The sequence below is a fragment of the Haliotis rufescens genome, unplaced genomic scaffold, assembly GCF_023055435.1.
Source record: "Haliotis rufescens isolate VD_foot unplaced genomic scaffold, xgHalRufe1.0.p SCAF_3, whole genome shotgun sequence".
Classification (NCBI taxonomy): Eukaryota; Metazoa; Mollusca; class Gastropoda; order Lepetellida; family Haliotidae; genus Haliotis; species Haliotis rufescens.
In genome coordinates this window covers 5219351-5343358 of record NW_025964001.1, presented here as the reverse complement: position 1 = coordinate 5343358, position 124008 = coordinate 5219351, and the positions used below count along the sequence as shown (strand labels likewise).

The 124008-nt window shown below is 42.5% G+C and overlaps 5 protein-coding genes and 1 long non-coding RNA gene across 41 annotated transcripts in view; 5 read left to right on the top strand and 1 right to left on the bottom strand.

Moving 5' to 3' along the window:
* LOC124131827 (protein-cysteine N-palmitoyltransferase HHAT-like) overlaps positions 1-12903 on the top strand; it is a 14030-nt gene extending 1127 nt beyond the window's left edge. Inside the window, exons 2-11 of the mRNA XM_046495312.2 lie at positions 1-39; positions 1862-1926; positions 2036-2146; positions 2729-2923; positions 3363-3623; positions 5285-5607; positions 6145-6180; positions 6760-6961; positions 8550-8694; positions 12488-12903. The exon at positions 1-39 is cut by the window's left edge and continues 141 nt beyond it. Of these exons, the coding sequence (XP_046351268.2) occupies positions 1-39; positions 1862-1926; positions 2036-2146; positions 2729-2923; positions 3363-3623; positions 5285-5607; positions 6145-6180; positions 6760-6961; positions 8550-8694; positions 12488-12597 (1487 nt within the window). The 3' untranslated portion in view covers positions 12598-12903. The remainder of the gene's footprint in view (positions 40-1861; positions 1927-2035; positions 2147-2728; positions 2924-3362; positions 3624-5284; positions 5608-6144; positions 6181-6759; positions 6962-8549; positions 8695-12487) is intronic.
* Positions 12904-28975: 16072 nt separating this feature from the next.
* Positions 28976-31190, bottom strand: LOC124133747. Its single transcript, XR_006860983.2, has 3 exons — positions 30052-31190; positions 29849-29951; positions 28976-29628 (listed from the first exon to the last, which is right to left on the bottom strand). It is a non-coding gene; the product is annotated as an uncharacterized LOC124133747 (long non-coding RNA).
* Positions 31191-33665: 2475 nt separating this feature from the next.
* On the top strand, positions 33666-72987 carry LOC124131828 (protein-cysteine N-palmitoyltransferase HHAT-like). Its single transcript, XM_046495313.2, has 11 exons — positions 33666-33948; positions 37638-37821; positions 45114-45178; positions 46201-46311; positions 46920-47114; positions 49501-49758; positions 51530-51852; positions 54707-54742; positions 57245-57446; positions 63779-63923; positions 71968-72987. Exons 2-11 carry the CDS (start codon positions 37647-37649, stop codon positions 72069-72071), a joined length of 1614 nt encoding a protein of 537 aa, XP_046351269.2. The 5' UTR covers positions 33666-33948; positions 37638-37646; the 3' UTR covers positions 72072-72987.
* Positions 72988-73389: 402 nt separating this feature from the next.
* On the top strand, positions 73390-81546 carry LOC124131829 (spidroin-1-like). Of its 36 annotated transcripts, none has more exons than XM_048403604.1 (7): positions 75151-75648; positions 76089-76379; positions 76575-76904; positions 77084-77360; positions 77404-77410; positions 77909-78034; positions 78860-81546. In XM_048403604.1, the coding sequence occupies exons 1-7, from the start codon at positions 75153-75155 to the stop codon at positions 79439-79441; spliced, it is 2109 nt and encodes a 702-aa protein (XP_048259561.1). In that variant the 5' UTR covers positions 75151-75152; the 3' UTR covers positions 79442-81546. The 36 variants fall into 36 exon arrangements, with proteins under 36 accessions (XP_048259550.1, XP_048259564.1, XP_048259561.1 ...); XM_048403600.1 differs by having other exon boundaries at positions 77909-78245; positions 78876-81546; XM_048403599.1 differs by having other exon boundaries at positions 77909-78303; positions 78871-81546.
* A 26983-nt stretch (positions 81547-108529) lies between these two features.
* LOC125384319 lies at positions 108530-108964 on the top strand. The gene has a single exon (XM_048403297.1). It carries the CDS (start codon positions 108530-108532, stop codon positions 108962-108964), a length of 435 nt encoding a protein of 144 aa, XP_048259254.1.
* Positions 108965-109128: 164 nt separating this feature from the next.
* Positions 109129-110013, top strand: LOC125384318 (heterogeneous nuclear ribonucleoprotein M-like). Its single transcript, XM_048403296.1, has one exon. The coding sequence runs from the start codon at positions 109129-109131 to the stop codon at positions 110011-110013; it is 885 nt and encodes a 294-aa protein (XP_048259253.1).
* The last annotated feature ends 13995 nt before the right edge of the window (positions 110014-124008 follow it).

Genomic DNA, 124008 nt, shown 5'->3' with positions numbered 1-124008 from the left:
TCATCTACACCTTCTACATCGTGCACCTGGAGTCCCAGAGTGAGTACACACCAATAGTACAGTATCATATTCAAATTTCTTCGTCCAATATTCATTCAATGTGGTTACAGTTGTGATTAAATTTTGTTTTGATTTAACACGGCACTCCGCAAAATTCCAGCTGGGTGACGTCAGTCAATGAAAATAAATAAATGAGTCTAGACGAGACAATCCAGTGATTGATGTCGTGAGTATTGATCTATGCTATTGGGATACGATAACATGTATCAACCAAGTCAGTGAGTCTGACTAACCAATCCTGTTAGTCACCTATTACGACATGCATGTGGGATTAAGTGCACACAATGTATTCAGAGCGGGGATTAAATGCACACAATGTATTCAGAGAGGGGATTAAGTGCACACAGTGTATTCGGAGCGGGGATTAAATGCACACAATGTATTCAGAGAGGGGATTAAGTGCACACAATGTATTTGGAGCAGGGATTAAGTGCATACAATGTATATAGAGCGGGGATTAAATGCACACAATGTATTCAGAGAGGGGAATAAGTGCACACAATGTATTCGGAGCGGGGATTAAATGCACACAATGTATTCAGAGAGGGGATTAAGTGCACACAATGTATTCGGAGCAGGGATTAAGTGCATACAATATATTCGGAGCGGGGATTAAGTGCACACAATGTATTCGGAGCGGGGATTAAATGCACACAATGTATTCAGAGAGAGGATTAAGTGCACACAATGTATTCGGAGCAGGGATTAAGTGCATACAATGTATTCGGAGCGGGGATTAAGTGCACACAATGTTTTCGGGGCAGGGATTAAGTGCACACAATGTATTCGGAGCAGGGATTAAGTGCACACAATGTATTCGGAGCGGGGATGAAGTGCACACAATGTATTCGGAGCGGGGATTAAGTGCACACAATGTATTCCGAGCTGGGATTAAGTGCACACAATGTATTGGGAGCGGGGATTAAGTGCACACAATGTATTCGTAGCGGGGATTAAGTGCACACAATGTATTCGGAGCGGAGATTAAGTGCACACAATGTTTTCGGGGCGGGGATTAAGTGCATACAATGTATTCAGAGTGGGGATTAAATGCACACAATGCATTCGGAACGGTGATGAAGTGCACACAATGTATTCGAAGCGGGGATTAAGTGCACACAATGTATTCGGAGCGGGGATTAAGTGCACACAATGTATTCAGAGCGGGGATTAAGTGCACACAATGTATTCGGAGCAGGGATTAAGTGCACACAATGTATTCAGAGTGGGGATTAAGTGCACACAATGTATTCAGAACGGGGATTAAGTGCACACAATGTATTCAGAGAGGGGATTAAGTGCACACAATGTATTCAGAGCGGGGATTAAGTGCACAGAATGTATTCAGAGTGGGGATTAAATGCACACAATGTATTCAGAATGGGGATTAAGTGCACACAATGTATTCAGAGAGGGGATTAAGTGCACACAATGTATTCAGAGTGGGGATTAAATGCACACAATGTATTCGGAGCGGGGATTAAGTGCACACAATGTATTCAGAGCGGGGATTAAGTGCACACAATGTATTCGCGGCGGGGATTAAGTGCACACAATGTATTCCGAGCTGGGATTAAGTGCACACAATGTATTCGGGGCGGGGATTAAGTGCACACAATGTATTCGGAGCGGGGATTAAGTGCACACAATGTATTCGGAGCGGGGATTAAGTGCACACAATGTATTCGGAGCGGGGATTAAGTGCACGCAATGTGTTTTGACATAAGAGATTTTGCGACAAGAGATTCAATAATGAATCAAAGGGACTCCATCATCTCTACTGTTTGTCTGTATGTTTCAGAATTCTTCATTAATCTCAACAAGGAGGACTTTGTGGAGGGATGGAAGTTTCTCCCTTATAAGAAGGTTAATTTCTTAATCATTATTCGCTGGTATAAATGTAATTCTTTGTTCAAGCAAATTATTTATGAATTCCTGATATTTAACAAATAGTCACCAATATGTTTTGTTACAGGATATTTCAAACTTTGAATGGAATTTTTGGTCAAGCTACTTCTGGGAGATTCTGCCATGGGGAATTGGTCATGTGGTCATAGCTCGAACAGTGGACACCTACTTCTGCAACGTAGGTAACTCATGTAGAATAGTTAGTTAAACTAACTTTTTACATATATTTACTTTTTACCAATATATTACATTCCTGGAATGTGTTCATGAAGAAGATCCCCGGCCGGGATCAAAAGCTGAAACATGATATATATCCTTTTTCATGAATCCGAAATCCAAAGTGAGGCTTTACAAGCTGTCCTGTTTGTTTGTCCTTGTCTGTTATTTGTTTTATTTCCAGCTTCGTAAACCAGTGTTTCTGACATTCTCCCTCGTGAGAGTGTCGTATCTCCTGGTCTACATGACATTGTTACGTTGTTTTTATTTCCAGCTTCGTAAGCCTGTGTTTCTGACATTCTCCCTCGTGAGAGTGTCGTATCTCCTGGTCTACATGACATTGTTACGTTGTTCTTATTTCCAGCTTCGTAAGCCTGTGTTTCTGACATACTCCCTCGTGAACGTGTCATATCTCCGGTCTACATGTCATTGTTACTTTGTTATTATTTCCGGCTTCGTAAGCCAGTGTTTCTGACATTCTCCCTCGTGAGCGTGTCGTATCTCCCGGTCTACATGACATTGTTACTTTGTTGTATATTTCCAGCTTCGTAAACCAGTGTTTCTGACGTACTCCCTCGTGAGCGTGTCGTATCTCCTGGGATACCGGACGGTGCTGTTCTTCATCTCACATGGCTGTATCTGCTACCTGGCCTCCTCCGTCGGCAGCTTCCCCCTGGTGTGGGTCGTCAGTCTCCTGCTGCTGTCCACTCTCAACTACAGCAGCTTCACTCCGTGGATGGTCAGTGTCGTCCCGAGCTGTTTCATTCAACTTGGAATTTGTTAAGCTTTATACTAAATTTTGAACTGATTTTGTACTAGTTGGATTTTTAGTGGCATGATGCCCATACCATCTGTCCATCTGATCTGTCCATCCATCTGTCTGCGCGTCTTGTGAATTTCATTTTCGACATCTATTTTAACAAAGGACCTGTGATGCTTAACATGGCTGTCATGCACAATCCTACATTTAATTACCATTTTGATTTGGCATGGGTGATCCAGTTGTCTAAGGCGCCATAATTCGCTGTGCAGAGTTGCGTCCCTTGGGCATGCCAGCAACTTATGGTCATAGGTACAAATCACCCTAATAAAGTTTTAGGTTTGTCAGCACCATACCCCTACTCGTGGTTGAAACTCACTCTCGCAAAATATGAATTTCCTCTGCTCATACATTTCAGAAAAGTTTATGTGCGATTCCAACGGATCCGACCGACAGTGGGTACTACTTCTTCATCTTTGTTTTGGCCCTCGTCATTCTGCGATACACAAGCTTTTGTCTGGAACGCAGCAAATTCGTGCAAGCAAGGTCAAGTAACTCTCATCGACAGAACCCAAAGGAAGATAGCTGCTTCTCTATTCTTGATCTGCTACTCTACATTTTCTATCTGCCAATCTTCTTCACAGGACCGCTTCTCACATATGACCAATTCAGACTACAGGTAAGAGAAGAGGATTTGGAGTGGGTGAGTTAGTTTGGTTTAACGCCGCTTTTAACAGTATTGCAGTTATATCACGGCATGTCAGCTTAATGTGGGAGGAGTACGGGTATGGTGCTGACAAACCTAGAAACATAATCGGGGTGAACCAGGATTCGAACCCACAATCATAGGTTTCTGGCGTGCCCAAGGAACATAACTCTGCACAGCAACGACTGGGCCACCCGTGCCCCCGGGAGAGAGAGGATTTGGAGGTCAGATAACAAGACAAATTATTAATTAAAGGTGTAAGGTCAGCATGCTATGTCTCATCTTCCCGAGGCAAGAGAGTTAACTGACTTTGAAAGTCCAGTTTCCACCCTTGCCGAACTTGGCTGGAATTCCTGGGCTCGATTGTAGCGCCACCAGTGGCTATTACGGGTTATGTCCTTTCTATGCCTCTCCTATTGACCAATTAGATTCCACCTCTCGTATCATTTGCATTTGCTTCAAACAAAACGGTGGCACCCAGTCAAGACGATCAGATCAATAATCAAGATCTATATTGTGATAAAACAAGTCTTACATCGCGAAGTGCATCAAATCACGTGAGCACCTTGATTAAAAACATGAAAAGATTTAGAAAATATCTGTTGACAACGAGTTAGCAGTGCACATGCTTTGCAAATCCTGCAGTCGACCGAAATCTTCATGACACTTTACGAACCGGATTTTGATTTCGGTGTGCGATTTTGATTGGACTATGCAGAGACTTGTTAGTCCAGCCAAAATGTAACTCCATAATACCAGCCTAGTTTGGCAAAGGTGGAAACTGGACTTTTATAGTCAGTTAACTCACTTGCCTCGGGAAGATGGCTATTTCTAAGATATGTATCTATAAAAGAACCCCAAATATGCCAGTCTTTGCTTCATACAGCACAGGTATCTGCTTAAAATGGATCCATTAATCTAAGATCCTATCTTGGAATGTCTAAAGATGTCTCAGAGCAAGGAGAACCAGCAACCATCCTGTTTTAATATCGTATCATATCCTTCTCAATATGACACCTGTAATGAGCTGTTACATGCTTCGGAAGTTGCTAGTACACATATAAACAATTTCATCGCTCGTTCATGGAAGGATGAAGGTCAATTTAACCTAAGTAAGAGTCATGGCGACAAATTAAAAAACCTTTGTCAAAAACATTTCATGTGTTGATAGAATATACCTGTATGAAAATATGCAAACATTCCTTTGGGCCCTGAACAGTCGGTGCATCTCAAATGTTTTCGCTTTGATTTTGGAGATAAACCTTGCATGTTTTCAGTTTAGAGGTTTCAAAGATTGATTCAATATCTATGAATTTAAATGGAAACCAACCTGATCAATGAATAAATATTTCCTTTCGTGGTAATACGGCCATCAGCAAGAATTACCAGGGAATTATCTAATATGTTTGATACCTGTGGCAGACACATCAAAATGCAGGATTCTAAAATGTTTTGGAAGAGTTCAGGATAAAGACTTCTGATTGTTTGTTCTTGTTTACAAAAGATCTCAAAATAAATGTCAAATGTGATTACTACCATATTTCTTTCAATCTGAACAGTTTTGTTCCTTGTTATTTTATTGAAAATTTAGGGAAGGCTCATATTAAGAATAAATAGTGAAAACTGCCTTTCAGATCTCCTCTCCCACCCCGAGCTGGAACACAGACAGGGTACTCCAGACCTTGGGTAGCTTCCTACGGGTGTTCTTCTGGTCAGCATTCATTGAGCTGTCTCACCACTTCCTGTACCATGATGCCTTGCTGCGGTCGCCGGCGGTGATGGAGCAGGTGTCGTTGTGGTGTCTGCTCGGCGTTGGCTACATTGAAGGGCAGCTGTTCATGGTTAACTACGTCGTCCTGTACGGCCTGCCAGCACAAGTTGCTAAACTTGACGACATCGATGTACCCAAGGAGCCTAAGTGTATATCACACATATACCGCTACTCTGACATGTGGAAGTAAGTATCTCATTCCAAACTCAGAAAACATATGTCCTCATAGATGCTAGATTGGATTTGCATTTATTTTTATAGATATACTACTCAACTTTTGATAGAGATAATCAGATATGTCATTCCATTTAAACATACATGTGACATATTTTGAGGATCTTTTTTGTTTTATGGAAAGATAAAGATATCCCTATCAAAAGTGGAGCTGTATATTATTTTTCTCCTACTGGTGGCCCAGTGATTTAAGGGACTGAAATTCATTATGGAGAGTTACTTACCTTAGGGGTGCCAGGATCTGCTGATCTGTCAGCCTCTGTTCCCGTCTTTGTGGATTTGAAAAGTGGTAGACATCCACAACCTGTGCAAGTTGTGATCTTGTTCCCACATTAAGCTGACATGCCGGGATGTAGCTGAAATAATGTCCGAAGCAGCTATAACCCAATTCACTCAAATTGGAGAAAGGTTTGTGTATCAGTGCTGTTCAGGTTTGTGTCTGACCATCTTATTAGTACATTTTCTTCAGTGAACTATCTTTCATTCCAGGTACTTTGACAGAGGTTTATACACATTCCTAAGAAAGTAAGTATTTTACCATTACACTATAGAAGCTACGAATTATATCATATCTAAAGAATATGTTTTCCTGTCATTTAATTGCATCATGAATATTTTTCAGTCTCATTAGAATGAGATCCTAGTGCTAGCTACCGCTACACAAAGGACAGTTCATTACAGGTCATGTCAGAACAACCTTTCGCGAACTTTGACCGACCAATGAAATGACTAACAAGAAGTTGACATCAGCCAATCAGCAATTTGGATGAAAGGTCGTTCTGATGTGACACATAATGTAATGTCCTTTAATCTTTACTGGTAACTAAGATCTGATTTTAATGAGGTTGTATTTTTTAACTGTTATTGTGGTTTTCCTCCCCAGTGCAAATGTTTGTCATCAGAGTTGCCTAAAATAAGGATTGGATGTTTACAATGTCTGACCTGGTCGACTCAATGTCATCACAACTCACTGCTGTGATGTGATATCATGTTCAGTCAAATTTCCTTCTGCATTTCCTCAAGGCATAATTCTTCCACATACATGTGAATTGAAAGTCCGAGTTTTGAAGTCCTGGAAGTGTAACCTGTAACTGATATCTGCAGCTACATCTACATCCCCCTGGGTGGGTCCCAAGCCGGGATGCTGATGCGGCTGCTGGCGTCCATGATGTGCTTCCTCTACATCTACGTGTGGCACGGCCAGGAGAAGTACCTCCTTCTGTGGACAATGAGCAACTTCTGTGGCTGCTCCCTGGAGCTCATCTGCGGACACATCGAGAAAACCGCCATGTACACCCGCATAAAGGTATCATATCATATCACAACAAGAACTGACTGCAATATTTTTTGTGTTTATGGAAGTATAAATGTAAAAGCCAATGTGCATACTTTATACAAAGTGTGCACACCATTTTTTATGTTTAAAACTTCATAAATTCAAAAGAGTTTTGAAGTCAAATCTTTTGAATGAATGTGACCCATAATAACTTCACAAACTGCTTATGTAATAATTAACAAAAAAAGGTAGACAACAATACAAAATCAGTGACAGCATTATGCAACACAACCCCCGCCCATTCTATAATTAAGAAATCAAGAAACAGTTGTCCCTTAGTGGGAATGGCCTAATGTTTTTTCGGTTTATGGAACCAAGCGAAAAAAATTACTAGATTAGGGACCGATCATTTATTATAGGGGGTAGGGTGTCGGAGGGAATATGGAGGGTCACCAAACAATATGACAATCTCAAGGGCAGGGTCATAACACAAAATTTGGTAGGGTCATGTTAAAATGGACATTTTATAATATGATATATAGTGTTCTTGGGTTTTGTAATTTCAGGGAAGGTCATGAAAAAAATGTGCAAGGATATGGGGAGGGTCATCCAAAAATATGACAAGCATTAGGGGAGGGTCATGATTTAAGTACATAGTTGCATCAGAAACCTCTGCTGTATGTCTTTTGGAAACAGTTCTTCTTGTTTCTTTAAGATGTCTGCTGGTATGTTTTTGTTTTCAGAGCTCTAATGACATAGTAAGACACTGTAAGACCATCTTCCTGAGGCAAGAGAGTTAACTGACTTTGAAAGTCCAGTTTCCACCCTTGCCGAACTAGGCTGGAATTCCTGGGCTCGATCGTAGTGCCACCAATGGCTATTATGAGTTATGTCCCTTCTGAGCCTCTCCTCTGGACCAATCCGATCCATCTTTTGCATTTGTTTCAAACAAAATGGCGGTCCTTCTATGCCTGTCCTATGGCCCAGATTCCACCTCCCGTATTACTTGCATTTGCTTCAAACAAAATGGCGGCACACAGTCAAGACGATCTGATCGATAATCAAGATCAATATTGTGATAAAACGGGCTTACATCGCGAAGTGCATCAAATCACGTGAGCACCTTGATTAAAAACATGAAAAGATTCGGAAAACGAGTTGGCTCAGCACATGCTTTGCAAATCCTGCAATCGACCAAAATCTGCATTACAGTTTCCAAACCGGATTTCGATTTCATTGCACGATGCATAGACTTGTTAGTCCAGACTACTCATTAGTATTATGTAACTCCATTATACCAGCCTAGTTCGGCAAGGGTGGAAACTGGACTTTTACAGTCAGTTGACTCTCTTGCCTCTGGAAGATGCAGTAAGACATAGTGAGATAGTGAGACATAGTGAAAAGCTTCAGATGCTTGTTTCCATCAACGATGGCACCCTCACTTGTGGAAGAGGTAATTTTATGATTCTCATGTCCTGATTTAAAGACAGATCATTGTGTCTTTCAATTTAAAGCTGCCAAATTAATAGAAGTCTATTGAAATACTGAAGGATGTTTGTAGGGAGTAGAACTGTGTACCTTCCCCCTGTGTCATGAAGATGATCCCTCCTACCCCCAGGATGCCTACCTGTCCCCGGCGATGATGAGGAGGATCCACTGCGCCCTCTACACGCCCCTCTTCCTCATGTCGGTGTTTGCCGTCTTTTACTTCTTCAGCGGCCTAGCGGTGGGGGACATCTTTGTCAAGAGACTTGTGACACATGGTGAGTAGATTAAAGCAGGATGTATGTACAATATTACCCTATGGTGAATGGATTAAACCGGGCAATATGTACAATATTACCACATGGTGAGTAGATTAAAGCAGGCAGTATGTACAATATTACCCCATGGTGAGTAGATTAAACCTGGAAATACTTGCAAAATTACCACATGGTGAGTAGATTAAAACAGGATGTATGTACAATATTACCCCATGGTGAGTAGATTAAACCCGGCAATACGTACAATATTACCACATGGTGAGTAGATTAAAGCAGGCAGTATGTACAATATTACCACATGGTGAGTAGATTAAACCTGGAAATACTTGCAAAATTACCACATGGTGAGTAGATTAAAACAGGATGTATGTACAATATTACCCTATGGTAAACGGATTAAACCGGGCAATACGTACAATATTACCACATGGTGAGTAGATTAAAGCAGGCAGTATGTACAATATTACCTCATGGTGAGTAGATTAAACCTGGTAATACTTGCTATATTATCACATGGTGAGTAGATTGAAGCAAGATGTATGTACAATATTACCCCATGGTGAGTAGATTAAACCGGGCAATACGTACAATATTACCACATGGTGAGAAGATTAAAGCAGGCAGTATGTACAATATTACCCCATGGTGAGTAGATTAAACCTGGTAATACTTGCTATATTACCACATGGTGAGTAGATTGAAGCAAGATGTATGTACAATATTACCCAATGGTGAGTAGATTAAACCCGGCAATACGTACAACATTACCACATGGTGAGTAGATTAAAGCAGGCAGTATGTACAATATTACCCAATGGTGAGTAGATTAAACCCGGCAATACGTACAACATTACCACATGGTGAGTAGATTAAAGCAGGCAGTATGTACAATATTACCACATGGTGAGTAGATTAAACCTGGTAATACTTGCTATATTACCACATAGTGTGTAGATTAAAGTAAGATGTATGTACAATATTACCCCATGGTGAGTAGATTAAACCGGGCAATACATACAATATTACCCCGAGGTGAGTAGATTAAACCTGGTAATACTTGCTATATTTCCACATGATGAGTAGATTAAAGCAAGATGTATGTACAATATTACCACATGGTGAGTAGATTAAACCTGGAAATACTTGCAATAGTACCACATGGTGAGTAGATTAAAACAGGATGTATGTACAATATTACCCCATGGTGAGTAGATTAAACCGGGCAATACGTACAATATTACCACATGGTGAGAAGATTAAAGCAGGCAGTATGTACAATATTACCCCATGGTGAGTAGATTAAACCTGGTAATACTTGCTATATTACCACATGGTGAGTAGATTGAAGCAAGATGTATGTACAATATTACCCAATGGTGAGTAGATTAAACCCGGCAATACGTACAACATTACCACATGGTGAGTAGATTAAAGCAGGCAGTATGTACAATATTACCCAATGGTGAGTAGATTAAACCCGGCAATACGTACAACATTACCACATGGTGAGTAGATTAAAGCAGGCAGTATGTACAATATTACCACATGGTGAGTAGATTAAACCTGGTAATACTTGCTATATTACCACATAGTGTGTAGATTAAAGTAAGATGTATGTACAATATTACCCCATGGTGAGTAGATTAAACCGGGCAATACATACAATATTACCCCGAGGTGAGTAGATTAAACCTGGTAATACTTGCTATATTTCCACATGATGAGTAGATTAAAGCAAGATGTATGTACAATATTACCACATGGTGAGTAGATTAAACCTGGAAATACTTGCAAAATTACCACATGGTGAGTAGATTAAAACAGGATGTATGTACAATATTACCCTATGGTAAACGGATTAAACCGGGCAATACGTACAATATTACCACATGGTGAGTAGATTAAAGCAGGCAGTATGTACAATATTACCTCATGGTGAGTAGATTAAACCTGGTAATACTTGCTATATTATCACATGGTGAGTAGATTGAAGCAAGATGTATGTACAATATTACCCCATGGTGAGTAGATTAAACCGGGCAATACGTACAATATTACCACATGGTGAGAAGATTAAAGCAGGCAGTATGTACAATATTACCCCATGGTGAGTAGATTAAACCTGGTAATACTTGCTATATTACCACATGGTGAGTAGATTGAAGCAAGATGTATGTACAATATTACCCAATGGTGAGTAGATTAAACCCGGCAATACGTACAACATTACCACATGGTGAGTAGATTAAAGCAGGCAGTATGTACAATATTACCCCATGGTGAGTAGATTAAACCTGGTAATACTTGCTATATTACCACATGGTGAGTAGATTGAAGCAAGATGTATGTACAATATTACCCAATGGTGAGTAGATTAAACCCGGCAATACGTACAACATTACCACATGGTGAGTAGATTAAAGCAGGCAGTATGTACAATATTACCCAATGGTGAGTAGATTAAACCCGGCAATACGTACAACATTACCACATGGTGAGTAGATTAAAGCAGGCAGTATGTACAATATTACCACATGGTGAGTAGATTAAACCTGGTAATACTTGCTATATTACCACATAGTGTGTAGATTAAAGTAAGATGTATGTACAATATTACCACATGGTGAGTAGATTAAACCGGGCAATACGTGCAATATTACCCGATGGTGAGTAGATTAAAGCAGGCAGTATGTACAATATTACCCCATGGTGAGTAGATTAAACCTGGTAATACTTGCTATATTACCACATGGTGAGTAGATTGAAGCAAGATGTATGTACAATATTACCCAATGGTGAGTAGATTAAACCCGGCAATACGTACAACATTACCACATGGTGAGTAGATTAAAGCAGGCAGTATGTACAATATTACCCAATGGTGAGTAGATTAAACCCGGCAATACGTACAACATTACCACATGGTGAGTAGATTAAAGCAGGCAGTATGTACAATATTACCACATGGTGAGTAGATTAAACCTGGTAATACTTGCTATATTACCACATAGTGTGTAGATTAAAGTAAGATGTATGTACAATATTACCCCATGGTGAGTAGATTAAACCGGGCAATACATACAATATTACCCCGAGGTGAGTAGATTAAACCTGGTAATACTTGCTATATTTCCACATGATGAGTAGATTAAAGCAAGATGTATGTACAATATTACCACATGGTGAGTAGATTAAACCGGGCAATACGTGCAATATTACCCGATGGTGAGTAGATTAAATCGGGCAATACATACATTATTACCACATGGTGAATAGATTAAAGCAGGCAGTATGTACAATATTACCACATGGTGAATAGATTAAAGCAGGCAGTATCTACAATATTACCACATGGTTAGTAGATTAAAGCAGTATGTACAATATTACCCCATGGTGATAGGATTAAAACTGGCAATACGTGCAATATTTCCACATGGTGAGTTGATTAAAGCATGCAATACATACAATATTATTACATGGTGAGAAGATTAAACCGGGCAATATGTACAATATTACGACGTGGTGAGTAGATTATAGCAGGCAATATGTACAGTATTACCACATGGTGAGTAGATTAAAACAGGCAGTATGTATGATATTACCACATGGTGAGTAGATTAAAGCAGGCAGTATGTACAATAGTACCACATGGTGAGCAGATTAAAGCAGGCAATATGTACAATAGTACCACATGGTGAGTAGATTAAAGCAGGCAATACATACAATATTACCTCATGGTAAGACTGTAAAACCTGTCTCACTGTACATATGATACCCGGTTCTCCATCTGCAGCCTCCATGGAGACGCGGCTGATTATGTTCGGGGTGATCTATGTGAACATCCAGAACGCTATGGAGATAGAGAGATGGGCTGCACTCAAGGCCAAGCAGCACACCTCATGAGTCTGCCGGCACCAAAAGCCAGATGCTGACCGCAGACACGCTGGGAGGAGTGAAAAGGACAGGAACATAATGTAGGCTTATGCAGGGAGAAATGGGACTTGGGGAGTGGGGAAGTTGCTTTGATAAAGAAAATGACAGCAACTAATGAATGGAAGAAAAACCCATCTCCAGAATGCTGTTGAAGAGTTGTATTTATTGAGAAGTGCTTCTTAGTGAATAGGTTAATTTTGAGGCCTTACCGAGCTTTATGAGATATGCAACATTAAACCATTTCCTGACCATCCACCGTAGTGGATCCTGGGGGGGGGGGGGGGGGGGGGGGGAGCAGGGTACTTTGTCACTTATGTGCACTCTCCCTGTAACAAGACTCTGGATCCGCCTCCAAAACCACAGATCAGCATCATGGTTCTCGAGTTTCTAGTTGAACCATGACAGCATGATTAGGTGTTTCACGATGTTACAAAAAGTTGAGTCTTTGAAGACAGTTCCTATTGTTGCTACAGAGCTAAAATTACCACCAGTGCAGAATCCTTTGACTAAATAATGTTTTAAAGGGCTAGTGGCTGGATGACTGGACCTATAAGAACACATTCTAGGCTGATATCCTCCACAAACTCAGTAAAGTAATTTGTAATTAACAACACTATGTATGCTGTAAGTCATGACCATCTTGACTGTGTTACCAAATTAATACAAGTGCCAAAACCTTGCCTACAATACATCATGAAATTAATGCAAGGAAACACAGTCTCATTAATTCCTGTGCTTGTGGGTTTCACCAAAGTGGTAAGTATCTGAGACCTGCATCACTTTCCTCTCACAGTAATCAGACAGGCCCTGATATAACTGTAATACTGTCAAAAGCGGCATTAAACCAAACTCACTCTCGCTCCATCACTGGTTTCAACCGGTTCAGTGAAACCTTCCTATATTGTCGTTCTTATACGGCATCCATTGTTGTCATATTTGACATTGTTTCTGCTGCCATTATGAGGACATAGCTGTCTTTGTGTACTGTGTGTCAATTTTTTTGCCAAAACTTTATTTTGAAGGGTATATTATGCAATCAAAATATTTATGCCAACAGCATTATGACCTGATTTCTTGCCAACATTGTTGCTGGTACATGTACTGCTCTCTCATGCCATGATTAAGTATAGTAATAGGAAGGAATCAGGTAGTCCTTAACTTCTTTTGAGTAGTATATATAGTATATATAGTAGTGTATATATATATATATATATATATATATATATATATATATATATATATATACAGGGACGCCATATCAACTTGTATACCAAATTATTTGATTTTTAGAATTATTAGATTAGACGTTAAACAACAAACAAACAAAATATGAGGGGCAGATATACCAGTAATATATTCTCATAGAGTATTCACATAACTTGGACTTAGAAATATGTATATATTGATTGTATTTGTTTGTTGATATACGAGACTTGCCTATCCTGGAACAGCTTTAGTTTCATTGTACAGGATTAAGCTGTGAATAGGGTTATAAAGCTGGAAGCATCCCAGCTGTTACTCATTGTATTTCAATTCTATCATGGGACAAGCATCCTGTGCTTGTTGGACGAGGAGAAGGTCAAACTCGAGGACTTGTCTGATTGCATGTCATTGTATCCTAATTGTGTGGATCGATGCTCATGTCAATCCCTGGATTGTCTGGTCTAGATTTGATTATTTATTTACTTACTCACTCACTCACTCACTCAAATACTCTCTCAAACACTCATTCTAACACTCACTCCCTCATCCAAACACTCATTCTAACACTCACTCCCTCATCCAAACACTTATTCTAACACTCACTCACTCATCCAAATACTCATTCTAACACTCACTCACCAAAACACTGACTCACTGAAACACTCACTCACTCACTCAAACACTCATTCTAACACTCAGTCATTCACTCACCCAAACACTCATTCTAACACTCACTCACTCACTCACCCAAACACTCATTCTAACACTCACTCACTCACTCACCCAAACACTCATTCTAACACTCACTCACTCACTCAAATACTCATTCTAACACTCACTCACCGAAACACTCACTCACTCACTCAGTAAGCTGTATTAAGTGTTCCTCCCTGTGGCGTGTGTGGATGCTCCTCTCTCAGGACATGGAGACAAGTGACATCATGCAATATTCCTGACAACTCCAAATACCATGAGACATTAGTGACACTGCCAGGAGTCATGTCAGCTGAGTTAGTTAAGATTTATTACGTGTAACAAACCAGAGTTACACAATGATATGTGGAATATTTTACCATACGAGCATTTGATATTGACATGTAATATATGTTTTACTCCAAGTTATTTTGCTTCCCAATGGTCTTGCCAAAAGAGATCTACATATATATAAAGTTTTCATTTATTTGCCCTTGCCAAATCATGACAAATATGTATTTCTGCTTTACCCCAAAAGAGTATTCATTTGTTTTGCTTCCGACTTTGGGTCCTGCCAAAAGTGATCTACCGGTACATATGTAGTGTTAATGTTTGTGCCCTATACATATTACAGCTCACATATATATTTACTTTTCCAGGATGGAGTATAAATGATGTATTCCCAGCAACGTATGATTGTTGACATACCATATTCGACATAATAAGCACCCAGGCACTCTCAAAATTAGAAATAGGGGACACTTATTAGAATATTATTTTGGTGAAAAAAAACAGTTGAAAGGTCGTAAATTTCGTGGTTCATGCTGACAGCCTGAAATGTTTATGTTAGACATATATATCTTCAAGATTTTAATTGCCCATAATTAAGGGTGCATATAACACACGAGTGCATATTATACATGAATAAATAAGTCTTGTGTACATTGATCATTCACAAGGGGTTTTAATTTGGATTGTTCATTGTGCCATTATATTAGCAAATATCGCCATGGGCACTTATTAAAGTGAGGCGCTTATTACGTCTAATACGGTACTTGACACTATTGTAATGTCACAGTAATACTCACTTCACAGTCTGTCATTGTTGATGTACATTTGCCAGTGCCAAGTTTCTTACTCAGTTCTCAGAGTACAAGACAAACTTTAGTGTGGATAATAAGGAAAAAACTGTATTTTCTTACTTATTTAAGGAAATGTGTGAAATCAGTATGCCATAAACAAATGATTATTTTATCGTTTTTATGTGTAGAGTAATCTTCCCAGATCTTCAATCATTATCCCAGCAAGTTGGAAGAAAATGAATGAAATAAGTACTCAGTGTATGTAGTTAGTTAGTTGTTGAGCATATAGTATTTGACTTTCTGGTGCGATTATAGAGTCTGTTCACCACATATTATAAAAACTAGATCTCAAGATAGTATAGGAATACATATTTACGATTTCCTCTTTGATCCTTAGAATTTGAATTAGGGAAAGTTACTCTCGCTTTGTCCTTAGCCTCTGGATCCTTGAATGAAATAGGGCTGAATGTATTCTATAGTGGCTCCATGTTTATCACTGCTGTGGTACTTTTATGCCTGTTTTTTTATATATATGTTTTCTTTGTGAGGAAGAAACAGACATGACAACAGATCTGATTTATTATTGTAGCTGACATTATAGTGAGGTTGACTCTGAACTCTTTTCCTTTTGAAACAAACATGAATGTTCTCTGATTGTTATTCTGACAGTGGTACTGAGGCCAAAATTGTACTAGTTGCTTGAAGACAATTGCTGATTTTGAAGATTGAAACATTTGAAATATTCACTGTATTGATGTGAGCTAATGTGATGGTGTGCATCTTGTTCCCCATCCATCCTTGCAGCCTGGTGTCTTCGTCACTTTTCCAACATCTGAAACTATCAGGCCATGGTGTCTTACAGAATTCTGATACAATTTCCAACATGGATTGTCCTCTGCATGTATCACTGCACAATTTGACATGCAATATTTGATGTGCACAATAACATATTAACTTATGTTGTATTGATTATATTCATGTTTATTCCTTTTCTATGAAGCAGTGACTTCTATGGGTTTGTTAATTCCACATTGGACCTATTTTGGTTCCAACACTAGTCTTTAAAATTTGCTCTCATATATCCAAACAACTGTATTTGAGATATACAGTAAATTTGGTTATTTATTGTTATTTATTGGTCTTACTACCTTTCGGCATATAATAGTGTCATTAATAATTACCTGTAACTTTGATATGATTTTAAAAATGTAATTTTGACCAACCAATCACCATTTATTCCTATATCAAACATACCGGTATCTGTTTTTATGACATGTAGGGTTGGAGTGTTTAATAATTTAGAAACAGATCTGTGATGCTACGCAATTTCATTAAAATCATTTTCTTTGAGCTCGCTACCCCTACACAATGACCTGAGAGCATCCCACTATGGGTCGTGTTAGAACGACCTTTCAGTCGACCAATCGGAGCGTCGCTTAAGAGCTCACAATAGTGAAAGTCTAAATCTGCTTTCTGGTCATGCAACCTCCAAAGGTTGACAAGAGGCATTCTGAATGACAGGTACCGGCAAAATCATCATCTATCTCTCGCTTCAGTTGGATAAACATTCAAAATGGAAGACACTTTCCACAGCCTGTAGGAAGTACTGCCATACAATCTCGGCCATCTATTAGACTTTCATAATTTTCTTTTGTACAGTTTTCAAATTTTGAATCAATATTTTTCAAAGTGTAATCACAAATGGAAATCTCCAGTTTGAAACTAGTGTGTAAAGTTAGAGAAAAATGATTTCTGATTGGCTAATGTTGACTTCCTGTTAGTCATTTCATTGGTCAAGTTTGCAAAAGGCTGTTCTGTCGTGACCTGTAATGGGATGTCTTTAGATCTTTGTGTATAGAGATTGTGATGTTCTGGAGCCTCAAATGCCCAGTTTAATTCAATGAATCATTGGATGTTGATAAAACCACAGCTGTATTATGTCAGTGACATCTTCCTGAGGCAAGGGAGTTAACTGGCTATAAAAGTCCAGTTTCCACCCTTGCCGAACTAGGCTGCAATTATGGAGTTACATTTTGGCTGGACGAACGAGTCTATGGATAGTCCAATAAAAATCGCATAACGAACTAGACGTCTGATTCGTAATGAACATGGATTTCAACGTGCAGATTTAGGTCGACTGCAGGATTTGCAAAGCATTAGTACTGCCAACTGGGCGTCAACAAATACTTTCCAAATTCTTTCATTCTTTTAATCAAGGTGCTTATGTGATTTGATGCACTTTGCAGGGTTAGACCCGTTTTATTACAATTTAGGCCTTGATTATGAAACAAATCGTCTTGACTGGGTGCAGCCATTTTTTTTTTAAGCAAATGCAAGCGATATGAGAGATGGAATCTGATTGGTCCGTATGAAGAACATAGAAGGTACATAACTCGTAATAGCCACTGGTGCTACGATCAAGCCCAAAAATACCAGCCTAGTTCAGCAAGGGTGGCAACTGGACTTTTACAGTCAGTTAACACACTTGCCTCGGGAAGATGTGTCAGTGCAGACTTGATTGTTTTATTTGTTGACCGCACTTTTGTGAACTATTTCCTTGTTTTATTGTTGTTTTATGTCTACTTCTTATGCACTATTGCACTATTTTATGACACATATTGGCATTCCAAGGGGAGTTTTCACTGCATGGAAGTACTGTCTCATTCAATATTGTCTTTGTAATATTGTTGTTTTATTACAAAAGTGTTTGGTAATTCACAAATATTGCATTCCTTGATACAAGATGTTTATTCATCAGTCTGATGCAGTATGATAGAGCTTCTGTCAGATTAGTTACAATGCTTAGAATGTCTTTTGTCATTAGCTTATGTTTTATCAGAACTGTAATATGCAAAAACAAGGTCTGTGATTAAATTCAATTTATTATTTATTCCTTTAACATAATGCTTCCATGTTAGCCCAGATGAATTCAGTCTGTGCTACATAACGTCTGAGTCTATAAGCCCCAAATTGTCTTGTGGCATTATTGTCATTATTGTAGTATGTGTAAATCTGATTTCCAATATGGTCGCTCGTCAGCCATTAATGGCCATTACTCAGTCATTTGTGCTCCAAATGTAATGAAATTTGGTATGTAACTAGTCGGTAGGGGGATCAACATACAAACACTGTATTTTTGTGCAACAATTAGATAAGCAAAATTGCATTGCATTAGAAACATTATTCTCCACTGAAGGTAGGTCTCAGAGTTGATATGTTGTGTAAAGTACATTAACTGTTGTGTATTGCAAAAATGTTCATCAATATTTTGTTCATTCTTGCAAATTTAGAAACATTGGCAAAATTTAGTTACTGCTGTTTTATTTGACAATACTCTGGTCCTCAATATTTATGCAGAAAATGTTTGATAAGCAACGCTGACAGCAACCTTTATTATGTGGCTGTTGACTACATATCCAGGTGAGCTACAGTGTCATGACACTCTTGTTTTCTTTCTTCTCTTCCCCCTACTCTTTGGTATTGGCCTCTTCTTGCTCTTGCCCTCACCCTGATTGGGCCTCAATACAAGATGTTTGGAAGGCTTGTCGTGTTTGTGTTGTTTTTGTCATTTCTGATTTGCTTATGAACTCTTAATCCTGACATTATCTCTACATGCGATATATGTTCACTATCCTTATCTGTAGTGTAACATGTGTTATGGTGCTGTTTCTCTCTATTGGGATTGTTTTACTTTAAATCATTTCTCAATCTCATTAAAACCAGACCTTAGTTCTTGTTACCGCTAAACAAAGAACTAAGATCTGATTTTAATGAGATTGATCATTTCTTTGATATTATGCAACTTAAATAATTCATCATTAAGTGAAATGTATGTCATTAAGTCTGTTGTGTTTTGTTGTTTCATTGATGAAACTCAATTGTTTTCAAGTTGAAGATCTGAACATCAGCCTGAAAAACATTAAAGTACTCACGGAAATGGAAAAAAACTGTTTTTCTCAATTTAAAAATCGACACAAAGTGTTACGTAGCTGTAAATACGAAATAACAAAACAACTCGAAAAGTACTAGTTTGGATTTGCTAGTTTGATCTCAGTGAACAATACAAAATGTGCTTTACAGGAGGTAATTTGTCGGCACTTTCAACATTCAAAAATAAAACTAAGTCCAAATTGACATAGCAGAAACAGACTATAGGCATTATGCACCTGTTCCCACCCGTCGTCAAGGTGTCATAGGTCACCTTGATCTACTTACACCTGGTTATGCCCTGTTTCACAATAGTCTGTTTTATTATCCCCCGCCGCGCGAAAGCGCGAAGCGGGGGATATAGTATTCACGACCGTCCGTACGTACGTCCGTACGTCCCACCTGTTTGTTGCCGCGATATCTCAAGAACTAAACACTGGATTGTCTTCATATTTGGAACTATGGTGTATATACAGACTCCGCAGACACCAGTCGGTTTTGGTGACCTTGACCCCATTTTCAAGGTCACAGCAGGCATATCTGCTTTTGGAGTTGGAAAACGGTGTTGCCGCGATATCTCAAGAACTAAACACTGGATTGTCTTCATATTTGGAACTATGGTGTATATACAGACTCCGCAGACACCAGTCGGTTTTGGTGACCTTGATCCCATTTTCAAGGTCACAGCAGACAAATCTGCTTTTAGAGTTGGAAAACGGTGTTGCCGCGATATCTCAAGAACTAAACACTGGATTGTCTTCATATTTGGAACTATGGTGTATATACAGACTACGCAGACACCAGTCGGTTTTGGTGACCTTGATCCCATTTTCAAGGTCACAGCAGACAAATCTGCTTTTAGAGTTGGAAAACGGTGTTGCCGCGATATCTCAAGAACTAAACACTGGATTGTCTTCATATTTGGAACTATGGTGTATATACAGACTCCGCAGACACCAGTCGGTTTTGGTGACCTTGATCCCATTTTCAAGGTCACAGCAGGCAAATCTGCTTTTGGAGTTAGAAAACGGTGTTGCCGCGATATCTCAAGAACTAAACACTGGATTGTCTTCATATTTGGAACTATGGTGTATATACAGACACCGCAGACACCAGTCGGTTTTGGTGACCTTGACCCCATTGTCAAGGTCACAGCAGGCAAATCTGCTTTTGGAGTTAGAAAACGGTGTTGCCGCGATATCTCAAGAACTAAACACTGGATTGTCTTCATATTTGGAACTATGGTGTATATACAGACACCGCAGACACCAGTCGGTTTTGGTGACCTTGACCCCATTGTCAAGGTCACAGCAGGCAAATCTGCTTTTGGAGTTAGAAAACGGTGTTGCCGCGATATCTCAAGAACTAATCGCTGGATTGTCTTCATATTTGGAACTATAGTGTATATACAGACACCGCATACACCTGTCAGATTTGGTGACCTTGACCCCATTTTCAAGGTCACAGCAGGCAAATCTGTTTTTGGAGTTGGAAAACGGTGTTGCCACAATATCTCAAGAACTAATCGCTGGATTGTCTTCATATTTGGTACTATGGTGTACAGGCGGGGGATATTTCGTCACTCTGTGACAAATACTTGTTCACATTTTTACACACTTTTACGTGTAAAAAGGCATTAAATCACTTGATACGCTGTATTTGTGCCACAGCCCAATTAGTACTAATTTAGTTGTTTGAATATTTACATATTTTGTATATTAACTGCATTTATTTAAGATCTGAGGTCGAAAAAACAGGGTTTTTTCATTTCCGTGAGTACTTTAGTATAGAGTTTAGGTAATTATACAATCATGAGATATCATATTGCCATTCCAAATAAACAAATCACTAATTTTGTTGATTTTAGAAAGTAATTTATTAATAAATTATATTTATTATACATTATAATTTGACAATAGGAATACTTGAAATTTGTGTGTATGTGTAACACCTCACAATAATATATTGTGAGATACTAGCATTGGGTACTGATGGCTTACATCATGGGATTTAGGTAGCACCATCTACCTGGGTGTAGAGCTGTATAGTGAAGGATATGTTGTGCTTTATTGACTGTTGAGCCAGACAGTCGTGATGTCTATGCGATTGCTTGTTTAGTTTCTTTCTGAATAAATGAATTTATTCAATCAGATGCTATTTCTTATTTGTGAGTGAATGTTAAAAGCGGCAGTCAGCATTATTCCAGCACTCAGAAATATTCCAGGTCTGAAAATAATCAGTCTGGACAAAGCATACTGGTTCCTGAAAATGTGATGAATGGTAAGATATACATTAGATCCTTTTCTTATGGCCATTGATGTATACCGTATACGACTTAATAAGCGCCCAGAGCGCTCTCAAAATTAGAAAAAGGGGGCTCTTATTAGAATATAATTTTAGTGAGAAAAAAACAGAATTGAAAGATCGTAAATTTCGTGTTTTATGCTGACAGCCCGAAATGATACAAAAGAAATGTATGTGCGTATTATACACGACGGATATATTTTCCAGAATTTAATTGCCCATAATTAAGGGTGCATATATCACACGGGTGCTTATTATACACGAATAAATAAGTCTTGTGTACATTGATCAATCGGAAGGGGTGCTAATTGGGATTGTTCACTAGCCAATATATTAGCAAATATCGCCGTGGGCGCTTATTAGAGCGGGGCGCTTATTACGTCGAATACGGTAATTGTATACCCTAGTGTAAAGGAGTTATCTGTAGTTGTTTTAGTCAATAAGGTACAGTTTCTGCTATTTTGATTTGATGCCAATTTTGCTGGGTTTATTTTGGTGCCGTTTTCTCTCGGTAAATTTGGGTTCAGTTTCTGTGGGTTAATTAGGTGCAAGAGGCATTGAGGATGAATGAAGTAGGAAGCTGCAGTGTTAATATTCGAGATAAACCGATATAAACTGAAAATCGACGTGCCATTGCTTTGAATGTATTTATACACGTTTTTTCAGACACGACAAAAACTTTGTTGGAAGCAGCGAAGCCAAGACTCGCGAATCATTGTGGCCTCCACAGATGACACCGGTTGTTGTAGAGTGAGTGTATGAGTGAGATGGGTATTGAGTGAGAATGGTGTTTGAGTTATGTCATAGCTTGTCAGCTTGAAGTGGGAGGAAAGCACAAGGTGATGCTGGTTAGCACTAAGGTGAAACCCACAAGCTACAGTGGTGTCAAACGTATAAAAACAAGACAAAAAGTGAGCAGGACTCACGAATATACCCCGACTTTAACTCCAACATATTTCTAAATTCAAAACATGAAAAAAGCAATATTTTCTCAGAAGATCCACTTTTATCGAAATCAAAATTTGCAGCGCACCTCTCCAACTGGTATAGGAACTGTACCCCCCAATATGAAAAGAATCCATGAAGTAGTTTTTAAGTTAAATTCTCACAAATGTTTAAGTTAAAAAATATATTCAATGTTCAAACAAGATATTTTTCTTCAGAAAATACACATATCAAATTCACTGCACCTCTTCTATTAGTATGGAAACTGTTCCCTAAATTTGAAAAGAATCCATGAAGTAGTAACGTTTTCTAGTTACAGCTAGGTTGCACAAATGGTTAAGTAAAAAAAATCAAAGTAAAATGAAAAAAAATGCTATATATTTTTAGAAAATCCAAATATTCAAACCAAACTTCACACTGCACCTCTCCTAAAGGTATAAAAAGTGTTCACCGAGTCCGAAAACAATCTATGAAGTTAAGGAAGAGAATATATGGATGTCAACTTCCTTATTATGAGGTACACAACGTTTCGGGGTATATGCTTACTCCTTAGTAAAAGAGTAAGCAAATACTCCGAAACGTTGTGTTCCTCATAATAAAGAAGTTGACATCCATATATTCTCTTTCTTATGTGAATCACTTCTAAATGCCATTCAAAGACCTAATCTATGATGTTGATTTCAAGTTATAGCCCCCCCCCCCCCCCCCCCCCCCACCCCCTTGACGCTAAGTTGCCGGTACACATGTTTTGCAAATCGACCGAAATCTGCACGGCAGTTTACGAACCGGATGTCGATTTCGTTACGCGATTTTGATTGGACTATGCATAGACTCGTTAGTCCAGCCAAAATATAACTCCATCATTCCAGCCTAGTTCGGTAAGGATGGAAACTGGACTTTTATAGTCAGTTAACTCCCTTGCCTCGGGAAGGTGCGCCCTTTCAGGTCGGGGGTATAAGAATCAGTGCGAACCAGGATTCGAACCCAAGATCAAAGCTTTTTGCGTGCCTAAATATGATGCAATGTTCTTTTCATGCACGGTTAATTGCAGCGCCTCGGACGACTCGAACCCGTGTTAAGTAATGGAAACACTGCCATAAAGTGTACCCGTTGATTAACGTATGAAATGTGCGATATGACCTACATGTATTGATTACCTGAAAGGTCACACACTACTTGTGTACAGAGAACAATAGTGACCGTGGGTCGCTCTACAATGTGCCACATATCTTGATAGTTTCCAACATGCGTGAGTCTCACTCTCTGTTATATAAGTGCACACAATGTTAAATAAAAAGGTGTTCTCCCTGATTGGATATGTAATACCACATCCTGAAAGTACGTTTATTCCAACCACAGTTTTTAAACGTAGTACATTTGTTTCTTTTTTATGGTGGCTTAATTGCGCACCATCACCAGCAGCTGAATTGATGGTATAAATCATGCTGGGGAGCCGTGCAGGTAGCAGAGGTATTGTAAGTCCCCACGGTCCCCAGTAAGGTGGCCTAACTTTGGTTGCTGGCGATCTATAGCCCGTTTTTATAATATATTGTTGAATAATAGGTTATTCTTTTAATTGCTCTAAACTTGTTTTACTTATAAACTGTGATATACTAGTTATTATACTGTCCTTCGATGACAGGTATTTTATTCGTCTAAATTTAAGTATTATTAATGTTCTCGTCACGATATGGCTGAAATATTGCCGATGTGACGTTACATTTTAACTCACTCACTGAAAGGTCTTCTGACATGCTAATGGTCACGCAATCACACTAAAATCATACCTGAGTGCTCTGTACCCCTAGGCTACGGCGTTTGAATCATTAAAACTAAATGGCAGATTGCGCTACAAGCAGGAGACCTCGCATTGAAACAAAGAAGAGAGCAGGCAATATTATCGTTCTGGGGACAAACATCAAATCCTTTGGTGAGAAAAATATGGCAAGACATAACACCCGAGATGAAGACCTAGCTCGGGGAAATTCCCCACATAAGCCATCTGGGATATTACTCCGTGAACGCATCCGAAGTCACAATTCTGATGGCATTCAGCCACCAAAATATCACTATACAAAGGGTTACACCCTCCCTGGACTCTAAAAACTCCCAAAGTTGACACTGTTTTAACATCAGAAGTCACTAAACAAGAAAACCCAACCGTACTACGATCAGTAGCTATCACTAACATTCAAACTACCTGGGGCAGCTGGGACCAGTACAGTGGTAAAGAAACCATATAAATAGTAATTTATGATTTAATGTCCATGCAATCGTGCGTGAAAACAATTCAGTGAACAGAACACTGCTGGTTACGGGATCCATATTCATAGCTCGAAAACACAACCACATTCGGTTCGCCTGCCTGATGGTTGGTTTTGGTTGGTTTGTTGTTTTACGCCGCACTCAGCAATATTCCAGCTATATGGCGGCGGTCTGTAAATAATCGAGTCTGGACCAGACAATCCAGTGATTAATTTCATGAGCATTAATCCACGCAATTGGGATCGATGACATGTATCAACCAAGTCAGCGAGCCTGACCACCCGATCCCGTTAGTCGCCTTTTACGACAAGCATAGTCGCCTTATACGGCAAGCAAGGGTTGCTGAAGACTATATTCTACCCCGGATCTTCACGGGTCCCTGCCTGATGGTCACTGGAGGCGATTCATCATGGGATTGCCTAAAGGTCTGTCCGGGCCAAGACGGGCCAAAGTTATATTGGCTCATTACCCCATTATCGACGAGCATACCTACATATTATTGCAACATGCACACATGATGACATTAATGAGCAATCACAAACCACTGTATTATCTCAAGAAAACCTCTGTCACAGGTGTTTTCAACGACTTATCACTGAAAAGGAAAACCCAGCCCTACTACGATCAGTAGCTATCACTAAAATACAAACTACCTGGGACAGTTGGGCCCATATATACACTGATGGATTCAAGAATCCTATCAACAACAGTGCTGGTTACGGGATCCATATCCACAGCCCCAAACACCAAGCCCATTAGGTTCGCCTGTCTGATGGTCAGTCAGTATTCACTGCTGATTTGGAGGCCATTCATCATGCACTCAAACTCATACCGGAACTCCCGGAAGCAAAGGCAGTCATCCTATCAGACTCGCTAAGTGCACCTCAAGCCATCAGCGGCAGGAACACAAACTCCTGGCCTAATGCAGTCAATAATATTCTATGACGAATATACAAAACTATAGGACAGGTTCAGCTGTGTTGGGTTCCCTCTCAAATAAGTATTCATGGAAATGAAAAGGCAGACACACTGGCGAAGCTAGCTCTAGATAAAGCGGAGATAGAGCCTATTCCCTTTAGTAAACTAGTGATAAAATGCAAATTCAAAGCCTCTATAGCCCAAAGATGGCAAAGACAGTTGGACGCAAGTTATAGCGGCAGATGGCTATACAAAATTCAACCCAAGATCCAACAAAAGCCAAACTCATACTCCAATGAAAGGAAAGTTGAACATGCCATCTCACGCCTCAGACTCGATTACATAACGCACTATGAGAAGGTATGCCGATCTTGCAATCAACTTGAATCCATTGCTCACTTGTTACTGGAATGGCAAGACCACGCCCCAGTCCGGGGTCGGTTAAAACAAGAATTGCAGCTAGATCCGCTATCTGTCGTAGATCTTCTAAAGCCTAGAAGGCCAAACTAACTCTATTTCTGAGAGATGGACAGCTTCTCGAACGACATATATAAACAGAGCAGCCAAAGATAAAAATGAAATTATGTCAATATACGAAAATAGAAATCATATCAATACCAAAAAAAACAAATTATGTGAATACCAAACTCACAATAGATATGTGTACCCTACTCACACACAGGAGTCCCAAAGAGGGACAGGTCAGCCGATATTGCTAAGGCAGAAGGCGACCTCTTGAACACTTAATGCAACAACAACAACAACAACAACAACAACAACAACAACAGTCTATGGATGTGAATCCATTTGAAGATATATCTGTTCTTGAGAAAATACAGTAAAAGTGCTTCACTTTAACCGAAAAAGTGCTTCACTTTAAAGGACCAGTTTTCTTTAAATGCGTTGTACTGTGGCATTATAAAGTGGTATATAGGTTGATATAACACTAGTCCATAGGTGTAAGCATATTTGATGATACATCTGTGAGGTTAACGTTGATTTTGACAGCCCGGTAAGCCCGACCCAACACAAACCAAACACTTCTAATACAGGCTACGTTGAGAATGTAGAGGGAAAAGGGCTTCACTTTGAGCACCGTATTTTATTTAAATGCGATGTACTGTGACACTATAAAGTGGTATTTGGGTAGATATAATTCTAGTCTATAGATGGAAACACATTTGAAGATATATCTGTTAGGCTTAAGTTGATTTTGAGAGCCCGGGCCAAGTCGGGGCAAACACATGTGACAGAGATTTCCTTGAGAAAATACAGTAAAAGTGCTTCACTTTAACGGGCCAGTTTTCTTTAATTTCGATATACTGTGACATTATATAAAGTGGTATATAGGTAGATATAATACTAGTCTGTAGATGTAAACACATTTGATGATGCATCTGTGAGTCTAAAGTTGATTTTGACAGCCCGGTCCAAGTCGGACCGAACACAGACCAATCACTTCTGATAAAGAATGTAGCGGGAAAAGGACTTCACTTTGAGCACCGTGTTTTCTTTATCTACCGCAATATGAGACACTAAAGTGGCATGTAGGTAGATATAATACTATTCTTTAGATATAAAGTATGTTTAGTAACTTAAGAAGTGTTTTGACTGTTGTTAACACGTGTCGTGTCAGCCCTTTGACATTCGCGAATGTCCACTTCCAGAAAACATTCTGTGTTGGTTTAACATGAATTAGTAAAGGTTAATTAGGGATGCCCAACACGTTAATTAATGAAAGAATAGTAGTCAAAACACTGTCAATTCCTGCCCAGGACATAAAAACCCTACACGCTAAGGTCGGTGAAGCAACTCTAGAAGCAATACTAAACCCACAAAATAAACTAGAAAACTTCAAGGCCTTATAGGCGTATTCTTAATCAAAACGGAACTAATAAAACGCATCTAAAAACACAATAACTCACCAAATCAAAATCACATAAACAAACAAACATCCACCATACCCAGCTCCCTTAGTTCTCCTCCCCAATCCCATCGGCATCTATTCCAAATCTCAAAATTCCCAAATTCTATATAAGCAACCCCTAAAACCCCCCTCTTGGTTGCACAGACCACCTTCGCCCCTTTCGGAAACACATTAAATGGCCTGGCCGGGCCCGTGTGCGAAATACGCATCAGTCGGAAAGCGCACGTTAAATCTCCAAAGTAAGTAAGTAAGTAAGTAAGGTCGGTGAGAAATCTTCTCAAAGAAAACACAGTCAAGACACTGGCTTTTCTACGAGGACTCTCGGTATGTAGTCAAAATTATCAGTTTATTACATTGTTGACGATGCATTTTGATTTAATGGGGCAAAACTCTACGTTTGTGGACAATTTAAGATCTGCCTAGGTATCCACGTTTCGTTATAATATTCTGCAATCCACTTTTAGTATCCCGCTGGCCCGGCCCGGCCCGACTTTTAGGCAATCCCAGTCAATAATATTCAAGACCGAATATACAAAACTATCGGACCAAGGGCAACAGGTGGAGGTGTGTTGGATCCCCTCTCAAATAGGTATTCATGGAAATGAAAAAGCAGACACTGGCGAAGCTAGCTCCAGACAAAGCGGGGATACAGCATATTCCCATCAGTAAACTAGAGATAAAAATCAAAATCAAAGCCTCCATAGCCCAAAGATGGCAAGCCCATTTGGACGCAAGTAAGATCGGCAGATGGCTATACAAAATTCAACCCAAGATCCAACAAAAGCCAAACTCATACTCCAATGAAAGGAAAGTTGAACTTGCCATCTCACGCCTCAGACTCGATTACATAACGCACTATGAGAAGGTATGCCGATCTTGCAATCAACTTGAACCCATTGCTCACTTGTTACTGGAATGTCAAGACCACGCCCCAGTCCGGGGTCGGTTAAAACAAGAATTGCAGTTAGATCCGCTGTCTGTCGTAGATCCAAGACATGCAATAGCGAAGGCCAAAGTAACTCTATTTCTGAGAGACTGACAGCTACTCAAACGACGTATATAAAAAGCCAAAGATATACACTCTAAACCCAAGTGTTCTACTTCTGAACACTAGACAGAACACATGGATGTAACACTTTTAGAACGCGTCCATGTGTTCTGAAAATATTCTGAACGTTGATGTTCTCGACCTAGAACAGGAGTGTTCTACAAACATATTTAGAACGCTTCAACGTGTTCTGACGATGTAACACTTTTAGAACGCCTGTAAAGTGTTCTGGACCGAGATTCAGAACACTACATGTTCTCGGACACGTACTTCCACAGTACTGAAATGACAACTCATTGTGTGTTGTCGAATACAGTTTACCCGATGTTTTTTCAAGGCGTAAGAATATGAACCATATACCCATACATATTCTCTGGCATAAAATCACACGGACGAAATTCTGAACTGCAACCATGAATTCTTTATTACATTTATTTGTCATGATCATGGATATTCAAGTCACTTAAATATGTGAGTCAGAGTTCTTCATGAAACATTACAAACTGTCATGTAGCAAACTGTAGCATACTTCCATACTTAAGATAACTTAAGTTTCAAGTCTTTCACGAAGCGCAAGTACTTCGCAGATGTTTCTTGTGGGTAAATATCCCCAAGGACGATGTTCGTAACAGCCACATGACCATCGCATGCTTCAGGAAACTTCATGTCAAATACGACTCCGCAACAGCCTACAACACCAAACATTTATTTTGTCATAGTCATATAGTTATCAAACTCGTACATATTACATAAGACATTATTCTAACAAATGTTCGTTAGTAAACGCAAGATTACCATGACATTTGTTTCATTATTTATAGGTTGCAAAATGTTTTGCCCAAAATGTTATTTGACTAACAAAGTTATCACTTACTTGGATAAAGACAAGAGCAAAATATACACAAGTACCTTCTTAATTGTTCTGCGAAACCTTGATTCTTTTCCTCCTTTGCGTAGACATGTGCCGTGTGCAATAATTTCCAAGGATTGTACTGATTATCTGCAATGCACCCTGTAATAGAAACAACAAGACTCTTTTAAAATATTTCACATAAAATAGCCCAAAACATGTCCTGTGAAGGTTTAGTTCTTTTTGTTCATTACATACTTACCCTACTCTCTGCTGATTTCGATGCATTGCCGATGCATGCTGATCATGCCCTCGGATCCCAAATTTAGATGTTCAGAGATTTGTTGCATGTAGCCCGCTTCGCACTTTCAGGCGATTCATATAGAACCTGAAATATATATTCATTTTATTTGAACATCATTCAAATAAACGGAAACTTTCAAAATGTCATCTCACAATTTGCGAATAATGCGTGTGGAACAATGGCAGAAATGACGGTCAAAATGGCGGGGAATATGTCGTCTGCTATGAGTTTCGTAAGGGGCCGGTTTTACTTCGCATGCAATCAGCATATGAATATATCGCCGAAATATTACACAATTTTAGGTAAGGATTAAATATGAAACAAAATTATTCCTAGATTGATACTTACCACAGATACCCCTCAGATGATAGGAAATTGTAGCGCCAAATAAATGCTACGTCACGTCAGTTTCTCACATAACGGCATGGGCAGCTTCGAATGCTAGTTAGAAAAATAGAACCCCTATGTTCTATTAATGGAACACGTGTTCTCGCCTGTAACATTAGTGTGCTGCTTATCACTATAGAACATAGCAGAACACATGCGTTCTAGGAGAGAACGCATGTGTTCAGCAAATAGACCGTATATGTTCCATAGCCCACATAAAATATCCAGGTAAAATTAGCCATCAGAATGCCAGTGTTCTGATACACGTAAATGTCCCATAATGCAAGTAAGTTATTTCCATGTATTAGCAATGAGTTGTATTTCAGTAATGTTTCTTGTTGTATTTAGTCAGGCTACATATGAGTTATTATTAACACAAAATATGCCATGTTTATAAACTATTTATCATTCATCAAACTCAAAATATGACACATTTTCTGTTTGACTTACCAATCTACCAGCCTCTCTTCTTCTCAAAAATAAATATTCCGAAAACACAAATATATGGTCGAATTTAAATTTGTCTAACAATATTCAGCACATAATCTCTGCTAATGTGCATGGACTTCTCCCAGGAGAGAACACACGCGTTCTACATCAGATCACAGGCGTTCAGCAATAGAACACGTGCTCCCCGAATAAGAACATTCGTATTCTGTGGCAGAACGTTTGGACGCGTCCGGAGTTCTATATTAGAACACATAGATTTAGAGTGTAGAAAATATAATCATATCAATATACGAAAATAGAAATCTTATCAATGCAAACAGAAATTTTATGTACCCTACTAGCTCACACACACGAGTCCCAAAGAGGGACAGACAACATTATCAACCGACCCAGTCTGGACCAGGGAGGTGAGGTGAGGTGAAATGGGGTTTAACGTCGCGTCCAAGATTATTGCACTTATATAGCGACGTGCATGTACGTGTGTTTGTGTGGCTGCTTGTACTAGTCCAGACTGATGCCGATTTATAGCGCCGCAGTTTAACATGAATACCCCACTGAGACACAGTATACTGACTCCGAGCCGACCAGTCCTTGTTTTAGCCCCTTAATGCCGAGCGCCAGACAGGGTAACAAGTACTATCTTGTAACGTCTTTTGGTATGACGCGACCGGGGATCAAACCCCGGAACTTCCTCTCTCCGGGCGGACGCTCTACCACTAGACCACGGAGGCGGTCTGGACCAGGAAGGACGAGACACATATTGTCTGGCAGTGTACCGAATGCCGTCGTTACTCGCCGACTGGTGAGAGCATCCGCCTGTCTTGTGACGAAGTGCCCGCCTTGGCCAGAGAGAAAGCTTTCTCCTATGAACCCACGGCAAGCTGTACACATTGAGGATAGTCATCGAGCCACACGAAAAGGATGTCCTGAAATAACACGTGCCCCGGTACGTCACATTGGAAATTTACTTTCTTCACACGTCAGCAGTGCAAACCATTTTATGTAAATATTCCTGAGCTTTCAATAGGAAACCTGAAACCTAAAATGTGTATTTTGTGTATTGTGCGCTATTGTCATGTTGACGAGGCAGCGTCCGGGTAGGCAAAGAAATAAACAGTTCCAGGAATGGCTACAGAGGAGCAGAGACCATATAATAGAGGAGGCATCAGCTTAGTGCTTACTATACCCTTCTCCAAGAATGGAATTGAGAGTATCCCAGTGTCTATGGCTAAAAGGGGGCGGTTGGGTAGCCTAGTGCATGGTTAAAGCTTTCGCTCGTCACGCCGAAGACCCGGGTTCTATTCTCTCCATGGCAACAATGTATGAAGCCCATTGCTGGAATACTGCTAAAGGCTACTCGGTCAACTAAGAATGGGCAGGGAAACGTTCAGGTTTCTTCTTGAAAACATGAGGCCAAACATTCAAAGGCAGAACACAAGACAGGGGGTTTCTTCCATTCTGATGGTCTAAATGACTTCAAAGTCCATCAAAGTGTGATGTGAAATAGGATCTCTTTCTATTCCATCAAAGCCTTTCAAAAACTTTGTCAAAGTTTTAGACAGAATGTTAGTAACATTTGAATACATTTGAAAAACTTTGAATTTTTCCTAGGACTAGCTTTTTAAAAAAACCGCGATTTTCCGCGTTTCCACGGAGATTTCACACTTTCAAAAACTTTGTCCAAGTTTTTTCATCGAGGCTTTGATTGTGTAACGGGTGCTTACTCAAAATGTTCGGCTCACGACTGGACGTTTACATATATTTAGCTCCAAACCCCACCCCACCCCCAAAACACACACCAACACAGCCACCTGCTCCTGTGGGCCCGTCTTAAGCTGTAATCTGAAGATCTGAATCTTATTAAGTTCAGATGTCTTGTGCATTAACTGCAATAATTCATTACACTGGCCACTTCAATATCATTTATATCATTACCTAATTGACATCTACTTAAATGATGGTGTGTCCGGCCTTGTTCTGCTTGTTACAGATTCGGGCGTAACGCTGCCTATGATAACCATAGCAGCTGAACTGATTTACTTAGTCCAGATCGAATTACTTTTGTTGTATACCGTCAGCTACGAGGACAGCAACTTTTAAGTGACTAAACATTATTTAAAGAGATTTTTGGTGTCGCTAGTTGAAAGACAAATATTGAAGAAAATACAAAACTATTATTGAGGGTACCAGCCAACCCCCTTTTAGTACGATGTTGAGCCTGAGGTATTCGGGATGCCGTAGAGCATTTCGCTGGATGCCATGAAAAAACTATATATCTGATACGCTTGGCCAGTATTTCCACGTTGACATATATATTTTTTTATTCAAATTCAAAATCAATAAAATATTTAGCCCTAAACATTAAAAAGGAGTTAATCATAAGTCTAGATTGCCTCAGCCCTGAAATTAAGGATTGCTCTGGCTTCCATTTGCAATTTACTTTTTATTTTGTTGAAATAAAGTTTTAAATGAGATAAAAAAAAACAACAATTCTGTAAGTTTCTGTGTTAGTTTACAGGAAACACAACTTATTCTTTTCTTTTATATCTATTGGGCTATTGTTATATCGTTCTATAGTTGAATCAGAGTGTACGCAGCATTGCATATGAATTACTGAAATACAAATGTATTTGATACCCATTAATTTTTTTTTTATTATATTCGCTGAGAGACAATAAATTGTGGTCAGCATGCGTTTCTGTAATTGAAAGTTATCTCCCCTACTTCCTTGTTTACAATCCCCGCGAAATTTGGCACGTCCCTGCGATCTGGCTGCAATGGCATTGGTCGACGAGCCTACCCCTGGTGCCACGCACACATGTGGTATGTAATCGGATATACATGCGTGGCACAACTACTTACGCTGTCATAAGTGACATACGATATGTTGTTCCGTTTCGGGCAAGAGCTTTGTTGAACGAGTGCAACTAACGTGTGGCCACACACACACTGCCACACCCACCCGTCCCATACTGTCGACCCACGAAGTGCAAGCCCTTGGCTTTTTCAGACGAAAAGGTAAGATGACATACATACGTTCTTCAATAAGTTAATAAGATCGATACAATTTGACATACGCGTTAATTTCGTGAGATTCCAGGTAGGAATACACGTATAATAGGTCCTCAGCAACTTGTGAGAGGCGACTAAAAGGGTCGGGCTCGGTGATTTGGTTGCTTGGATGTCATGTACACATATTGCGTGGATCGATGCTCATGATGTCAATCACTGGATTGTCTGGTCCAGACAGGAATCCCGTGATGGGGTCCAACAGTCAAGACATGACCCTACATTACGTAGGCTAGTCCAGACTTGACTATTTAAATATATTTACAGACAGCCGTCATGTACCTGGAATATTGCTGAGTGCAAGAAGCAAACAAACAAACAAAAAACAATTACACAATTTCAGTGTTTGTTCCACACTGGATAAGTATGTTATTACAGAAGTCATGAACACAAGAAAAGAATGGGTATGTTTTGTCCAATGTCATGGCCAGTATTGACTAGGCAGGGGCACAAACATTAATTAGCAACTTTCTATGTTATTTTGGTGAGATATTATAATTTTGATGATGTTAACTTTGTACCACATATGGTAATAACTGCTTTGACATCTCAATGTAGTCTGGATGTAAAAGGCATCGGGAAATACCAAACAAAGGTTGGGGATATTGTGCTGTTTAAAGCCATTCCCTTTTTTAATTACCATATGGCTTGCATGTACCAACCCCATATAAATTACTGCCATTCAGGTTTATTGATGTAGTGACTGCATTATAAATCAACATTTGTGCAATAGTGTAGGCAGCTGACTTACAACTGTTTTTTGTTTTAAAAAAAATATTTTTTATTCAATTCAGTATATGACATTACAGAGTTATACATGGAGTAGCACGTCTTGTAGCATACTTGTTAGGTACAGGTTACCTATACAGCAGACAGCAGGTCAGCAAGTTTAAGTTTGCTACAGGTGTCCATCAAAGTTTACAAATGGTGAAAACGGGTAAATATTTGCCATATTTATTAACTAAGTGTGAAGCTAAATCCTTACAAATTGGTTGTGTAAAAAAATATTTAAAAAATATAAAATAAAATAAATGAATAAATAAATAAAAAAATAATAATAAAAAAGAAATAAAAAAATAGAGACATATTAACTGGACAGTTCATTTGCCAAATCTTTCCATTTTGTCTTATTGTATTGTTTTTGTGTGCAATTGATTTCTCTATCCGAAATATATCAATTGAAGTCTTCAGAAACGTTTCAAGTGACAATTTTTTTTTTTTAATTCTTGATACATGTATATATTTTTTGCATGCCAGTATAATGTGATTTAACAGAATGTTAGAGTTGTACCCAAGTAAAACAGCATGACTTACAACTATAGACCATATATGTAAAATATTTCATCTATCCTGAGATATGAAGAAGTTATGTCGTTTCATGCTAGTTGACAAACTTTCAGCACATGATATAGATCAGGCTGATTTACTACACTGCAATGACACATACTTTGGAGAATTAATCTAAAGGTTAAGTTTTCATAATCGGTAGTTTAATGTGTTCTGAGGTTAATCAGATACATCCTGATGTAAGTGACAATGATAGTTCCTAGTTCCTGCTTGGTTTAGATGTAATTAGTGCCAGGTGTTAAATAAGACGTTATCTCCATGTAATTGAGATCACCAGTCACGGATATATCAGGACCTGCTCAGAGACTGATAATTGGTCCAAACTACAAACTTCCAAAGGTCCATAACTTGAATATAAATAATGGCTCTTAGTTTGGAATCTAAATAAATTTAGCTATAGTATCTGTCATTGTCAGGGAACATCTGTTTCTGGAGTGAAATTGTTCCTATTCCTATTACAGTTTTTACTTGGAAAACATTTCCATGATACATTTACAATGGCAGTATTAGCTAGATGTACATCATGACATTTGATTTAGCAGACATAAAGTTAGGTGTGAATGACTTTAACCGTGTTAATCAGACTTGCTAGGACTGCCGATTCACCCAGGCCCAACCTCTCATCCTAGTCCTGGGGGGGCACGGGTGGCCCAGTCGTCTAAGGCGCCGCGATTCGCTGTGCAGAGTTGCGTCCCTTGGGCACGCCAGAAACCTATGATTGTGGGTTCGAATCCCGGTTCGCCCCGATTATGTTTCTAGGTTTGTCAGCATCATACCCGTGCTCGTGGGTTTCACCGAAGTGGTAAACATCTTAGACCTGCATCACTTTGGGCTTTCCTCCCACATCAAGCTGACACGCCGCGATATAACTGGAATACTGTTAAAAGCGGCGTTAAACCCAACTCACTCACTCACTCACCCCTAGTCCTGGCATCTAGACTCAGTGCCAAAAGAAAAGCTAACCCAAGAAACATATAGGGAAGCATGTATGTTAAGAAGAGATGGTTTCCAACGTGTACCACTTCATGACAAAATTAACGATCAGTTAAGTGTTACTGCAGAGGATCTTTATATTACGATATGCTGCATGTGATTTCCAAACTTTACACGCTAATCCTGCACAAGAAAAATGGTGTATCTCGAGTCATTGATCTATAATGTCACATGTGATACATTCATGAGCGTCGATTCACACAACATTACAGTATGTTCCTTTGTGCGTCGAACCAATGTAATATATCCCTTGAATATGAGTAATTCTTCATATATTAACCATTGTTAACCGACATGTATGGTACACTTTTATATCCTTTGTAGGGAGAGTAGTTTAAATCGGTCAAACCTGTTCACCGATCCCATTCCTTTTTCTTGGAAATAAATATTGTTTAAATCACATGTATGGTATTTGTGTTTCTTTTGTTGGTGAGTATATATTTAGCATCTATGATTGTAGGAATGTTTTCATTTCACATATTCCATAACTAGATATATTTACACAAACAATATTCATTTCTCATTTCAATTGGCTATTTTGGCAGTGGTACACAAATTACTTTAAATAACATCTCTGCCAATTTAAGCAGTAATTACCAAATACATATTAATTTCTATTTGATAACTCATTTGAGGTAGTTATCATCGATATCAGTGCACTTAACTGTGGTTGCCTTAAAAAACGAGTATTCTTATTCTTTCCTATCTTTTACCCTTTTCATGCCTATAATGATATCAGTCATAATGGTAGACTTGTGGTCAACCTGTGTTTCTGTAATTGAATTATCTCCCCCACTTCTTTGTTTACAATCCCGTGAAATATGGCGCGTTCCTGCGATCTGGCTGCAAAGGCATTGGTCGACAAGCCTTATGTAGGTATCATGTGAGATTATTTGGGGAAAAGAAAAGTGTTTGAAATAACCCTGAAATAAATAAATAAATGCAATAAATAACCCTGAAATCAAAGCCAAGTGGATATTGAACTCCCTTTGAGTACTGGTTACTTTGACAATGACTAGACACGGGCAAATGTCCGGCCTATAAAGTTTGAAACAAGTCCTTCAAACTCTTGTCTGCTATTTATAAATATAAGGTATATACTCAATAAATTGCAAGGAACAATGAAGAACAAAACATGGTTTATAAAACATCCTATCATGACGCTATTTCTGGAGATTCGAACATGCACTCGCAAATTGATGACGTCGTGAAGTGGATGACATTATTTTTTGGGAGGGAAGTGAGTTGTTCCCCATAGATGTTTCATCTAACAGAGACAATGCAATACTTCCCTTCAGATATTCACGATGGTGTTGAAGACTTCCGCGTCAGGCTTCTTCCCTCACACATGTCCAGCCTCCGGCGGCGGTGGCATCCAAAGACTACATGGACGACTTCCTCTACCAGAATCCATCTTCTACTGGATCACAGGAATAGGCAGCATATTGTATGTCACATACAAGTTGTTTGAAGCATCTCAAAGTAAGTAGGTCACATGAAGAGAGGCTATACAGAGATTCTCACTTGCGTGTCTTTTGATATCAAGACGTGTCGATGAAAGTTTATACTTGCCGATATATTTGACATCAAAGGGTAAGATTCTGTTTATCATAATTTTATGTAACTTTAAATTTTCGACTCGTGTTGATATTTTTTATATCAAAGGTTAAGATTCTATTTATCATCCATGTCATGGAATTTTAAACCTTTTTCGACTCATGTTGTGCCTCCCCCATGAAGATCCAGGTCAGTATTGGTCCCCAGTACACCATGCTTGTAGTTAGTGCCTCCCCTGTGAAGATCCAGGTCAGTATTGGTCCCCAGTACACCATGCTTGTAGTTAGTGCCACTCCGTGAAGATCGAGGTCAGTATTGGTCCCCAGTACACCATGCTTGTAGTTTGTGCCACTCCCGTGAAGATCCGTGTCAGTATTGGTCCCCAGTACACCATGCTTGTAGTTAGTGCCTCCCCCATGAAGATCTGGGTCAGTATTGGTCCCCAGTACACCATGCTTGTAGTTAGTGCCTCCCCTGTGAAGATCCAGGTCAGTATTGGTCCCCAGTACACCAGGCTTGTAGTTAGTGCCACCCCCGTGAAGATCCAGGTCAGTATTGGTCCCCAGTACACCAGGCTTGTAGTTAGTGCCACCCCCATGAAGATCTGGGTCAGTATTGGTCCCCAGTACACCATGCATGTAGTTAGTGCCACCCCCGTGAAGATCCAGGTCAGTATTGGTCCCCAGTACACCAGGCTTGTAGTTAGTGCCACCCCCGTGAAGATCTGGGTCAGTATTGGTCCCCAGTGCACCATGCTTGTAGTTAGTGCCTCCCCCGTGAAGATCTGGGTCAGTATTGGTCCCCAGTGCACCATGCTTGTAGTTAGTGCCTCCCCCATGAAGATCTGGGTCACTATTGGTCCCCAGTACACCATGCTTGTAGTTAGTGCCTCCCCCATGAAGATCTGGGTCAGTATTGGTCCCCAGTGCACCATGCTTGTAGTTAGTGCCTCCCCCATGAAGATCTGGGTCAGTATTGGTCCCCAGTGCACCATGCTTGTAGTTAGTGCCTCCCCCGTGAAGATCTGGGTCAGTATTGGTCCCCAGTACACCATGCTTGTAGTTAGTGCCACCCCCGTGAAGATCTGGGTCAGTATTGGTCCCCAGTACACCATGCTGGTAGTTAGTGCCTCCCCCATGAAGATCCAGGTCAGTATTGGTCCCAAGTACACCATGCTTGTAGTTAGTGCCTCCCCTGTGAAGATCCAGGTCAGTATTGGTCCCCAGTACACCATGCTTGTAGTTAGTGTCTCCCCCATGAAGATCTTGGTCAGTATTGGTCCCCAGTACACCATGCTTGTAGTTAGTGCCTCCCCCATGAAGATCCAGGTCAGTATTGGTCCTCAGTACACCATGCTTGTAGTTAGTGCCTCCCCCGTGAAGATCCAGGTCAGTATTGGTCCCCAGTACACCATGCTTGTAGTTAGTGTCTCCCCCATGAAGATCCAGGTCAGTATTGGTCCTCAGTACACCATGCTTGTAGTTAGTGCCTCCCCCGTGAAGATCCAGGTCAGTATTGGTCCCCAGTACACCATGCTTGTAGTTAGTGCCTCCCCCATGAAGATCCAGGTCAGTATCGGTCCTCAGTACACCATGCTTGTAGTGAGTGCCTCCCCCGTGAAGATCCAGGTCAGTATTGGTCTCCAGTACACCATGCTTGTAGTTAGTGCCTCCCCCATGAAGATCCAGGTCAGTATTGGTCCCCAGTACACCATGCTTGTAGTTAGTGCCTCCCCCGTGAAGACCCAAGTCAGTATTGGACCCCAGTACACCATGCTTGTAGTTAGTGCCTCCCCCTTGTTGAGACAGGTCAGTATTGGTCCCCAGTACACCATGCTTGTAGTTAGTGCCTCCCCCGTGAAGATCGAGGTCAGTATTGGTCTCCATTAAACCATGCTTGTAGTTAGTGCCTCCCCCATGAAGATCCAGGTCAGTATTGGTCCCCAGTACACCATGCATGTAGTTAGTGCCTCCCCCGTGAAGACCCAAGTCAGTATTGGACCCCAGTACACCATGCTTGTAGTTAGTGCCACTCCTGTGAAGATCTGGGTCAGTATTGGTCCCCAGTACACCATGCTTGTAGTTGGTGCCTCCCCCATGAAGATCTGGGTCAGTATTGGTCCCCAGTACACCAGGCTTGTAGTTGGTGCCTCCCCCGTGAAGATCGAGGTCAGTATTGGTCTCCAGTAAACCATGCTTGTAGTTAGTGCCTCCCCCATGAAGATCTGGGTCAGTATTGGTCCCCAGTACACCATGCATGTAGTTAGTGCCTCCCCTGTGAAGATCCAGGTCAGTATTGGTCCCCAGTACACCAGGCTTGTAGTTAGTGCCACCCCCGTGAAGATCCGTGTCAGTATTGGTCCCCAGTGCACCATGCTTGTAGTTAGTGCCTCCCCCGTGAAGAGCCAAGTCAGTATTGGTCCCCAGTACACCATGCTTGTAGTAAGTGCCTCCCCCGTGAAGATCCAGGTCAGTATTGGTCCCCAGTCCACCATGCTTGTAGTTAGTGCCTCCCCCGTGAAGATCCAGGTCAGTATTGGTCCCCAGTACACCATGCTTGTAGTAAGTGCCTCCCCCGTGAAGATCCAGGTCAGTATTGGTCCCCAGTACACCATGCTTGTAGTTAGTGCCTCCCCCGTGAAGATCCAGGTCAGTATTGGTCCCCAGTACACCATGCTTGTAGTTAGTGTCTCCCCCATGAAGATCTGGGTCAGTATTGGTGCCCAGTACACCATGCTTGTAGTTAGTGCCTCCCCCATGAAGATCCAGGTCAGTATTGGTCCCCAGTACACCATGCTTGTAGTTAGTGCCTCCCCCATGAAGATCTGGGTCAGTATTGGTCCCCAGTACACCATGCTTGTAGTTAGTGCCTCCCCCGTGAAGATCGAGGTCAGGATTGATCCCGAGTACACCAGGCTTGTAGTTAGTGCCTCCCCCATGAAGATCTGGGTCAGTATTGGTCCCCAGTACACCATGCTTGTAGTTAGTGCCTCCCCCGTGAAGACCCAAGTCAGTATTGGTCCCCAGTACACCATGCTTGTAGTTAGTGCCACTCCGTGAAGATCGAGGTCAGTATTGGTCCCCAGTACACCATGCTTGTAGTTTGTGCCACTCCCGTGAAGATCCGTGTCAGTATTGGTCCTCAGTACACCATGCTTGTAGTTAGTGCCTCCCCCGTGAAGATCCAGGTCAGTATTGGTCCCCAGTACACCATGCTTGTAGTTAGTGCCTCCCCCATGAAGATCCAGGTCAGTATTGGTCCCCAGTACACCATGCTTGTAGTTAGTGCCTCCCCCATGAAGATCCAGGTCAGTATTGGTCCCAAGTACACCATGCTTGTAGTTAGTGCCTCCCCCATGAAGATCCAGGTCAGTATTGGTCCCCAGTACACCATGCTTGTAGTTAGTGCCTCCCCCATGAAGATCCAGGTCAGTATTGGTCCCCAGTACACCATGCTTGTAGTTAGTGCCTCCCCCATGAAGATCCAGGTCAGTATTGGTCCCCAGTACACCATGCTTGTAGTTAGTGCCTCCCCCATGAAGATCCAGGTCAGTATTGGTCCCCAGTACATCATGCTTGTAGTTGGTGCCTCCCCCATGAAGATCTGGGTCAGTATTGGTCCCCAGTACACCATGCTGGTAGTTAGTGCCTCCCCCATGAAGATCCAGGTCAGTATTGGTCCCCAGTGCACCATGCTTGTAGTTAGTGCCTCCCCCATGAAGATCCAGGTCAGTATTGGTCCCCAGTACACCATGCTTGTAGTTAGTGCCTCCCCCATGAAGATCCAGGTCAGTATTGGTCCCCAGTACATCATGCTTGTAGTTGGTGCCTCCCCCATGAAGATCTGGGTCAGTATTGGTCCCCAGTACACCATGCTTGTAGTTGGTGCCTCCCCCATGAAGATCTGGGTCAGTATTGGTCCCCAGTACACCATGCTTGTAGTTAGTGCCTCCCCCATGAAGATCCAGGTCAGTATTGGTCCCCAGTACACCATGCTTGTAGTTAGTGCCTCCCCCGTGAAGACCCAAGTCAGTATTGGACCCCAGTACACCATGCTTGTAGTTAGTGCCTCCCCCTTGTTGAGACAGGTCAGTATTGGTCCCCAGTACACCATGCTTGTAGTTAGTGCCTCCCCCGTGAAGATCCAGGTCAGTATTGGTCTCCAGTAAACCATGCTTGTAGTTAGTGCCTCCCCCATGAAGATCTGGGTCAGTATTGGTCCCCAGTACACCATGCATGTAGTTAGTGCCTCCCCCGTGAAGACCCAAGTCAGTATTGGACCCCAGTACACCATGCTTGTAGTTAGTGCCACTCCTGTGAAGATCTGGGTCAGTATTGGTCCCCAGTACACCATGCTTGTAGTTGGTGCCTCCCCCATGAAGATCTGGGTCAGTATTGGTCCCCAGTACACGAGGCTTGTAGTTGGTGCCTCCCCCGTGAAGATCGAGGTCAGTATTGGTCTCCAGTGCACCATGCTTGTAGTTAGTGCCTCCCCCATGAAGATCTGGGTCAGTATTGGTCCCCAGTACACCATGCATGTAGTTAGTGCCTCCCCTGTGAAGATCCAGGTCAGTATTGGTCCCAAGTACACCAGGCTTGTAGTTAGTGCCACCCCCGTGAAGATCCGTGTCAGTATTGGTCCCCAGTGCACCATGCTTGTAGTTAGTGCCTCCCCCGTGAAGAGCCAAGTCAGTATTGGTCCCCAGTACACCATGCTTATAGTAAGTGCCTCCCCCGTGAAGATCCAGGTCAGTATTGGTCCCCAGTACACCATGCTTGTAGTTAGTGCCTCCCCCGTGAAGATCCAGGTCAGTATTGGTCCCCAGTACACCATGCTTGTAGTTAGTGTCTCCCCCATGAAGATCTGGGTCAGTATTGGTGCCCAGTACACCATGCTTGTAGTTAGTGCCTCCCCCATGAAGATCCAGGTCAGTATTGGTCCCCAGTACACCATGCTTGTAGTTAGTGCCTCCCCCATGAAGATCTGGGTCAGTATTGGTCCCCAGTACACCATGCTTGTAGTTAGTGCCTCCCCCGTGAAGATCGAGGTCAGTATTGATCCCGAGTACACCAGGCTTGTAGTTAGTGCCTCCCCCATGAAGATCTGGGTCAGTATTGGTCCCCAGTACACCATGCTTGTAGTTAGTGCCTCCCCCGTGAAGACCCAAGTCAGTATTGGTCCCCAGTACACCATGCTTGTAGTTAGTGCCACTCCGTGAAGATCGAGGTCAGTATTGGTTCCCAGTACACCATGCTTGTAGTTTGTGCCACTCCCGTGAAGATCCGTGTCAGTATTGGTCCTCAGTACACCATGCTTGTAGTTAGTGCCTCCCCCGTGAAGATCCAGGTCAGTATTGGTCCCCAGTACACCATGCTTGTAGTTAGTGCCTCCCCCTTGTTGAGACAGGTCAGTATTGGTCCCAAGTACACCATGCTTGTAGTTAGTGCCTCCCCCATGAAGATCCAGGTCAGTATTGGTCCCCAGTACACCATGCTTGTAGTTAGTGCCTCCCCCATGAAGATCCAGGTCAGTATTGGTCCCCAGTACACCATGCTTGTAGTTAGTGCCTCCCCCATGAAGATCCAGGTCAGTATTGGTCCCCAGTACACCATGCTTGTAGTTAGTGCCTCCCCCATGAAGATCCAGGTCAGTATTGGTCCCCAGTACATCATGCTTGTAGTTGGTGCCTCCCCCATGAAGATCTGGGTCAGTATTGGTCCCCAGTACACCATGCTTGTAGTTAGTGCCTCCCCCATGAAGATCCAGGTCAGTATTGGTCCCCAGTGCACCATGCTTGTAGTTAGTGCCTCCCCCATGAAGATCCAGGTCAGTATTGGTCCCCAGTACACCATGCTTGTAGTTAGTGCCTCCCCCATGAAGATCCAGGTCAGTATTGGTCCCCAGTACATCATGCTTGTAGTTGGTGCCTCCCCCATGAAGATCTGGGTCAGTATTGGTCCCCAGTACACCATGCTTGTAGTTGGTGCCTCCCCCATGAAGATCTGGGTCAGTATTGGTCCCCAGTACGCCATGCTTGTAGTTAGTGCCTCCCCCATGAAGATCCAGGTCAGTATTGGTCCCCAGTACACCATGCTTGTAGTTAGTGCCTCCCCCATGAAGATCCAGGTCAGTATTGGTCCCCAGTACACCATGCTTGTAGTTAGTGCCTCCCCCATGAAGATCTGGGTCAGTATTGGTCCCCAGTACATCATGCTTGTAGTTGGTGCCTCCCCCATGAAGATCTGGGTCAGTATTGGTCCCCAGAACACCATGCATGTAGTTAGTGCCACCCCCGTGAAGATCCAGGTCAGTATTGGTCCCCAGTACACCAGGCTTGTAGTTAGTGCCACCCCCGTGAAGATCTGGGTCAGTATTGGTCCCCAGTGCACCATGCTTGTAGTTAGAGCCTCCCCCATGAAGACCCAGGTCAGTATTGGTCCCCAGTACATCATGCTTGTAGTTAGTGCCTCCCCCATGAAGATCCAGGTCAGTATTGGTCCCCAGTACATCATGCTTGTAGTTAGTGCCTCCCCCATGAAGATCCAGGTCAGTATTGGTCCCCAGTACACCATGCTTGTAGTTAGTGCCTCCCCCATGAAGATCCAGGTCAGTATTGGTCCCCAGTACACCATGCTTGTAGTTAGTACCTCCCCCGTGAAGATCCAGGTCAGTATTGGTCCCCAGTACACCATGCTTGTAGTTAGTGCCCTGCCATGAAGATCCATGTCAGTATTGGTCCCCAGTACACCATGCTGGTAGTTAGTGCCTCCCCCATGAAGATCCAGGTCAGTATTGGTCCCCAGTACACCATGCTTGTAGTTAGTGCCTCCCCCATGAAGATCCAGGTCAGTATTGGTCCCCAGTACACCATGCTTGTAGTTAGTGTCTCCCCCATGAAGATCCAGGTCAGTATCGGTCCCCAGTACACCATTCTTGTAGTTAGTCCCACATAAATGTGGTCATATAAATTTATCAAAGTCGAAACATGGATGCGTAAACTAGTCTAAATAAATATAATCTCACACTCTGATGACTGTATCACAATTTTACATAAATTAATGATATCTTACTGTAAGACGTAAAAGGAACATGTGCACATTATCTTGAAGTACACACAGATGAAGACAAGCCCAAGAAAGCATGACCAATTACACAAAACACAGGGGTTAGTGGTGAAGTGTGGTACATAAATGTATACTTACCTGTGTCTGTTGCAGGCTATCTGTGGTCATTGACCGAAGATGACTTCATTGATGGCTGGTCATTTCTGGGCCAGAAGAAGGTACCATACCTTGTCATTTCTGTACAGTAATAGACTTAGGTTTAAAACATTGTAACATGTGTTAGGTCATAAAACAAAAGCCTGGTGGATAATTTGGGATAGAATTGGCCCCCAGAAACCGATGCTGGTTGTACCCAATGGGAATTCCAGGCTAGAATTGGTCCATAGCAAGCTGTGCTGGTTGTACCCCATTAGGATTCCTGGTTAGAATTGGTCCCTAGCACGCTGTGCTGGTTGTACCCCATTGGGGATTCCAAGTTAGAATTGGTCCCAGCAACCTATGCTGGATGTACCCCCTGGGGATTCCTGGTTAGAATTGGTCCGTGCAAGCTGTGCTTGTTGTACCCCATTGGGATTCCAGGCTAGAATTGGTCCCTAGCAACCTATGCTGGTTGTACCCCATTGGGATTCCACGTTAGAATTTGTCCCTTGCCTGACCTTTGACCGACCAATGAAATGACTCACAGGTAGTCAACATTAGCTAATCAGAAAGCAGCTCTCTTGAACTGGCGACTTCTATTTCAGACCTCGCTTGAAATATATTTTGACAAAGTTCTCGATTCAAAATTTGAATACTGAACAAAAGAATAGGCTGTGCAACAGTGTGCAATGTCTCATCCATTTTAAATGTTTATCCCACTGAAGCGAGAGAGAGATGATTATTTTGATCAGTCATACAGGATGTAACTGTCGTACAGAATACCTCGTGTTAACCTTAGAGGTTGCATGATTAGAAAACACGTTCCAACTGTCACTTTCCTCATCTACACTCGGTGATGCTCTGATTGGTCAGATGAAAGCTTGTGACATGACCCGTAATGGAATGTCCTCAGATTTTTGTCATTCAGTAGCGAGATCTCAGATCTAAGTTTATTGAGATTTCTGAGTGCATTGTTAAACAACAGTCAAACAAACTTAAAACAAAACTCATTTAATCAAAATTATCCCAAAGAATGTAGCACTAGGTTGTAATGAAACTGACAATGTATTTGGTGTTTTATGATATGTAATATATTTTTCAGGACATTTCAAATTACGAATGGAATTTTTGGTCAGGTTATTTCTGGAACCTCCTACCTTGGGGTGTCGGCCATATCATCATTGCTCGGATTGTAGAGAAACGATTTCTTCATGTAAGTTGGCACTGTCTGATCAGATAACATGCAAAATGGATACATTTTAAGAATGTCACAGTTAAAAAGTATGGATTTACAAGCACCTTCCTGTCTGAATTCTTTCTTTTCTTTGATATACAATATATATTGTGAAACCAGTGTAACACGCTTAGTTTCTTTTGTTATTTCAAACTTTCTGACATTCTCCTCGTGATGGTATCGTATCTCCAGGTCTACATGTCATTGTTACTTTGTTTTTATTTCCAGCTTCGTAAGCCTGTGTTTCTCGCATACTCCCTCGTGAGCGTGTTGTATCTCCTGGTCTATATGACATTATTACTTTGTTTTTATTTCCAGCTTCGTAAGCCAGTGTTTCTGACGTACTCCCTCGTGAGCGTGTTGTATCTCCTGGTCTACATGACATTGTTACTTTGTTCTTATTTCCAGCTTCGTAAGCCAGTGTTTCTGACGTACTCCCTCGTGAGCGTGTTGTATCTCCTGGTCTACATGACATTATTACGTTGTTTTTATTTCCAGCTTCGAAAGCCAGTGTTTCTGAAGTACTCCCCCATGACAGTGTTGTATCTCCCAGTCTATATGACATTGTTACGTTGTTTTATTTCCAGCTTCGAAAGCCAGTGTTTCTGACATACTCCCTCGTGAGCGTGTCGTATCTCCTGGGATACCGGACGGTGCTGTTCTTCATCTCACATGGCTGTATCTGCTACGTGGCCTCCTCGGTCGGCAGCTTCCCCCTGGTGTGGGTCGTCACTATCTTGCTGCTGTCTACTCTCAACTATCAAGCATTTGCACCAATCATGGTAAGAAGGGATAAGAATTTATGGATGAGCAACTTCTTAATTACAATTAAGAGCGACGTTTCGGTGTAGGTTCTAACACCGTTATCATGGAAGTTATCACTTACTTAGTACTCCAACTTCTAAATGCCTATCAAAGAGGTTAATCATGGTATGGTTAACTTAAGTTTTGACGTCAATAATTTTTGTTTTCATGGAGTTTTAAACGTAAAAACTGATGTGTAGTCTGTGTAAATCATAGTCGCAGCGGATTTACGCAAAGTGTGCACACTTGTTTTACTTTTCCTTCATTAACACAAAAATCAAATTGATGTAACTTCTTTAAATTTGATAACAATAATATCCCCAGTTTCGTTAAAATTAGAGCTAAGGTCTCGCTACTGCAAAACAAAGATCTCCGGACATCTTATAAAGGGGTCACATCAGAACAACCTTTCTTCTGACCAATCAGAGCGTCTCTTACCAGATCAAACGACAGAATGTTTTTTTAGATCATATAATCTCAAAAAACGTTAACATTGGGTATTCTGAAAGACTGTTACGGGCTGTATGAATGATTCCATCAAAATCATTGTCTATCTCTCGCTTCAATGGGATGAACATTTGAACAGAAGAGGCTGTGAACAGCCTGTGAGAAATACTGCCATACAATCTAAGCCACCTGTTAGAAAGTCCAGCATGTTCTTTTGTTTAGTTTTCAAATTTTAAATGGAGATCTTTTGTAAGAATATTTTTTTAAGTGTAGTCTGGAAAGGAGTGAGTGATAAGTATTGTTTTACACCACTTTTAGCAAAATTCGAGCAATATCATGGCGGGGGACACCAGAAATGGGCTTCACACATTGTACCCATGTCGGGAATTGAACCAGGGTCTTTGGCGTGACAAGCAAACACTTTAACCACTAGGCTACCTGACCGCCCTCTAGAAAGGAAGTTGCCAGTTTGAATTTGGTGCTGTATAGCCTGAGAAAGCTCTTTTCTGACTGACTTCTTGTTAGTCATTTCAGTGTCCAGTCAAAGTTCGTGAAGGGTTATTCTAATGTGACCTGTAATGGTATGTCCTGAGATCTTTGTATAGCAGTAGCCAGAATTAAAATTGGGAAAGGGCCTCCCTATATAAACAAGCTCCCATTGACGCTATGACCCTAACATGAGATACACAGTTAATCAGTGCGCATGTAAAGGGAAGTAACTGATTGCTATATTGGATCACATTGTTTTTAAGTATTAGGAATTTTTTTTTAAATGGAAATAAAAGCGAAACGAGTGGCAGACTTTATGATGATGTGGGCGGTGCCTGAGAACCAAGACTATTATTTTTTTTAGCCTTATGCACCTAAATTAAGGGTTGTCAGTCAGTCAGTCCGTAGGACAAGGAATAACACCTGTCACCATGATTGCTGGAATATTGACATTTACATTGGTTTGTCGGTCTATGTGTCTCATCTCCACAGCATAAGTAAAAATCGTTTGAAATAATACATACACATATTCCAACAAGGTCTCAGGCCTATTTAGGAGTGAAGCTTGATATTCATACCATGATACAGACTAGGGCTGGGACGAGTCCAAATTTACTACCCGGGTACCCATCCCCCTATTACCCGACCCTACCCGGGTACCCACTGCAGGTCTCAGATGTGGGGCGGTCAGGTAGCCTAGTGCTTAAAGCGTTCGCTCGTCACGCCGAAGACCCGGGTTCGATTCCCGACATGGGTACAATGTGTGAAGCCCATTTCTGGTGTCCCCCGCCGTTATATTGCTGGAATATTGCTAAAAGCTGTGTAAAACCATACTCACTCACTCACTCACTCACTCACTCACTCACCCCGTAGATGTCTCAAAATGTCCGATTGGGAACATTTTTAGCATAGCCCTGGCAAAACGTATTTAGATACATGTATTAAACAATATGGTGATTCATACACTGAAGCTGAATTAAGTTATATCTTTTTCAACCACATGAAAAATCAGAAGGAATGGGTGCGCAGTCAGAAAGAAATGTGAACACTAGTGACTTGTAGTGTAACCATAGAGATCTAGATATTTTTTGTCATTAAACAATATATCATGTGACTAACCACGGGTCCGGGTAGTCCTGTGGGTACCCGGGTCCTACTCAGTACCCAAGCGACCCAGGTACCCGAGTTACCTGTCCCAGCCCTAATACAGACAAAAGGAAAAATTGATGGTGATAGCCAAGACTTGTCATAAAATTGTTCAGATGAGCAAAGGGTGGGAAACTTGCATTAATTTCATGACATATTTGAGGCTAGTGGTTGGTACCCACATTAATTTAGTGATGCATTATTTTATTGTTGACAGTGATTTGACACCAGCTGAATTTGAATGTCCCAGGTGAGTTTTGAGCTGAATTCTTTGCATTCCAGCAACAACTTTGTGGTATCCCGAACACCCCGGAAGGATACTATCTGTTCATATTTGTGTTAGCTCTGGTCATTCTGCGCTATGCAAGCTTCAGTCTGGAGAGAAGCAGGTACATTGCTGCAAAGGGGAATAACTCTACTTCCAAGGAGAAGACAACTGACTGCGGCCATTTCTCCATGTGGGATCTACTGCTGTACATGTTCTATTTCCCACTCTTCTTCACAGGACCACTCATCACTTATGACAAGTTTAAACTGCAGGTGAAGCTTTTGACATTTTTACCATTCATTGTCTTGCACCCAGACAAGGACTGGGACGAGACCACATTTACTACCCGGGTTCCCGATCCCCTATTACCAGACCCTGCCCGGGTACCAGCTGTAGGTCTCAAGAATTGGCTATAATATGTCCAATTGGGAATTGTTTTACAGGAGCTCTGGCAAAAACTACTTAGATACATGCATAAAATGATCAGATCTTTCTTACCCTGAAGTTGACTGAAGCTTTATCTTTACTCAAACATATGTCAGAAGGAATGCATGCATAGTTTGAAATATATGAAAACATTAAGCGACTTGTAGTGTAATCATGGAGTTTGATTATTGTTGTCATTAAACAAACTGTCACATACCACAGGTCCGGGTAGTCCTGTGGGTACCCAGGTCCTTCTCAGGACCCACCTGACCCAATTACCGATTTACTCGTCCCAGACCTAACCCACACCTAACCCAGACCACACTTAACCCAGACCTAACCAAGACCTCACCTTACCCAGACCTCACCTAACCCACACCTAACCCAGACCTCACCTAACCCACACCTAACCCAGACCACACCTAACCCAGACCTAACCCAGACCTCACCTCACCCACACCTAACCCAGACCTCACCTAACCCACACCTAACCCAGACCTCACCTTACCCACACCTAACCCAGACCTCACCTAACCCACACCTAACCCAGACCTCACCTTACCCACACCTAACCCAGACCTCACCTAACCCAGACCTAACCCAGACCTAACCCAGACCTCACCTTACCCACACCTAACCCAGACCTCACCTAACCCACACCTAACCCAGACCTCACCTTACCCACACCTAACCCAGACCTCACCTAACCAACACCTAACCCAGACCTCACCTTACCCACACCTAACCCAGACCTCACCTTACCCACACCTAACCCAGACCTCACCTAACCCACACCTAACCCAGACCTCACCTTACCCACACCAAACCCAGACCTCACGTTACCCACACCTAACCCAGACCTCACCTAACCCACACCTCACCCAGACCTCACCTAACCCAGACCTAACCCAGACCTAACCCAGTGTATGTGTACACCAATTTTGTTCTTGTTCAGCATCACAAGATGTTTTCAACATCAACCTGCTTTACGCTTTTGGGGGAGATAACTCTTTGCACAAGGTCAATTGGCTCGGGAAAACGTTTACTATCTTAATACACAGAAAGTTCTTTGGAATTTCCATGGGGAACAGATGTGTTGTTGAATGCTGTAAACCGATCGAGGATACATTTACAACATACACTTTCGCAAGATTTCCAGCATCGAGGTACAAATAGATATTGTCTGGGTACAGAATAAAAACCGTATTGTACCAGAGTACATTTTGATGGCACCCTATCAGTTATAGTATCATGTGCTTTTTCGTGGTTAACACATGTCTGTATCTTTTGCGGGATAAACAAGAATACTTTTGAGATATATTTTTTCCAGGTCAGAGGACAGGTAGACAACTGTTAAGAACAATTGTTGCCTAAGAATGAAATGTTTCTGAATGAATTAGAGTGAGTGAGTATGGTTTTACGCCGCTTTAAACAATATTCAAGCAATATCACGGCGGGGGACACCAGAAATGGGCTTCACACATTGTACCCATGTAGGATCGACCCCGGGTCTTCGGCATGACGAGCGAACGCTTTAAGCACTAGGCTACCCGACCGCCCCGAATGAATTAGAGAAAGCAGACAAAAAATATTTCAAGTGATGGATGCTTGTTTCAGATCAATTCTCCACCAGCTGTGTGGACAAGAGACCGCGTTACGACTTCCATGAAGGGATTTGTGCGAGTGTTTTTCTGGGCCTTCTATCTGGAGTTAGCCCATCACTATCTCTACTACAACGGCCTGCTGCACAACATCACCGCCGTGAAGGAGATGTCGCTGTGGGCCCTCACCGGCATTGGCTACACAATGGGGCAGTACTTCATGGTGAAATATCTGGTGCTCTATGACCTCCCAGGTCAAGTGGCCAGACTAGACAACCTTGACCCACCACTAGGACCAAAGTGCATCTCGTATATCTACCGATATTCTGATATGTGGAAGTAAGTGACGGTTCTGCTTTATTCATTAGTGATGACTATTTGAAGTCTAAAGGTATATTGAACTATCAAACTATCAAATTATTGCAATTGTTTGCCCTATGATAGTTCTATTTTGATAGAAATTTAAAAATACCAATAGTATCATTAATACTATGCAAAACAATCGATTATTGCAACTACCGTATATCGCTGTGTATAAGGCGAGTTTTTCGTACCTAAAATGAGGAGGCTAAGAAGGGGGGTCGTCTTATACACGGAGTCGAAGATCTCACATTTTTTTCCACTGGCGATGTCAACCGGCGTCCGATAGCCAGCCCAGCATTTGACAATAAAACTTCGCATTTCGTCCTAAATAACTGTTCCAATAACTATTTCCATACATAAACATGATTTGTATCTCTTTTCCTTGAATAAAGTTTAATAATTTCTGCAAATAAAGTTGAAATGACCCTCGCCTCGATGCAGATTGACAAACCACCTGACACGGTAAAACAATCAACATCCGTGAGCAGAGAGCCGGAAGTACCGGTAAGCATTTGCATATTGCACATGTGACCTAACATGTGATAACCGGTGAAGCTGAAATCAATTCCCGCTGTTTTTACAGTTGTATTAACAAGTGTTGGAGACAGTGTGTACCAGGTACTAGTGATTGTGGAATAAACACGCTGAATGTGAAGCAAACATAAGCCTACTTAGTTACAACATAGTTAATTGGCGATTAAATTACTCACCATTGTCTCTTATATGTTATGACTTCATAAATTAATTTTATTTTACGGGCACCAATTTGGTGTCGTACCGTGTAAACACAAAATGGCGACGTGTGCTGGAGTTACACACGCGACCTATCATTGTAGAAAAAAAACAACGCAAGATAAACATATTTTTATTGCATATATCAGGTTTGTGTGCGCACTTGTGATGTGTGCGAAATACGCATCAGTCGGAAAGCGCACATTAAATCTCCAAAGTAACTAACTAACTAACTTGTGATGTCCGTGTGCGAAATAAGCTACAGTCGGAAAGCGCACATTAAATCTTCTATATCAGTCAGACTTGTGATGTGTTTCATTCCTGGTCGCCTTATACACGGAGTATAGGATTTTGGGTTGATTTTTAAGGCGTGTACAGGGGGGTCGTCTTATACGTGGGGTCGCCTTATACACAGCGATATACGGTACATGTATTGATTCTTATGCATACTATCGACAATACTGTTGGCATTTTAGAATTCCTATTGAATTAGAGCTACCGTAGGGCACACAAGTGAAATACATCAATAGTTCAATACTGTTAATTGTGAAATTAATGTGTCTCCAAAAGAATGCGACGACTGGACCCTAGCCAAAAATGAGACTCAATAAGTATGCGACACCCCCTCCTCTCAAGCATCAGTGGGGGCACGGGTGGCCCAGTCGTCTTAGGAGCCGCGATTCGCTGTGCAGAGTTGCGTCCCTTGAGCATGCCAGAAACCTATGATTGTGGGTTCGAATCCCGGTTCGCCCCAATTATGTTTCTAGGTTTGTCAGCACCATACCCGTGCTCGTGGGTTTCACCGAAGTGGTAAACGTCTGAGACTTTCATCACTTTGGGCTTTCCTCCCACATTAAGCTGACACGCTGCGATATAACTGGAATAATGTTAAAAGCGGCGTTAAACTTAACTCACTCACTCACTCAAGCATCAGTAGATTTCTATCTAAAGATGTCCTCAGTCAGATTTAGAATCCTCACCTTAATCCAACCTTACATTAATCCAATCACACACCAAATAGCACTGCTTATTAGCGCTGAGTAAAGTCCTTCCGCAAAAACAATACATGCGCGCTGGCTCGTGTCGGCCTTTGACGCAGTCGCAAAGAACAAAGGGTGACATCTGTCTGGACTTGCAGGTGTGACCACTTGCATTTTTGGCATTTAATTCACGCTCGCATTAATTCATGATTTACAGTATATCAGTACACTCCTACTATTTATCCTATTTGATGAGTGCATGAATAATGCACTGTTGCAGCATCCACATCGTGCAGGACAGTGTTGAACTATGTGTCTGTTTTAGAGTCAAGGCGGGACTGGTTTTGTTCCCACCTGACTACAAGTGATGCTGTCCCTAGTGTCACCCACCATCATGCTGCTGGAGTGTTGGTTAAAGAGGTTGCATACACAAAACAAAAAATTCAAGAAATGGGTATATTTGGTATCATTTTGTAGGAAAATTTGTCCTGAATCAAATTACACAATAAAAAAACCAAGTCACCAGGACATTGTTTAAATAAGTGGCGCTGTCTAGAGGCACCGGATGATAAAATCATTTTGCCAATAAAATGGTCATTTTAAAGTTTGATTATTAAATGAGTGTTTTTAAATAGACATATTACAGTATTGATATGACACAAAACAGAAAAATGAAAATTCAAGTCAAAACCTTTTTTTATTTCACACATCATTTGACTTTAAAAAAAGCACATTTTCCAAATAAATTGATTCATCAGTCAAAAAAGCATTTTACAAAATCAAGATATTTTTCAAACTGGCTTATTTCTAATGTTTATTCATTGTAAAATTGAATTATGAAATAAAAACAACATGTCACCAGAGGATATTCAAATTAGTTTCAATCAACACAGCATACCCCTAAAATAATGAATCAGGGGAGGTAACTCTTGCCCAAATTTACATTTCTATGAGTTCATTTTGGCGGAAGTTCAATTAGCTGCAAGTCAAAGGGACGTAACCGCATTACAAATACTCGCCATTACATGCGCGTCTGGTTTGCGCATGAACAATGGTATCCAACGTCTTTAGATGGGTGAGACCTCTCACTGGTGATAACCCATTTATTTTTGTTTCAGATTTTTTGACAGAGGTCTGTACACATTCCTCAGAAAGTAAGTACACCTCCATGTAACACTGTGTGGAGTGAAGATAACAAAACAATATACTATTGAAACAAGTTCAAACTTTTAATGTATCTAATCAATTACACTATTTTCTATTATTAACAGTTTCTATCCACTAATTGTGGATAAGTTCACTTTTATAAGTGAACTCCTACAAATATGACGATATGACACCTACATTGCAACACTGTCTATGACACCTACATTGTAACACTCTGTCTATGACACCTACATTGTAACACTGTGTCCACGACAACTACATTGTAACACTCTGTCAATGACACCTACATTGTAACAATGTGTATCTATGACCCCTACATTGTAACCCTGTCTATGAAACCTACATTATAACACTGTGTGTCTATGACACTTCATTGTAACACTGTACCTATGACACCTACATAGTAACACTGTGTCTATGACACCTATATTGTAACACTCTGTCTGTGACACTTCATTGTAACACTGTATCTATGACAGCTACATAGTAACACTGTATCTATGACACCTACATTGTAACACTCTGTCTATGACACCTACATTGTTACACTGTCTATGACACCTACATAGTAACACTGTATCTATGACACCTACATTGTAACACTTTGTCTATGACACCTACATTGTAACACTCTGTCTGTGACACTTCATTGTAACACTGTATCTATGACACCTACATAGTAACACTGTATCTATGACACCTACATTGTAACACTCTGTCTATGACACCTACATTGTTACACTGTCTATGACACCTACATAGTAACACTGTATCTATGACACCTACATTGTAACACTCTGTCTATGACACCTACATTGTAACACTGTCTATGACACCTACATTGTAACACTGTCAATGACACCTTCATTGCAACACTGTCTATGACCCCTACATTGTAACACTGTCTATGACACCTACATTGCAACACTGTCTATGACACCTACATTGTAACACAGTCTATGACACCTTCATTGTAACACTGTGTCTATGACACCTACATTGCAACACTGTCTATGACACTTCATTGTAACACTGTCTATGACACCTACATTGCAACACTGTCTATGACACTTCATTGTAACACTGTCTATGACACCTACAATGTAACACTGTCTATGACACCTACATTGTAACACTGTATCTATGACACCTACATTGTAACACTGTGTCTATGACACCTACATTGCAACACTGTCTATGACACTTCATTGTAACACTGTCTATGACACCTACATTGTAACACTGTGTCTATGACAACTACATTGTAACACTGTCTATGACACTTCATTTTAACACTGTATCTGTTTGTTTGTCTATTGTATAACACCACACTTAGCAATATTCAAGCAATATGACGGTGGTCTGTAAATAATCAAGTCTGGACAGACAATCCAGTGATTGACATTAGGAGCATCGATCCACGCAACTGGGACATGATGACATGTATCAACCAAGTCAGCGAGCCAGACCACCCGATCCTGTTAGTCGCCTCTTACGACAAGCATAGTCGCCTTTTATGGCAAGCATGGGTTGCTGAAGACTATTCTGCCCTGATCACCACGGTTGTAACACTGTATTCATATAAGCTCCATTGTAACACTGTGTATCTATGATACCCACATTGTAACACTGTATCTATGACACCTACACTGTAACACTGTGTTTATTACACTACATTGTAACACTGTGTTTATGACACTACATTGTAACACTGTACCGATGACACTACACTGTAACACTTTGTTTATGACACTACATTGTAACACTGTGTTTATGACACTGCATTGTAACACTGTATCTATGACACTACACTGTAACACTGTGTTTATGACACTGCATTGTGACACTGTGTTTATGACACTACATTGTAACACTGTATCTATGACACCTACACTGTAACACTGTGTTGATGACACTGCATTGTAACACTGTATCTATGACAATTACACTGTAACACTGTGTTTATGACACTACATTGTAACACTGTACCGCTGACACTACCCTGTTACACTGTGTTTATGACACTGCATTGTAACACTGTACCGATGACACTACATTGTAACACTGTACCGATGACACTACCCTGTAACACTGTGTTTATGACACTGCATTGTAACACTGTATCTATGACAACTACACTGTAACACTGTGTTTATGACACTACATTGTAACACTGTACCGATGACACTACACTGTAACACTGTGTTTATGACACTGCATTGTAACACTGTACCGATGACACTACATTGTAACACTGTACCGATGACACTACACTGTAACACTGTGTTTATGACACTGCATTGTGACACTGTACCGATGACACTGCATTGTAACACTGTATCTATGACACTACATTGTAACACTGTGTTTATGACACTGCATTGTAACACTGTACCGATGACGCTACATTGTAACACTGTGTTTTTGACAGCTACATTGTAACACTGTGTTTATGACAGCTACATTGTAACACTCTGAATCTGTGACAGCTACATCTACATCCCCCTGGGTGGGTCCCAAGCCGGGATGCTGATGCAGCTCCTGGCGTCCCTGATGTGCTTCCTCTTCATCTATGTGTGGCACGGAGAGGAGTACTCCCTGCTGCTGTGGTCCATATTTAACTACATCGGATGCTCCCTGGAGCTGCTTGTCGGACAACTGGAATACACAACATTTGTCTCAAATATCAAGGTGAAGTTACTTTGTAAAGGTTTTAAGGGATGTTAAAGTTGAGTAGTTTGAATTTAATTAAAGATTGTGAAAATTTCAGTTAGGCCAAATGCTTCTCTTTTTGTGTTTAAATAACAAAGAAATATGTTTTTGTTGCAAATAAAGATATTCAATTGTTTCATAGGCAAGTCAGAAACACTGGCAAAAAGTAATGAATTCCATGAGGAGTATATATGCGTACTCAGCTGAAGTTATGTGTATCAGTTCTAAATTCAATTCAAGGACTTAATGTGGTGGTTGGGTAGCCTAGTGGTTAAAGTGTTTGCTCGTCACGCCGAAGACCCGGGTTCTTTTCTCCACATGGGTACAACGTGTGAAGCCCATTTTTGGTGTCCCCTGTTGTGATATTGCTCGTATATTGCTTAAAGTGGCGTAAAACCATACTCACACACTCAAAGACTAAATGAATTCTAGGTAATATTGTTTTATACACCTTCGAGTGATAGAATGTCTTGTCCGGGCAAACCAGTGATTGAAAGCATGAGCATCAATCAGGTATGACGACCCACAGATAAGAAGTACAGGGAATCTATTTTCACCTGGAATCCCCTCAGGGGGTTATGTCCTCGAAGAGCTCGTTCAGATCTTACCGTTTATCATAAGATAAACCATTGTGATGATGTCGCGCTATTGGTCTTGCAGTTGATTCTGAGCCAGGAATTCACTGGCCATTCTGAGCATGCATTTTAAACAAATAAACCTGACACAACTGTATGTCATTATGCAAAACCGTAGAGAAATTATTCATTAATTATGAAATAGTTTAAGTCAAAGAAATTACTCAAATCTGTTAATTCCAAAAGTAGAATCAACTCATTGATTCTACTTCAGGAATCACAGATTCTCCTGATTTCTCCATTACATAATTCAACAATAAATTCTTCAGTTTTCCTCGCCAACACAGAATTCTGGATTCTGTCAGTTAATGAAAAATACAATATATCTACAAGTAGATAAAAAACATAAATTGTTTGACTATAGTGAGATCTGAACATGCATTTGCCAAATTACAACTTGAGAACATCAAAACAAGGCAAAGTTGCTTCCCTTGGTTTGTAAATCTTGTGTTTAGTTTTGAGTGAGTGAAAGCGTAAAATAGTGAAGTCAGCATTATTTCAGATGTGATTAGAACATTACATATTAATAATATTAAGATCCTGTCAGCAAAGGACAAGCTGCAGTTAAAGCATTTAGTAGATATCATCCAAATATTTAAAATATCCAAATAGGTATCATTATCAGAAATATTACTGGCATAATAACAAACTGTAAAAAGAGCTGCTAAATTGGATTAAAGCTGTTATTATTGATGTAATCATCATTTGAAGTGTATAATAGGTGGTAAAGTGGAAATTGAACAAGTTTATTCATTTTCAAACACTGAAAAAATTATTTAAACTACATCTGGTTTAAATTAATGTTCTTTTTTTGCTAGCAGACAAATTATTAAAGCCACCTATTTGGATTCTTATTTTCCCAGACCCTAGAGTCTGAAAATGCTAAATATGTTTGTTATTTTATAATACATGTAATACATTTTCACCTTTAATATATTTGGGTTGTTTCAAATTAAGGGCTTACAGACCCTTGCTTATGTAAGAGTGAATATTATCCTATCCTATTTTTATCCCGGGGATGAAATTCTCCTGTGTCAGAATGATCCTCCCAAATGAATTTGAACCCATACCAGTGTGTCTAATCACATCCTATACTTTACTCTAGAGTAAAATTTCCCCCGGGAAAATATTTAGGTAGGATATAATCCTTGCTTACACATACAAATGGTCAAGTAGGTTCGACTCAGTGAAGATTAGCAAATGTAGTCTGTCCTAGTTTCTCTGCATTTGCCCAGTTTGATGGGTACCTGGTAGTGAAGAAATTAATCCACATACAGGGGCACCATGAGTAACATAAAACTAGTTTATTTCCGACTACTGGTTCATGAAACACAACTAGATTGGGGTATAAGGCAAGGAGTCTTTCAAAATGTACCGATTCCTGCCATGCCTGGCAACTAAGCCACTCTCCCATCCCAGGGCCACAGTGTATTCCAACAGAGCTTCTAAATGTCACGTTTTCATTGCCAGATTATCTTTTTTGTTTTTGACACCCCCCTGTGAACATCCGGGTTAGAAGTGGCGAGGAACTGGATCGGGTGGTCAGAATCGTTGACTTAGTTGATGCATCTCATCGAGCGATGCTCGTGATGTCAATCACTGATTGTCTGGTCCAGACCGAGTCATATAGCTTGAAAATTGCTGAGCATGACTTAAAAACAAACAAACAAACAAACAAACAAAGTTTTGCTCAAGTCTGTCCACCCGTGTTGAAGTGTTTGTTTATGAAAGAGTAAAGAGTTGCTGCTGCTTGAAATATGCCCCGTGCCCTGTGCCCTGTGCCCTAAGCCACAATCATTTAAAGGGATTAAAAATTGTTGTATGCTAATGCAATTTTGCAATTTGAAATACATAGGCAGTTTGTCTGCATTTAAATCTTTTGTTTTGATCGATGTTTTTTTTCTGATTATTTCAAATCCCAGAATGATTCATTCTGAAACATCAGTGCTAGACTAAATACAAGAACAGATATTGCTATGGCATCTCAGTGGGCTAGCACTATAAATCGGCATCAGTCCGGACTAGTACAAGCAGCCACACACACACCCACAAACACACACATCACTATGTAAGTGCAATAATCTTGGACGCGACGTTAAACCCCATTTCACATCACCTCACCTTATTTCAAATCCATCTGACTCATTCTGAAACATGAGCGCTTCACGAATAACAACAACAGATATTACACTTTAGCCTAATTTTATTTTAATTTTATATTATTTCAAGTCCATCTGATTCATTCTGAAATATGAGCGCTACACGAAATACAAGAACAGATATTGCTTTTGTTGTGCTGATTGTCTAGCAAGGTCCTACTTCAGTAATCTCTGGGAGTTTTGCGTATTTGCACAAGTTTATTTAATCGTGGTACATAGAGATTTTTCAGCCTCCTCATTATATTTTCTTTGGTTAACGCTTATGTGTGCAGTTGCCATGGAAACAAACTGATATTTCTTTGATTCAGGTTATGTAAGTTTAATCATGGAATATTGTGATCAAGCAATCCAATTTATTTTGTAATCCAGCGCCAGATTGAATTCTCTTTGACAAATGTTCCTGCAATAGACATTGTGAAAGGTGCCCCGACACCATTGTGTGGTTCCAGTATTAATGGTAGGTTAACAATAAGTAAACAAGACATTTGATATGTCGGTCTCATGTGGATTATTGTTTCAAGATAATGATGACCTTTATTGAAACCTTTTGATATTTAAATAAAATACCATATAGATTTTTCTTGCATTTTGGCAGCTTGATAACGGCATAGGAATCTACATCGAAATGTTGCTAAATGCAATAAACTAGAGGTTTTTATCTAAGTTGTATGTTTTCTATGGTGGCCCATACCCGCCACTGGTGAGATCATTTTTCATTGTATGCGTCTATATTTTGTCTGGCGACCGCCAGATACTTCCACTGGTGAGATCATTTTCCCCTGTAAACCTCTATATTTGATCTCACCAGTGGAAGTATCTGGCGGCCGCCAGAAAAGTATTTGGTGGCCACCAGATAAATGTAGAGGCATACAGTGAAAAATGATCTCACCAGTGTCGGGTATGGGCCACCGTATTTTTTTCATTTGACGTTTGCAACAAAACGAGTTATGATATATTTTAAGCAAGGATAAGATATATGGATGAACCACTTCTTTATAACAATTAGGAGAAATCAAAATGTCTCTCTTTACTGTAATAAAGACATTGTTTATCCATATGTTTTATCCTACTTAGTACTCCGACTTCTAAATGCCTCTCAAATAAGATATATTTTAACAAAGCACATTAGCAAATCATGACTGAGAGCTTCAGCATGAAAAATCCCCTACACTCCACTACTGACACAGAAATCGACTTTATCGTTATCGAGTCACAAGTTACGTGTTTTTAGTGAAATATTTGTGGAATACATGGTTGACTTTTAGATGTCAGCATCATTATTCTTTCAATGTGTCATTTCGGAAATGCTGGTACATTCATCAAGCAAGTGATCAACAACTAGACTTGGCGTGCTTGTATAGTGGACATTCATTATCACTCCCATCACGAAGTGGAAGGGGGATATAGGAATGGGTGCTGTCCATCTGTCCATCTGTCTTTCTGCCCTTCCGTCCGTCCATCCATCACATTTCGTTTCCACAGCAGAGCTCAAAAACCATAAGAGATATAGCACATAGACAGTTCTAGTGGTGAACTGGTGTCTTTTGATAGTTTGGGATTTTAAAAGAAATTATTTTTCGAGTATCCATGTGAATGACATTGACTTAGGCTGAAATCAGAATCGATAGATGGTTATGGTTGGTGTAATTTCTAATTTTGAATAATGACATTGTTTCATCAGTTTCACTTGTTTAAAATGCATTTTCAGAATGGTCGCTCTGACGTGACCCTTAATGGGATGTCCTCAGATCTTTGTTTAGCGATGGCGAGAACTAAGATCTTATTTTAATGAGATTGTCTGTCTCAATAAACCATCAATTAACGTTCCCAATATGGCCACAAACATGGCTCTAAGTCATTTGGCAAAATTATATCCATACACAATTTCTGAAGCTACTTCATTAAGATAAAATTACGTCTTAAACATGCATTATTTTAAGTATGAAATTTTATAATGAAGAGATTATGACCCTTGTGAGTTTCCGTATCATAAATATTATATTTTCAAAATATGAAATTTTATAATGAAGAGATTATGACCCTTGTGAGTTTCCGTATCATAAATATTATATTTTAGAAATATGAAATTTTATGATGAAGAGATTATGACCCTTGTGAGTTTCCGTATCATAAATATAATATTTTAGAAATGTATTGTGCTCACCAAATTCTTGCATTATACAATTTATATTCTTAATAAATGATATTAATCTTTAAAGTGGACAAAATTTATGGATAACGACTTCTTTAATACTGTAAAGGCGACGTTTCAGTATAGATCCTTATACCTTTGTCAAGCAAGACTGCTGACAGCTGAATAAGGATCTATACGAAACATTGCCTTTATGGTATTAAAGAAGTCGTCATCCATATTTTGTGTTTACTTTGTCATCCGTCAACTTCTAAGTAATGCCTATCAAACAATATCAATCTATCCATACAAGTTCCTATGGAACAGTTCTGTCAAGCGTGTGACAGTTTCACTGTCCAATACTGAGTTGGTTCTGTACATGTGTAGTGAGAGCAGGGTCGATGAATGAAGGTAGGACCTTCTACGGTTGAGTCCCGTCCGGGATTTGAACCCACACTCTCAGAGTGATGCACCTAGTCGGCTATCTAACCCACTCCGCCACGATCTGACCCTGTAGTAGTCTGACCCGTGAAGATCCGGGGAAGAAAAGGTCTTCAGCAACCCATGCTTGCCGTGAAGATCCGGGGTAGAAAAGGTCTTCAGCAACCCATGCTTGCCGTAAAAGGCGGCTAACAGGATCAGGTGGTCAGACTCGCTGACTTGCTTGATGCATGTCATTGATCCCAATTACGTGGACCAATGCTCATGATATTAATCACTGGATTGTCTTGTCCAGACTCGATTATTTACAGACCGCCGTCAGATAGCTGGAATATTGCTGAGTGCGGCGTTAAACAACAACCCAACCAACCAACTCTAGTAGTCTAGATCATTGTTACACTACAGTTATCAGACTGCTATTTTGTGGAAGCCTTGGTGGCTGAGTGGGCTTACTTTGTTAGCTGGCGATTAGGTGCCTCACTCTGGCACTCAGATGGGTCTCAACCCAAAAAGGTACTAAAATTTACTTTACTAAAAAATCCTCCCAAAACATGTTATGTTTCACCTCTTTCTAGAAGGCATTGTGTATTCAGGGAATTACAGCAACCAGTGTTTTTTCTCAATAATTGATCTAAATTCTATTTTGGATCCTGGATCTAATCCTTAAGATTATTAGACTCTATTTTGACTATTAGACCCTACTTTGATTATTAGACCCTATTTGGACTATTAGACCCTATTTTGACCATCATCCCCTGAATAATTCCTGTAATCATTTACTGTTTGACACCTACCAGTCATTCATCTACAACACTGTGTTTGTTGCAGCAAGGACCGCTTCATGTTACAGTCGCAGTTCTGATGACATTCAGTATTATGTTCACAGCTATTTTTACCTCAGCATGTCATTACTGGTGTATTTTTTGCTGTTTTTGATCTGTGCAGGCCAGCTTCCTGTCGCCAGCGATGGTTCGACGCCTCCGATGTATCATAGTCGTCCCACTCTTCCTCATGTCCTGCCTTTCTGTCTTCTACTTCTTCAGCGGGATGGCGTTCGGCACCGTCTTCCTGCAGAGGCTTATAATCCAAGGTGGAGTTTTCTACTTCTTAGTTTATACAGCATTTGATTTTTTTTGAGAATTTTCTTGCATGTATGAAATATCCTGTTTCACAGCAAATATGTTTTGAGATGAAACATGGTTTGAATTATATGTTTTTTTCAAAATCTAGAAATAAAGAAGACAAAAAAGGAAAGTTTGTGGGCTCTATGTAATGTAATCTAGGATGTTGTGTTATGCCTTCTGTAAACCAACGGACATATGTAAATGTAGCTTATTGGGTGTAAGAATTTGTTCCATGTCTACGGTGTCAGGAGATTTGGGTAATGGTGGGGAGGGGAGTGGGGTGAGGAGGGGGGACATTTGGGTGTCATTGATCATCCCCATATGGTATTAACATGTATTCAATGGGTCATCTCCATATGGTTATAACATGTATTCAATGGGTCATCTCCATATGGTTATAACATGTATTCAATGGGTCATCCCCATATGGTTATAAGTCGTGTATTCAATGGGTCATCCCCATATGGTTACGACATGTATTCAATAGGTCATCCCATTATGAAGACCCGGGGTAGAATAGGTCTTCAGCAACCGATGCTTGCCGTAAAAGGCAACTATGCTCATTGTATCCCAATTGTATGGATCGATGCTCATGATGTCAATCACTGGATTGTCTGGTCCAGTGATGATTATTTTACATACCGCCGTCATATAGCTGGAATATTGCTGAGTACGGCGTTAAACAACAAATAAACAAACAAACAATATATGGCAGGTGATCCCCATGAGTTAGTGAGTGTGGTTAATGTCGCAGTCAGCAATATTCCAGCTACCGTATATCGCTGTGTATAAGGCGAACCCACGTATAAGGCGACCCCCCTGTACACGCCTTCAAAATCAACCCAAAATCCTAAACTCCGTGTATAAGGCGACCTGGAATGAAGCACATCACAAGTACGCACACAAACCTTATATATGCAATAAAAATATGTTTATCTTGCGTTGTTTTTTCTACGATGATTGGTCGCGTGTGTAACTCCAGCACATGTTGCCATTTTGTGTTTACACGGTACGACACCAAATTGGTGCCCGTAAAATAAAATTCATTTATGAAGTAATAACATATAAGAGACAATGGTGAGTAATTTAATCGCCACAAAAAACTCGCCTTATACACAGCAATATACGGTACATGATTGGCTATGAATAATAAAGTCTGGATCAATCAAACCAGTGACTGAAACCATGAGCAATGATCCATGGATTGGGGTCACAGTGACATATAATCAGCCAAGTCACTGAGACGCACTATCATTCTTAGGTGCAGGCTAAAATTGCACCTCAGAAAAACATCACTGATTTCTCCGGCAAAAACAAACACCGATTTTGGTGAAAACGGCTACTAATTGTCAAATGAAAACAGCACCTCGATGAGAACGATTTTTGTAATAGTATATATTCTTTATTCAGTGATTCATTACTTATCATTGTCATCTTCAATGTCTCATAGGGGTGGTCGGGTAGCCTAGTGGTGAAAGTGTTCGCTCGTCCCGCCGAAGACCCGGGTTTGATTCCCGACATGGGTACAATGTGTGAAGCCCATTTCTGGTGTCCCCCGCCGTGATATTGCTGGAATAGTGCTAAAAGCGGCGTAAAACCATACTCACTCACTCACTCAATGTCTCACAGTAGTTAAAATAAGGTGCTGTTTTCGCTTTAGACAAGGTCAAGTTTTGGCCATCTGGTGCCGTTTTGCTGAGTTGCCGTTTTAGCTATAACCCTTCATTCTTCAGCTCCTACAAGCATGTGATGAAGTGATAGGAGCATTTTCAAAGAAATTATGTTTGATGTTTAATAAGTGTTTTGTAATTGTCTTCTTCTGCTGTCTCCTACAAGACACACAATGCTGATACAAGGCACACAAGCCAGGCTGTCAACCTTTCTTTAGAATACCTTCATGATCAGCATCACAAACAGCTTCTGCCCATTGAATATTCCCACTAGCTGTTTGTTTTTATTGACCTGACAAGTCGCTGTCATCAAGATATATTTATGTGTTGTTTACTAGATGTATGTTTGCCAGTCAAGGACTTTTTCTAAAGCTAGCTGTAGAACCCTCTCTGCTGAGAAGGTGTTTAAAGCTGTATATTATAATGATCTGCCCACTGTAGTATCTGTTGCTAAGAGACTGTCAGCAGGCAAACAGTTACATATATGTAGATATTGTATTGATTTTAACTGAGTAATGCTGTTCCCGAGATTGTAGAGTCTTCTGTTGAAGAGGCTCCATCTTCCCGAGGCAAAGGAGTTGACTGACTGTAAAAATCCAGTTTCCACCCTTGCTGAACTAGGCTGGAATTTTTGGGATCGATTGTAGCGCCATCAGTGTCTATTATCATCATCGTGTCACGCTGAAGACCAGGGTTCGATTCCCGACATGGGTACAATGAGTGAAGCCCATTTCTTGTGTTCCCCGAGGTGATAGTGCTGGAATATTGCTAAATGCGGCGTAAAAACATAATCACTCACTCACTCATCACCATAGTTCACGTTGTACATCCAGGTAGAGCTCCCCCCTTAGTAGTATCGTTCATTATCATCATCTGTATGGATGGTTTGGTGGTCTTGACATTAAGGTCTTGATAAATAGTTTCCAACAGTAAAGGGGGGAGGGTCTCCTAGGTGCCACAATTCACTGTGCAGAAATGTGTCTCTTGGCTGATCCAGGCTCTATTGAGTCCAGGCTCTATTGAGTCCAGGCTCTACTGAGTCCAGGCTCTACTGAATCCAGGGTCTACTTAGTCCAGGCTCTATTGAGTCCAGGGCTGCTGAGTCCAGGCTCTACTGAGTCCAGGGTCTACTGATCCAGGCTCTACTGATCCAGGCTCTACTGATCCAGGCTCTACTGAGTCCAGTGTCTACTGAGTCCAGTGTCTACTGAGTCCAGGCTCTACTGAGTCCAGTGTCTACTGAGTCCAGACTCTACTGAGTCCAGGCTCTACTGAGTCCAGTGTCTACTGAGTCCAGGCTCTACTGAGTCCAGTGTCTACTGAGTCCAGGCTCTACTGAGTCCAGTGTCTACTGAGTCCAGGCTCTACTGAGACCAGGCTCTACTGAGTCCAGTGTCTACTGAGTCCAGACTCTACTGAGTCCAGGCTCTACTGAGTCCAGTGTCTACTGAGTCCAGGCTCTACTGAGTCCAGTGTCTACTGAGTCCAGGCTCTACTGAGACCAGGCTCTACTGAGTCCAGTGTCTACTAAGTCCAGGGCTACTGAGTCCAGGCTCTACTGAGTCCAGGGTCTACTGATCCAGGCTCTACTAAGTCCAGGGTCTACTGAGTCCAGGCTCTACTGAGTCCAGTGTCTACTGAGTCCAGTGTCTACTGATCCAGGCTCTACTAAGTCCAGGGTCTACTGAGTCCAGGCTCTACTGAGTCCAGTGTCTACTGAGTCCAGGCTCAACCGAGTACAGTGTCTACTGAGTCCAGGCTCTACTGAGTCCAGTGTCTACTGAGTCCAGTGTTTACTGAGTCCAGGCTCTACTGAGTCCAGGCTCTACTGAGTCCAGTGTCTGCTGAGTCCAGGGTCTACTGAGTCCAGGCTCTACTGTGTCCAGTGTCTACTGAGTCCAGGCTCTACTGAGTCCAGGGTCTACTGAGTCCAGGCTCTACTGAGTCCAGGGTCTACTGAGTCCAGTGTCTACTGAGTCCAGGCTCTACCGAGTCCAGTGTCTACTGAGTCCAGGCTCTACTGAGTCCAGTGTCTACTGAGTCCAGTATCTACTGAGTCCAGGCTCTACTGAGTCCAGGCTCTACTGTGTCCAGTGTCTACTGAGTCCAGGCTCTACTGAGTCCAGTGTCTACTGTCCAGGCTCTACTGAGTCCAGTGTCTACTGAGTCCAGGCTCTACCGAGTCCAGGCTCTACTGAGTCCCGTGTCTACTGTCCAGGCTCTACTGAGTCCAGGCTCTACTGAGTCCAGTGCCTACTGAGTCAAGGGTCTACTGAGTCCAGGCTCTACTGAGTCCAGTGTCTAGTGTGTCCAGTGTCTACTGAGTCCAGGCTCTACTGAGTTCAGTGTCTACTGAGTCCAGGCTCTACTGAGTCCAGTGTCTACTGAGTCCAGTGTCTACTGAGTCCAGGCTCTACTGATTCCAGGCTCTACTGAGTCCAGGCTCTACTGTGTCCAGTGTCTACTGAGTCCAGTGTCTACTGAGTCCAGGCTCTACTGAATCCAGTGTCTACTGAGTCCAGTGTCTACTGAGTCCAGGCTCTACTGTCCAGGCTCTACTGAGTCCAGTGTCTACTGAGTCCAGGCTCTACTGAGTCCAGTGTCTACTGAGTCCAGGCTCTACTGTCCAGGCTCTATTGAGTCCAGGCTCTACTGAGTCCAGGCTCTATTGAGTCCAGGCTCTACTGAGTCCAGGGTTGAATCTCATATACCCTTAATTATGACCTAGGACTCCCACACTGAACTCTGGCTTTGAGCTTAAGTCAATCCTGAAGATTAATCCAAAGATGTACATGTGTGTCCATGTTTGTATGCTGTTCATGACCGTCGTGTGATTAAATATGTACAACACATCCACCCAGTGTTTGTGTGTCATGGTCACACAGGTAGCCAGGTAGGCGGTGGCATGGATCAGTCTGCATCTCGATCGCCGTTGTTGATGACTCACCTTCTCCCTGAGTCTGACTGGAGCTAGATTCAGTAAAGTTGGTTGATGACAGATTTTCATAATATTATTTCCCTTGACAGTATGTGCAGGATCATGGGCAAGAAATGCCAATAATACCCTGTGACAGGAAGTAGGTCCATGCATAATCACAAAAACATCTTTTTAAGAAGACCCTGTGGGGATTCCGTGTCAGAATGAGATCCTGGATTATGCTGTCTAGCAGTTGATTCTAGGTCAGAATAGATCCCTAATACCCCATGCTTGTCTCCTAGGGGATTCCAGGTCAGAATAGGTCACCATTACCCCATGCTTGTCTCCTAGGGGATTCCAGGTCAGAATAGGTCCGCAATACCCCATGCTTGTCTCCCAGTAGATTCTCGGTCAGAATAGGTCCCCGATACCCTGTGCTTGTCTCCCAGTAGATTATAGGTCAGAATAGGTCCCCGATACCCCGTGCTTGCCTTGCAGTGGATTGTTGGTCAGAATAGGCCCCCAATTTCCATGCTTGTCTCCCAGTGGATTCTTGTCAATACCTCGTGCTTGTCTTGCAGTGGATTCTTGGTCAGAATAGGTCCCCAATACTTCATGCTTGTCTTGCAGTGGATTCTTGGTAAGAATAGGTCCCCAATACTTCATGCGTGTCTTGGAGTGGATTCTTGGTCAGAATAGGTCCCCAACACTTCATGCTTGTCTCCCGGTGGATTCTTATCAATACCCCTTGCTTGTCTTGCAGTGGATTCTTGGTAACAATAGGTCCCCAATACCCCATGCTTGTCTCCCAGTAGATTCTAGGTCAGAATAGGTCCCCAGTACCCCGTCCTTGTCTTGCAGTGGGTTCTTGGTCAGAATAGGTCCGCAATACCCTATGCGTGTCTTGCAGTGGATTCTTGGTCAGAATAGGTCCCCAATACTTCATGCTTGTCTCCCAGTGGATTCTTGTCAATACCCCTTGCTTGTCTTGCAGTGGATTTTTGGTTACAATAAGTCCCCAATACCACATGCTTGTCTCCCAGTAGATTCTAGGTCAGAATAGGTCCCCAGTACCCCGTGCATGTCTTGCAGTCGATTCTAGGTCAGAATAGGTGCGCAATACCCCGTGCTTGTCTTGCAGTGGATTCTAGGTCAGAATAGGTCCCCAGTACCCCGTGCTTGTCTTGCAGTCGATTCTAGGTCAGAATAGGTCCCCAGTACCCTGTGCTTGTCTTGCAGTGGATTCTTGGTCCGCATAGGTCCTCAATACCCCATGCTTGTCTCCCAGTAGATTCTGGGTCGGAATAGGTCCCCAGTACCCTGTGCTTGTCTTGCAGTGGATTCTTGGTCAGAATAGGTCCCCAGTACCCCGTGCTTGTCTTGCAGTGGGTTCTTGGTAACAATAGGTCTGCAATACCCCGTGCTTGTCTCCCAGTAGATTCTAGGTTACAATAGGTCTGCAATACCCCATGCTTGTCTCCCAGTAGATTCTAGGTTACAATAGGTCTGCAATACCCCATGCTTGTCTCCCAGTAGATTCTAGGTTACAATAGGTCTGCAATACCCCATGCTTGTCTCCCAGTAGATTCTAGGTTACAATAGGTCTGCAATACCCCATGCTTGTCTCCCAGTGGATTCTAGGTTACAATAGGTCTGCAATACCCCATGCTTGTCTCCCAGGAGATTCTAGGTTACAATAGGACTGCAATACCCCGTGCTTGTCTCCCAGTAGATTCTAGGTAAGAATACGTCCACAATGCCCCATGCTTGTCTCCAAGTAGATTCTAGGTTACAATAGGTCTGCAATACCCCATGCTTGTCTCCAAGTGGATTCTAGGTTACAATAGGTCTGCAATACCCCGTGCTTGTCTCCCAGTGGATTCTTGTCAATACCCTGTGCTTGTCTTGCAGTGGGTTCTTGGTTACAATAGGTCTGCAATACCCCATGCTTGTCTCCCAGTAGATTCTAGGTTACAATAGGTTTGCAATACCCCGTGCTTGTCTTGCAGTAGATTCTAGGTTACAATAGGTCTGCAATACCCCATGCTTGTCTCCCAGTAGATTCTAGGTTAGAATAGGTCTGCAATACCCCATGCTTGTCTCCCAGTAGATTCTAGGTTAGAATAGGTCTGCAATACCCCATGCTTGTCTCCCAGTAGATTCTAGGTTACAATAGGTCTGCAATACCCCATGCTTGTCTCCCAGTAGATTCTAGGTTACAATAGGTCTGCAATACCCCATGCTTGTCTCCCAGTAGATTCTAGGTTACAATAGGTCTGCAATACCCCATGCTTGTCTCCCAGTAGATTCTAGGTTACAATAGGTCTGCCATACCCCATGCTTGTCTCCCAGTAGATTCTAGGTTACAATAGGTCTGCAATACCCCATGCTTGTCTCCCAGTAGATTCTAGGTTAGAATACGTCCACAATGCCCCATGCTTGTCTCCAAGTAGATTCTAGGATAGAATACGTCCACAATACCCCGCGCTTGTCTCCCAGTAGATTCTAGGTTACAATAGGTCCCCAATACCCCATGCTTGTCTCCCAGTAGATTCTAGGTTAGAATACGTCCCCAATACCCCATGCTTGTCTCCCAGTAGATTCTTGGTTAGTATACGTCCACAATGCCCCATGCTTGTCTCCCAGTAGATTCTAGGTTAGAATACGTCCACAATACCCCATGCTTGTCTCCCAGTAGATTCTTGGTTACAATAGGTCCCCAATACCCCATGCTTGTCTCCCAGTAGATTCTAGGTTAGAATACGTCCACAATGCCCCATGCTTTTCTCCAAGTAGATTCTAGGATAGAATACGTCCACAATACCCCGTGCTTGTCTCCCAGTAGATTCTAGGTTACAATAGGTCCCCAATACCCCGTGCTTGTCTCCCAGTAGATTCTAGGTTAGAATACGTCCCCAATACCCCATGCTTGTCTCCCAGTAGGTTCTTGGTTAGAATACGTCCACAATTCCCCATGCTTGTCTCCCAGTAGATTCTAGGTTAGAATACGTCCACAATGCCCCATGCTTGTCTCCCAGTAGATTCTTGGTTAGAATACGTCCACAATACCCCATGCTTGTCTCCAAGTAGGTTCTAGGTTACAATAGGTCCCCAATACCCCATGCTTGTCTCCAAGTAGGTTCTAGGTTACAATAGGTCCCCAATACCCCATGCTTGTCTCCAAGTAGGTTCTAGGTTACAATAGGTCCCCAATACCCTGTGCTTGTCTTGCAGTGGGTTCTTGGTTACAATAGGTCTGCAATACCCCCATGCTTGTTCATAATATTGTCACTGGTCCAGATTGGATTATTTACAGCCACCATCATATAGCTGGAATATTGCTGGATTGTGGCGGTAACATCAAACAAACAAACAATCAAACAATCTATGATGAAACTTGTAAGTCTTCTTGTTTTATTACAGCTACCCTCAAGAGCGGCACAGCGTTATACTTTCTCATCTATGTCAACCTACAGAATGCCATGGAGGTCGAGCGATGGCTGGCCCTCAAGCACAAGAAGGAATAGTTTCCTCTGCACCAACAAACTTGAAATGTTCCATGTTTGTTGTACATTAGTACCTGCATTCTGCATCTCTCTCGAACCTCAACCTGTGATTGTGTGCCAACATGTCCGGAACCCTTGGCCTATGAGTCACTGTAAGTAAGCCTGTGAGTAGGTTGGTGTTCAATATAGCAAGTGTTGTAGACACAACGTGGTAAACTCATGCGTGCACTGTGGTGAACTGTTGGTGCCTGCACATCCATGCGCAGGTTACATCAAGAAAAAACATGCATATCTAAACACAAACAATAATATTCTGCATTTAAGAAATAAATGACTCATGGTCGTTGTTTATCGTACTATAAAACACTACAGGGAGAATTAACCATGAGAGCCTAGGTCCAGGTGGTTTATTCTCCCTGCAGTGTTTTATTGTAAGATAAGCAACGACCTTGAGTCATTTAATTTTATACGAGATTTCAACATTATGTACAGCCATTTTAAGGATGTTAGTAAAAAGTACACCTTTTAAAATATGTTCCTATATTTGAATAATGATGACTCCCTGAATAGAATCCGACCACGGCAATGTTGGACAAGTCCATTTTATTAACAGGGGAGTTAAGTTTGTATTTCTGGCATATTTCCATATTTTCACGTCGATTATCTGTACCTTTTCTCCATCATATCCCCTCACTTTTGGAAGTGATCGTTCAGCCACTGCGTTTATCTGTGTTGCCCAGCTACATCTATGGGGAACAAGTCACGAGACACTTCCCTCTAAAAAATATTGTTGTCCAATATACAGACATCATCAAGTTGTGAGCACATGTTCGAATATCCAGAAATGACGTCATAATAGAACAATGTCTTATCGTGAAATAAACCACGCTTTGTTCTTCATTGTTCCTTGCGATTTATCGCATAGCTGTCTTATATTTCTTTGTATATATGAAGTTAGACACTGCCATACTTGTTAGAATGTTGTTCATATTGTTTTATTTTCAAATTATGATTCCTTGGCAAATTTGGGACCATCACCCCATGTTTGTCTCCCTGTGAATTCTGGGTCAGAATAGGTCCCCAACAGCCAATGCTGGCTGCGACCTGTGACGATTCCGGGGTAGAATAGGTCTTCAGCAACCCATGCTTGCCGTAAAAGGCGACTATGCTTGTCGTAAAAGGCGACTAACAGGATCGGGTGGTCAGGCTCGCTGACTTGGTTGATACATGTCATCGATCTCAATTGCTTGGATCGATGCTCATGATATCAATCACTGGATTGTCTGGTCCAGACTCGATTATTTACAGACCGCCGTCATATAGCTGGAATATTGCTGAGTGCGGCGTTAGACAACAAACCAAACCAACCAACCAATGCTGGCTGTACCTCAGTTTTTTTTCTCCCCTTATACATACAGACATGTCTTCTACCATTTCAAAACATTGTTATTTTTGTTTGTGTTTCATGGTTGTGTATTTATTTAATTATAACTTTCAATAATTTACTCTATCAACCACAGTTGATCCACAAAGTCTTGTGAAATGTTGCATAATTTAAGAGAAAACGATTTTTACCATAATACCCTTGTTAAAGTTTTCAAGTGTATATTCAATGGTTAATATTGTTGATGTTGGTTTCTAAGGCAATAATCAAAGACAATAGACATGTCACTACTACTTGTTTATAGCAGGAATACTGCTGGGTTATGGTGGTGTACCAGGTACATTGTCTGTCATTCCAGTCATCCACCATCAATTCTTATGTCTCGCCTAAACCTTTTTAATTAATCTCTTCTGATACCTGCTTATTGGAAGCTGAAACCATGCCCTGATAAGCCAATTAATAGTGTCTCTAAAATTAAGCAATGGGAGCTATATTGAAAATGTCACATTTGTCCAAAATTATGTGTATTTCAAGATAATGCCGAAATTATGTTTCTATATGGATATATTTAGACCTCTTCTTTTTTTTACCTTAATATGACCTTTGACCTTCACATACCACCCCTTAAACCTAGTTTTTGCATTTTGGATATTTGGAAAGACAAAGGGATTCGGTACCAGGTCACCACGTATGCGCCATCTCCCTGATGACACATTTGTAGTTTTATATTTGGTTACATGTGATCCGAGACTCACCCAATCAGCTGTGTATCAAATTAGGATTTCTGTTGTTCTTTTTTTTCTTCTTTTTTTTGTTGTTTAATGCTTCACTCAGCAGTATTCCAGCTATATGATGGCTATCTGAAAATATTCGAGTCTGGACCAGACAATCTCGTGATTGATGAGCATATCTGTTGTGTAGCAACATCTCTTACGTCTCTCTTCATCTACAAAATGTTGCAAATCGTCAAGAACAATTTAAGTGAGCTGCAGTACCTATGGCTGCATCTTTTCAGCATGAAATGTAAATAATAGATTAAGGAAGAGAATTTATGGATGTCAACTTTATCACACGAGTTATCATTGGCTGGAAGTGTTGATACATGATCATGAAATGAAAAAAATCCACTAGAACAGTGAAATGAATGCCATGAGGCAGTGACAGCATATGATATGGAGGTTACAGTATGCTCTCTGCCTCACAGCATTCATTCACCTGATGAAGGAGGAAGCATATATTCCGAAATGATGTGTTCCTCAATAAAGAAGTCGACATCCATAAATCTCTTCCTTGTGTGTATCACTTCTAAATACTTTCAAAGACTAAATAATAGCATGCATGGACATTAGTATGCAGCCGATGTGAAATGTGGGTCATGGAAACACCTGCCCACACACTATATCACCTGAGACATGACTACATCGCAATCTGATCTCTAGGTCAAACACTTCATACAGCTCTGTCCTGCATTGTTCCTGGACTTACAGTTCAGGGTTATCATTGGCTGAAAGTGGTGATACATGATCACGAAATGAAAAGAATGCACCAGAACAGTGAAAGGAACAGTGTCGCTCACTCAGGCTATATGATCCTTTTATGTCAGGGTTAAGAAAAAATGTTTCCTTCTCAAGGTTTTTCAAGGTGGAGGTTAGAGTATGTCAGTTATGTCGCAGTGGGGCAGTGTAGGAGGGAAGACCCAAGGTGATGGGGGTTACAGTATGTCCGTTATGTCACAGCGGGGCAGTGTAGGAGGGAAGACCCAAGGTGATGGGGGTTACAGTATGTCCGTTATGTCACAGCGGGGCAGTGTAGGAGGGAAGACCCAAGGTGATGGGGGTTACAGTATGTCCGTTATGTCACAGCGGGGCAGTGTAGGAGGGAAGACCCAAGGTGATGGGGGTTACAGTATGTCCGTTATGTCACAGCAGGGCAGTGTAGGAGGGAAGACCCAAGGTGATGGGGGTTACAGTATGTCCGTTATGTCACAGTGGGGCAGTGTAGGAGGAAAGACCCAAGGTGATGGGGGTTACAGTATGTCCGTTATGTCACAATGGGGCAGTGTAGGAGGAAAGACCCAAGGTGATGGGGGTTACAGTATGTCCGTTATGTCACACTGTGGCAGTGTAGGAGGGAAGAACCAAGGTGATGGAGGTTACAGTATGTCAGTTATGTCGCAGTGGGGCAGTGCAGGAGGGAAGACCCAAGGTGATGGAGGTTACAGTATGTCAGTGTGGCAGTGGGGCAGTGTAGGAGGGAAGACCCAAGGTGATGGAGGTTACAGTATGTCAGTGTGGCAGTGGGGCAGTGTAGGAGGGAAGACCCAAGGTGATGGAGGTAACAGTATGTCAGTGTGGCAGTGGGGCAGTGTAGGAGGGAAGACCCAAGGTGATGGAGGTAACAGTATGTCAGTTATGACGCAGTGTGGCAGTGTAGGAGGGAAGACCCAAGGTGATGGAGGTTACAGTATGTCCGTTATGTCGCAGTGTGGCAGTGTAGGAGGGAAGACCCAAGGTGATGGAGGTTACAGTATGTATGTTATGTCACAGTGTGGCAGTGTAGGAGGGAAGACCCAAGGTGATGGGGGTTACAGTATGTCAGTTATGTCACAGTGTGGCAGTGGGGCAGTGTAGGAGGGAAGACCCAAGGTGATGGAGGTTACAGTATGTCAGTTATGTCACAGTGGGGCAGTGTAGGAGGGAAGACCCAAGGTGATGGAGGTTACAGTATGTATGTTATGTCACAGTGTGGCAGTGTAGGAGGGAAGACCCAAGGTGATGGAGGTTACAGAATGTCAGTTATGTCGCAGTGGGGCAGTGCAGGAGGGAAGACCCAAGGTGATGGGGGTTACAGTATGTCCGTTATGTCACAGTGTGGCAGTGTAGGAGGGAAGACCCAAGGTGATGGAGGTTACAGTATGTCAGTTATGTCGCAGTGTGGCAGTGCAGGAGGGAAGACCCAAGGTGATGGAGGTTACAGTATGTCAGTTATGTCAGTGTGGCAGTGGGGCAGGGTAGGAGGGAAGACCTAAGGTGATGGAGGTTACAGTATGTCAGTTATGTCACAGTGTGGCAGGGTAGGAGGGAAGACCCAAGGTGATGGAGGTTACAGTATGTCAGTTGTGGCAGTTCGGGTCAGTGTAGGAGGGAAGACCCAAGGTGATGGAGGTTACAGTATGTCAGTTATGTCGCAGTGTGGCAGTGTAGGAGGGAAGACCCAAGGTGATGGAGGTTACAGTATGTCAGTTATGTCACAGCGGGGCAGGGTAGGAGGGAAGACCCAAGGTGATGGAGGTGACAGTATGTCAGTTATGTCACAGCGGGGCAGGGTAGGAGGGAAGACCCAAGGTGATGGGGGTTACAGTATGTCAGTTATGTCACAGTGTGGCAGTGTAGGAGGGAAGACCCAAGGTGATGGAGGTTACAGTATGTCAGTTATGTCACAGTGTGGCAGTGCAGGAGGGAAGACCCAAGGTGATGGAGGTTACAGTATGTCAGTTGTGGCAGTGTAGGAGGGAAGACCCAAGGTGATGGAGGTTACAGTATGTCAGTTATGTAGCAGTGGGGCAGGGTAGGAGGGAAGACCCAAGGTGATGGAGGTTACAGTATGTCAGTTGTGGCAGTGTGGGGCAGTGTAGGAGGGAAGACCCAAGGTGATGGAGGTTACAGTATGTCAGTTATGTCACAGTGGGGCAGTGTAGGAGGGAAGACCCAAGGTGATGGAGGTTACAGTATGTCAGTTATGTCACAGTGGGGCAGGGTAGGAGGGAAGACCCAAGGTGATGGAGGTTACAGTATGTCAGTTATGTCTCAGTGGGGCAGGGTAGGAGGGAAGACCCAAGGTGATGGAGGTTACAGTATGTCAGTTATGTCACAGTGTGGCAGGGCAGGAGGGAAGACCCAAGGTGATGGAGGTTACAGTATGTCAGTGTGGCAGTGTAGGAGGCAAGACCCAAGGTGATGGAGGTTACAGTATGTCAGTTGTGGCAGTGTGGGGCAGTGTAGGAGGGAAGACCCAAGGTGATGGAGGTTACAGTATGTCAGTGTGGCAGTGTAGGAGGCAAGACCCAAGGTGATGGAGGTTACAGTATGTCAGTTATGTCAGTGTGGCAGTGTAGGAGGGAAGACCCAAGGTGATGGAGGTTACAGTATGTCAGTTATGTCAGTGGGGCAGTGTAGGAAGGAAGACCCAAGGTGATGGAGGTTACAGTATGTCCGTTATGTCGCAGTGGGGCAGTGTAGGAGGGAAGACCCAAGGTGATGGAGGTTACAGTATGTATGTTATGTCACAGTGTGGCAGTGTAGGAGGGAAGACCCAAGGTGATGGAGGTTACAGTATGTCCGTTATGTCGCAGTGGGGCAGTGTAGGAGGGAAGACCCAAGGTGATGGAGGTTACAGTATGTATGTTATGTCGCAGTGGGGCAGTGTAGGAGGGAAGACCCAAGGTGATGGAGGTTACAGTATTTCAGTTGGGGAGCAGTGTGGCAGTGCAGGAGGGAAGACCCAAGGTGATGGAGGTTACAGTATGTCAGTTATGTCACAGTGGGGCAGTGTAGGAGGGAAGACCCAAGGTGATGGAGGTTACAGTATGTCAGTTATGTCAGTGTGGCAGTGGGGCAGTGTAGGAGGGAAGACCCAAGGTGATGGGGGTTACAGTATGTCAGTTATGTCGCAGTGGGGCAGTGTAGGAGGGAAGACGCAAGGTGATGGGGGTTACAGTATGTCAGTTATGTCGCAGTGGGGCAGTGTAGGAGGGAAGACCCAAGGTGATGGAGGTTACAGTATGTCAGTTATGTCACAGTGTGGCAGTGTAGGAGGGAAGACCCAAGGTGATGGGGGTTACAGTATGTCCGTTATGTCGCAGTGGGGCAGGGTAGGAGGGAAGACCCAAGGTGATGGAGGTTACAGTATGTCAGTTATGTCACAGTGGGGCAGTGTAGGAGGGAAGACCCAAGGTGATGGAGGTTACAGTATGTCAGTTATGTCACAGTGTGGCAGTGTAGGAGGGAAGACCCAAGGTGATGGGGGTTACAGTATGTCCGTTATGTCGCAGTGGGGCAGTGTAGGAGGGAAGACCCAAGGTGATGGAGGTTACAGTATGTCAGTTATGTCGCAGTGTGGCAGTGTAGGAAGGAAGACCCAAGGTGATGGAGGTTACAGTATGTCCGTTATGTCGCAGTGTGGCAGTGTAGGAGGGAAGACCCAAGGTGATGGAGGTTACAGTATGTCCGTTATGTCACAGTGGGGCAGTGTAGGAGGGAAGACCCAAGGTGATGGAGGTTACAGTATGTCCGTTATGTCGCAGTGTGGCAGTGTAGGAGGGAAGACCCAAGGTGATGGAGGTTACAGTATGTCAGTTATGTCGCAGTGGGGCAGTGTAGGAGGGAAGACCCAAGGTGATGGAGGTTACAGTATATTAATTGCGGAGCAGTGTGGCAGTGTAGGAGGGAAGACCCAAGGTGATGGAGGTTACAGTATGTCAGTTATGTCACAGTGTGTCAGTGTAGGAGGGAAGACCCAAGGTGATGGAGGTTACAGTATGTCCGTTATGTCGCAGTGTGGCAGTGTAGGAGGGAAGACTCAAGGTGATGGAGGTTACAGTATATTAATTGCGGAGCAGTGTGGCAGTGTAGGAGGGAAGACCCAAGGTGATGGAGGTTACAGTATATTAATTGCGGAGCAGTGTGGCAGTGTAGGAGGGAAGACCCAAGGTGATGGAGGTTACAGTATATTAATTGCGGAGCAGTGTGGCAGTGTAGGAGGGAAGACCCAAGGTGATGGAGGTTACAGTATATTAATTGCGGAGCAGTGTGGCAGTGTAGGAGGGAAGACCCAAGGTGATGGAGGTTACAGTATATTAATTGCGGAGCAGTGTGGCAGTGTAGGAGGGAAGACCCAAGGTGATGGAGGTTACAGTATGTCAGTTATGTGGCAGTTTGGCAATGTAGGAGGGAAGACCCAAGGTGATGGAGGTACAGTATGTCCGTTATGTTGCAGTGTGGCAGTGTAGGAGGGAAGACCCAAGGTGATGGAGGTTACAGTATATTAGTTGCGGAGCAGTGTGGCAGTGTATGAGAGAAGACCAAAGGTCTCCGTGAAAACATACATGTTATGATGGGTTGCCTACCATATTAACATGTGGATGTTATTTTTAAAGGAAAATTAAGCATGGTTTACATATCATGTTTGTGATATTTGGGGTAGGGTTGTAGCTCACTGACAACAATATGCACATCCTAGTCCTTTGCTCTTCCAAATATTTCAATGCACGCCAAGGGGCTGTAGGACATGTCCTTTTACCTGTCAAGATCTTCAGCAACTCATGCTTGCTGTACAAGGTGACAATGCTTGACGCAAGAGGCAACTAATGGGATGGGGAGGTCAGACTCGCTGACTTGGTTGATGTATGTCATGGTATCTCAGTTGTGTGGATCGATGCTCACGATGTCAATCACTGGATTGTCTTGTACAGCTGACATATAATGGATATATTGCTGAGTGTGGCGTAAAACAAACAAACAAACAAACAAACAAACAACGTGTGGTTGTGACCTTTGCTACGCAAATCGAGTAAATTGTTGATGTGAAATCCTTCTGAGTGACATTCATTGGAACATCTGTGTATATCTGAAGAGTCGTCCTAGTCACCGTCCAGATTAAAGAGGTCCCACAGTGTATGTTTCAGGGATATAAAGAGAGTCCTTGGACAAAGCAACTAAACGTCTTGACACATTGCTGTGCTGGTGAATACTTGCCATGTTTGCTGTCTCTGCCTGACTACTATATAAGTGTATACTGCACAGTTGTGCTGGTGAATACGTGCCATGTGTGCTGTCTCTGCCTGATAACTATATAAGTGTATACTGCACAGTTGTGCTGGTGAATACGTGCCATGTGTGCTGTCTCTGCCTGACTACTATATAAGTGTATACTGCACAGTTGTGCTGGTGAATACGTGCCATGTGTGCTGTCTCTGCCTGACTACTATATAAGTGTATACTGCACAGTTGTGCTTCAGTTGGGCAGTATCCACACTAGATGTTTTAGATGTGTTCAGCTTTATGCAAGTTTTATGTCACAAATTTTAAATGTATGAATGCCGACGTTTATCATTTTACAATTGGCTCAGTCTGTTATATGTGTTCCCCTCCCTGTAACAGTGAGAGTGTTAATACCAGTCATATGTATTTGTCTGACCCTGATATATAATTGTCTGACCCTGATATATAATTGTCTGACACTGTTATATAATTGTCTGACACTGATATATAATTGACTGACACTGATATATATGTCTGACCTGATACATAATTGTCTGACACTGATATATAATTGTCTGACACTGATATATAACTGTCTGACACTGATATATGTGTCTGACACTGATATATATGTCTGACCTGATACATAATTGTCTGACCCTGATATATAATTGTCTGACCTGATATATAATTGTCTGACCTGCTACATAATTGTCTGACACAGATATATAATTGTCTGACCCTGATATATAATTGTCTGACCTGATACATAATTGTCTGACCTGATATATAATTGTCTGACACTGATATATATGTGTCTGACCTGATACATAATTGTCTGACACTGATATATATGTCTGACACAGATACACCATGTGAGCATGAGTCAAATTGCTATGTTTGTACTTTCTTGTTCATTCATATGAGTTCTGATATACACGTGTTGTGGCAATTTTGATACATCATACTGATGCATATACATTCATTCACCTGGTTGTCATTGTGAAGCATATCCAATTAACCCTTCATGTTCCACTGTAAGGATTAAGAAAAGATTGCAACTATATGTATCAGTTATATGAAACAGTCAAGCAGGTTGCGTTCCATCCTTATTGGTGCTAATGGTTCTGGGACTATTTTAGATATTTTTACACATTTCTGAATGCCTGCAAGGTTGTTTTTGACAGGATACCTCATGTGATACAGTTACGTAACACATGTGCCGGAGTTTATTGATACCTGATACTCCCGTGAATTTATCTTTTGATTATATACTGGCCTGTTTATGTTAAAGTTTGATTATATCAATTATGAAAACCGTTTACTCTAGCTAATAAACTTGATATGAAATATGTATATGGAATGTGTGATTTTTTTTAGGCGCTTTAAAGCAAGTGTCATCGTTCCTATTGTTATTTGTCATGGATTGAGTGAGTTTCACGCCGCTTTTAGCAATATTCCAGCAATATCACAGGTGGGACACCAGAAATGGGATTCGCACATTGTACCCATGTCAGGAATTGAACCTGGGTCTTCGTCGTGAGACCGCCTCTGTGGGCTAGTTGTAGAGCTTCCACCCAGAGAGAGGAGAGTTTGGGGTTCGATCCTCGGCCACGTCGTACCAAAATATGTCGAAAGATGGTACTTGTTGTTACCCTGTCTGGCGTTCGGCATTAAGGGGCTAAAACCAGGACTGGTCCGTATACTGTGTCTGAGTGGGGTATTCATGTTAAACGGCATTTAAGGATGCATCTATTAAAAGCGTATGTCCTATACAGACGCGGCCAAAACGCCCTGACATTTCAGGATGCATATATTTATAGCATATGTCCTATACAGAAGCGGCCAAAACGCGTTGAAATTTAAAGATGCATCCATTAATAGCATATGTCCTATACAGAAGCGGCCAAAACGCGTTGACATTTAAGGATGCATCTATTAAAATAGCATATGTCCTATACAGAAGCGGCCAAAACGTGTTGACATTTAAGAATGCATCTATTAATAGCGTATGTCCTATACAGAAGCGGCCATTACACATTGACATTTAAGAATGCATCTATCGATAGCCTATGTCCTATACAGAAGCGGCCAAAACGCATTGACATTTAAAGATGCATCCATTAATAGCATATGTCCTATACAGAAGTGGCCAAAACACGCTGACATTTAAGGATACATCTATTAAAGGCCTATGTCCTATACAGAAGCGGCCAAAACGCGTTGACATTTAAGGATGCATCTATTAATAGCATATGTCCTATACAGAAGTGGCCAAAACGCGTTTACATTTAAGGATGCATCTATTAATAGCCTATGTCCTAAACAGAAGCAGCCAAAACGCGTTGACATTTAAGGATGCATCTATTAATAGCCTATGTCCTATACAGAAGCGGCCAAAACGCACTGACATTTAAGGATGCATCTATGTATAGCCTATGTCCTATACAGAAGCGGCCAAAACGCGTTGACATTTAAGGATGCATCTATTAATAGCCTATGTCCTATACAGAAGCGGCCAAAACGCACTGACATTTAAGGATGCATCTATTAATAGCCTGTTTCCTATACAGAAGCGGCCAAAACGCACTGACATTTAAGGATGCATCTATTTATAGCCTATGTCCTATACAGAAGCGGCCAAAACGCACTGACATTTAAGGATGCATCTATTAATAGCCTATGTCCTATACAGAAGCGGCCAAAACGCACTGACATTTAAGGATGCATCTATTAATAGCCTGTTTCCTATACAGAAGCGGCCAAAACGCACTGACATTTAAGGATGCATCTATTTATAGCCTATGTCCTATACAGAAGCGGCCAAAACGCACTGACATTTAAGGATGCATCTCTTAATAGCCTATGTCCTATACAGACGCGGCCTAAACGCGCTGACATTTAAGGATCCATCTGTTAATAGCGTATGTCATACAGACGCGGCCAAACGCGCTGACATTTAAGGATGCATCTATTAAAAGCGTATGTCCTATACAGAAGCGGCCAAAACGCGCTGACATTTAAGGATGCATCTATTAATAGTAACAGCGTATGTCATACAGAGGCGGCCAAAGCGCGTTGAGATCTAAGAATTTATCTGCTGAGTCTGCCGTACTCAAACGTGGCGAGATCCAAGGAAATATCCATAAATAGGGTCTGCCGTATTCAAACGCGTCGATAACATGATGCTCTTTAAGGATGTATTTATAAATAGTGTCTATCCTATAGCATAGCTGGAATGTTGCTGAGTGGTGGCATTTAACAGTATTTAACAACAAACAATCTATTATAGTGTATACCGTAAATAGCATCATAAAACCAGGCTGCCTCTCACTCGCTCACATTATTTCTGTACAGATTCGGTAGTTCAAATATGTTTCCTTATCTTCAGTAGTCCCCGTTCGGACCTGGGTTGGAATAGGTTCTCAACCGTTGTATTCTTTTCGAAGGCGATTCTCATTAAATTCCTGTATGAGCAATAGTCGTATAAAATCTTTAGATTTTTCAACAGACGTCCTCTTCCCTGCCAACATATATAATAGTTTTGAGGTAAACCCTATCCTCCGCAACAATGCAACTTCGCATGAGGGAAAACGTCCTTCGTCCATGTGTGTCCAGATGTGAACATTAAAGAAATTTTGATCACATCTAAACACTTCTCTTGAAATAGTACAGACAAGCTGAGTGATGACGTTAACAGATCGGGAGCATAAGAATCAAGTCGGAAATGTATTCTCGGTCGTCTTCCGGCGTGTGCTCAGGGTGCGGCGTTGATAAAGAGCGGAGCTTGAAAAGACTTGGGGTACAAAAACCGAAATTATCAAGGCAAAAAAGCCAACCGTAAGAATAGGATGAAGTTGGGTTAAATGGATTGCTTTCTTCCACTGAGAGACACTTGGGTGACCTGACGGTGACGCATTGGGCGCCGTGTCCCCTAGAGAGGGGAGATCTCGTTGCCGTCCCACCTGACCAAGGATAATAAAGAGCAGGTGAACCTCGCTGGATGTCGACATTAAGAAGAGGCCTCAGAGTCCCATACGCTCCCTTTAACATATGAGTTTTCCAAATCATTAACTTCATCTATGTCAGCGCTAATTGACAAACGCCTTGTATCCGTATCTCAGGAGATCGTGCAATTGGAAAATAATGTCCCTCAGCACCGAGATACTGCTAGAAAGATCGTGCACCACGGACATCTCGTCGCAGTGGGTGTGATGCCAGATACCAGTCTCCCCAGGGATATCAGCAACATGACTCCAGACGAGCAGAGAAGGCTAGGGAAGGCCTAGCAGACGTGTCCCTACACATATTCTCATGCTCCGGGCGACAGCTCAGACGATGTCAGGTCATCAGCCTATCAGAATTATTCGGAATGTGCCTCTTGCATCTCAAGCCACAGGTGGGATTACAGAAATAGTATTCCATCTCATCACCATGGCTCCCCCGAGTGCAGTCGGGGTAGGACTCTGCTACCAGCCTATGATGTGGAAACTACCGGAGGAACATTTTGCAGTCAATGATATAATTCAGGAGTTCCTGCTGACAAGGAAGGGCAGATGACCAAGCCCTGAATTGTAGGTGCGGGTTATGAAGATCCGGTATTTAAGTATGAGTAGACCGGAGGGCTGAGTACACTCGTGTTCACGTCTTCTACTGGTAATATAATCAGGAGGATAGACAGGTCACAGAATGCTTCCATTCTTGGTAGCAAAATTAAGAAATGTCCAGCCGATTACCAGGTACAACGAAACCCACTTAAGCAAAGACTTCAGGGTGTGACTTCTTTCGTGGCCCATCATGTCCCACGAGTGAGCAGCTAGGTAGAAGCCGAGGTGGAGGCGCATGACTTGTCAAACGTTCCTCGTGTTTCTCCAAATCCTTTCGACATTTCATTTCTCATGGACATCGATTGCAGACTACAGAAATTCAAAATGCCAACTCTGGGACTAAACTGGGTCGTCATGGGCAGTACATGGAGAATTTGAAGTCAATCATGGACGCGTGGCTGCGAGAATACAAGCTTCACTTTCTAACGACCAGGACCCGGTTGTATCAAAGCCTCATTTACTAATGGCTACATTAAACCCTAATGATACATTAGTTAATGAAGGTTAATGACACGTTAATGCATAATTAAAGTTTGATACAACCGGGTCCAAAACTTTAACTACTCAAGACATCATCTGTATAGGGAAAGATTTCAACTTCTCAAGCGTACCCTTGCACCTCCAGAAGACAAGAGCAATGATCTTAAGCTCACACGACCAGTCCGTGCAGGTCGCGCCATTGGTGGATTGGTGGATGGCAAACACAACTGGAGAGCTAGAACTAGGTGACCTTATTCAACCTCCACCAGCTCAACTGTCATAAATACGTTGGTGGCAACTGCGTCACAATGTGATGCCAGATATACCTAGAACTAAGTCGACCTATGAAGTCATTTTCACAGGAGGAAGACTTAAAAATACCACGCACATTCCCAAAATAGAATTTATCAATTGTACCGTCAGAACTAAAGGAACCACCATACGAACCACATCAAATGTCACACAACAATATCAAAGAGCTTCGAAAAGGTCGGTGGAAGCGTCTCTGGCTTATGTCTGGAATCATAGTTCGAGATGATATAAGATTTCGATATGTTAATTTTGTAACAATGTGCAAGCCACCGGAAGTGACATCACAGGAGACATCAGTAACGGGAATTATGTCAAATATATGCGTAAACATCACCGGCAGGAAACGGAAGTGATGTCACCAGTAGGAATTGACGACATATTTATAAGCCTTACTAGTGGTAATGGATACCATTACGTTAGCCTCAAGGTGCAGCAAATAATATCTACTGGAAGTGACCTAGAAGACCTAGAAGAGAATGTCAGGCATGCGCAGTTGCATTGGTGCGGAGGATAGAGTTTACCTCAAAACTATTAGATATGTTGGCATTGAAAAGAACGTCTGTTGAGAGATCTTTAGATTGTATAGAGTGACTACAGCCCAAACAGGAATTTATGGCTATGATGTAATAGGGGAAGTATTCTTCGATTTATACACAATGATACCTATTTCCGGTGTCCATCGTGACAATTAACTATACTCACTCACTCACACTATTCAACATTGGTTTCTTTGGCCTATACTCGATTACTTACAGGCTGTCGTAACGGCTCGAATGTTCCAGACAGCGGCGTTAGACAATATTCACTCACCCAATGACGATATGCTAGTTGCTATCTCCAAAGGGTATTAATAACCATTATACATACAAGACGAACGGAGTATTGTTTGCTTTTGTACTGATGACATATGAAGGATAGAACATCTACAGATCTAAAGAATGAATTTCACTAATTCAAATTATCCATGACAGTCTCGTCTCCATTCCAGGGGCTGCCAATCCCCCTTTTGGTATTCGGGATTCAGGGGTCTATTTAGAGGGTATTCGGGACTAAGCAGTGTGATACACGGGACTCAAATAAAATCGTATTTGGTACGCTGATTTAATATTTTTTTAAATTATGGTGTACATAAATATTCCCTTTATATATTTTATTTTTGCCATATTTTGACCGTAATTTAACTTCAAATCGCACCCATTTCTCAATGTTTTTTAGATGTGTGTTAAGTAGTGTTTAGGATTCAGGGTTGAGCAATGAGAGTCAGTGACAAATTAGATTTGTGGTTTGGGATTTGGGATTCAGGGGAGGGAGTTGGCACCATCATTCCTCACAACAACAAACCCCGCCCAGCTCTCCCCTCAAGCATATGCAGGATATCGACTGCAAAATTGATAAATAGCGATGGATATTTCTAATGGCCTGTCCTACATGAAATGCACAATAATTATCAGGTTGATTTATTTCCTAAAAAAAGAAACAAAGGACTTGAGGTGTGCCAGCACCGGTTGCTATAGCTATTACCATATACAGAACAGCTTGTTTACCTTGGTGACCATGTTTCATAACGACTGAGCTCAGCGGCTATGTTCTTCAACATCTCATTGGTGACGCGAGCGCGGAGCTTCCGTTATCACATATCAGGTGACCGCGATCGTAAATTCAATACATCTATGAAGGGAAAACGTCATGATTTCAGTTTAAAATCAATCTTGAATTAAAAACTAATCTTGGCGTTAGTCTATCTGCTGACACGGATGTTTGTTATTGAATCTGGGTGTTATGCAATTCGTTTAACAGTGACATACTTTAGCCAAGCTGTTACATAAAACCACGTGATTAAAAGATGTTCGTATGCCCCACACACTAATAAAGGACACTTGCGTAACGACATGTTTATTTTTTTTAGAGATTGTGTATTATTATTTACACCAATGTTATTATTCACTGGACGATCTGTAAAAGGAAATATAAACACCATCTATTACGGCGCTGGACCAGTAAGATCAGTAAAACGTCGTATTAATACTAGTGGATCAAGTATGTACTGTCGTTGTCATGGTTTCCTATTTGTCATCGCTGAGTGAGTATTGCTTAACGGCACCTTCAGCAATAGTCCAGCATCGTCCTTTTGAACGTGCTTTGGATGATGTTAAAGATTTGTGAAAGAGTACGCTGGCGTATATGTATATTTATGTTAAACCTCAATCATTGTTTTTCGGTTTTCTTTCTCATTTCTCTGAGACAAAAACAAAACGTTTTTAATAATACGTCTCCAAGATGCTCCAACTGTGTATAGTGTACCCCCTACCCGATAATAACACTAATCTATTTCGCAGATTAAAATCAAAACTACTCGTGTTTAGGTTAATAGAACCAATTTCAAAATAGCATTGCCGGAAATAGAATACGGGGCTAATCAAAAAGAATCTATTTTCTCGTCTTGATGTGACCCCCGAATGTCAAAGGTGGATCCTGCAGCGGAGGAGATGGATCAGGGGGATGCTGTGAGATATCACAAACAATTCAACAGTACTAATTACCACGACAATTAACTTCTAATTGAGATTTGTTTTGAAGTCGGAAGTCCACGATACCAGTGGTGTCTCTTTGCTTATCGGTGTTTCATGTGTGTTTTTTGTTTGATACGAGTAAATTGGATGATTAAAAAGATAATTAAAACACAGTATAAAGACAGATTTGTGGCGTTAAATCGATTGTCCCATGTTAAGGTTAAGTTCACCCAAAGTAGCGTCTCTAATCCGGGCATCATCGTATAGCATCTCTCATCCGGGCATTGTTGTAGCGTCTCTTTTCTGTGTATCCTTATAGCGTATCACAGCCGAGTATCAATATAGCGCCCGTCATCCGGGTATCTTTATAGCGTCCTTCATCCGGGTATTAACATAGCGCCTGTGGTCCAGTGATCACCGCCCCCGTGTTCTAGTGAATACAGCGTGTACTCGGACAGCGGAAAATCGGGGGTTCGATCCCCGGCCACGTTATACTTACTGTTTCCCTGCCTGGCGCTCGGCATTGAGAAGATAAAACAAGGACTGGTTGCCTCGGATTTGGTATACTGTGACTGAGAGGGGTATCCATGTTAAACTGCGGCATGGTATATCAGTGGGCTAGCACTTTAAACTAGTACAGCACTAAAGACTAGTACAAGCGGCCGCACACAGACAGACAGACACACATACGTACACGCACGCACGCATGCACACCACACACACACGTACATACACGTCGACAGACAATACAGCAATCTTGACCACGGCGTCTCTCTAGGGTTTCATCATAGCGTCTCTCTCCAGGGTATCATCATGGCGTCTCTCTCCAGGGTATCATCATGGCGTCTCTCTCCAGGGTATCATCATAGCGTCTCTCTCCAGGGTATCACCATAGCGTCTCTCTCCAGGGTATCACCATAGCGTCTCTCTCCAGGGTATCATCATGGCGTCTCTCTCCAGGGTATCATCATGGCGTCTCTCTCCAGGGTATCACCATAGCGTCTCTCTCTAGGGTATCATCATGGCGTCTCTCTCCAGGGTATCATCATGGCGTCTCTCTCCAGGGTATCACCATAGCGTCTCTCTCCAGGGTTTCATCATAGCGTCTCTCTCCAGGGTACCATCATAGCGTCTCTCTCCAGGGTACCATCATAGCGTCTCTCTCCAGGGTATCATCATGGCGTCTCTCTCCAGGGTATCATCATAGCGTCTCTCTCCAGGGTATCATCATGGCGTCTCTCTCCAGGGTATCATCATAGCGTCTCTCTCCAGGGTATCATCATGGCGTCTCTCTCCAGGGTATCATCATGGCGTCTCTCTCCAGGGTATCTCATGGCGTCTCTCTCCAGGGTATCACCATAGCGTCTCTCTCCAGGGTATCATCATGGCGTCTCTCTCCAGGGTATCATCATGGCGTCTCTCTCCAGGGTATCATAATGGCGTCTCTCTCAAGGGTATCATCATGGCGTCTCTCTCAAGGGTTTCACCATAGCGTCTCTCTCCAGGGTTTCACCATAGCGTCTCTCTCTAGGGTTTCACTATAGCGTCTCTCTCCATGGTATCACCATAGCGTCTCTCTCCAGAGTATCACCATAGCGTCTCTCTCTAGAGTATCACCATAGCGTCTCTCTCTAGAGTATCACCATAGCGTCTCTCTCCAGAGTATCACCATAGCGTCTCTCTCCAGGGTATCACCATAGCGTCTCTCTCTAGAGTATCACCATAGCGTCTCTCTCCAGAGTATCACCATAGCGTCTCTCTCCAGAGGATCACCATAGCGTCTCTCTCCAGGGTATCACCATAGCGTCTCTCTCCAGAGTATCACCATAGCGTCTCTCTCCAGGGTATCACCATAGCGTCTCTCTCTAGAGTATCACCAAAGCGTCTCTCTCCAGAGTATCACCATAGCGTCTCTCTCTGGGGTATTACCATAGCGTCTCTCTCCAGGGTATCACCATAGCGTCTCTCTCAAGGGTATCACCATAGCGTCTCTCTCCAGAGTATCACCATAGCGTCTCTCTCCAGGGTATCACCATAGCGTCTCTCTCCAGAGTATCACCATAGCGTCTCTCTCCAGGGTATCACCATAGCGTCTCTCTCTAGAGTATCACCATAGCTTCTCTCTCCAGAGTATCACCATAGCGTCTCTCTCCAGGGTATCATCATAGCGTCTCTCTCCAGGGTATCATCATGGCGTCTCTTTCCAGGGTATCATAGCGTCTCTCTCCAGGGTATCATCATAGCGTCTCTCTCCAGGGTATCATCATGGCGTCTCTTTCCAGGGTATCACCATAGCGTCTCTCTCCAGAGTATCACCATAGCGTCTCTCTCTAGGGTTTCACCATAGCGTCTCTCTCTGGGGTATCACCATAACGTCTCTCTCCAGGGTATCACCATAGCGTCTCTCTCTAGGATTTCACCATAACGTCTCTCTCTGGGGTATCACCATAACGTCTCTCTCCAGGGTATCACCATAGCGTCTCTTTCCAGAGTATCACCATAGCGTCTCTCTCCAGGGTTTCACCATAGCGTCTCTCTCTGGGGTATCACCATAACGTCTCTTTCCAGGGTATCACCATAGCGTCTCTCTCCAGAGTATCACCATAGCGTCTCTCTCTAGGGTTTCACCATAGCGTCTCTCTCTGGGGTATCACCATAACGTCTCTCTCCAGGGTATCACCATAGCGTCTCTCTCTAGGATTTCACCATAGCGTCTCTCTCTGGGGTATCACCATAACGTCTCTCTCCAGAGTATCACCATAGCGTCTCTCTCTAGGGTTTCACCATAGCGTCTCTCTCTGGGGTATCACCATAACGTCTCTCTCCAGGGTATCACCATAGCGTCTCTCTCTAGGATTTCACCATAGCGTCTCTCTCTGGGGTATCACCATAACGTCTCTCTCCAGGGTATCACCATAGCGTCTCTCTCTAGGGTTTCACCATAGCGTCTCTCTTTGGGGTATCACCATAACGTCTCTCTCTAGGGTTTCACCATAGCGTCTCTCTCTGGGGTATCACCATAACGTCTCTCTCCAGGGTATCACCATAGCGTCTCTCTCCAGGGTTTCACCATAGCGTCTCTCTCTGGGGTATCACCATAACGTCTCTCTCCAGGGTATCACCATAACGTCTCTCTCCAGGGTATCATCATGGCGTCTCTCTCTAGGGTTTTATCATGGCGTCTCTCCCTAGGGTATCACCATTGCCTATCTTAAGCGGATATAATCATATCATAGTTAACCCATGTCTCACCACAGCGTCTCTTGTCCGGATACCACCAAAGCTTATTTATGTGCACATATCATAAACAAAATGATAAAAACATGAAATATGTATTATAGTTCATGAACCATTGTTATTGCATCCGTGCCCCTCCCGGCAAGGGTTATATTTAGATCTGACATTTCCTCGACAGGCGTTCATTGCAGAGGGAGCCGGTTCGTTATTGATGCAGGTCTCCTGCTGATGTTACTGCACATCCACCCACATAATGCCACGCCATGCAGAAATGTCAGTACACACGTTTTACCTCCACAAGATTGTATCTTAATGGGTGAAGCGTTAGCCTATCTCATGGCTCAGCGTGTGGTGGCGAGGCTATTGTTGAGGTAATGTTGCTTAAATGGTGCTGGAAGTTGCGTGAAAGCAGTATTAACAGTTCCAAGTCCAACATTGGTAAAGGATATTTTGATATTTACACGCCTCCCTGCATCTCAATTGGGTAAACGGATGGTCAAAAGACCAAGAAAGCTCACTATGAACGACCATGTTTGACTTTCCGAGATTTGTCAAAGATACTGTTTTCTCTGAATGACGTCACGGTGCGTCTCAGTTATGGTCCTGTGTTTACCAGCAACTTTCCCAAGCTTGCGTCACTCTTCTGTCTGTCCACATAGCGCCAAGTCGCCATGAACTGAAAATATGCAGTCATGTATGAGTCCGCGTTAAAATCCACACCACTCACCGATACTGGATTAAACTTTCGCCAGAGTACTATGTACAGTCACACTGTTTCGTTCACTCTGATGAGGTCATTACGTAAATATACTGAACAGCAAAAGAAACGTCACCATGGATAGATATATGAGAAACCTTATTTGTCCAAACACTGTAAACATACTTTGAGACATATTAAAAAGATGAAACTTGTCAAAACTGATCATCAAGATGGAAATTAAAGTTTCAAATGTTCTTAAAGTGAAACACAACACTAGTCTCTGGGAAAATAGCATCACAACACAGTATCTCGTGTGTCCACCATGTGCATTGATGACTGCCGTGCAATGTCGGTACATGGAATGGATGAGGCGGTTGGTGAAGGCCAGAGGCACTTGAGCCAACACTCTGAGGAACGCCTGACGCAGTTCAGCTGCAGTTGTCGGCCTTGGTCGGACGTCATTCAGCCGTATTTGAATCTCGTCGCACAGGTGCTCACTGGGATTTAAATCGGGACTGAGGGCAGGCCACTGCATGGTTCTGATGCCATTCTGCTAGAAGAAGTCTCTTGTTGCTCTCGCAGTGTTGGCACGGGCGTTATCATGCTGAAACTCGTGGTTGCAGCGACGTGCCAAATGAGGTATGGCGTGTGGTTTCCAGACTTGATTAATGTACCGAGCTGCTGTGACACCATTGCCTCTCCCTGGACCGATGTTCTGGAAGACCACATGGCCGACCCTCTGTGCAAGACCAATTCCATCCGACACCATGATGCTCGGACCACCCCACGAGTCTCTCTCAACAACACAAGCATCCGAATAACGTTCCCCACGGCGTCGCTAGACTCTCTCTCTCTCTCTCTCTCTCTCTCTCTCCCTGTGTCTCTCTGCCATCTGCTGTTGAGATACAGTAACGGCTCTCGTCTGAGAAGAGGACTCTTCTCCACTGCTTGTGGCGCCAATGCTGGTGCTGTGTTGCCCACTGCAAAAACGGTCCCGGCGAAGACGTGTTGTCAGAATGGGTCTTCGGTGTGGCCTGTGACAGTGGAGGTGTCTGCTCGTCAATCGTTGACGCACGGTGTCCGCACTAATGTGTCGCTGGTGTGTCCCCATGGTCTGTCGAGCAGTTTCAGCAGCAGTTACAAAGCGATCTTGAAGACGCTGTCGCACAATCTGACGACCCTTGGTCTTCCACTTCGTTGTCGGTCATCTGTAGTGTTGGTGGTCTGGTACCGTTGCTGGAGCCTGTATATGGTCCTTTCGTGGACTTGACTTGCTGGGCGGTTTGTCCAGCTTGCAATCGTCCAAGGGCTTGGTGTCGCTGATTTCTTGTCAATCTTGGCATGTGGTTGCAATTCAATAACGAATAAATGTCATCCGATCTGGGTGGATTTTTATAGGGCAAGAAATTTGGGGAACGGATGTGCAATTCAATTTGCACGGAACTCACGTGCATCGGGTTACCATGGCCGTTGCCGTGATGCGTTTGGCCGATCGGATTTATTGTCATCTGCTTTGTTTTTTTATTATCAAATTTCATTTTTCCGGACAGGGTAATGTTAAATTTTAGAAATTATATCATCCACTCGGAACCTCTCGGCTTATTCCTCTACCTGCACAAAACCTCGGTCAGCAACGGAGGAGTGAGATTGCATGCTCTCACTGTAAAGCAGATCCCTCCGCATGTAGTTCCTATAAAATGACCGTCAATTTTTGAAGAAGGTTATTTTCTGCATTAAGAAAATTTGACAAATATTTTGATTTGAAGACAAAATCAAATGGGAACCATTTAAATGTATTATTAGGCCCAGGACTGCCGTATGGACTACTGTGTCACGTGATAATCAGGAGCATGAAACTAGTACAAGCCGAGGTCCTATTTGCCATAGTAAGCAAGAAGGCCAGTTAATGTATTTTAACGGCCATTAGTTAAATGGTCATTGGATGTGGATACAGTCCGTTAATCATCGGCCTAGAATGCGAATGACCACAGTTTTGTTTTTGTTTTGTTTTGTTTGTTGTTTAACGCCGCACTCATCAATATTCCAGTCATATAACGGCGGTCTGTAAATAATCGAGTCTGGACCAGACAATCCAGTGACTGATATCATCAGCATCGATCCACGCAATTGGGATACGATGACATGCATCAACGAAATCAGCAAACCTGAGCACCCGATCCCGTTAGTTGCCTCTCACGACAAGCATAGTCGTAAACATGGGCGTCTGAAGACCAATTCTTACCCGGATCTTCACGGGTTTATACTTACATGAGCTTCATAAAACAGATATTTCAATCTCGAATGGAATAACAGCCATTATCACTGCATCAAATTGAAGAAAAAGCATGGAAAGGCACCCCCTATAATCCAAAGTACTGTGGACATATTCAGATAAACACCCTGGGCCATTCACTACCATTTGATTGAATGGTTACTTTTGGCGTCGCGTCGGAATCACTACGAGACAAAGGTAGCGAATGAGTGAGTGAGTGAGTGAGTATGGTTTTACGCCGCTTTTAGCAATATTCCAGCAATATCACGGCGGGGGACACCAGAAATTCGGCTTCACACATTGTACCCATGTCGGGAATCGAACCCGGGTCTTTGGCGTGGCGTGCGAACGCTTTAACCACTAGGCTACCCGACCGCCCCAGGTAGCGAATGAGACTAGATTGTTTATCACAATAGAAATGAGATCAAATATACTTGCCATCTGAGGAAAATTAAGGAATGGCGGAACATTGGAACTCTGTGGGAGGCTTCTCGTCTTGTGCACTCTCACGCACCACCTAGCGGAGGTTGCACATGATCCAACTAATGTGTGGGTGGCAGCAGATTGCCTGTCGTCCCACGTGATGACATCCCCAGGTGCTATCGTGATCAGCATCATTGTCGGGTGTAGGAGCAATACATCATCATCAGATCGCATGTCACAACAACCACGGGACCCCAGCCTATTGTGGGATCTCCACACCGTGCGGCTGCACTAAATTGTAATATTCTTCAGTGTGAAAGGCGGAAATATTGTCATACTAGAGTTACCTCCCCTCAATTTGTCTCCCTTTAAGTGTCTAGCTCGTACACAAACTGTTGACTTCCTATTTACGTTAGTTCCATATTGACAAGGTAAACGACAGCTGGCCACTTATGCAGTTTTTATTAGAAAACCCTGCCTGGGGTTGCTGTTGCTTGTTGTCGTAAGAGGCGACCAACGGGATCGGGTAGTCAGGCTCGCTGACTTGGTTGATGCAAGTCATCGTATCCCAGTTGCTCATGATGTCAATCACTGGATTGTCAGGCTCAGACTCGATTTTTTACAGACGCCGTCATATATCTGGAATATTGCTGAGTGCGTCGTTAAACAACAAACAAACAAACAGTGTACCAGGTGTGGGCGAGTGTTGTATGTTTATGGATAGACGAGCTCCACAATATTTGGCCGGGTGCTAGTTTACTGATGGAGGCACGCCATGGATCCATGTCTCGACACCTGAAGGTCGCAACTAATAATTAGTATTTCAGCATGACATTGTTACTGCGCTCTGAACACGATCGGCCATTTCCGCTAATAAAAAAGACCTCGGAGGGGACTCGTTGCCATTGTAAACCTTGACTATACTTAACACGTCGACCTCTAGCACATGACCGTCACGTGATGTGCTTGCTATCGACACAGGTGAACTTGTCGGGCAGGAAAAAGCCGAAGACAACTGCTAATTTGGTAGAGGTTTGTGCTTGTGAACGGCGAAAGACCACTACATTGCATCTCATGTGACAAAAGCGTCCGTTTGCGTGTGTCATCAGGTACCGACGTGCATCTATTTACAGTCACCATGTTCACCACTATATTAACAGATGTTGTAGACAAGTATCTTTTGAATGTGTTTGGGATAAAAAAACGTTCTAAATAAATTACTACGTATATATAAAATAGACGAAAATTAAACACAGATGAACAGTTAACTGGCAAACAATGTACATCCGCGTGCGTGTTTCGGCGGATACCTGTTTACTGTATGGGGCCAGTTGTTTCATTTCCTACATTCACAGCCGAGTCTCCTTTGAAAGAATGGGGCAAGATAGGCCGATTGTAGTTACCTATGAAGGTCTGTGCTCGTGGGTTTCACCAAGTAAAAAGGTCAAAATCCTTCACTGCTTTCCTCCCATATTACCCCAACACGTAGAAAGACCACTGGAATATGTTTCCAAACGACATTAAACCAAAACCACTCTCTCAACCATTAACGTTAATAGCAAGCACTTGATGCTTCACATTGGAAGAGAATACGATCATCATACACACTTAGACAATCATACGCACTTAATGTGCACGTACATACTTATTAAAATATGGTAGAGCGTCCGCCCGGAGAGCAGAAGGTCGGGGGTTCGATCCCAGGTCGCGTCATACCAAAAGACGTTAAAAGATGGTACTTGTTGTTACCCTGTCTGGCGCTCGGCATTAAGGGGCTAAAACAAGGACTGGTCGGCTCGGAGTTAGTATACTGTGCCTGAGTGGGATATTTATGTTGAACTGCGGCATGGTATCTCAGTGGACTAGCAATCGGCATCAGCCCGGACGAGTACAAGCACCCCCACACACAAGTGAGTGAGTGAGTGAGTGAGTGACGTTTTACGCCGCTTTTAGCAATATTCCAGCAATATCACGGCGGGGAACACCACAAATGGGCTTCACACATTGTACCCATGTCGGGAATCGAACCCGGGTCTTCGGCGTGACGAGCGAACGCTTTAACCACGAGGCTACCCGACCGCCCCCACACACAAGTGTAATAATCTTGGACGCAACGTTGAACACCATTTCACCTCACCTCACCTCATTTATTAAAATATCTTTTCGTTTTAGGCTTTATGGTATATGGTGGTATGATGGTATATATATATATATTTTATGAAGCTGTGTGTTATTTCTTCCATGACACAAAATACAGCAACAGTCACTCAGTGATATATTCGTAGCTTAAATAAATTAGTTTGAACAAATTATACTTTGGGCTTATTTGGATAGAACTACAGCGGGATCATTGGTGTGTTGAATGAAGAAGATGTTACATGCTTTCCTGTTATTTTTAATCGCTACGGAATGCATCATTCATATGGGGATATCACATTTACAACACTGTCACTTCGTAACTATCATGTTCAACGACGATCTTTGAGGATACAAGTTTAAAAGTCGGTAAGACGATTTAGTTAATAAATAAAGACTAGATGGGTTTTATTCTTTATGGGTTAACTTTTGATGTAAATATACTTGTTAAAAATGGCATACTCACTGACTTTGCCGACGAAATACGTTAGCTTATTAATGCAAGACAATTATCCTATTTAGTGCAATACGTCAATTCCATACTCCAATAATGAGTTCTTGAGTTGTTCTATGAAACCTTGCTATAACTGGCTTCATCATTGACATTTCAATTATCTGTAGATATTAATAGTCGAAGTAATCTCTACAGTTACCATGGTTACATATTTCCACTTTGCATGGGTCCATAAAATTGACGTTAGACTTTGTTTCATCATCAAGCCTAGTTCTGACGTTCACTATACTGTTTTTAGTACCTTTCCACAAATCCATGCATTAGCGGAACAGGTGTTACTAGTGACGTCACTTCCTGTCCCAAGGCCTGTCTGGCACGACCTGTCTCACAGCCGTACCTTCCATGTTATCCGTCGGATGGGTCTATTTATCAGGTCCAGTAATGGTAAATGACAAGCATTTCCCGTTAAGGCCAAATTATCACGGTTAACTAATGGATTTTGATTCCTGATATAGAACGTGTTCTTTGATTGTGACATTTGCCTTTTTTAGGAACAGAAATAATGCATTTCGAAATACGTTTCCTTCGTTTCGACATTTACACATTTAATTGTAGGCATGTGGGTGGATCATCTATTTTGGTGAAGCAACGATCGCCACCAAGACATAGTGATGACACATTATGCATATGCTTCATTTAGACTGAGCATACTTGCCTTAAAAATTAAACAAGATCAGCAGTTGGATTTTGATGTACCCAGAAATGAACTTCTGACCGTGATGACAAATCAGTTGTTAATTGTGATTAGAGTGAACGTACACCACTCAAAGTTTGATGAAGATCACCACTTTAGGAGGTAATACAGTAAACTACGGATATAACGAACTCAAAGGGACCACTAATTTTAGTTCGTTATAACCGTAGTTCGTTAGAAGCATATATATAGCATAACTACAGCAAGTAGTCGGGACAAAAAAGTAAGTTCGCTATATCCGTCAGTTCGTTATAAGCGTGTTCGTTATAAAAGTAGTTTACTGTACGTCAAATTGTGTGCTTCTGTTGAAATAGCCAAAGACAATATTGCGTGAAGACATGTTTAATGGAAACTGTACGCTGTCATATGCCACACGATGCCAACAAACAACATGTGACCAATAATCAGTAAGACCACCCGTCGCAATGAGAGTATCTGAACAAAACTGAAACGTCACTAACAAATAATTCATTGTCCAAACAAAACGGGTCTCCTGCTCTAAGTTGCCATTAACGACCCTGGCACGATGAGGTCGTGAGTTATTGCCCATGAGGATGAAGTCCGGTCCGGTTGCACAGCATAGGGTTTCACGTACACATCCAGAATGTAATCCCTGTAGCGCATGGACATGGAGATCGGTTCTTCCAGCTCCACTGATCCCACCCAAAAATCATGATTAGAGGATTGCCATTGCCATTGCGGTCAAGTCCGGCTATGTTGAATCCTGAAAACTTTCAGGATTCCAGAGACCGGAGAGAAACCTTACGGAGACGATTACGCACTGTATGAGTAGAAACGTTCAAGACGCTGTCGTTCCGCAGGTCATTTCTGAGTGTGGTGGCAGTCACGACGTGATGACGTCTTTCTGCAATCAGGAGAAACCTGTCTTCCCATTGTGTCGTGGAACGCTGTCGACCACCTGCGTGTCGCTGGGTCGCTGATCCAAACATCAGGTATCGATTCCATGCCCTCCTGATCACACTTTGGCTGATCCCGAAGACGTTAGCAACGTGACGTGGTGCTGATCCCGTTTCAAGGATCCCTTTGCATCTGCCTAACAATTTGACGCCGAGGGGGCATAAGTTCATATTTCAATCTTTATTTGATGGATGATTTTCTTTTATATCATCAAAACTTGTCCCTTAGCAAAAAAATAGTAGCATATTAATGTAAGGATCCCTCTGCAAGCGCTTGAAACGGTGACGCTATTCATCGGCCTAATTATCCCGATTAAATGAGATGAGCGACTGGGTGTGGTTGAAAAGTATTTCAGTTGTATCGCGGTTTGTCAGCTTGACGCGGCAAGAAAGGCCCAAATGATGCAGGTCTTTACCACGTTGAAGAAACCAAGGAGCACGGGTATTGTGCTAACATACCTAGAAACCGGTCGAACCGGGATTCGAACACAATATCATAGGTTTCTGGTACGTCTAAGGGACGCAACTCTGCACAGCGAGTTCCGACTGAGACGTCTTGGCTCACCGTGCCCCTACACAGATGAGAGACACATAATACGTTGACAGAGTTGTGTTTACCATGCTGTAACCTAACCAAACTAGCCTTTTAAAGCAATACGATGACGTAATATACTACTCAGAAAAAGTTAAGAATCACTCGATTGTGTCATACTATACTTAATTGTGGTGCCATGACTGATTAACTTTTAGTAATATGAAACAATCGGTTGATCCTTATTTATTTGAGTAGTATAGATTCGTTGATCTCCATAAACAATGGAAGAGAATCTTTTGATGTACAAATTATTCACCTTTTAATGAATGAGTCGTATTCAAACTATCAGCAGCCACTAGGTATTCTGAGTAATTTCCACTTAGGCCGAGACCTGTTTTATGTCTGTGCAGCATCGGCTGTCCCTCCTGCACAGATGTCCCGTGTGTATATGTATATATCCACGAAACACGCCCTCTGTCTTCATGTATGTTGAGGCCATGATGGTATCTCTGACGGGGTTCATTCAGCTGCAATCGGCTTTCCGTTGACATTTAGAAATTCAGTTTGATCAATGGTGCCTCGTTGTGCCTCAAAGACTTCACGAGCCAATCAGATTGCAAGTGGGACTTCACCTGCGGCTGTATATCCCAGAACTGCTGTGTACTCATCGGGGAGGTCGGGTATCAACCTTGTATCAGAAGCTACTTGCGAGTATAGTCAGATATGTGTCATGTTTGATCCTTCAGTGAACAGCATCACTTCAGTAGAGCGTATCTGGGTGTACCTCCTCAAAAGATCTTATCTCAAACGAGCGTCCTAAGTGTACCTGCTCAAACGAGCGGATCTAAGTGTACATTCTCAACAGAGTTGATTATATATCCTCAATAGAACGTATCTCAGTGTAAATCTTCAATAGAACGTATCTCAGTGTAAATCTTCAATAGAACACATCTCAGTCTACATCCTCAATAGAACCTATCTCAGTGTAAATCTTCAATAGAACGTATCTCAGTGTAAATCTTTAATAGAACATATCTCAGTGTAAATCTTCAATAGAACGTATCTCAGTGTAAATCTTCAATAGAACGTATCTCAGTGTAAATCTTCAATAGAACGTATCTCAGTGTAAATCTTCAATAGAACGTATCTCGGTCTACATGCTCAATAGAACATATCTCAGTGTAAGTCTTCAATGGAACGTATCTCAGTGTAAATCTTCAATAGAACGTATCTCAGTGTAAATCTTCAATAGAACGTATCTCAGTGTAAATCTTCAATAGAACGTATCTCAGTGTAAATCTTCAATAGAACGTATCTCAGTGTAAATCTTCAATAGAACGTATCTCAGTGTAAATCTTCAATAGAACGTATCTCAGTTTACATCCCCAATAGAACGTATCTCAGTGTAAATCTTCAATAGAACGTATCTCAGTCTACACCCTCAATAAATCGTATCTCAGTCTACATTCTCAATAGAACGTATCTCAGTCTACACCCTCAATAAATCGTATCTCAGTCTACATCCTCAATAAAACGTATCTCAGTCTACACCCTCAATAAATCGTATCTCATTCTACATCCTCAATAGAACGTATCTAAATGGACATCTCCAATAGAACGTATCCAAGTGTACATTTCAATAGATATGCCCTTTTAAATATGTAGATTACATTCTTAATGAAATGTAAGATGGCAATTAAGTATCTTCTCAAAAAGAGCATACCGAGGGCGCCTGTTTGCCGTAGAAAAGCGGTGAAAATTATATGAATGGATCTATGAAAACCGTCTTCTTCTCAGATCTGATCACGGGAGCACATTTTGTGGCCTTCTCTGTTCTGAATGGTAGAGTTCGAATGTGTTGTGTATGTTCTCATTAGAACACCTGCGGAGTGTGTCAGCTCATAAAGAGGCTATATGTTGATAGTGTCAGCTCATAAAGAGGCTATATGTTGATATGGTATCTACGAGACTTCTCTTTATAAAAGGCGAAGTAGTGTATACTATGAATGGGGTGGGGGTGGTATATCTGGTGCACTTTTCGTAACAGTGATTTCCGACGCACAGGCTCGGACGTACAGTTGTAGCTCCCTCGACTTTTCGGGAGCAAATTATTTAACTCACCTGATAAGAATCACGAATCTGAAATACCTACTACTGTAAAGCTTAAATTGATTAAAGTTTCAGACAAAATAATTAACGAAATAAATCATCGGATTCATTTAAACAATTAAGGAGCCTTCGAAAGAGAGAATTGCAATACCTGGAGACAAGTTGTCAACGCTAATGTGAACCCGTGAACATCCGGGTTAGAATTAGTGAAAGGTGACTATGCTTGTCGTAAGAGGCGACTAACGGGATCGGGTGGTCAGGCTCGCTGACTTGGTTGATGCATGTCATCGTGTCCCAATTGCGTAGATCGATGCTCATGATATCAATCACTGGATTGTCTGATCGGGACCCGATTATTTACAGACCGCCGTAGTATTGCTAAGTGCGGCGTTAAACAACAAACGAACAAACAACTTCAATGTGTAGTAGGCACGGTGGTAAGCAAAGTCAAGTATGGAATCTTTCCTTATTTTTTCGACCGCCTCCGTGGTCTAGTGGTAGAGCGTCCGCCCGGAGAGCGGAAGGTCCGGGGTTCGACCTCGTCATATCAACTTGTTATTACCCTGCCTGGCGCACGGCGCCAAGGTGCTAAAACAAGGACTGGTCATCTCGGGGGCAGTTTACTGTGTTGGAGTGGGATATTCATAATATGGTATCTCAGTGAGCTAGCACTACAAAATCGACATTAGTCCGGACTAGTACAAGCAGCCACACACACGTGCATGCACGTCGCTTTGTAAGTGCAAGACTCTTGAAGGTGACGTTAAACCCCATGAACCTCTCCTAACCTTATTTTTATCACATACATTGCTGAACTGTCATGTTTCTCTCTCGTTACCATTAAGAATAACCTTTTATACCCGTCCAAACCTATACCATCTCTGCTGATTAAGTAAGAAAGCATTCGTTCCGGCCAGAATGTCGTCGTACAAAAGTTTTCTGAGCTGCTAATGAACGCTGATGGAACATCCTGCACATTGGTGATTATCACTCCCCACACGCACCTGGTAACAACGTGGTGATGACAACAGGACTAACTCACCAATCTAACCTGTCGTCTCTTCAATAGTGCGCGATGAAAGAATTTGATTATAGCGATATATAAGTTATAGATGGTACAAGGTCAGATGATATGCTTCAAATATACACTGAATGGCCTCCGGGTGAGCGAGCGGCGAGTGCGGCCTTGTTAGGGGTCTTTGTGTCGTTCATTGCCGCGTGGTTAGGCTGTGTGTATTGGCAAATGCACGCGGCATGTTTGGGCTGCTTGGTGTTGTGGTCAGTGATGTGTGTATCGGCTAGTGCTGCTTGTTAGAGCTGTGGTCAGTGATGTGTGTATCGGCTAGTGCTGCTTGTTAAGAGCTGTGGTCAGTGATGTGTGTATCGGCTAGTGCTGCTTGTTATAGCTGTGGTCAGTGATGTGTGTATCGGCTAGTGCTGCTTGTTAGAGCTGTGGTCAGTGATATTTCTATCGGCTAGTGCTGCTTGTTAGAGCTGTGGTCAGTGATGTGTGTATCGGCTAGTGCTGGTTCTTAGAGTTGTGGTCAGTGATGTGTGTATCAGCTAATACTGGGTGTTATAACTAGGGCTGCTTGATGTTGTGGTAAGTGATATGTGTATAAGCTAGTGCTGCTTGTTACAGCTGTGGTCAGTGATGTGTGTATCGGCTAGTGATGTTTGTTATAATTGGGGCTGCTTGGTGTTATGGTCAGTGATGTGTGTATCGGCTAGTGCTGTGTGTTATAATTAGGGCTGCTCGGTGTTGAGGTCAGTGATGTGTGTATCGGCTTGAGCTGTTTGTTATAATTAGGGCTGCTCGGTGTTGAGGTCAGTGATGTGTGTATCGGCTAGTGCTGTGTGTTATAACTTGGGCTGCTTGGTGTTGTGGTCAGTGATGTGTGTATTGGCTAGTGCTGTTTGTTATAATTAGGGCTGCTTGGTGTTGAGGTCAGTGATGTGTGTATTGGCTAGTGCTGTTTGTTATAACTAGGTCAGCTTGGTGTTGAGGTCAGTGATGTGTGTATCGGCTAGTGCTGTGTGTTATAACTAGGGCTGCTTGGTGTTGTGGTCAGTGATGTGTGTATCGGCTAGTGCTGTGTTAGGTCTGCTCGGTGTTGTGGTCAGTGATGTGCGTATCGGCTAGTGCTGTTTGTTATAACTAGGTCAGCTTGGTGTTGAGGTCAGTGATGTGTGTATCGGCTAGTGCTGTGTGTTATAACTAGGGCTGCTTGGTGTTGTGGTCAGTGATGTGTGTATCGGCTAGTGATGTGTGTTATTACTAGGGCCGCTTGGTGTTGAGGTCAGTGATGTGTGTATCGGCTAGTGCTGTGTGTTAGGTCTGCTCGGCGTTGAGGTCAGTGATGTGTGTATCGGCTAGTGCTGTGTGTTATAATTAGGGCTGCATGGTGTTGTGGTCAGTGATGTGTGTATCGGCTAGTGATGTGTGTTATTACTAGGGCCGCTTTGTGTTGAGGTCAGTGATGTGTGTATCGGCTAGTGTTGTGTGTTAGGGCTGCTCGGTGTTGTGGTCAGTGATGTGTGTATCGACTGGTGATGTGTATTAGGGCTGCTCGGTGTTGAGTTTAGTGATGTGTGTATCGGCTAGTGCTGTGTGTTATAACTAGGGCTGCTTGGTGTTGTGGTCAGTGATGTGTGTATCGGCTAGTGATGTGTGTTATAATTAGGGCTGCTTGGTTTTGTGGTCAGTGATGTGTGTATCGGCTAGTGATGTGTGTTATAACTAGGGCTGCTCGGTGTTGTGGTCAGTGATGTGTGTATCGTCTAGTGCTGTGTGTTAGGGCTGCTCGGTGTTGTGGTCAGTGATGTGTGTATCGACTGGTGATGTGTATTAGGGCTGCTCGGTGTTGAGGTCAGTGATGTGTGTATCGGCTAGTGATGTGTGTTATTCCTAGGGCCGCTTGGTGTTGTGGTCAGTGATGTGTATATCGGCTAGTGATGTGTGTTATAACTAAGGCTGCTTGGTGTTGTGGTCAGTGATGTGTGTATCGGCTAGTGATGTGTGTTATAACTAAGGCTGCTCGGCGTTGAGGTCAGTGATGTGTGTATCGGCTAGTGTTGTTTGTTATAACTAGGTCTGCTCGGTGTTGTGGTCAGTGATGTGTGTATCGGCTAGTGCTGTGTGTTATAACTAGGTCTGCTTGGTGTTGTGGTCAGTGATGTGTGTATCGGCTAGTGCTGTGTGTTATAACTAGGGCTGCTCGGTGTTGTGGTCAGTGATGTGTGTATCGGCTAGTGCTGTTTGTTATAACTAGATCTGCTCGGTGTTGAGGTCAGTGATGTGTGTATCGGCTAGTGCTGTTTGTTATAACTAGGGCTGCTTGGTGTTGTGGTCAGTGATGTGTGTATCGGCTAGTGCTGTGTGTAAGTTCAGCTCTGCGTTGAGGTCAGTGATTCGTGTATCGGCTAGTGCTGTGTGTTATAATTAGGGCTGCTTGGTGTTGTGGTCAGTGATGTGTGTATCGGCTAGTGATGTGTGTTATTACTAGGGCCGCTTGGTGTTGTGGTCAGTGATGTGTGTATCGGCTAGTGCTGTGTGTTAGGGCTGCTCGATGTTGTGGTCAGTGATGTGTGTATCGACTGGTGATGTGTATTAGGGCTGCTCCGTGTTGAGTTTAGTGATGTGTGTATCGGCTAGTGCTGTGTGTTAGGGCTGCTCGGTGTTGTGGTCAGTGATGTGTGTATCGACTGGTGATGTGTATTAGGGCTGCTCGGTGTTGAGGTCAGTGATGTGTGTATCGGCTAGTGCTGTGTGTTATAATTAGGGCTGCTCGGTGTTGAGGTCAGTGATGTGTGTATCGGCTAGTGCTGTGTGTTAGGGCTGCTCGGTGTTGTGGTCAGTGATGTGTGTATCGACTGGTGATGTGTATTAGGGCTGCTGGGTGTTGAGGTCAGTGATGTGTGTATCGGCTAGTGCTGTGTGTTATAACTAGGGCTGCTCGGTGTTGAGGTCAGTGATGTGTGTATCGGCTAGTGCTGTGTGTTATAATTAGGGCTGCTCGGTGTTGAGGTCAGTGATGTGTGTATCGGCTAGTGCTGTGTGTTATAATTAGGGCTGCTTGGGGTTGAGGTCAGTGATGTTTGTATCGGCTAGTGCTGTTTGTTATAATTAGGGCTGCTCGGTGTTGTGGTCAGTGATGTGTGTATCGGCTAGTGCTGTGTGTTATAACTAGGGTTGCTTGGTGTTGAGGTCAGTGATGTGTGTATCGGCTAGTGCTGTGTGTTATGTCTGCTCGGTGTTGTGGTCAGTGATGTGTGTATCGGCTAGTGCTGTGTGTTAGGGCTGCTCGGTGTTGTGGTCAGTGATGTGTGTATCGGCTAGTGCTGTGTGTTAGGGCTGCTCGGTGTTGTGGTCAGTGATTCGTGTATCGGCTAGTGCTGTGTGTTATAACTAGGGTTGCTTGGTGTTGAGGTCAGTGATGTGTGTATCGGCTAGTGCTGTGTGTTATAACTAGGGTTGCTTGGTGTTGAGGTCAGTGATGTGTGTATCGGCTAGTGCTGTGTGTTAGGGCTGCTCGGTGTTGTGGTCAGTGATGTGTGTATCGGCTAGTGCTGTGTGTTATGTCTGCTCGGTGTTGTGGTCAGTGATTCGTGTATCGGCTAGTGCTGTGTGTTAGGGCTGCTCGGTGTTGTGGTCAGTGATGTGTGTATCGGCTTGTGATGTGTGTTAGGCTAGGGCAGCTTGGCGTTACGGTCAGTGATGTGTGTATCGGCTTGTGCTGTTTGTTATAATTATGGCAGTTTGGTGTTGTGGTCAGTGATGTGTGTATCGGCAAGTGCAGTGCGTTTTGGATGCTCGTTGTTGTGAACATATCTGATATGTCCCATGACAATTTCTAAAGGTGTTGCCCAATTCTTACATTATGTGGATCTTGTGAGCAAAAAAAGACCCCGCCCTGATGAGCAAGAAACATGACGGCTTGCATGATGGTAACCGAACGATTTGTCTTAGTACTCGTTGGTTTTACTGTCGTCGGAAGCAGTTCGTCGATTTATTCGTTGGTTTTAATTTTCATCACTACTTTGTGGGCACGGGTGGGCCAGTCGTCTAAGGTGCCGCTGTGCAGAGTTGCGTCCCTTGGGCACGCCAGAAACCTTTGATTGTGGGTTCGAATCCCGGTTCGACCCGATTATGTTTCTAGGTTTGTCAGCACCATACCCGTGCCGTGCTCACCGAAGTGGTAAACGTCTGAGACCTGCATCACTTCGGGTTTTCTTCCCACATTAAGCTGACATGCCGTGATATAACTGGAATAATGTTAAAAGCGGCGTTAAACCCAACTCACTCCCTCACTCACTCATCACCATTTTGCCTTTTACTCCCAATGAAATATGTTTCGGCGGAAACTGATTATTCTCTAGCGTTGACATAATATTTATAAAATATATATGGTTGTATGTATTCATCGATGATGCAGCCCCGTGAAGTGTTGACGATGAAATTCTGAAGCTGTTAGTAAAACCTGCCCGATTTATACGCCCATATAGACTTGGGTGTTATGTAGTATGTTTTAGAAACATATGCTGACAGACTGTTTCATGTGAGTAAACTACGAAAAGGGCACCAGCTGCTGTTATATAAATATTTGGTTCTTTTATATATGCTTTTCGGACATTAATGGCTATTAAATGAATTATTTATGCTCTGTAACGTTTCACTTTTTCAAACATTATTTCTATATTATTTTATTACTTTTTTATCAAAGCCCTGTTTCACAAAGCGATCGTAGCCCTACGACGATCGTAACTCCTGGGCCCACTTGCACAAAGCGATCTTAGCGCTAAGACTATTGTAAGCCTATGTTAAAGTATAGGAGTTACGATCATCTTAGCGCTAAGATCGCTTTGTGCAAGTGGGTCCAGTTCTTTTACATAGACCTACGGCAGCGCTACGATCACTTTGGGTGATCACTTTGGGTGATCACTTTAACCAGCGTTAATGTTGTTGTTTTTATGATAAGATTTATAAATGTCAAACTTTCGAGTTACAAAATAAATAGGGGAGTCTACAGGGATGCCGGTACAGTGTGTATTCAGTTGGTGTTACTGCAAATTTAGCATTTCATTATTCATTGCCAGTATGAATGATTGGTCAAATAAAGATAACATATTGGACGTTGTTTATCTTTTGTCCATTCCTGAGTAGCGGCGGGGATGCAGGATGGTCCAGGGCGACAAAGAGCGGCACAGGTAGAACTAGAGTGACATGGAGCGGCGCAGTGTTGGACAGTGGGACGCTGGGAGAAACAGAGGGGTACGGAGGGGATGGGCGAGGTATTAGGGAGGAACGAAGTGGCACGGAGCGGCCGGGTGGGCTACATGGAGGTAGGAAGTGTTACGGAGCGGCTGAGTGGGGTACATGGAGGGACGGAGTGGTATGGAGCGGCTGGGTTGGGTACATGGAGGAACGGGGTGGTTTGGAGTGGCTGGGTGTGGTACATGGAGGAACGGGGTGGTATGGAGCGGCTGGGTGGGGTACATGAAGGAACAGAGTGGTATGGAGCAGCTTTGTGGGGTACATGGAGGAACGGCGTCATATATAGCTGGAATATTGCTGAGTGCGTCGTTAAACAAACAAACAAACAAACATGGAGGAACGAAGAGGTATGGAGCGGCAGGGCGAGGTATTAGGGAGGAACGAAGTGGTACGGAGCGGCAGGGCGAGGCATTAGGGAGGAACGGAGTGGTAAGGAGAGGTTGGGCGAGGTATAAGGGAGGAACGAAGTGGTATGGAGCGGCTGGGCTAGGTATTAGGGAGGAACGGAGTGGTATGTAGCGTCAGGGCGAGGTATTAGGGAGGAACGGAGTGGTATTGAGCAGCTGGACGAGGTATTAGGGAGGAACGAAGTGGTATGGAGCGGATGGGTGGGGTACATGGAGGAACGGAGTGGTATGGAACGGCTGGGTGGGGTACATGAAGGAACGGAGTGGTATGGAACGGCTGGGTCGGGTACATGGAGGAACGGAGTGGTATGGAGCGGCTGGGTGGGGTACATGAAGGAACGGAGTGGTATGGAGCGGCTGGGTGGGGTACATGGAGGAACGGAGTGGTATGGAACGGCTGGGTGGGGTACATGGAGGAACGGAGTGGTATGGAGCGGCAGGGTCGGGTACATGGAGGAACGGAGTGGTATGGAGCGGCTGGGTGGGGTACATGAAGGAACGGAGTGGTATGGAGCGGCTGGGTCGGGTACATGGAGGAACGGAGTGGTATGGAACGGCTGGGTGGGGTACATGAAGGAACGGAGTGGTATGGAGCGGCTGGGTCGGGTACATGGAGGAACGGAGTGGTATGGAGCGGCTGGGTAGGGCAATGGAGGAAGTAAGTGGTACGGAGCGGCTGGATGTGGTACATGGAGGAACGGAGTGGTATGGAACGGCAGGGTGGGGTACATGGAGGAACGGAGTGGTATGGAGCGGCTGGGTGGGGTACTTGAAGGAAGGAAGTGGTATGGAGCGGCTGGGTGGGATACATGGAGGAACGGAGTGGTATGGAGCGGCTGGGTGGGGTACTTGAAGGAAGGAAGTGGTATGGAGCGGCTGGGTGGGGTACATGGAGGAACGGAGTGGTATGGAGCGGCTGGGTTGGGTACATGGAGGAACGGAGTGGTATGGAGCGGCTGGGTGGGGTACATGGAGGAACGGAGTGGTATGGAGCGGCTGGGTCGGGTACATGGAGGAACGGAGTGGTATGGAGCGGCTGGATGTGGTACATGGAGAAACGGAGTGGTATTGAGCGGCTGGTTGGGGCAATGGAGGAACGGAGTGGTACGGAACGGCTGGGTGGGGCAATGGAGGAGCGGAGTGGTATGGAGTGGCTGGGTGGGGCAATGGAGGAACGAAGTGGTACGGAACGGCTGGGTGGAGCAATGGAGGAGCGGATTGGTACGGCGCGGCTGGGTGGGGCAATGGAGGAACGGAGTGGTACGGAGCGGCTGGGTGGGGCAATGGAGGAGCGGAGTGGTATGGAGCGGCTAGGTGGGGCAATGGAGGAACGAAGTGGTACGGAACGGCTGGGTGGGGCAATGGAGGAACGAAGTGGCACGGAACGGCTGGGTGGGGCAATGGAGGAGCGGAGTGGTATGGAGCGGCTGGGTGGGGCAATGGAGGAACGAAGTGGTACGGAACGGCTGGGTGGGGCAATGGAGGAACGAAGTGGTACGGAACGGCTGGGTGGGGCAATGGAGGAACGAAGTGGTACGGAACGGCTGGGTGGGGCAATGGAGGAACGGAGTGGTACGGAACGGCTGGGTGGGGCAATGGAGGAACGGAGTGGTACGGAGCGGCTTGGTGGAGCAATGGAGGAACGAAGTGGTACGGAGCGGCTGGGAGGAACGGAGCTGCGCAGGGAGCAATAACATAACGCATACATTGCTACAAACAGACACACGCACTCAAAACCATTCCAACTCTCTATCACGGCGGTTTTCCCATTTCATCCTTGCTAAGATAAAACTGCTCCATGTATCAGCTGATTGTATATCTACAGATCACGAGATAACAACCAGTTAGAATGTCTTGCTCCCTCCGAGGATCATTCAGCGAACGAGCCGCCATTTTGATTTTCTTTTCAGCGTTCGATCGACTCAGTTTTCTATAATTGACAACCCATTCTGATGGACCCTTCAGATTATAACTGCTGGTCTTTATCGTATGTAAAATATAATTATTTTAATTAATAGTCTCGCTATTCCGACTGTCCATGTGTGAATGGAAATTGCCCGCTACCTGTGCAGGTATCGATCGCATGGCCGTGTCATCTGTGAGGCATCGACCTGTTGGGAGACACAATCAGCAGCAGTGGGAGTCACGACACTGCTAACCAGTCCTAACCAATACCCAGGAACCCAGTACTAAATTGAAACTGACGTAACACGCAGGTTGTTTGGACAGAAGAACTGATTAAACAACCCCTGCATTTGTCACTTCCATTTTTTAAACTCTCTTCCATCTTTTGTCAAGACCCCTACGGCATTGGCTTGTAATTACCTACCCTATATCTATATAATGATAATCGGTGTTTATACTCCACGGGGAATGTTTGTCATCATGGTAACGTATCTCACTGGCTGCGTTTGTCCAAGGCTGGAATATGTTGAAATCATTAGAGCTGTTTAATCAAGATATCATTCAAAATCTACTTGTTTTCAACATAAATGCCATATTCTTTGAAGACTTTAAGTTACAAAATATCTGTGTGGTTTACAGGGGTTTGAGTTAGCACTGAAAACATGAACAGAGGAAGGTGTAGGAACAAGTGGGTTTAATCGAAACAAATATATTGTCACAGAAAATATTTGAAAACAACCATCAGATAGGAAAAAGGTTTTGTATGCAAAACATTTTATATTGTTGCAAGATATTTTGTATTTTAAATAATATTTGGGCTCACAGTTTTAATTAAAGAAAGATCTGGTTTTGCAGCTGGAGCTGAAAAGATATCCAGTCGCCATAGCGAATCCCAGAGCGGAAGGTCCTGGGTTCGATCTCCACCCGTGTCATACCTAAAGGCATTAAAAGATGGCACTTGTTGTTACCCTGCCTGGCGCTCGGTTAAGGGACTGGTCCTCTGCGGCATGGTATCTCAGGGGGATAGCTAAGCAGCTACACGCGCACGCGCACGCACGCACACACACATGCACGCACACACACACACACCACTTTATTTCTCTCAGGCCGAGTGCATCAGTATAAGCGGTACAAACAGTATTGTACATGCCGGTGGACAGACGTTGACCGGGTGTTTATTTTTACAATTTTCATTATAATGTTAACAAATTTACATAGTTTCCTTTGAACAGAGATCATATGGCAGTTAAATAATTGCTGGAGTTGTAACATATTTGCTCTTTTTGAAAATTGTTTTGGGATGTACATGTCCCTTTTTTCATTGAAATATTCTACATTTGAAAATATGGTGGAATTCACACACAGACACAGACACCAGGCACACAGACACCAGGCACACAGACACAGACACAGACACAGACACACACACACACACACACACACACACACACACACACACACACACACACACACACACACACACACACACACACACATAATATAACGTTTCTGTTTATAAACTGTAGGAAGATATTTATTAACGTTAAGTCAACATAACCTATTCCGGTGTCCCGACTGTGTTGAGTTGTGAGCATATCTTCTATCCAAACTTCAAATGAAACTGTCTATGTATTCTGTTGATCCAATAACGCAGAGTTTAATCAATAATCGTTAAGGCCCACGGGACTATTGAATGACTTGCATCGGTTTCAAATGAATGACACGAAGGAACATGGCAGCCATTAACAATGCACACACCTCCCCATGTCAAAACAACGCACACTAAAGATTTAACTGAAACACAAAATGAGATGTGTTTTGATGGCGCCTGTGTGACCCAGCTCTGCTCCCTACGTCATAATGATGACTCCAGGGAATAGGTCGTATCTAGTTTTGACCAGTCAGATCGCTATCAGCCACCTAATTAGTGCATTAATTACCCCCTGCCCGCAGGTAGCTGGACGCAGGTAGCGGTGACATTGCTGGACCTTTCATTAATGCTTGGTTGATAAAATAACACAAAATCACATATTTGATGTCTTTATTGGCGTTGATGTTTTATTATCTATCTGGTAGTGATGTTTTATTATCTATGTGGCGTTGATGTCTTATTATATCTGTGGCGTTGTTGTTTTATCGTCCTCATCTTTTATAATCTCTATGTTGTTGGTGCTTTGCCACCTCTATATAGCTGATGTATTAATAATGTCTATATAGTTGATTTTTTATTCTCTATGTCGTTGATGTTTTATCATAACTATGGCATTGATGTTTTAACACCTATATGGTTGATGTCTCATCATCTCCATATCGTTGATGTCTCATCTCAGATCGTTGATGTCTCATCATCTCCGGATCGTTAATGTCTCATCATCTCCAGATCGTTGATGTTTAATCATAACTATGGCATTGATGTTTTAACACCTCTATATGGTTGATGTCTCATCATGTCAGATCGTTGATGTTTCATCATCTCAGATCGTTGATGTTTCATCATATCCAGATCGTTGATGTCTCATCATCTCAGATTGTTGATGTCTCATTATCTCCAGATCGTTGATGCCTCATCATCTCAGATCGTTGATGTTTCATCATCTCATCATCTCCAGATCGTTGATGTCTCATCATCTCCAGATCGTTGATGTTTCATCATCTCCAGATCGTTGGTGTCTCATTATCTCCAGATCGTTGATGTTTCATCATCTCCATATCGTTGATGTCTCATTATCTCAGATCGTTGAAGTCTCATTTTCACCAGATCGTTGATGTCTCATCATCTTAGATCGTTGATGTCTCATTTTCACCAGATCGTTGATGTCTCATCATCTCCAGATCGTTGAGGTCTCATCATCTCCAGATCGTTGATGTCTCATCATCTCCAGATCGTTGATGTCTCATTTTCACCAGATCGTTGAGGTCTCATCATCTTAGATCGTTGATGTCTCATTTTCACCAGATCGTTGAGGTCTCATCATATTAGATCGTTGATGTCTCATTTTCACCAGATCGTTGATGTCTCATCATCTCCATATCGTTGAGGTATCATAATCTCCAGATCGTTGATGTCTCATCATCTCCAGATCGTTGATGTCTCATCATCTCCATATCGTTGATGTCTCATCATCTCCATATCGTTGAGGTCTCATCATCTCCATATCGTTGATGTCTCATCATCTCCATATCGTTGAGGTCTCATCATCTCCATATCGTTGAGGTCTCATCATCTCCATATATTTGAGGTCTCATCATCTCCATATCGTTGATGGCACATCATCACCAGATCGTTGATGTCTCATCATCTCAGATCGTTGATGTCTCATTTTCACCAGATCGTTGATGTCTCATCATCTCCATCTCGTTGATGGCACATCAACACCAGATCGTCATCATCTCCATATCGTTGATGTCTCATCATCTCCAGATCGTTGCTGTTTTATCACATCTATTGCATTGATGTTTTATCATCTGTATGTCGATGTTTTATCAACTCCATGGCAGAATGTTTTATCACTAGTCCTGACTAGTATAAGCAGCCACACACACGTGCATGCACTTTGCTACCAAAGTGCAACCATCTTGAACGTTAAATCCCATTTCACCAAAGAAGAGACAATAAAGTGTGGCAGAACAAAACAGATTATGATGCTGACAATACATACACATACAAATATATATATTCAATCGATAACTTTCAGCTGATGAAGAGACAACGTGTATCATATTACCGTCTAGGGCTTCTAGTGTATATATAATTTGACACCAGAACTATCCGTTCCCCGGGGAACGCAAGCTGCTATAATATAGCATCGTACCCTCACAATAATCACCAGATGCGTCTTCCACAGCCTAATGGTCTCAGACAACACGCGTGAAGTGGCGATGTGTATGAACAACAGCCATAAGAAGCACACCTAAGACATAAGAAGCACACCTCCCCTGGAGACAAGTCTGTATATGTGTATGGGAGGGATGTCATAAGCCTGCATGGCTCGTCTATGATACAAGGTCTAGTTATCCAGCTGCTGTTTGCCAGTGAGACATTAATCTCACCACTTCGCCAACTAATTCAGGCGCCATGCATAATGCACGATCCGCGTGCGCTGCGTCTTTTCTGGAACGCTGGTTAATTGATCACGTTGTTGCGAAACCCACGTACACAGGTAACGGGTCTTTGATGTTTCTCAGAATGTGTTTTACCGTTAAAGAGTATTTAAAGGTTTGAAGTCAGAGACCCCAGGGGTCATTAATATTTATTTCAACTCTTTGACTTTGTGTGCTTTTTGGATGCTTGACTAGAGACAAATAATGCAAATAGTGCAAGGTGAGGTGAGGTGGGGTTTAACGTCGCGACAAGAATATTGCACTTATAAAGCGACGTGCATGCACGTGTGTGCGTGTGGCTGCTTGTACTAGTCTGAACTGATGCCAATGTTATGGTGCTATCCCACTGAGATATCATGCCACAGTTGTATATGAATACCCCACTCAGATACAGTTTACTGACTCCGAGCCGACCAGTCCTTGTTTGAACCCCTCAATGCCGAACGCCAGGCAGGGTAACAACAAGTACCATATTTTAACGTCTTTTGGTATGACGCGGCCGGGGATCGAACCCACGACCTTCCACTCTCCGGGCGGACGCTCTAAAACTAGACCAGGGAAGCGATGATAGTGTAAGGAATAGTATGCCTTTATTTGTTCAAGAATGTCATGTAACTTATTGGGTAGGCACATCGCACGAAACAATTCCTCGTGTCTCTCAAATGTCACATGTCAGCTCGACTGTCATTCAGGGGGCACGGGTGGCCCAGTCGTCTAAGGCGCCGCGATTTGCTGTGCAGAGTTGCGTCCCTTGGGCACGCCAGAAACCTATGATTGTGGGTTCGAATCCCGGTTCGCCACGATTATGTTTCTAGGTTTGTCAGCACCATACCCGTGCTCGTGGGTGTCACCGAAGTGGTAAACGTCTGAGACCTGCATCACTTCGGGCTTTCCTCCCACATTAAGCTGACACGCCGCGATATAACTGGAATACTGTTAAAAGCGGCGTTAAACCCAACTCACTCACTCACTCACTCACTCACTCACTCGACTGTCATTCCAGGAGTCACTCTTCTTGTCTATCCTCTGCACGTCCAAACCCCGTTCAAACATAATTTCCCAACATTAAGCATGAGCAGCTAGTCACGTGACCCCTTCTTGAAGCTATACCATGTGTTTTTGATATTTGGAAATGCGCATTCGACAGTATCTCTGAAATAAATCAAAACCACCAAAAAAAACGACAGCCATTTCAAGTAATAAGAAACGTTGATTTTTTACTTTCGATCAGTAACCTATTTTACTTCAAGATCCAATTTGAAACCCCCCAACAGGACAAATAGCGCCCCATCTGCCCCATACCCGCGAAGATGCGGGTTAGAATAGGTCTTCAGCAACCCATGCTTGCCGTAAAAGGCGACTATGCTTGTCGTAAGAGGTGACTAACGGGATCCGGTGGTCAGGCTCGCTGACTTGGTTGATACATTCCAATTGCGTAGATCGCTGGTCATATTGTCAATCACTGGATTGTTTGTTCGAGACTCTATTATTTACAGACCGCCGTCATATAGCTGTAATATTGCTGAGTGCGGGGTTAACAACAAAACAAACAGGAACAAACACTGTTTGGCGACGTGCATGCACGTGTGTGTGTCTGTGTGACTGCTTGTACTAGTCCGGATTAATGCCGATTTAGAGTGCTCACCAACTGAGATGCCATGCTGCAGTTTAACGCGAATAGCCCACCAAGACACAGCATACTGACTCCAAGCCGACCAGTCCGTGCTTTAGCGCCTTCATGTCGAGCGCCAGGCAGAGTAACAACAAGTACCATCTTTTAACGTCTTTTGGTATGACAACTTCCGCTCTCCGGGCGGACGCTCTACCCCTAGACCACGGAGGCTGTCATGTCTAGAACAGAACATTGTGTATATAATGACAATACACTGGGTAATCGGGATTGTGAGAAATTGTCGGGAGACGCGATCACAACGAGCACGTCACATCTGTCGGAAGATCTACATTCAGTTTACAGTTAAATCTTACCTTCGATGATCTGTTGTCAGGAAAACAATTCTGTTTTAAAAACAGAACAACCTCTTCAACTGCAATCTTCTCGTTCATTTTCAGCTTGCAAACTGACCAACTTTGTTTAGAAATTACACTTCCGGAAGGGGAGGTAACTAATCGGTTTTTCTTCACCATGTTTAACAACCTAAGATCGAATCCATAGAATCTTGGTACAAAATGGGCGGCACGGGTGGCCCGATAGTCTAAGGCGCCGTAATCCGCTGTGTACGCCAGAAACCGTGGGTTCGACTCTCGGTTCGCCCTGTTTATTTTTCTAGCTTTGTCAGCACCATAGCCATGCTCGAAGGTTTCACCGAAGTGATAAGCTGCATCACATCGGGCTTTACCCCAACATTAGGCTGACACGCCAAGATATAACTGTGATACGTTTAAAGCGGCGTTAAAAAACCAACTCACTCACTCAGTTGTAGTGAGTTGGTGAGTATGGTTTTACGCCGCTTTTAGCAATATTCCAGCAATATCACGACGGGGGACACCAGAAATGGGCTTCACAAATTGAGCCCATGTCGGGAATCGAACCCGCGTGTTTAGCGAACGCTTTAACCACTAGGCTACCCGACCACCCCCACTCAGTGGTAAGAATTGACGTGCTGTATGTGTTTTCATTCTAAATTATCTCATGTTTTTAATCAAGGTGCTCAAGTGATTTCATGTTCTTCGCGAGGTAACACTTGTTTTATTAAAATACATATCTTGTTTATAGAATCAGACTGGGCGCCGCCATTTTGTTTGAAGCAAATGCATCTGCTATGAGAGGTGGAATCTGATCGGTCAATAGGAGGAACATAGAAGCGACATAACTCGTAATAGCCACTGGTGGCACTACGATCAAGACACGAAATTTCAAGTTCGGCAAAGTTGGAAACTGGGCTTTTGTAGTCAGTTAACTCCCTTGCCCCGGGAAGGATCGGTGCGAATCTGCGATTTCAACCCACAGTTACCTGACACTGATAAAGACAAGGAACAAAACGTGCTAACAGGAACAATTCTAGACTGTAATGTATGAATTGATCTGTTCAGACAATACATTGCATTCACATAATGAATATTTACGATCCAGGAAACATGATTCTGAAAGTAGTTCTCAGTTGACGATGTCGTTCGAGAGTAAAATAAACTGCTTGCTAGATAGAAAATTAAAAAAAAATCAACATTTCATGGAAAAAAACACTATTGAAGTCTCAATTTTCAAACGAAACAGATTCCTTTGGGCGTAAAATGCAAAATAGCGGTGAAAATGATATGAATAGATCACTGAGAATCAGTGATGACACCAGGTGTTCGCGAAAATGATAAGCATGTTCTGCCTTACCGGTAGCACCCGCCATTTTGTATGAAATGGTGCACGTCAGGCTGAAGACCCGGGTTCGATTCCCGACATGGGAACAATGTGTGAAGCCCATTTCTGGTGTCCCCCGCCGTGATATTGCTCGAATAATGCTAAAAGCGGCGTAAAACCATACTCACTCCCTCTCTCATAAAAAGGAATGTTTGTTGCCCGACGCCATAGAGCCGTACTCCTGCCATGATACGTTAATGTTAAATTACTGCTGTGTACAAGTATAGAGAATGTGCTGTTTATTGAATAAAGAAAAAAATGTTCAAGAAATATTTTCGTTTTGCAGCACAAACAAACACCTGATAAAATATCATTTATAACTCGTGTGTTACTTCAACATTTCTTTAAGCTGTTGTCTGAGGCGCCGCAGTTCTTTGTGCCAAAAGCTTATAGCTGTCCTAGTAGATTGGCAAAATCAGAACAAGGGAATTTGGCCAATATGTTTAACTTCAGCTTCAGGTTTATTGATGATCTGGGTTTGTTACGTAAGAGTTAATTTGCCAAATCCCTTCCACTGATTTACAAAATCAAGCTAGAAATAAAAGAGGCAGGGAAACATCCTCATCTGTTTCATATTTAGAGCTATGCATAAAAATTCAGTGACAAACAATTACCCACAGTACCGTATGGCAGGGATGACTTCAATTTTCCTATATTCAACATCCTTTTATGTCGAGCAATACTCCTGCAGCTCCAGCCTTTGGTGTCTACATTTCACAACTTTTGAGGTACAATCGAACAATGTATACTAATTCTGTAAAAATATCAAAGAGTACCCTAAAACTCTTGCTTAAATATTTTTTTGATTCGGGTTACAGCGTCAAGGCTTAAGAGCTTCCAAAGGTTTTGTGGCAGGCTTCTGGAGGACGTTTTCCAAATTTCCCTATTGTGACTTTTGATTTTCAGGTGAACAATTGACTTGCCTTTGCATGCGTTTGTCATTGGCGGTGCCACCGAGACATCACTAATGAGTGATTCATTATTGTACTGGAAAGAGTTTTGTCACGTTCGGAATCTCAGGATTGCCCTCATTAATGTTTCTTGTTTTTTCACCAAAGTTGTAAACCTCGAAGACCTGCATCAGGCCTTTCCTCCAACTTCAAGCAGACACGCCATGATATAACTGAAATGCTGTTCAATAATGAGTTAAACTCAACTCTCTCATTCCCACAAATATTTAACAGAAAGAACTACATCTGGGACTTTGAGAAATGTTAACGGTAACAGAGCCTCGGCAACACAGCCCTGGTAACAGAGTCCCGGTAGCAGAGCCCTGGTAACAGAGACCCGAGAACAGAACCCTGGAACCAGAGTCCCGGTAACAGCCCTTGTAACAGAGTCCCGGTAACAGATCCCTAGTAACAGAGTCCCGGTAACAGAGCCGTGGTAACACAGCCCTGGTAAGAGAGTCCCGGTAACAGAGCCGTGGTAACAGAGTCCCGGTAACAGATCCCTAGTAACAGAGTCCCGGTAACAGAGCCTAGGTAACAGAGCCCTGGTAAGAGAGTCCCAGTAACAGAGCCGTGGTAACAGAGCCCTGATAAGAGGGTCCTGGTAACAGACTCTGGGTAACAGAGCCCTGGTAACAGATTCCCGGCAACAGAGCCCTGGTAAGAGAGTCCCGGTGACAGATTCCAGGTAACAGAGCCCTGGTTACAGTGTCACGGGAACCAACCCCTTGTAACAGATCCCCAGTAACTGAGTCCGGGTAACATAGCCCAGGTAACAGTGACCTGGTAACAGTGTCACGGGAACAGACCCCTTGCAACAGATCCCCGGTAACTGAGTCCGGGTAACATAGACCTGGTAACAGAGACCTGGTAACAGATTCCCGGCAACAGAGCCTAGGTAACAGTGTCACGGGAACAGACCCCTTGTAACAGATCCCCAGTAACTGAGTCCGGGTAACATAGCCCTGGTAACAGTGTCACGGGAACAGACCCCTTGTAACAGATCCCCGGTAACTGAGTCCGGGTAACATAGCCCAGGTAATAGAGACCTGGTAACAGTGTCACGTAGACAGACCCCTTGTAACAGATCCCCAGTAACTGAGTCCGGGTAACATAGCCCTGGTAACAGTGTCACGGGAACAGACCCCTTGTAACAGATCCCCAGTAACTGAGTCCGGGTAACATAGCCCTGGTAACAGTGTCACGGGTACAGACCCCTTGTAACAGATCCCCAGTAACTGAATCCGGGTAACATAGCCCTGGTAACAGTGTCACGGGAACAGACCGCTTGTAACAGATCCCCAGTAACTGAGTCCGGGTAACACAGCCTAGGTAACAGAGACCTGGTAACAGTGTCACGGGAAAAGACCCTTTGTAACAGATCCCCTGTAACTGAGTCCGGGTAACAGAGCCCTGGTAACAGTGTCACGGGTACAGACCCCTTGTAACAGATCCCCAGTAACTGAATCCGGGTAACATAGCCCTGGTAACAGTGTCACGGGAACAGACCGCTTGTAACAGATCCCCAGTAACTGAGTCCGGGTAACACAGCCTAGGTAACAGAGACCTGGTAACAGTGTCACGGGAAAAGACCCTTTTGTAACAGATCCCCAGTACCTGAGTCCGGGTAACATAGCCCTGGTAACAGAGACCTGGTAACAGTGTCACGGGAACAGACCCCTTGTAACAGATCCCCAGTACCTGAGTCCGGGTAACAGAGACCTGGTAACAGTGTCACGGGAATAGACCCCTTGTAACAGATCCCCGGTAACTGAGTCCGGGTAACATAGCCCTGGTAACAGAGACCTGGTAACAGTGTCACGGGAACAGATACCCGGTGACAGAGCCCCGGTAACGTTAAGTATTGCATAGGCTTGTATCATGTCATTATGCATGAAGATTATAACCGTGTTCTCTGTAACGAGCCCCATCGACATACATGTCTGATGCATTAGATTCTAGCCTTCAGGTTTTCCTGTGATTCAACTATTGTGTTTAAGATAACGTGAAGATGTTCGTGGTCTCCGCATTTGTATCTCCAGCACATGATTATTACAGAATTAGATTAATAAAATAAAAATGGTAAGTGCATGAAAGTGTAACTTACTCCCTGGAAGCTATGACGGCGATCTGTAAATAATCGAGTCTGGACCAGACAATCAATTGACTGACATCACGAGCATCGATCAATGCAATTGGGATACGATGACATGCATCAACCACGTCAGCAAATCTGACTACCCGATCCCGTTAGTCGCCATTTACAACCATGGGCTTACGAAGACCAAGTCTAACCGGTTCTTCAAGGGGCATTAACCCTCTGGATGCCGAGTTTTTTTTCTGACGTACATTTTCCTAAGATCGGAAAAGTGAAGGTTGTGCGAGAATTGCGCTCACGCGGCACTGGATCTACCTCTGGCTATAAAATTACGCAGAGATGAAGAATATTAAATTTCCTATTTGATGGTGTAAATTTAACTGTAAATATCAAACCGGTTTACAAAAAAAGACACTCCTAAGTGTTGTCCGAGAATATATTCTGCGTTGAAAAACAGTTAATTTCTCTGCTTTCTATTGTACACCGATAAAAGTACTGTGCGACAAAATTTTTAATTAAGAAGCTTTACGGAAACTGTGAGCGAACAAAATACTGCCTAACATCTGAAGGACATAACTACATATCAAATGGAGTTATATGCGTTTGTATAACGACATACATTCAATTCCAAAAATAGCGTGCCGTAAATGACGAAAACTGCTTTTTCTCTATGACGTCAAAAGGTGACAGAGAGATTTCACACGTACAAAGAAAAGGGGACATAACTCCGCTATGCTTAGCTCTAGTTTGTTGTAACTCAGGTCACTTGGTGAGAATTAGCTGTGGGTAAGGACAATGTATTTTCGTGGTGTTTTGTTCAGGAGGAACCAAACTATTCCAACACAAATATCGATATTGAAACTGTACACGTTTAGTTATAAAATATACCCATAAGAAATTATGAAATCGTACTTCATTAAAAAGGAGTTAATAGAGAAATGGATGGCCTTATCTAACCTATAACTTAGTCCTTAGATTCCAACATTCTCCTGATTGTGTAAGTGTAATTTGACTTATGTTGCATCATTATTAATGGAGCACATGCCTTATCATCAAATGTAATGAAATACCCGAAAAATAACACGATTCCTTTTGACGTCATGGCTGGTTTCATGTCTTTGATAACGTCGGAGAAAGACGACACTTGTATTTTGATTAATATATATCTCCCCTAATTTTCTTTCATGGTATGGAAAATCTCGATGTGTGGAACGGAATTTGACGCTTTTTCGACACAACATAAAATTACTGCTCTCACCAAGCTAATAATGTCTTGAATATGTAAACAATTAGATAGTTTATCGTGTATCTTAATTGGACAAGACACGCACCTGTTTAGCATAAATTTACGTAATAAAATTCCCAAAAGAATATTTTAAAACAACCAAACATATATTCAATATTGGACATATATTTGTTCATTATTATGTTATTATTTCTTACACAATAAAAGATGCAAAGAAAGCTCTATTGGTATAGAATTATCAGGATAATCGTATACGGTTGAACCAACGGGGTACCTGGCATGGGTTTTATTTTTATACATTTTACAATTCCTGGAGAAATAAAGTAAACTGTTTACTATCCTGTGATCACAATATTGACAAAAGAATGAAACCATTGATTATATAATGCAAAACGAGAGGAATAATTCGTAAATTGTTTGTGACTAACGCGCACCTGGCGAATCGTAAGATATCACTTTTCTCTGTATCTAGCGACATAAAAGACAATTCCAAGACCAAGACATTTATAGAAATGTGTGCATATATTTTACCGAAAAATATTATCCATTTTGTTAAAGTAATATAATCAGTTTTAGTTATAAAATAAAATGAAACGGCTATTCATGGACATTGGTTATATGATCTTATAATATTGACTTATTACACATCCAAAGAAATACGTACATGCTGCAGTTACATTTACACTTCATCTTGTAACACTTGTCCAAAGGAAATAAGAAATATCGTAGTCGACACTATAAACCTATCACATTCTTATGTAAACAATGTTCAAACAAACAGGAGATTATCAAAGGTTCGTTCATACATGTTGTGGCCTATATGAACGTATGATTTCATTTTGAACATTGACAAATATCCAAAGTAAAATTAATTGTGTGAAAAAATGTATAAAAGACATGCAAAATATACACCATAACTGAAACTGTAAACAGCATGATACAATGATCGTGTGCACTCTCATTCAAGGACCTTCACCTCAATGAAATTACCAAATATGTACAACAATGTTGACGTATGACATCACTACCTGTGACCCACTTTTACAAAATGGCGTGTACACTGTCAACAGTACGCGGGATTGTACCAGGGGACTTTCGTTGATTCAGGGATCGTATAAACATAAATGTGACATGTAAGTAATCAGAAACATTCTGACAATCTATGTACTGTTGTTTGTTGTCATAATTTTCATTGAAACAAACGGAAATAGTCAGAAATTCCGATAAATACCGTTGTCGTTGTGCGTGATTTTGCGTCAGTCATGGCGTCAACCAGAACGGTAACTTTGACAACTTCTGTTGAAAATATCAAATCATTGCAATGTATCTATTTGAAATTCCCTAATTCTTCCTACGATTCTCTTCCCATGCATATTCTGAAAATGTTGAGCCTATATCTTGAACGAATAGACGAATGGATAGCTCAAAATAGGAGAAAATTCTACACTGTGTAAAATCTGAATTTTGCTTTGTTTACATTTCAAACAAGTGCAGTTTTTCGAGGACAGCGTTCGTTTTCACACCTAACATATTTTGCTTGATTTCATCCAGCCACTTTGTATTGGTGACAGAGACCATTGGTCATTTGATCCTAAAATGTATGAGGAATTCAAGGATGTGTGTATGGCAGCTAAGTTTGACATATACGCGATGTTACAGGCGCCTCATAACCGGTGTACCTGAAACGTGATTTTGTAAACACTAGCCAATATGGCGGAAAGTTCACTTCGGCGTTCGTGTTTGCGTATTTTCCAAAACATTCTAAACGATTCTCGGGTTATGGGAGACGTTTTGGAATGATCATTGGTGTTTTCATAAAAGACAGATACCCGTGATCACTAATATGCTATTTTTGAAATTCATTTCTCCGAGTAGATATCCTAAATATAGATTTCAAAACATGCTGTAAATAACGCCGTGAGCGGTGATTTAGTAATGTGTAAAAAAATGGCGACATTTACAATGTACCTCATTTTCAGAGGTCATTTTCAGTACTTTTGCTTGGCCTAAAATGCCAGT

What these genes read in the sequence shown, in the direction of transcription:
- LOC125384319 (XM_048403297.1), top strand. Translation starts at nt 108,530, where the DNA reads ATGGAGGAACGGAGTGGTATGGAACGGCTGGGTGGGGTACATGAAGGA.
- LOC124131828 (XM_046495313.2), top strand. Translation starts at nt 37,647, where the DNA reads ATGGTGTTGAAGACTTCCGCGTCAGGCTTCTTCCCTCACACATGTCCA. An exon ending in GTTGTTTGAAGCATCTCAAA is followed by an intron (nt 37,822 to 45,113) that starts GTAAGTAGGTCA and finishes TGTCTGTTGCAG; the next exon opens with GCTATCTGTGGTCATTGACC. An exon ending in TAGAGAAACGATTTCTTCAT is followed by an intron (nt 46,312 to 46,919) that starts GTAAGTTGGCAC and finishes TTTTATTTCCAG; the next exon opens with CTTCGAAAGCCAGTGTTTCT.
- LOC124131829 (XM_048403576.1), top strand. Translation starts at nt 75,153, where the DNA reads ATGTCCGTTATGTCACAGCGGGGCAGTGTAGGAGGGAAGACCCAAGGT. An exon ending in GTCGCAGTGTGGCAGTGCAG is followed by an intron (nt 76,380 to 76,574) that starts GAGGGAAGACCC and finishes GGGTCAGTGTAG; the next exon opens with GAGGGAAGACCCAAGGTGAT. An exon ending in TGCAGGAGGGAAGACCCAAG is followed by an intron (nt 76,905 to 77,083) that starts GTGATGGAGGTT and finishes GGAAGACCCAAG; the next exon opens with GTGATGGAGGTTACAGTATG.
- LOC125384318 (XM_048403296.1), top strand. Translation starts at nt 109,129, where the DNA reads ATGGAGGAACGGAGTGGTATGGAGCGGCTGGGTGGGGTACTTGAAGGA.